Source organism: Prionailurus viverrinus, chromosome X (assembly GCF_022837055.1).
Source record: "Prionailurus viverrinus isolate Anna chromosome X, UM_Priviv_1.0, whole genome shotgun sequence".
Taxonomy (NCBI): Eukaryota; Metazoa; Chordata; class Mammalia; order Carnivora; family Felidae; genus Prionailurus; species Prionailurus viverrinus.
In genome coordinates this window covers 88,028,518-88,171,692 of record NC_062579.1, presented here as the reverse complement: position 1 = coordinate 88,171,692, position 143,175 = coordinate 88,028,518, and the positions used below count along the sequence as shown (strand labels likewise).

Below are 143,175 nucleotides of genomic sequence, written 5' to 3'. Positions count from 1 at the left end.
CTCCCTTCCTTCCTGTTCCAAGGCTGGAGTGTCCCGTCCAATTACGCTACAGGCCCTCCAGAGGACGAGACTGTGGTGTCCGTCTAGGGAGGGATCTTAGCACTATGAGGCGGCCAGTACGGGACCGTTATAAAAGGGCCCTGGACTATTCCTCTGAGCTATCTCTTGTAACACAAGTGAGCCTCGTCAGCCCACGGTGGACACATCACCAGTCTAGTGACCCAACCCTTCAAAGTATTTTGGCCTATCATTTCTGCATCACCTTGGATGTGGTCCCTTCCTCCACTTATGTATATGCTTTTAAGTGCAACACAAGTATTTTTAGAAGGTGTTGCTCTCTGGTAAAAAAATAAAATAAAATAAACACCACCACCACCACCACCAACAACAACAGCAGCAGCAACAAACACAAGAAGTTAGGAATCCTGTTGCGCAAATAGTCACATCTACTATTTCCATAAATCTCATTAACACTTTTGCCAGTACTTTTTAAAGCCAGTACGTTCTTCCACTTAACTCCACTTTACAACCTTTGGTTAGACCACACGATGTTGATGTTCTTTTACTCCGGATTACTTAATGCCCTCAAGATTTTAAGGGTTGCATCTGAGCAAAAAATCTTGGCCGGCATATCTTTGCATTAATAGTTTAAATGATTTTACTTATTTATTTATTTTTTTTTAGAGAGAGAATGAGAGTTCCAGCAGGAGAGAGGGGCAGAGAGAGAGAGAGAGAGAGAGAGAATCTTAAGCAGGGGCTCGATCCCATGACCCTGGGATCATACCCTGAGCAGAAATCAATAGCCAGATGCTCAACTGACTGAGTCAGCCAAGTGCCCCTAAATGATCTTTTTAAACAGATCAGATTAATTACTCTAGTAATCATGAAATCTCTTTTTGCGCTTGCAAATCTCTTTCTCAAAATTTTTGAATTAATCTCTGCTCAGACATGACACAAGTCTTCAAAACTCTCAAATATCGCCCATCTCTTCACAAAGTCAATCAATTACATCGAAGCCATAGGGAAATAAACTCTTTTTTTTTACAAGTATCTGTAAATATTCTCTCAGATGTTCCTGAAAATATATAGATCTAGATCATTCAAACTGAAACATGCTGTCTATTAAAGCTCGATGCTTTTCACATTAAATTTAGGCCACGACCAAATCACCCAGCTTGCTAATTAGATTTTCTGTGATTTGCTCAAGCTAGAGAGCTCCAATCTTAATGCTAACTAAATTCTCAGAATGTGTTCCCTTTTTAACAATTTGATTGATGTGAGAAATTTAAATCTGAACAGAAAAATCCATTCTGAAAATCTTCCATTTTATGTTTTTCCATGTAATAAAAATCACATGTCTCCCTTTAGGCTGCAGTAACTAAAGTAGCTGCCCAAATCATCTCACCCCCAAGTTTACCTAAGCAGAGAGAAGTGCTTCTCAAAGATCCAGTTCCTGTAACTGTGTCTGTATACTGGCGGGGCTGTGTCAGTGGAGGAAAGGCATAGGAAAGGGACTGTCCTGAGCTGTTCCATGTCAACCACTAGGTCTGGCTCGGGACTTTATCAGCACCTTCCTGCCTTTCCAACCGGCAAATTAACATGAATAGGAGGACGGCCACACAGCCATGGCATCTATTCTACCCGCTGCTGCTGACAGATTATTTATTAATGCCGTCACCGGGCATGTGTGGCATTGGGGCTGCGACGTGCCAACCTATCTCCTACATGCAGATGACCAACTTCAGTTGAGGAACAAATATTTTATCATTTCTATATTCCTTTAAGAAGTGCCTGGGAAAATACCCAGTCCTCACCAGCGTTTTATTTTGATAATAAGATGCTCTGTTGGGTAAGGAAACTTAAACTATTGGAAAACTATCTATGAGTAAGTCAGTAACTCTTTATAAATGTTGGGTCCCGGGGCGCCTGGGTGGCTCAGTCGGTCGAGCGGCCGACTTGGGCTCAGGTCACGATCTCGCGGTCCGCGAGTTCGAGCCCCGCGTCGGGCTCTGTGCTGATGGCTCAGAGCCTGGAGCCTGCTTCCGATTCTGTGTCTCCCTCTCTCTGACCCTCCCCCATTCATGCTCTGTTTCTCTCTGTCTCAAAAATAAATAAACGTTAAAAAAAAAAAAAATGTTGGCTCCCAAGAGTCACTGGTATCTCACAGCATAGATTACCTGGAACAGCATATATTTGAATTGCTTCATTTTTGTGCTACAAAACACGCAGAGCTTGAATAATCATATAAATCCTTAGTTAAAAGAGCCATGTCTCCCTAGTCAGTTATTAAATCAAGAACTTCCACAGAGGCACTGAGAGCTTATGCTGCCTTCCTAATATCTCGGGGAGGAAGGCTAGAAGCGCTCTGAGATGAGTAGGGCCAGAGCAAAGAAAATTGGGGCTGGGCATTGAACACAGTCACCAAATAATGTAGGGTAGTATATCACTCCTAGAACAAAGGAAACCTTAGAGGCTCTGAGCTCAGAGCAAATCACACCGTGTCCCCTGCATTCTTGCTTTCACGTACATCCAGGTGAGACTGGACGGTTCAACACCAAGACCAATTCAAAGGAAAGGCGGTATCACCATCCATACCCTATAGAAATATGGAGAAAGGCACTAATGACCGGTAGCCTCTCGACCTTGAGGGGGAAGCTTAGGAATCTTCATCTGCCCCACCTTCCACGTGGAGGGGGTCCACAGGCCACGCTTTAAGTAGCACTGCCTCAGAGAATAATAAAACTATCATAACCACAGAATCCTCGAGCAGGAAGGCCCTCAGAGACCATCAAATCATTTCCAACGGTCAGAGCCAGACAAAAAAAGGGCGTGGACCACCTCTGGGAGATAGCAAACTGCCTATCACTGAAGGCATTCCAGCAGAAACTCAATAAGTCCTTAGCAAGAATATTGCAGTGGGATTTCAAACACCACATGGGGAAGTTAGAGTAGGTGATCTTGAGGACAATTTCAAGTCTGAGATTATATTGTCTCTAGCTCTGGGAAAAGACAGAAATCCCATTCCCAGAAGTAGAAATAATACTAAGATAAGTTCCAACTTATCAGATCATGGGAGTGCTGTTTAACAAAACAGTTTAAATGCAAACTAAAACAATGCCAAATGTTCCAAGAAACAAGACTACGTACTCAGAGTCCACGGAGAGAGTCTAGAGGGCAGAGGTTGCTTGGTCTAACTTGAAGGAGCAGGAGAAGATAAGCTACTACGGATGAGTACTTCTGACCTATATCTTACAAGCTTGATATTCGTACTTGGTATTAGTCCTTTCTTGCTTTCATCATGGGGTGGACGTTAGAAAACAGGATGGCAATGAGATGGAGAATGAGAAGGAGTGGGGGCAGGGAAGAATAACATAGTATTCTGAAAGTATTCAAGTTTCATGGCGGGGAGGGCCTGATAAGGAACAAAACGTCTGAAAAGGCTCCTGGGGGGTGATCATGGAAAAAGGATGGGAAACACTGCTTTATATCTAGGGGTGAGATTGCAGTGTATGTGTATATTCAACTTTATATAGATTGCTAAAGAGTTTTTCCAGAGGGGCACCTGGGCGTCTCGGTCGATTGAGCGGCTGACTCTTGCTGTTGACTCGGGACATGATCCCAGGGTCATGGGATCAATTTTGGCTCAGGTCACGATCCCAGGGCCTTAGGATCAAGCCCCGTGTCGGGCCCTGTGCTGACAATGGAGAGCCTGCTCGAGATTCTCTCTCTCTTTCTCTCTCTCTCCCCTGCTTGTGTGCTGTCTCTCTCTCTCTCTCTCTAAAATTAAAAAAAAAAGAAGTTTTCCAGAATGGTGATATTTTTTTTTTAATTTTTTTTTCAACGTTTATTTATTTTTGGGACAGAGAGAGACAGAGCATGAACGGGGGAGGGGCAGAGAGAGAGGGAGACACAGAATCGGAAACAGGCTCCAGGCTCCGAGCCATCAGCCCAGAGCCCGACGCGGGGCTCGAACTCCCGGACCGCGAGATCGTGACCTGGCTGAAGTCGGACGCTTAACCGACTGTGCCACCCAGGCGCCCCAAGAATGGTGATATTTTTAAAAATACCAGAGGCGATTCTAATGTGTATCCAGGGTTGAGAACCACCACATTCTGCTGTGAGGGTTCACAGTAGGCCGAACAGGCAGTAACACCAGTCTGAATATTTGGGGTTGATAAGGTCCTGTCTCTCATCATCCTCGATCATCACCACGGTCCCTAACCAGCAGCTTCTCCCACAGGTTTTGGAACTAATTCTGTGAAGAAGGCTAAAAAGAGCGCTAGGTGATTTCGTCAATAAATAAATATTGAGTCATACTAACTCTGACTCTGTGCCCCAGTTATTAACAGCTGCTCTTAGATTCCCTGTTGGGGTTTTTTTGGGTCCACCCTTTGGGACCTCTTTTGCTGAACCCACGCTTCCTGTCAACAGCCTGCCTTGACTATAAACCTGTCACTGTCTATTCTTTTTGAGAGAGAGAGAGAGCGAGCACTTGTGCTAGTCAGGGAAAGGGGCAGAGGGAGAGAGAGAGAGAGAGAGAGAGAGAGAGAGAGAATCTCAAGCAGGCTCCAGGCTCAGCGCGGAGCCTGACACAGGCTCCTACGACCCTGGGATCATGACCGGAATGGAAATCATGAGTCAGATGCTGAAGCAGCCAGCCAGGCGCCCCTGAGCCTGCCTACACCATACTCCTAGAACCTTAGTTAAGGAAAGAACAAGAGAAAAGCATTCTCCAAAAAGTGATGCTTCCTCAACAATATTTTTAAGGTGCTATATTGACATGATTGTTTTTTTAATACTCGAGGTACAGAGAAAGCAGTCAACAACAAATGTTGTCTTAAAAAAAACCAACAAACCTGCTCACTCTCCTAGCAGCCAATACCACACCCGCTCTCATACAAGCCCACCTTTTGGCTTCCTCCCTCTCAGGTTAGAAACAAGGCAGCCTTATTTTTATCACTTGAAGCCTCCCCTAAGTGTAGCTAAACTTCTGTTTTGTGTGTCCCAAGGTGTCTTGTTGGCAAAAGCATCAAAGGCTCCCTGCACGTCTGAGTCTCAGACCTGTTCTATGGGTAAAAAATGCTGTCCCCCTGCTGAATTGTAATTTATATTCTTAATTTGAAGGCCGTGAATATTCCTTGTGGACCTTCCTAGGCTCTTTACTTTGTAGGCATGCCTACATTCAGATAATCAAATAATACCCTCTAATATCACAATTATAAAATCCTTATTTAAAAAAAAAATTCAGTCGTTGCTTCTCCGTTGCCTTTAGGAGGCTACTAAACTCTGACAGATGTTGAACTGAAATAGCGTTTTTTGGGGCAGTAACTGGAAAAACCAAATTTTCCTTCACCACTGGCTGCCTCACTAAATCCAGGCTACAGAAATAACAGTGGGGTTTGAGGGGGCAGAAGGGGCCTGCGGCTCAGCTAGCCAGCCAGCTAGCATTTTCATTGCCACAAGCTTAGCATGACTCTAGCTACGGCAAAGTAATTTAGCATCTCTGGTGACTAAACAACATATGTAAACTTTGTTAGCTTCCATTATGTCCTGGGGCACAGATTAATCCTCTTAAACATATCTAGACTTCCAGAGCCTCTGGACCAAGTAGAACGACAGTGGTTCCCTGGAAAGAAAATATTGGCTCAGAGTAAGAAGAATGGAAAAAACAGGTTCACTTCTCTTAAGAGTTGCAATTATGCGTTTTCAATCGAGTAAAAATGAATCATGATCTCCCTCTAGTGACCAAAAGGAGAGTAGCCAACAGACCAGCTTGGGTTCCTTTGTTTTTCTTTTTAACAGGCTGTTTTTAAGTAAAAAATATTTGTATTTATCCTTAGCAACTAAACACACACACACACACACACACACACACACACACACACACGCGCACGCACACGGAGCGTATGTATATATCTTTATTTCTTTATGACCAGAGCATAAGACTGTGCTTGGAGCAAGGATCAGAACACAAATTATGGATACCATAATTTGGATACTAGCTACATTTGCACTAATTTTTTATAGCTAAGCAGAAGCAGCCTCATAAAATATTAAAATCTTAGGGACTTGAAAACTTCATGTTTGGTAACTGGTATCTGAAAGTAGAGGAAATCTGACTTTCTTAAGGTTGGACTAAATGAATTTACACTGATGAATAAGCTTTTATTAAATGCCCAGAATTAGACTAAACTACAGATTTCCTTCTCATTTCTCCTGTATCTACTAAGTGCTTTCTATTGGACAGTGTTTCCTTCTCTATATGATTTTTTCTAATTGTTTTAATCTTCTCTCTATTGTTTTAAAAGTTACGATGTTTTTAGTGTTCTCTGGTGTTTGCCCTTAAGAATCATACTCATGCATATTTTGCTTTTCTTAATTTCTTCAAGATATTAATATCATAAAAATCCATAACTAAAATCATAGATCATAGTAACATAAGGGGGATGAGTCTGGATTTTTATGAATATGTGTTCACTTTTTCTTCTACTTAGTCCCGAAATTCTTTTTATTTTATTTAAAAAAATTGTTTTACGTTTATTTATTATTGAGAGACAGAGCGTGAACAGGGGAGGGGCAAAGAGAGAGGAAGACACAGAATCCGAAGCAGGCTCCAGGCTCTGAGCTGTCAGCACAGAGCCTGACACGGGGCTTGAACTCACAAACCACAAGATCATGACCTGGCTCCAGGCTCTGAGCTGTCAGCACAGAGCCCGACACGGGGCTTGAACTCACAAACGGAAAGATCATGACCTGAGCCGAAGTCGGACGCTTAACCAACTGAGCCACCCAGGTGCCCCATTTTTATTTTATTTTTAAAGCATCAAAAAGTTAGTTAAGAAATTTGATCATCCTAACTTGCTACGTTTCTAGAACTATCATTTGGATTGCCTATTTTCATTTGAGTACTTCTTCTGTTCCAGTTTGCAATGTGGGTTCTTGTGTAACAAACCCCCTAAGGCCTAGTATCCCAAAGAATATTTTTATTATTCCCTCATATGTGAATAACAACAATTTAGCTAGATAAGAAGTCTAGGCTCAAAGTTATTTTCCTTAATATTTATTTATTTATCTTTAATGTTTACTGATTTATTTTGACAGAGCGAAAGAGAGCAGGGTAGAGGCAGAGAGAGAGGGAGAGAGAGAATCCCAAGCAGACTTCACACTGTCAGCACAGAGCCCGACATGGGGCTCATACTGAAGAACTGTGAGATCAGGACCTGAGCTGAAATCAAGTGTTGGACGCTTAACCGACTGAGCCACCCAGGCACCCCTTCTCAATATTTAAAAATTAATAGCTCCATTGCTTTCTTGAGTCCAGAATACTATTGAAAAGTTGGATATCAATCTAACCTTGACTCTTCTATTGTTGATCTGTTCTTTCTTGCTGGCTCATTTTTAGGCTGGTTGACTTTTTAAAAAAAAAATCAATGCACTTTACTTTTTAGAACAGTTGTGAGTTTGTCTAAAACTTGAGCAGGATGTACAGAGTTCTCATATATCCCAACACCTCCACTCACCCACACACCCACACACACCCACACCCACACACACACACACACACACACACACACACAGTTTCCCCTACTATTAATATCTTACAATATACAGTAAATTTGTAATAAATGATGAGGCAATATGGATACATCATTATTAACTAAAGTTCATAGTTTACATTAGGGTTCACTCTTCTCTTAAACATTCTATAGATTTAAATATATTATCCACCATTACAGGACCATACGGAATAGTTTCACTGTGCTAAAAGTCCCCTATGCTCCACCTATTCATCCCTCCTTCTCTCTCCCCATTGCCATCATCATCACTATCACCATGACTATCAATATCATCCTCCTCACCATCATCATCACCCTTAACATCATCTGCATCATTATTACTATCACCTACACAATTATGACTATCATCTTCATAATCAAAAGAAACTTCAGAATAATCAAAACCCTCTTCTCTATCACCAGCAGCAGATCACCGTCATTATTCACATCATAATGCTCACCATCACTGTCATGATTGTCAACTTCATTGTCATCTTCATTATAACCATGGTCATCCTCATCATCATCACCCCTCACCATCATCTTCATTATCATTGTCAGCTTCTGTTATGGACTAATTTATGCCCCCGAAATTCACAGGTTGAAGCCCTAAACCCAAATGTGACTGTAGTTGGAGACAGGGCCTTAAATGAGGTCATAAAGGTAGGGCTCTCTATTCCTATGGGTCTTGTGTCCTTATAAGAAGAGAAAGAGACAAAAGGGCTCACTGTCCTCTGTTCATGCACAAAGAAAAAGTCATGTGAGGACATAGTGAGAAGGTGTCCATCTGCAAGGTGAGGAGAGAGATCTCACCAGAAACCAACCCTGCCGTAACTTGGATTTTAGACGGCCAGTGTCCAGAACTGTTAGAAAATAAATTTCTGTTGTTTAAGCCACCCAGTCTGTGGGATTTTGTTATTGCAGCCAAAACAAACTAATACACCGTCACAACCATCTTTGTCACCTAAACCACCACGGTTGTCACTTTCATCAGCACCGTCACTATTTTTACCTTCACCATAATCATAATCACCACCATCGTCAATCACCCTTTGTATCATCCTCATTATCACCAGCGTCATCATCACTGGCATCATGACCATGTTTATCGTCTGTGTTAATACCATTTTCACCATCATCGTCATCTGTGTTATTACCATTTTCCACATCATTATTACCAATTGCCATCATCTTCATATTTATCACCACCACCATCCTCATGCTCACCATTACCAGCATAGTCATCATTATCACAATCAGCATTATCTTCATCTCCATAATTATCACCATTACCACCAATAGTATCAAAATCATCATCATCATCGTCGTCATCGTCGTCACGTCACCATCTTCACACTGATCATAAGATCCAACATCATCAGATTCTTATCATCATCGTCATCAATACCATGATCTTTATAATCATCACCAACATTATTTTCCCCATATTTCTCACCGTCATGGCTATCATCACCCCCAATGTGTACATTGCCATCATTTCATCATCTTTACCATCATCCTCGTCATCTTCATTATCTTCACACTTATCTTCACCACCCTTACCATCATCACCAACAAAATCACCATCATCAACAACAGCATCCCCTCCGTCACTGTGATTATCACCAGGTCCATCGCCATCATCATCTTCAACATTATTGCCATTATCATCTTCCTCATCACCATCACCATCACCTTAATCATCAGTGTGACCATCACCATCGTCCTCACCATTAACATTACCGCCATCACTGTCATCATCATCATCACCATACTCATCACGATTATCATTACCATCATCATCATCCACGAAATCTTCATCATCACCATTATCGTCCTCATCACCAGCATGATGAACATTGTCATCGTTACCATCATATCACTCTAATCATTTTCATATTCCTCCCATTAGCATCACCATTATCTTCCTATTCAGCATCGCCATCATTTTCATCACCTTTGCACTCATCCCCGTCATGAGTAGAATCAAAATCATTATCTTTATCTCACCACCGTCATCATCGGCTTCTTTTATATCTTCATCATCACCACCATCATCTTAATTATCATTTGCACTATCCTCATGACCATGATCATCCCAATCATTGCTGCTATCATCACAATTGTCATGATTATCATCATCGTCATCATCAACCTCACGATCATCATTATAATCGCCATTTTTATCATTACCACCATCATTTCCAAAGTCCTCTTTACCATCAGCTTTACCATTATCATGATCATCATCGCCATCATGGACATCAACTCGTTTCATCATCATCACCATCTTTACCTTCTCCATCATAGCCATCATCTTCATTAGATTATCTTCACCGCCGAAACCACTATCCATCATCATCTTTATCATGAATGTATCACCATCATCATTTACACTCTTCATTAGTTACACTGGTAACCTTATCTCTAGTATCATCTTCATCACTATCATTATCTACATTATCATCACAATCCTCACCTTCCTCACCACCTCACGGCCATCATGATCATAGTCATTGTTACAATTATTGTCCACAGTATCTCCAATGCTACCATCGTCACCATCATCTTCTTCACAGCATCATCCTCATTCTCATCGTTGATTCTCCTCATTTTCATCACTACCATTGTCTTCAGCAGCTTTGCATTCATCATCACCATCATCATCACCGTCCCACTATCTTCATTCTTACCGCCATCGCCATCATCGTCTTCTTCTTTATTGTCATTCTAGTATTCCCTACATCATCATCATCACTACCGCCATCTTCACCATCATCATCACCGTGATTATCACCATCGTCTTAATTATTACTAGCATCATCATCAATGCTATCATTATCCTCACCATGACCATTCTTGTCATTATCATTACAATTAAAATTACCATCGTCGTGACCATCATCCTCATCTTCATCACCACCATCATCCTTTTTTTACCCTTCTCTCTACCATTACCATCACTATCCTATCCATCATCCTCACGTATATCATCACTGTCATCAGCAGCAGCTTCATATTGCCACCATCATCACCACCTTTATCCCAATTAGCATTATCATTGTCAACGCTATCATTGTGATGATCTCCATCATTATCATATTCATTATTATCATCACCTTCATCAGCACCATTATCACTCCCGTCATCCTCACCAGCCTCGTCAGATTGTTCATTAATATTCATCATAGTCACTACTATTATCACCCGCAGTAGCAGCATCAATATCTTCACTGTCTTTCCCATCATGATCACCATTGTAATCCTCACTATAATCTCTATCGTTACCAGATATGCAGAAGATAAATCAATCACAGAGAAAAACGTGGCATACGAAGTTACCAAAGTCAGAGTAGTTGCATGGATTGATGGAACACCAAATTTTTCTTAGTTCTTTAAGATCTTGTACAAATCTATATAGTGGGCAACCATCTTTATCAAATTTCACTTCCTTCTCTATTGGAAGTATGAGGGTATTACATGGTAAGCGCCTTTTGAAAATTATCTCTTCTTTTATTCTAATTCTCTTATAGTTAGTTTCATTCCTTCTAATTGAGCTCTTGACAATGGAGATTGTTTTACACATGGCCGTGGTTTATCCCTTTGGTAAAATATTTTTATGGGCTCTATATTTTGCATATAACAAGTATTATTATTTCCCAGGGCCCAAAATAATGCATTGATTTGCTTAAACTTAGGGTGCTTTCCTATGATGTTGTGAGACCGCCATTCTACCATATTTCCTTTCTTTTGGTGGACACGTAGTAACCAATTCTGATACTACCTTCAGAGGAGCTCCACGGAAACTCCATTTGGAGTACAGAATATGGTAGTCTTTAAGGTGCACGGCTGGACACACAACAGGTGTACAGAAGAACCAAGAGAAAGCGAGGAACCATGTTCTTCAGTCAGAGGATCTGTCAATATGGGAACATGGATGAAATGGAACAAGGGAGAGAAGGTAAAAGCAAAAAGGCTGATCCAAGATACCAACACCCGACATTGATCTATCACCAAATGGAATGTGAGAAATTCCTGACAAAATTGCAAAATAAGCAGCACCAGTAACACCAATTCCCAACTTAGGATTCCCTAAATCGGTCAAGTTTTTAAGCTATTTGTCAATGATTTCCTAGCTTTCTGAGCTTTCTTATTTATGTAATTCCTGCATCTTTTAGAGTGTCTTTCTATAATCCCCCCTTTAATATCTTGATTTCTGGCAATATTGACATACAGTTTCCCTTCTTCTTTTGTCCCTTTCATAGGTTTTCTAGAGTAGGGGGTATTCCCTTTGGAAAATAGTTCTAACAGAGCAACTGACACAGTAGTTTTTAAAATTTCTTCATGTTTTCTTTATCTTCTCTGGAGTTTACCAAAACTGAGTAGTTGCAGCTAATATTTGAGTAATAGTCTGCCCTTGCCCTACTATAGCACTTTCCTTAATATGAATTTTAAGAATCAGCAAAGAGCCAGGACTCCTTGTGGCTCAGTTGGTTGAGCATCCAACTCTTGATTTCTGCTCAGGTCCCAGAGTCATGGGATAGAGTCCTGCGTTGGGATCCACACTGAGCACAGAGCCTGCTTAAGATCTCTCCTCTTCCTCTGCTTCTCTCTGTCACTCACACTCTCTTTCTCTCTAAAAGTAAAATAAGTCTTAAAAAAAAAAACAAAATAAAGAATCAGCAAAGAGCCAAGACAAAGGTGGTTAGGACCAGAGGGTGAATTTGATCTGCCCTTAGATCCAGGCCAACAAACACAGAGGACCATAGAGAAAACATCTACTAATCACTGGTGAAACCAACAAGGGATTCACCCATCTTCTTGGGACACCACTGCAACTTCTGCCAGCTTACCTTTAATGGAAAGCTTCACACGCAATCATTATCAACCCTTCCTGACAGGTCTCCAAAGTCCTTAGTTCTTTCATCCTTGTGGGGTGACAGTAAACATCTTTCCTTGGTCACCATAACACTGTATGTGATCTTCCAGACTCTGAAGTGTTTGCTAGATTGAATGGACAGCCTTCTGGCAGCAGGATTCCATGCAGCTGCCGGTTGCAGAATTCTGGGAAGTAGCCAGTGCACAACATCACACATGGGGTTGTAAAATGAAAACACTCTGCTTCTGGGTCCCAGGGGAGACATGACACGACTATTATCAGCTGGCAAGAAAGGAATGTGAATTACCTGGGTGTCTGGGGTCGCTTTTCAATGTCATCACCTTTGCTGGCGATCCAACTAGGAAGGCCTGGGTTGTTCCCCCCCCCCCATGAGGAAAATGTAAACTATATAGTACTTTTGTCTGCTTTCCTATAATTGACATTCATCGGCTTAACACCTTCTTTGTTTTCCTGTTTCCAAGTAACCAGTGAAACTACTATCCATATTTATCCAAGTTCTCAGGTATTCTCAGACCATGTCCCATTATCATATCTGCTTCTCTAACTGTGCGGATGATAAGGGACTCTTAAAAGCGTCATCTGGGACAAGACATGAGGTGGACTTCGGGTCAAGCCATGAGGCACACATTTATCTTCAAATAGCCACTGCGGTACAGAGAACTGCAACGCAGACAAACTCAGCAGATTTCATCGCTGATGAAGCCAACAACCAGCACAGACACCACAGATACCCTGAAGGTATTTTGCCAACTATTTTTTGCATTCCAGATGCCAGTCGCCTGAGTCCCTCCCCCAAACCCTACAGCTACGCACCTGCATACATCCAGCCCAACCCCATCACTAGCCTCCAATGCTCTCTGCATGGCCAGGGGAAAGAATGCAACAATAGGAGAACATGCCAAAATCCAGGGCCTCCACAGCTGCCAGTGAGCCCGTAGTTGGCCATGGTCCTTGCTGCCTGCCCTGACCCCTATCACTACTATGTGGGTGTCTGCAACTGGACCCTGCTGCTACATAGGCATTTGCAGCTGGCCCCTGCAGCTCAGTGTGCACACACCACTGGATCCGGCCACCACTGGATCCTGCCCTGGTCCCTGGCTACCAGAATTGGCACTTCCAGCCACTGCAGACCCCATGGTGCTCGCAAAGGACCATACAGTTGTTGATGCTATGTGCCACAGCATCCTAAGCCAAGGAGACATCATCCCCGATTAGACCCAGTGCCGCACATGCCCCTGCACTAGGTGCCCCACACCACCAGACCAGGGATCACACAGCGTATTCCCGCATACCCTGCCCAAAGGCAAAAGACTTCACTTATAAGAATCAGTCCATAAAGTCTGAAAGACGTAACTGCTTGCTCAAATGCAGAGACACCTATACAAAGCTATGGGGATGACAAAGAATCAGGGAAACATGTCTCCACCAAAGGACCAGAGTAAACCTCCAGTAACTAACACCCGCCGCATACAACAAATGAAGGTCCAGCAATTTCTCTGCGAATAATTCAAAGTAATTGTTCTAAAGATGCTCAAAGAGGTACAAGAGAACACAAATAAACAATTTGATGATATCAGGAAGAGTGCAGGAATAAAATGAGACATTCAACGAAGAGAAAACATAAAAAGGAAACAAATTAAGGAACTGAAGAATACCATGACTGGACTAAAGAATTTGAAAGAGAGCCTCAACAACGGACATGAACAAGCAGAAGAATCATTGGGCTAGAAGACAGATCAATTGAACTTATCCGATCAGAGGAGCAAAAATAAGAAAGAATGAAAATTGAAGAAGAAAGTCTATGGGGGTTATAAATACCACAAAGAGAAATACTATACACACCACTGGAGTCCAGAAGGAGGAGAGAGGGAGAAAGGCGCAGAAAACTTGTTTAAAGAAATAATGGCTGATATACCCAACATAACAGCACCTAAGTATATAAAGTAAATATTAACAGACCTCAAGGGAGAAATAGAGAGCAATATAATAATAGTAGGGGATTTTAAAACCCAACTTTCATCAATGGATAGATCATCCAGACAGAAAATCACTAAGGAAACAGTGGCTTTGAACGACATATTAGGCCAGATGGACTTAACAGACATATACAGACAAATCCATCCAAAAACAACAGAGTACACATTCTTTCCAAGCAGACATGGAACATTCTCCAGGATAGATCATATGTTAGGCCACAAAACAAGTCTTAATAAATTTAAGAAGACTGAAATTATATCAACCATCTTTCTGACCCTATCAGTGTGAAACTAGAAATCAATTGCAAGAAGAAAACTGGAAAATTCACAAACACATGGAGATTAAACAACATGCTATCGAACAACCAATCTTCTTTGATTCAAAGAAGAAATCAAGAGAAATCAAAAATATATTAAGACAAATGAAAATGGAAACACAACATACCAAAACTTATTGGATACAGCAAAAGCAGTTCTAAGAGTAAAGTTCAGAGGAATAAACGCCTACATCAAAAAGCAAGAAAGAGCTCAAATCAACAACCTAACTTTATACCTCAAGAAAAAGAAGAGTGAATGGAGCCAAAGTTAGTAGAAGGAAAGAAATAACAAAGATCAGGATGGAAACAAATGATATAGAAACTAAACATATGATAGAAAAAAAAAATCAATGAAACAAAGAACTAGTTTTTTATTTTTTCATTTTATTTAAAAAATTTTTTTTCTTAATGTTTTTATTTATTTTTGAGACAGAGAGAGACAGAGCATGAGCAGAGGAGGGGCAGAGAGAGAGGGAGACACAGAATCTGAAGCAGGCTCCAGGCTCTGAGCCATCAGCACAGAGCCCGACGCGGGGCTCGAACTCACAGACTGTGAGATCATGACCTGAGCCGAAGTCAGACGCTCAACCGACTGAGCCACCCAGGCGCCCCAAAGAGCTAGTTTTTTAGAAGATAAACAAAATTGACAAACATTTAGCTATACCCACCAAGAAAAAAAGAGAGAGGACTCAAATAAATAAAATCATAAATGAAAGAGACGCTGCATCTGGTGCCACAGAAATACAGAAAACCAGAGGAGGTTACAATGGGTAATCATATACCAACAAATTGGATAACCTAGAAATGGATAAATTCATAGAAACATGCAATCTACCAAGACTAACTCATGAAGAAACAAAAAATCTGAACATACTGATTACTACTAAGGAGATTGAATCAGTAATTAAAAACCTGTCAAGAAACAAAAGCCCAGAACCAGATGGCTTTCCTGGCGATTTCTACCGAACGTTTAAAGAATTAATACCAATTCTTCTCGAGCGCTTCCAAAGTAATGCAAGAGGAGGGAACACTTTCTCCAACTCATTTTACAAAGCCAACATTACCCTGATAACAAAACCAGGATCCTGCTAAAACAGTTCAGAGAAAATCCCCCACCCTTGATATCTGAGCAAGTTCCTCATCCCCTACCTTTGATGTATAAATCCTTGGCCTATCTCCAGCAAGAATTCTCCTACCCTGGGTCACCTGGGTGGCTCAGTCCGTTGAGCTTCTGACTAGATTTTGGTTCAGGCCATGATCTCATGGTTTGTGGGACTGAGCCCTGTGTCGGGTTCTGTGCAGACAATGCAGAGCCTGCTTGGGATTCTCTCTCCCCCTCTCTTTCTCTCTCTCTCTGCCTCTCCCCCACTCGCTCTTCTGTGCGCTCTCTCTCTGAAAATAAATAAATAAATTTTTAAAAATTATTTTAGTATATGTGCTGCCGAAGCGAGCACGAATTTTTAAAAATGAAATTTCATTAATTAATTAAAGAATTCTCCTACCCTTAGGGCACCTGGCTGGCTCGGTCAGTAGAGTATGTGACTCTTTCTTTCTTTCTTTCTTTCTTTCTTTCTTTTTTTTAATTTGGGGAGAGAGAGAATCTGTTTTTTAAAGTTTGTTTATTTATTTTTGAGAGAGAGAGAGAGAGCGCGGGCGCGCGCGCGAGCACAAATGGGGGAGGGGCAGAGAGAGACACAGAATCCAAAGCAGACTCCAGGCTCCGTGCTGTCAGCACGAAGCCCCACACAGGGCTTGAATGAGATCACGACCTAAGCCGACGTTGGACACTCAACCGACTGAGCCACCCAGGCACCCTGAGTATGTGACTCTTGTAAGATCAAGCACCACGTTGGGTGTAGACACTACTTAAAAATAAAATCTTTACCAAAAAATTCTCCTACTCTGTTAGTAACTTTCCGTCTACTGATCCCCTCACGTGGCTATGAGGCTCCACTTGTCCTTGTCATATTTGGGGATGAGTCTGATCTCTTTTCCCTACTGCAATAGGGAAGGCTTCTTTGAGATGACATTTGAACAGACACTTGATTAGAGAGAGCAATTCACTTGTGCCGTGTTAATTGCATTTTTTAACTTGAGATTTTCCTGGTTCTTTGTATGACAAGTGATTTATGATTGTATCCTGGACATGTGGGTATTATGTTCTGAGTATCTGGATCCTACTTACAGCTTATACTTTAGGAAGCAGTTTAGATTTACCCTCAGGTCATGGCATACTTTTGCGGGCTATGTTTCGAATGATAATTTGGTTCTCACAGGCCTTGAAAAACTCTGCTATGCTTTATTTCTGTGCTATTCAGAGGCCAACCTGAAAACCTAGGCAGGATGTTAATTTCTTGTACAGGTTACTCGGCGGGGGGGGGGGTTGCCCAGGATGCTATATATATTTAAAAATTCCTTTCTCCAACTCCTTCCTTGGATTCGCTAGTTTGGAGGGTAAGAAACATCACCTCATCAAGCTTGCCCAGCTCGGTCTCCTAGACATCACCTCATTAATGGAAGGAGAATGCTGCCTCCCAGCCACCAACCGGGGCAAGGTGTACTCATAATTTTTAAACACCAAGGCATTTAATGTTCAAAAACTTTCACTCTCTGCGCTTCTCTAGCAGGAAAAAAGACACAGATGTTCATTCAGCATCTCAGCAAAAACACCCAGAAATTCAGCTAAAATAGATTTATTGAGTGGAATCAGAGCAGGAGGGCAGAAATGTCTTTAAGCGGTTCAAAAGCAAGGAGAGTATCCTGAGATCCATGCTTTATTAGCCCAGAGAGCAGAAAGGCTGTCTAGAGAACCAAAATCAATAAAGTGCCATGACAAGGAAAAGGAATGAGTTCCTATGTCAGATTATGCAACAAAGCCAAATAAACTGAGCCATAGCACATGTGATACTAATTCACAAGATCTCTTTTTTGCTGAGCAAATAGTCAATAAACAAATTTTTATTTTTTATTTCTATTTTTTTAAGTTTTTTTTTTTTTTTTTTTTGAGACAGAGAGAGCACGCACACAAGAGGGAGCACCTAAGCAGGGGAAGGGCAAAGAGAAAGGCAGAGAGAATTCCAAGCAGGCTCCACACGGTCAGTGCAGAGCCCAATGTGGGGCTCGAACCCATAAATCACGAGATAACCTGAGCTGAAACCAAGAGTCAGACGCTTAACTGACTGAGCCACCCAGGCACCCCCAAAAATACAGTAAATTTTTAAAAATAATGAAATGATTTCGGCTCAGGTCATCTCGTGGTTTGGAGCAAGGAGGAGTCTAGCTAGATTTATCCATGGTCAGAAGTAAGGTAAAAGTCTACAGTCCAGGGGTGCCTGGGTGGCTCAGTCGGATAAGCATCCAACTCTTGGCTTTGGCTTAGGTCATCTTGTGGTTCGTGGGTTTGAGCCTCACATTGGGCTCTGCGCTGACAGTACAGAGCCTGCTTGGGATTCTCTCTCCCTTTCTCTCTGCCCCTCCTCTGCTCTTAAGCTCGCTCTGTCTCTCTCTCAAAATAAATACACTTTATACACATAGATGAGTTATTTCCCCATATGGTGGCCTGGATAAGTGCATTTTCATTGGAAAATGAGTTCCTAATTCATGAGTATTGTGAAATTTTTGTGATCAGCTTGTGTGTGTGTGTGTGTGTGTGTGTGTGTGTGTGAGAGAGAGAGAGAGAGAGAGAGAGAGAGAGAGAGAGAAGCTTTTTAAAAGATACATTGTTTGATGATGATTAAAAAAATAATATTCAGGAAAGAAGGCACTTTCCTATGCTATGTACCAAAAAAATTAGATTACTGTCACCACTGAATGTTGTCACCTATTACACACTGTAAAAATTTAAATGTCAACAGAAAACATCATTACCTTAAAAATAGCTAGGATAACAAGGGTCAAAACAATTTTTAAACATGTATGTTTATATTTAAGAGAGTTATAGTACTTAAAGATGGTAAAAATAATCAAAATTGCTTTTAAGAATGTGTTTCCTACATGACTGTAGTGAGACAAAAAGACCCTAATCCCCAGAATCTGTGATTACCTTATATCGCAAAAGATGTGATTAAGTTAAGGATCTTTTTTTTTTTTTTCAACGTTTATTTATTTTTGGGACAGAGAGAGACAGAGCATGAACGGGGGAGGGGCAGAGAGAGAGGGAGACACAGAATCGGAAACAGGCTCCAGGCTCCGAGCCGTCAGCCCAGAGCCCGACGAGGGGCTCGAACTCCCGGACCGCGAGATCGTGACCTGAGCCGAAGTCGGACGCTTAACCGACTGCGCCACCCAGGCGCCCCATGGATCTTAAGAGGAGGTACTTATTCTGGACTATCTGGGTGAGCTCTGAATGCAGTCACCTCGTGAAAGAGAGGTAGAGGGAGTTTACAGACACGAAGAGGGGAAAGCAACGTAAAAATGGAACAGAGAGAGAGGTTGCCAAGGAATGCCAATAGCCATTAGAAGCTGGAAGAATCAAGGAAGAGCTTGTCTCCGGGAGCCTCCAGAGGGAGTGTGGCCTTGCCAGCACTTTGATTTTGGACTTCTGTACTCCAGAACTCCGAGAGATACATTTTTGTTGTTTTAAGACACCCAGTTTATGGTAATTTGTTATGGCAGCCCTAGGAAACTAATACAATCCTCCTTACAGAACTTTCTTGCTTTCTCTTTGCCTTCTGCATGAATTTCATATGCTTTAATGGAGTTTCCGATTATTGAGATACTGTCTGAAGGAGAAGCGTAAGGTGGTGAGCTCACAAAGGAAAACAAAAGAGTCTGCAGTCTATTCTCTAACACTGAACCGTACTTGGCTACATCTGTGCAGGTATTTGCACATTAGTGATCACCAATGGCTAGGAGATGCCATAAACTTTAGTCAACGTTTTGCCTTTGACCATGTGATTCTCTTCAAGGAGAATCAAGTCCTGGGGTTAAGAATTGATCGATGAAGTTCAGTTTCATATATTTATTTCTGCTTAATTCCTTAAGTGAGAGCAAGTGATGATCCTGGAACAAAAGGTACCCCAACAAAGGTAATGATGGAGGAGGAGGTCCTTGAACGAAGATGACGGGGGTGGTGATAACGGTTTACCATTTATTCCAGGTAAAGGAATTGGAGGAAGAGGAGCAACTCCTTTAGGTGGAGGCAGCACAGGTAGAGATGATGGTTGGCACGACCCTCTATCTACCCGTAGATGCCACGGAAGAGGACCTGAAATTTATGAGTAACTTGACGGCCAGTGCTCCTATAATATAAATAAACTTCAAATGCTTGCAGTAAAATATGCAGTACACATTCATGGGGGTTTTTTAGAGATTATACACTACTTACTAGTTTATCCATCTTCAAGGACCTAGTATATGCAAGAGTCTTGTAAAGATATTTAATAAGCATTTAAAATTCTATACAAAAGTACTTCCACTAACACCGTAATGTCAGAAGAGTTGGCATCCTCATCAAAAGGTTTGTGAAATCGCACTCCAAAGTAATGAAAAATTAGATGTTACGATGAACATATGCAAAGAAGAAGTATTCTATCTGGCCCGGGCCTGTTAGATTAGTCTGTTCAAATATGGGTAGTACAAGGTTATGGTTTGATCCCCTTGGGAGCTAATTAGCTTTACAGAAAGAGTCTGTCTCAGAGTGCCAATGATCTAGCTATCTTATAATAACATAAGCAGTATCCATTTATATAGTAATATATGCTTATCAAAGTTTTTACATTATCCCTTTTGAACGTTATTATAACCCTATAATATAGGTAGGGCAAGTAGTTTTATCTCATTGTTTACAGATGAGACACTGAGAATCCAGAAACTTACGTGATTGGTCAAAGGTCACAAATTTAGTGTGGAACATAATTAGGACCTGAATACAGTTCTTCATGTACCTAATTCGGCTCCCTTTTTATTATAGCAGACTACCTCCTCATGAATGCGTGCCATCTGTCATGAGCTGAGGACAGACCTAGGTGAATGCCCAAATTTGGGGAGTGAAAAAAGGGAGAGCAACCAACTTCTTAGAGAAAACAAAAAGTGAAGTAGGATAGAAAAAAAATGTCAAATATTACAGATATAGTAAAGCAAAACGAGGCTACGAAAAGGCCACCAGATTGGGCCACATGGAGTTCACTGTTGATTTTTTATGTAAGTTTTCAGTAGACTGGTAGAAACAGACCAATTCAAGCAACAAACACCTAGTGAGGATCGGCCACGTTAAGATGCAATCTTCACTTTCTGAATATTCCCTCCAAATCTGAGCTGTCTTGAGGGTGGGAATATAAAGTTGACAGGTTTTGCAATAATGGTAGTCGAGATTAGAGAGGTCTACAAAAGCTTTGAGGATTATTAAAATAACTGAAGATTTTCTTCACGAGAGGAAAAGTGATTCTGATGGTTAATTTTATGTGTCAACATGACTGGGCAAGAGGGTGCCCAGGTATCTGGTTAAACATTATTCTGGGTGTTACTGGATGAGATTAACATTTGAATTGGTAAACTGAGTACCACAGATTCCCTTCCCTAATGTGAGCAGACCTAATCCAATCAACTGAAGGCACGAATATAACAAAAATGCTTATCTTCCAGCTAGTAATGAAGAATTCTTACTGCCTAACTACCTTTGAACTGGGACACTGGCATTTTTCCTGTATTAGGATTCAAACACAAACATCGGCTCTTCCTGAGTTTCAGTCATGCTGGACTTCCGACCAGACCTACACCATTGTTTTTCATGATTCTAAGGCTTTTCTACTAAGACTAGGTCCAGACTAATGGCTCTCCTGTGTCTGCTGCTTGCCAACTCATGCTGTAGATCTTGGGACTTGCTGCTACCATAATCATGTGAGCCGCTTCCTTATTTTATATCGTATGTATTATGTCCAATATTACATATGTTATATGTAAACTTTATATATTTTAATAAAAATACGTATACATATTTACATATAAATATGTATATGTTATACATAAAACATACACATATGTACATATAAATATATTCTGTAAATTGTATATATAAAATGCATGTATATCTGTGTGTGTATATATATATACACAGAATATATAAAATCTCTACCCTATTGGTTCTGTTTCTCTAGAACCCGGAGTCATATAAAGGTGGACCCAAATATTCAAATTATAGTGAAAATTTTCTCTCAAAGACAATTTTGCTTGCATAATATTTTCTATCACAAAATATGTAGGGAAGCATAAGAAACGAATGCTCGAGTCTTTTTCCACACATGGAAATGATTTGTCTTGGGAAATCAAATTCGTAGAGTTATTTAAACTAAAATTTTAATTTATGAGGAAGTCTCTTTCTGGTCCTATTTTTCCTCTATTGAACTAGATAATTTCCTACCATAGAACTCATCTTGACATGATAAAATATATATATAGCTTCATTACCTGTTTTTGATTTTGCTGGAATTCTGTTCCAAGCTCTTTGATCTTTTCTTCCTTTTTTGGCATCTTGTTTCGAACGTGGGTTCAAGCTCTGAATTCTTCATTTACCTGCAATGTTTGACACCGTAAATGCATACTGAATAATAAAGCTTCCAGAAAGCTTTAAACAATATTATGATTAAATAAATGGAACACCCGGTGCTTCTTTAATTCCCAGGCCTTCACTCCTGACTGTTTTCATGACAATTAACTGCCCCTGTGTGGGGGCGGGACTAGTGCTGGTGATCATAGTGGTAGTAATGAAGAACTATGCTCTCAACTCAATGCAAACAAAACCGTTTGTACTCCTGAAAAAAAAAAATACTATAAAAAAATTTTAAATGTGTGGGCCACATTTTTCTTCATATATCATGGGTATCCTTTGTTTTATTATTCAAAAGTAGATCTTAGTAATTTCATCCCAAATGGGGAAAGACTGAGAGCTTTTCCTCTACAGTCCAGAACAAGATAGAGATGTCCACTCTCACCACTGTAATTCAACATAGCACTGGAAGTTCTAGCCACAGCAATCAGACAACAAAAAGAAATAAAAGGCATCCGAATCAGCAAAGAAGAAGTAAAAGTTCCACTATTTGCAGGTGACATGATACTATATAGAGAAAACCCGAGCGGCACCTCGGTGGCTCAGTCGGTTAAGCATCTGACTTCAGCTCAGGTCTTGATCTCACAGTGCGTGAGTTTGAGCCCCGTGTCTGGCTCTGTGCTGACAGCTCAGAGCCTAGAGCCTGCTTCAGATTCTGTGCCTCCCTCTCTCCCTGCCCCTCCTCCACTCATGCACTTTCTCTCTCTCAAAAATAAAAACAAACATTAAAAAAAAATTTTTTAAAGAAAACCCGAAAGACTCCACCAAAAAACTGCTAGACCAGATAAATGAAATCAGTAAAGTCGCAGGATACAAAATCAACATACAAAAATCTATTGCATTTCTATATATTAATAATGAAGCAGCAGAAAGCGAAATTAAGAAAACAATCCCATTTACAATTGCACCAAAAAATAATAAGATACCTAGGAATAAACCTAACCAACGAGGCAAAAGATCTATACTCTGAAAACTATAAAATACTAAAGAAAGAAATTGAAGAAGACACAAAGAAATGGAAAGACATTCCATGCCCGTGGGTTGGAAGAACAAATATTGTTAAAATCTCTATACTACCCAAAGCAATTTACACATTTAATGCAGTCCCTATCAAAATACCAACAGCGTTTTTCACAGAACTAGAACAAACAATCCTAAAATTTGTACGGAACCACAAAAGACCCTGAATAGCCAAAGCAACCTTGAAAAAGAAGAGCAAAACTGGAGGCATCACAATTCTGGACTTCAAGTTATATTACAAAGCTGTAGTGATCAAAACAGTATGGTACTGGCACAGAAATAGACACATAGATCAGTGGAACAGAACAGAATACCCACAAATGAACCCACAATTATATGGTCAATTAATCAACACAAGAGGCAAGAATATGCAATGGGAAAAAAGACAGTCTCTTCAACAAATGGTGTTGGGAAAACTGGACAGCAACATGCAAAAGAATGAAACTGGACCGCTTTCTTACACCAAACACAAATACAAATTCAAAATGGATGAAAGACCTAAATGTGAGACCTGAAACTACAAAAATCATAGGAGAACACAGGCAATAACTTCTTTGACATTGGGCCATAGCAATGTCTTTCTAGATGGATCTCCTGAGGCAAGGGAAAGAAAAGCAAAAATAATTTATACTGTTTTTTAATGTTACATACTATATATTTAAGCTTAATAAATTAGAAAATTAAGTATAAAAATAAGTTGTCAGATGGTTCAACTTCTTAAATATATTTAATCTTGAAGAGAGATCACACTACTAGGACATTCAAGTTGATTCACATGAATACAAACTAGAATCTTTCTACTGCATCCTTAATTGCTTAGCATTCTAAAAGATGTGCTGTACAAAACCAGACAGTAGAATGATATACACCATAGGGGTGCCTGGGTGGCTCAGTCAGTTACACGTCCAACTTCGGCTCAGGTCATGATCTCATGGTTCGTGAGTTTGAGCCCCACATCAGGCTCTCCTCTGTCAGCATAGAGCCCGCTTCAGATCCTCTGTCTCCCCTCTCTCTGCCCCTCCTCCCCAACTTGTGCCCTCAAAAATAAACTTAAAAAAAATTAAAAATAAAAGAATGATCACGTCATAAAGGCATTCTCCATGAGATGGTAAGTCAAAACACTTGTATAAAATGTTAGGAGGGAATGTGAGAGGTTAAAATACAGTGCTAAGCCAGAGAGATCATCTAAATGATGGACATTCTCGGGCTGCCTGGGTGGCTCAGTCGGTTGAGCACCCGACTTCGGCTCAGGTCATGATCTATCTCACTGCTTGTGGGTTCAAGCCCCGCATCAGGTTCTGTGCTGACAGCTCAGAGCCTACAGCCTGCTTCGGATTCTGTGTCCCGCTATCTCTCTCTGCCCCTCCCTCACTTATGCTCTCTCTCTCTCTCTCTCTCTCTCTCTCTCTCTCTCCAGAATAAATAAAACATTAAATGATGGACATTCTTCTGCTGTGTCCTGCTACAGGTCTTCATCGAGCCTCTAAACAAGACCAAACAAACCTGAATATTTATTGTGAACACTGCTTGGTCCAGCTAAAGAAAGACCATATTCACATCTTATTTCACCTCTGTTGCAATGTCACCTGAAATCATTCTAGAAGGCTACTACATTCTATAACGCTACTCCTGCTTCTACAAGTGATGTATCTTCTTGTCTGGAATTGTCTTTTTTTTTAATTTTTTTTTCAACGTTTATTTATTTTTGGGACAGAGAGAGACAGAGCATGAACGGGGGAGGGGGCAGAGAGAGAGGGAGACACAGAACCAGAAACAGGCTCCAGGCTCTGAGCCATCAGCCCAGAGCCTGACGCGGGCTCGAACTCACGGACCGCGAGATCGTGACCTGGCTGAAGTCGGACGCTTAACCGACTGCGCCACCCAGGCGCCCCTGGAATTGTCTTTTTTTAAATGTTTATTATTTATTATTGAGAGAGAGAGAGAGGGAGAGAGCGCAAGCAGGAGAGAGAGAGGGAGACACAGAATCTGAAGCAGGCTCCAGGCTCTGAGCTGTCAACACAGAGCCTGACGCAGGGCTCGAACTCATGAACTATGAGATCATGACCTGAGCCAAAGTCGGACGCTTAACCGACTGAGCTACCCAGGCACCCCATTGTCTGGAATTGTCTTTAGCTTAGTGGAAGAATAAGTACTTTCACGGTTAGTCACTCATTCTCAGAGTATATATGACCTTTAGAAATTATAAAAGGCATTCAGATCCAAGTCTGAAGAAAGAGTGTGCGAGGGGCGCCTGGGTGGCGCAGTCGGTTGAGCGTCCGACTTCAGCCAGGTCACGATCTCGCGCCGTCTGTGAGTTCGAGCCCCGCGTCGGGCTCTGGGCTGATGGCTCAGAGCCTGGAGCCTGTTTCCGATTCTGTGTCTCCCTCTCTCTCTGCCCCTCCCACGTTCATGTTCTGTCTCTCTCTGTCCCCAAAATAAATAAAAACGTTGAAAAAAAAATAAAAAAAAAAGAGTGTGCGGGCAACACGGAGAATAACAATGGTTAGGGTTAAACCTAAAATACTACTTAATAATTGTTGTATCTATTCACATCTGAGTCCTAGAAAATGTCCCACAGTGGCTAATCCAAATCTTCTCTAGTATCTTTAAATTTCAATTCCTCCTCAAAGACTTTGATCAATCAATGAGCTGATACTGTATTTTTTTAAAGTAATCTCTACACCCAATGTGGGGCTTGAACTTACGATCCTGAGACCAAGAGTTGTATGCTCCACCAACTGACCCAGCCAGGCAGCCCTGATCTGATATTCTGGTTCACTGAAAGATGTGAGCTTGTTTGTTTGACTTTACTATGATCCATGTTAAGATTTCTCTGAATCCAGGGGCACCTGGATGGCTCAGTGGGAAGAGCATGTGACTCTTGATCTCGGGGTCGGGAGTTTAAGCCCCACGTTGGGTATTGAGATTACTGAAAAAAAAAAAAACTTTAAGATTTCTATGAATCTGGGGCACCTGGGTGGCTCAGTTGGTAGAGCATTGGCCTCTTGATCTCAGGTCTTGATCTCAGGGTTGTAAGTTTGAGCCCTGTGTTGGGCATGGAAACTACTTAAAAAAAAAAAAAAAAGAAGAAAAGAAAAAGATTTCTCTGAATCCACACTCCCTTCCCTCTCCTAAATCAGCTTCTCCTTCTGTGTTTATGAGCTCATGTGCCTACACAAGATAATGTCTACAATTTCCTTCTGTAAATAGCTCATTGCTACATTTCAGAGAGTCATGTAATCTCTCTGCTTGTAATTTTTAAAATTTTTTTATTGTTTATTTTTGAGAGAAAGAGAGACAGAGCACCAGTGTGGGTGGGGGGAGCAGAGAGAGAGAGAGAGAGAGAGAGAGAGAGAGAGAGAGAATACAAAGCAGCTCTAGGCTCTGAGCTGTCAGCACAGAGCCTGACGTGGGGCTTGAACTCATGAACTGTGAGATCATGACCTGAACCAAGGTCAGATGCTTAACCGGCTGAGCCACCCATCGAACCCCTCTCTGCTTGTAATTTAAAATTAAACACACAGGGGTGCCTGGGTGGCTCAATTGGTTAAGCATCTGATTTTGGCTCAGGTCATGATCTCATAGTTCATGAGTTCAAGCTCCGTGTCTGGCTCTGTTCTGATAGCCCGGAGCCTGCTTCAGATTCTTTGTCTCCCACTCTCTCTGCCCCTCCACTGCTCACACTTTCTCTCTCTCTCTCAAAAATAAGTAAAGAAACATAAAAAAAATTTTTTTTAGGGGCACCTGGTAGCTCGGTCGGTTAAGCATCTGGCTTCGGCTCAGGTCATGATTTCATGGTTCATAGATTTGAGCCCCGTGTCAGGCTCTGTGCTGACAGCTCAGAGCCGAGAGCCTGCTTCTGATTCTGTCTCCCTCTCTTTCTGCCCCTCCCCTGCTTGTGTTCTGTCTCTTTCTGTCTCTCAAAAATAAATAAAGATGTCAAAAAAATGTTTAATTAAATAAATAAATTTAATTAAATTAACCGCACACAGAATTCAAAATCACACAAGTCTAAAGTATGTGAGTGGAAAGATGCCTTCTTAGAAGGCCACGAATCTTAGCTTCCACTTTTTTCTTTTTTTAAATGTTCATTTATTTTTGTGAGAGAGAGTTAGGGGCAGAGTGAGAGGGAGACAGAGAGGGTCCAAAGCAGGCTCCGCACTGACAGCAGAGAGCCCAATGCAGGGCTCGAACTCATGAACCGTGAGATCACGACCTGAGCCAAGGTTGGACGTTTAACCCACTGAGCCACGCAGGTGCCCCTTATCATCCACTTGTAACAGTGAAGAAGCCAAGACCCAAGAGTGCAACTTACTCAGAGCCACAGCCAATTGGTAGCAAAGCTGAGATCAGACCTTACAGCTTATCATCTACAACTGAGTGCAGGGATGTTAGAAAGTACCAGATAGGTTAATATTTCTAATCCCCCAGGCAGAACTCTCATGATCATCATAATAAATCATTAGAGCGACAAAGCATGCGTGGACACGGTGCTCACCAGATATTAACACAGGAAGTTCAGTGAGGCGCCTACTTTGAAAAAGGAGCCTCGGGGCACCTGGTTGGCTCAGTCGGTTGGGTGTGATTTTGAGGTTGAGTGTCCAAGTTTGGCTCAGGTCATGATCTCCCAGTTTGTGACAGCGCAGAGCCCACTTTGGATTCTCTGTTCCTCTCTCTCTCTCTCTCTCTCTCTCTCCCTGCCCCTCCCCCACTTGCACTTTCTTTCTCAAAAATAAACACTAAAAAAAAAGAAAAAGAAGCCTAGGTACGGAAGGGGGTAACACAGAATCAAAGTACAAAATACAACGCGGAGTTAACTCATATACCTATCAGAAGTGTGAAATCAGAGTCCGTTCTTCGTCTATGCTTGAACTCTGGGTCCACACCATTGCACGTGTAGCACACACAGTAGATCACACTCTTCAATTTTCTTATAAAACTGGGACCGGGGTGGGGAGGGCACCTGGGTGGCTCAGTCGGTTAAACATCCCACTCGTGATTTCGGCTCAGGTCACCATCTCGTGGTTTGTGGGTTTGAGCCCCACATCCAGCTCTGTGCTGACAGGGCAGAGCCTGCTCGGGATTCTCTCTCCCTCACTCTCTCTCTCTCTCCGCCCCTCCCCCCACTCCCAAATAAACTTAAAAACAAAAACGAAAACAAAAACAAAACCTGTGACCTGAAAAGGAAAGAAAGTATTTTTGAGTACCCTCGCCACAGATACAAATCAACTTTTCTAAGATTCCACATGAAAAAATCTATAGCTTCACACTAGAATTTGCTGGGATTCAGTGGCCAAAGATACGGATCAGCCTTTCTGCTTAGTTAAGCTACTGTCCTTAAGGTTAATAAAATAAATATCCTGTTAGCCCTACATGCACAGGTTTAGAAATGTTGCTCCCCACTTGCGAGGGATGAATATCCTGGCACGAGGCAGCCAGGGACAGTTTGGATTTTGTACAGTGGTATCACTCAAGTAGCTGTGAACAGCTTATACAACTGTACTGAGCCACTCAAGATGCTAAGCAAGGAAGAATGTATACACGTGTTCAAAAAAGATCGAACTTATAGAAGCATACATGCTTAGTAGGCAATGGCTAGAGCCTCAATTGATTCAAAGTGGCAAAGGTCTTGAACCATGTCTTTAATTACGTAAACCATCAAGGTAAACCTGACCAATTTGCATACTGCCGAAATACAACAAAATACAACAGCAACTGTTGCATCGAAATGGGAGGGAAAATGACACTCGGTCAGTGGCTGGACGATTTTACAGAGCAACAGCACAAGAGGTACAGGATATTCCCTCTCTTTGCAACTTTCCTCCCCAGATCTCCAGGATCTCTTCCTTCAGGATTTTTGTCACCTTCTCAGTAAGGCCTTTGCTGCACAACCTATCGAAGGTGCAAATCCCCACATCCTTCCCATGGCCTACTCCCGTTCCCTACCCCAGTGTGTTGCAAAGAACAGATCATTATCCCTCATATATATATGTGTCTCATTGATCTTCCCCACTAGAAATGTGAGCCCCGTGTGAACTGGGACCTTTTTCTTTGTCACTTTCATGGTTGTATTTCAAGCATTAAGAACAGCGTCTGGCACATAGTAGGTGCTCAGCAAAAAACCAAAGTCACTTCTGGCCTAATGTTCATGCTGTTCCAAAGGTGATCCTGTTAAATGTATGGTGAGCAGTTTTCAGGATTTTCTTCCACATATTTACATTCTCATATAAGAGACTATTAAAAAATAGATACCATTCACTTCAATTAAGCTTTGAATACTTCTATAATAAACAAAAATCACTTGTTTCCACTTCTACCTGGAGATACAATTACAGCTTTGTAAACATAACCAAGATTAACTCTTTAAGTTTGGTATTTTCCCCCATATTTCTCAATACCGTGCTCAAACTATGATTTTGTTTCTGTTTACTCTTTATCATGGGTGATTTCAAATAAAGCAGATGCAACAATATGTCAGAAATCCTATGCATCTGCCAGACAGCTTCAACAACAATCAACATGAGCAATATTCCACACTTTGCCAGTTGTGGGTTTTGTTTGGGTTTTTTTGCTAATTTTTTTTGGTTGAGCATTTCAAAACATATTGCAGATATATGGTTTTGCACATAAATCTTAAGCTATACAATCCATATACTCTACTATAAACAAACGCTCTAACAGATAAGGGCTTTAAAAAACCCAAATATTATCATTGCCTCTAAGAAATTATAATTATAGCTGTCCTTGCACAAAACAGGTTTGAACTGCACGGGTCCACTTACACACAGATTTTTTTTTTTTTTTACATAGTACAGTACTATAAATGTATTTTCCTTTCCTTATGATTTTCTTTAACTTACTTTATTGTAAGAATATAGCATATAACATATGTAACATACAAAACACATATTTATGTTACTGGTAAGGCTTTTGGTCAACAGTAGGCTATTAGTAGTTAAGTTTGGGGGGGACTCAAAAGTTATACTTGGATTTTTGACTGCACAAGGAGGTCAGCACCCCAATTCCCCTCATTGTTCAAGGGGTCAACTGTATTCCCTAATGCCACATGAAAATATCCATGTCCAATATGCCTGCTTGACCTAAATATGTCTCTCAAATTTGATTTGTTCTTATTAGGATCCAAACAAAGATCGTTCGTAGAATTGGCCAAATTATGACTTAATCCTCTTTTTGTCTATAACATCCCTTTACCCCCTTTTCTTTGCCATTTCTTTGATGAAAATACTGGATTTTTTGTCTCGTAAAATTACTCACATTCTGATTTCTCCGTAGACATCCTTGTCCTGAACATATTCCATTACAAACAAAATAGCTTGTCGTGTGACTTGGTTAGATTCAGGTTAAATTACTTTAGCAAGAATGTTTTATAATTAATGCTTTGTATTCCTATTACATCACATCAGAACACACGTTGTGATTCACACACTGATGATATGAATATGAATCAGTGGGTCATAGTATTTTTACTTTGATTCACCCACACATTGTTCTTTTACTTAAATTGTATTAAATTTATGTGTGGGCTTGCTTTTTATTATTGATATGAAATTCATGCTGTATATAATTTATAATTTTAAAATGTACAAGTCACTTTTTTTATGTTCCCCAATTTGTGCACGCATCACAATCAATTTTAGAATATTTTCATCATCCCAAAAAGCAAGTCCATACCCGTTAGCAGTCATTCTCCATTCCCCCTGACAACTTCTAATCCACTTTCTTTCCCTATGGATTTGCCTATTCCGAACATTTCTTGTGAATAGGATCATGCAATACGTATTCTTTTGTGCTGGCTTCTTAAAAGTACTATATTTTTGGGGTGCCTGGGTGGCTCAGTCAGTTAAGTGTCCGACTTCGGCTCAGGTCATGATCTTACAGCTCGTGAGTTCGAGCCCCGCGTCGGGCCCTGTGCTGACAGCTCAGAGCCTGGAGCCTGCTTCGGATTCTGTGTCTCCCTCTCTCTCTGCCCCTCCCCCACTTGCACTCTGTCTCTGTCTCTCAAAAATAAATAAACGTTAATTAAAAAATACTATATTTTAAAGGTTAATTCATGTCGTAATGTGTATCCATGTTATGACTAAATAAAATTCCATGATATGGATATAACACATTTTGTTTAAATGCTCATCAGTTGACGGATATTCGGGTTGTTTCACCCCTTTAGCTTTATGAATAATGCTGCTGTGAACATTCATGTACGAGTTCCTGTTTGAATATGTTTTCAGTTCTCTGTTATATCTACCCAGGAATGGAATTGCTGACCACGTGGTCACTCTGTTTAACTTTTGGTGGAATTGCCAAATGGCTTTCCCAGGTGTCCACACGATCTTACATTCCCAGTAGTAATGTATATGAAATTAAATTCTTGACAACCTTGCCACAATTGCTATTTTCCATTTTATTTTTAATTTAGTCATCTTGGTAAGTAGGAAGTGGTATCTCCATGTGGTTTTAATTTTTACTTCCCTAATGATGGATGATGTCGAGTATCTTTTCTTGTGATCATTGGCCATTAGCATGGGAGGGACCAATGGATTTGCAGCATGTGTGTGAATACTTCCTGTGCAACCTTGGTTCACAGTGGCAAAGCCAGTGAGTCTGTTCGTACCTCAGTTTCCTGGCACAATGAGTAGTCAGTGAACTGGTCTCTGCCCAGAGAATGGGAATAGAAAAAGGCTTTGGCTTGGGTCTCTGCATGAGGAAATGACCCCCACTCCCTAACGTGGAGGACAAGAAACACAGGGAGGAATCCAGAGGCTCAGCCGAGACCCAGAGCCCAGGCGCTGGTCAGGTAATCCCACCAGGGGAGGAGGTAGAAACGCTTTCATTTACTACCCTGCCAGGTGGGGAGAGTGAGGCAGGGAATGAACCCCTCCCTTCACCCCTGGGAGTGGAAGGCAGCTGGGTTTTGTGAGATTTCCGGTGTTGACCTGAAATGCAAAAAGGCCGCCGCCCGGCCAGGACAAAGCCCCTCGGGGTCTTCTTTGTCCTCCTTCCTTCCGCCCTAGAAATTCCCACCCACTTCTGCCCAAACAACCTAGGGAATGGGTGAGAAAAAGGGGCTGTGAGTCCCAGCTTGAACCAGGCTGAGAGCAGCGGGACAGCAGGTGGTCTTGAGGGTGGTGGGCAGGTGTGGGCAGGGGTGACTTCAATTCTCTCTTGAAACAGGTCTGTATTCCCGTATTTGTGAAGATTTTTTTCTTTAAAAATAAGAAAGGATTGCGTTTGTCAATGGAGAGAAAAAGTATACAAACATCTTCACAGATATAGATTACAACCTGCTGGGAGGATACACGCACCAAATTAACACCCCTCATCTCTGGCCGCATCACCTACAGGTTCCTTTTCTTCTATATGTGTCTCCATTATGGGAACATTATTTTGCAAGAGGAAGGTTTTCCTCTTTCAATAGGAGGAAATAAATCAAGACACTGATCAGACAGGAGAAGCGTTCCAGTCGCTGTGATTCTTTCGGACCCGGCACATCACCAGGCGGTGTGGACACCACCTGCAGCAGCCCCGGAAAGGCCACACAGGGACGCTGGCTCCCTAGCAGGTCCTGGGCAAAGAGCGGGAGGTGATGGGGCGCAAAGAGCGCCTGCTCTTCCGATCCCGACTCTCACCCGGGGAGGAAGCAGTTAAAGTTTCCATTACCTCAGGCGTATGAATGATGCAAACGTGTAACCTCGTCTGAAAGTGTACGTATTGAAACTTCTTTCCCCCTAAATAGTTTTGCTACTGCGGAACGGTACATTTTCGGTTTTATTGTTTGAGCACCTTCACCACGTGCCCTCTTGCCGGCGGCGGACAAGTTGATTTTCCCGAGCAAACGGTAAAAGACCGCTTTACTCTCTGAGCTTCCCACGCCCACCTCTTCCCGCCCCTTCTAGCACCTGGGAATGTCCCACCCCTCCCTTGGGCGGGGCCGACACCGAGGAACCCGGATTCTCAGCCCCCGCCCCCGCCCCCGCCGCGACCCCGTACCTCCAGCCTGCGCACGCTCCGGGGAATAGGAGGAGGCGCCGACGTTGGGAGGGGCGGCCTACCCACGGCCTCGAGGGCGCAGCTTTACGGCAGGGATGGGCCGGGGGGCGCAGTCGTTATCGTGCGGCCCCGCGCGAGGACCGGAGCCGACTTTGTTTTTCCCGCCGGCGCGCGGCCTCCGCCAGGTGGGTCCCTCGGCTTTCGTCCCTTTGCCGTTCCTTTCCCTTCTCGGGCGCGAGGGGACCGGGGGGCGGGGGGCCGGGCTTGAGCGGCCCTTCCGGGCCCGAGGACCTTCCCTGTCCTCCAGAATGTGGACAGCCTGTCCCCGGCGTGCGACGTAGGCCAGCGGTGGCTGCTGCCCGGCCGGCTTGGAGGGACCGGAGGGGACTGGCCGAGGCGGGGCGAGCGCGGGCTCCGGGATTGTACCGCCGTCTAAGTTCTGTGCCCAGGAGCGTGTAGGGGGAGCCTCCCAGGAGCGCCTTCTCGGGCCTCCTGGTCTGTGGGCCTGGGAGCGTTTCCCTGTGGCTGCGGGGTGGGGGTGGGGAGGGCGCGGATCCTTGTCCCCAATCCCCACTCTGGACCCTCGCCTTCTTCCCCACTTACGTGGCCGCAGGAGGTTCTGCTCGGTTGGTTTGGATGGAGGGCTCCTCGGAATGTATCGCCAGAAAAGTGACATTTCGTGTAACTGAGGGAAGAATAGGTGTCCTTGGCCCGTGTTGGGCTCAATTCTCTACTCATTTCGGACAAACTTTCTTGAAAATCTTGTAAGAAACCCAGTGCCAATGACTGGCTTAAGGAAACTGTTCTGACCTATAAATTGCTTATTTAAGTGAAACTAGCGGATTCACAGAATAGGTTGCAGATAATATGTCGTCCACATTATTTTAAATGAACTAAGGGGATTTGGGAGACCAGGATTAATTTTCACAAGTCGTTGGTGCTCCTCGCGATTTGAAACTTAGCCGGGGACTAAATTTGAAGAGGTGAAATGACCTGAGTGAAGGAATCCAGCCTCTTGTCTTCCTGTGTGTTTAAAACTTTTAAGAGCTTTGTAGGGGCGCCTGGATGGCTCAGTCGGTTAAGCCTCGGACTTCAGCTCAGGCGATGATCTCACGGTTTGTGAGTTCGAGCGCCGCGTCCGGCTCCGTGCTGACAGCTCTGAGCCTGGAGCCTGCTTCGGATTCTGTGTGTCCCCCTCTCTCTCTGCCCTTCCCCGGCCCGTGTTCTGTCTCTCTCTTAAAAATAAATAAACATTAAAAAAATTAAAAACTTTTAAGAGCTTGGTATTTGTGCACTGGCCTTACTGTGTTTCACTCATTTAAAGAAGGGTGCCTACTCTCCACAAATCTGTTCTGTCCATGTTTGATTATTTATGACAAATGTACACCCTGTTCAGTCCCTGGCGACATCTGAAAAGAAGATGTAGGTTGTGTTATTGTAGTCATAGAAACGAACAAAGGACAAAAGTTTGCTTTACCTGCATGCAAACGTGCATGTTTGTTTGTCGCAGACCTATCCAGATACACAGGTCCTGCTGGCGATTCATGAATGAAAAAAATGCAGGTGGAAGGGCCAGGCTATTGATTGTGTTTACTGTGAAGGAGTGGGATTTTTGAAGAGGCTCTTTCAGACCAATTTTAACCATATCTCAGTTCTTAAAACTTTTTAAAGACCAAACTGGAATTTGTTAGGATTTTCAGTGAACAGTTTTTTGAAAAAGTTGATGGGTTATCATCAAACAGCACAGATGTTAGTAATGGATTTTTGACCTAAAATAATTCTATTTCCACATATACTTTTAATCAAACCCCCAAATTTTGGGGGGCTTTCCCCAAGTGATGGGATTACTGGTGCTTTACGTTTTCATCTTTTTACAGTTTTCTGTGAATAGGAGGATCTGAAAGGAGGGTGATTACTAATGAAAGAAACAAGCTTTTTAAAGAAGTAGTTTCAGGTTATCAAAGATAATGAAGGCTAGTGGCAATACAGGTTTCCCCTGTTGTCAGAAATTAGAGAACATTCCTCTGAAACCTAAGCTGAAATGGCATAAAGCTAAGAGTATACTGCACTTCCTGAACATTCGTGTTAGGCCACTTTGCTTTTAAGAAAGACTGGTAGTGGGGCGCCCTGGGTGGCTCAGTTGGTCAAGCCACCGACTTTGGCTCGGGTCATGATCTCGCAGTTTGTGAGTTTGAGCCCTGCATCGGGCTCTGGGCTGACAGCTCAGAGCCTGGAGCTTACTTCGGAGTCTGTGTTTCCCCCTCTCTCTACCCCTCCCCTGCTCACACTCTGTGTCTCTCTCTCAATAATAAATAAACATTTAAAAAAATTAAAAAAAAAAAAGACTGGTAGTAGTACCTGTTTTTGCTAACTGAAGGACATCCGAGGATTTTTGCTTTCACAAAAACTGTTACCATGCTAGTGTTGGTCTTTTATAAAAGTGAAGTAGTGGAACTCAGACTTTTGGGAAGCAGGGGATACCCCAATACAAAAATATGTATGAAGCGAACCAACTCGATATATGCGGGGAAAAAAGTCCAGAAGGAAAGAAAGCACTAGTTATTTCCAGATGACAGCGTTACTGGTGTGCTTGTGTTTCTTGTTACTGATACCGAGGCAGACATTTGGTCTTATTTCCAAAATTTAACAGCTCACAGAAGTTCTGCGATGATCTGATGGCATGAGATGGCAATTGAAATGTGAGCGTTAGGGATTTTCACTAGTACCCTGTTTACAGTATGATTATTCCCATCTGAAGTATTCAAAGAGATTGGCTCCGTTCTTTGTAAAAACATCTACCTGTGAAATGGCACTTGACTGTCTGCATGGGCGGGACAAATCCTTGCAAGAAAATAGCAATGAAACCACTTAAGATGAGCCAGATTCAACATAGGGCAAGAAATGGTCCATATATAAAGAGTACAATAAACTGGTAATACGGGTCCCTCAGAGGGGCAGGTCACGATTAGGAACCCTTGATGTGGGGCGCCTGGGTGGCGCAGTCGGTTAAGCGTCCGACTTCAGCCAGGTCACGATCTCGCGGTCCGAGAGTTCGAGCCCCGCGTCGGGCTCTGGGCTGATGGCTCGGAGCCTGGAGCCTCTTTCCGATTCTGTGTCTCCCTCTCTCTCTGCCCCTCCCCCGTTCATGCTCTGTCTCTGTCCCCCCCCCCAAAAAAAAAACGTTGAAAAAAAAAGAAACCCTTGATGTGTAAGGAATTGTATAACAGTGCAATTTTTGTTTAGATTTTCCTTATTAGTTGGTGGGAAACCTTTCTGTATATTTAGGGTACTTTTGTGTTTCTCTGTGGACTGTTAATATCTTCTACTGTTGGGTGTTACTCAAATGATTTTCTTTGTTAATGTTTATTTTTGAGAGAGAGGGAGAGCATGAGCAAGGGAGGGGCAGAGAGATGGAGAGCGAGAGAGAATCCCAAGCAGGCCCCGCGCCATTACTGCAGAGCCAGATGTGGGGCTCGCACCCATGGACTGTGAGATCACAACCTGAGCTGAAATGAAGAATCGGGCGCTTAACCGACTGAGCCATCCAGGCACCCCTCAAATAATTCCTACAGCTTCTCCTGTATTTGAGTAAGACTAGTGTGAGTTGAAAATATTTTTTCCTATTTATCATTGCTTTTCTGACTTTGCTTACAAAAGTTTTTTTTTTTAAATATGGTGAATTTTACATGTTCATATATATCCATGTTTTCTTTGATGGATTTTGAATCAAAGGTAGAAAGGCGTTCCCTGCTGCAGGGTTATTAAGGAATCAGCCTGTGCTTTTAAGGGTTTTATGATTCTGTTCACTGAATATTTAATTCTTGGATCTATATAGAGTTTATCCTGACTTCTTGTGTGAAATGTGGAACCAAGAACCTGGGTACCCCTTTGCCCCAAATCTGTCCTTTTTTTGTTAATGTTTATTTTTGAGAGAGAGAAGGTGAGTGTGCATGGGGGAGGAGAATGGGGGGGACAGACAGTCCTAAGCTGGCTCTGTGCTCGATGCGGGGGCTCGAACTCACAGACCATGAGATCGTGACCTGAACCTAAGTTGGATGCTTAACCAACTGAGCCACCCAGGCGACCCCCAAATCTGTCTTTACGTCCACAGATTTGGGAGCCTACCTTTTATATACTAAACTCTTGTATGTCCTTGGGTCTGTTCTCCTTTTTTTAATTGAAGTGTTATTGACATACAGTATTAAGTTAGTTTCAGGGGGGGGCACCTGGCTGGCTCAGTTGGAACAGCATGTGAATCCTTTTCACAACTTTTTTTTGAGTTTATTTATCTTGAGAGCAAGAGAGAAAGCGAGAGTGCTCGTGCAATGGGGGAGGGGTAGAGTGGAGAGAGAGAATCCCAAGCAGGCTCCATGCTCTGAGCATAGAGCCAGATGTGGGGCTCAAACTCATGAACCATGAGATCATGACTTGAGCCGAAATCAAGAGTCTGACGCTTAACCAACTGAGCCACCCAGGCACCCCATGCATGTGACTCTTGACCTCAGGGTTGTGAGTTTGAGCTCCACGTTGGATGTAGAGATTACTGAAAATAAACTAACTTAAAAAAATTAAATTAGTTCCAGGTGTGCAGCATAGTGATTCAATTATATACATTATGAAATGCTCACCACAATAAGCATAGTTACCTTCTGTCACCATACAAAGTTGCTATAATATTACTGACTATATACCCTATACTTTACTTTTCATCCCCATGACTTATTTATCTTATAACCGTAAGCTTGTACTTGTTAATCCCCTTCACCTATTTCACCCACCGCCCCACCCCCCCCCTTCCGCTCTGGCAACCACCCATTTGTTATCTGTATTTGTGAAAATGCTGCTGTTTTTTGTTTTGTTTTTTAGATTCCACATGTTAGTGAAATCACGTGGTATTTGTCTTTCTCTGGCTTACCTGACTTAGCTAATACCCTCTAAGCCCATCCATGTTGTTGTGAATGGCAAGATTTCATTCTTTTTTATGGCTGAGTAATATTCCATTGTGTGTGTGTGTGTGTGTGTGTGTGTGTGTGTGTGTGTGTGTGTGTGTATACACACCACATTTTTATCCATTGATCTATCAGTACACACTTGGGTTGCTTCCATATCTTGGATATTGTAAATACTGCAGTAAACATAGGGGTGCATATATCTTTCTGAATTAGTGTTTTTGTTTTCTTCAGGTAAATACCCAGTAGTAGAACTATTGGATCTTATGGTATTTATATTTTTAATTTTTTTGAGAAACCTCCATGTTGTTTTCCAGAGTGGCTGTACCAGTTTGCATTCCCATCAGTAGTGCATGAGGGTTCCCCTTTTTCCGCATCCTTGCCAACACTTGTTATTTCTTACCTTTTTGATACTAGACATTTTGACTGGTGTGAGGTGATATTGTAGTTTTGATTTGCATTTCCTTGATGTTAGGAAATATCAAGCATCTTTGTCATATGTCTCTTGGCCATCTGTATGTCTTTGGAAAAATATCTTTGGGTCCTCTGGCCATTTTTTTAATAGGATTTTTTTGTTGTTGTTGTTACTGAGTTGTATGAGTTCTTTATATATTTTGGGTTATTAACCCATTATTGCATATATGATTAGCACGTATCTTCTCCCATTCAGTAAGTTGCTTTTTCATTTTGATGATGATCTCCTTTGCTGTGCAAAAGCTTTTTAGTTTGCCATAGCCCCAATTGTTTATTTTTGCTTTTGTTTCCCTTGCCTTGGGAGACAGATCCAGAAAAATATTGCCCAGGCTGATGTCTTAAGAGTTTACTGCCTATGTTTGGGGCGGAGGGGGTGGGTTAGGAGTTTTATGGTTTCAGTTCTTACATTTAGGTCTTGAACCATTTCGAGTTTATTTTTGTGTATGATGTAAGAAAGTGGCCCATTTTGGGGTCTAGTCTTGGTCTTTGTGTTCTCTATATATGGCACATCTAGTCATCCCCCCACGTGGCCATTCATTATCAAAACTGTCCTGATATTCCTGCCTGTTTATTTTATTGTCCCTTATGAGTAATGGAAAACAACAACAAAGCCTTCAAAAGCCTTTTGGATTGTTCTTGGGATTAGAATAGATTGATTAATTTACTGATGATGAATCAACATATTCAAGAGGTTGAGTATTTTTTATGTTTATTTATTTTGAGAGAGGGAGGGAGGGAGGGAGAGAGAGAGAGAGAGAGAGAGAGAGAATCCCAAGCAGGTTCAGCACTGTCAGTGCAGAGCCTGACGTGGGGCTCCATGTCACAAACCGTGAGATCAGGACCTGAGCAGAAGTCAAGAGTCGGACTCTTAACCAACTGAGCCACCCAGGCACCTCGAGGTTGAGTCTTATTATTCAAGAATATAATACATGTTTACTCTTGTTTAAGTGTGTTTTCCTGTCTTTCTTGACCCTTTAAAGTTTACCTCCTGTGAAGTGTTTCATGTTTTTGTTCAATTATTCCTAGCCATATAATCTTTCATTATTGGTAATATAAATTCCTTTATTCTCTTTAGTAATGGGATATTTGTCCGTGGAATTGGCCTGAAAAAAATATTGGTAGAGCCCTTGATGGTTAAGAATTTTGTTAACCCTCTAGGTGGCAGTGAAGGGTATAAATATTTTCCTTATTGGTTCTTACCAACCCTAGGAAAGGTGAAAAAGTTTTGAAGCATATGCCTCTGAGTGTTGGATCTTCTGGCACTGGGTGGGTAAAAGTTGGGTAAAAAATTACAAATCCATTTCTCTGAAATATTTTGTTTTCTCTCTTACGTTCAGTGTTGCAAACAGAATTCAAATGTTCCCACTGTTCCCATCTCATTGGAGGGTCCTGAAACCCTTGCATTTCTCCGTTAACACATTTGCTGAAATTCCAAAGATTTTGAAAGTTAATGTTCGTTTTTGTGGGCAACAGATAATCCAGTGACTCCAGAAGATGATATAGATCTCAATTTGATGAATTTGGAAAGGGCATAGACACTCTCGTGTACCGAACAAGATGGGCTAAGTTTAGAGTATTATAGAGCCTGTAAACCAGAATTTTAGAGGATCAAAATAAAACAAAACTGTAAATTCTGTATTGCCTTTTCTTTTCAAGGCTTTGTTAAACATGATATACAGCGACTCCCTTCAAACTATGGAATACAGAATGCTAGTCTTTTTCTTCTTTAGGGTCTTCTGTTGTTCCTATTTGTGCTTTGATTGTACACAGGCCCTTATTTTGCTGACAAGAACTAAAGTAAAATATATTGTTGAAATGCTTGAAAATTGGAGAAGTTTGGCATGAAGGGGGGCTTTTCTAAGCCTGATTGAAATTCAAGCATCCACGAACATCTAGGCTGATGCGTTTAGGTACCCGCCTCTTGGAAAACCATTTGACAGTATTGATCCAAGAATTGAATGAAAGTACATGAGAATTTCTGATTCATTCTGTTGCTTCTCTGAAAATGCAGGATTATATTCACAAATGAGCAGAGGAGCATATCCAAGAGGGTGTCTTTCACCCAGGATTTGTAGAAGTGAGAAGTAGAAAGGGACCAGAAGGACCCTCCAGAGGTGAATGGTGGGATGTCTTGTTACTCAGCCGTGGGAGGGAATATACACTGCCTGCCATAGAAAGAATGAGATGGTGGTCCTCGTGGGCCTGAATCCTTGGCAGAAGCGTGTCCTCTTTTGAGGGAAAAAGCAGAAAGGTTCCTTGAAGGATTGAAGTTTGATGAATCGCCTACAATATGAAACCAGAAAGAAATCTCCAAGTGGATATGTGTATACCTCTATGTCATTGCAAACGCAGACTGAGGAAGAAACAGACATTTGAATCTTCCACCCAAACAGTTGTTTGCTGTGTGCATGGGACAAGCTTTCAAAGATGGAAAGGATAACATAAGATTGTGACTTGCCTTTCTTTGGGGGTCTTATGGCTTGTGGTGGAGGCTCTTTAGAATTTTGCTTGATTTTCTCAGTTGATTTAAAGGCTTTTCTAACAGCTTTCAGTCACATCGGGCCTCTGGAGCAATACGGTAATGTGTAGACCAAGAGAAAAATTAAAAAAAAAAAAAACCAAAAAACCAAAAGAAAACATGAATTGGCCGGATATTCCCAGCCAGAACAATGTGGGAGCAGCTGGGAAAATGGGGCATGGAGTCACCAGCAGAATGCGTTTCCTTCTGATTATGCTGTCTTCAGATACCTTTACTTGGCCAGTGTGTTCCTTCAGAGATTATTCCACCCTGCGTCTGCCACAGTCATGGAGAGTGAATTCTAGAGGTGTGCCTGACATAGGTAAAGTCTTCATCATGTAGCACGTGCCGATCGCTCAGAAACCAGACCAAAGGCTTGTGCCTTCATAGGAAATGCTCCAGAGTGAAATGCATAACTCTCACAAGTGTACAGAAATCATACTTGTTTTTCATTGAAAACTTTCCCGTGGGAAGCATTGAGACAATGAATATAGGCCAGATACAAGGACAGGTGTCTTTAGAATACCATGTAGTTCCATTTCTGACCAATGTATGAGTATAATAATCCATATCTGAAAACTGTGAACAGTCACGTAACATCAGCCAGCTTAACAGGATTATTGTATTGCGAGTTTACCTCACTTGACCTCTTGCTGGTACCTGTGGACCAACTGTCTTTGTATCAAGCTATAAGAATTCCGAATGTTTTCCGCGGGGGTGGCAAACGCAAAGTGTTAAAGAAATAGAGATACTTTCAGGTCCCCTGCTAGGGTGCCTAGGTGTGGAGTCATTGCTTTTGTGTCATGAAGGCAGGCTAAGAAGATTCTACAGAGACCAGGCCTTGCAGGATGGAGCGCCAGATTTTGAGGCATTTGCCCCTTTGCTCTCAAGTGGCCAAGATGGTGAACCATCTTGTGTTAGCCAAGCTGAACACAGGCTGGCTTTTTTTCCTTAGGAAAGGGCGGAGGGAGAGGACCTGGGGTGGAAGGGCACTTTGGCATTTCTGGTGCAGTACTGCCACCAAGAGGAGATACTTTGCAAATCTCACCAACCAGACACCTTCACTTCCTGGGGAGGAGTGATGGGGGTGAGGTATGGGACAAGGATAGTGTCCCTAGGAGGTCAAGAGATCCACTAGGCGTGGGAGTAAGTGTGACCCAAGACCGAATTGGGTCAGGGAAGCTCCAGAGACTGGCACTGTGATAAGGATCGTGGTCCGGGAGACTGCCAGGCACCCAAATGGCTGCCATGTCCGGGCAGGAGTGGAGGAAGCCATCTCTGAAGGAGCCCCATCCAGGAGGCTTAGGCGTTCAGCCATGTGCCCTTTCCCCTTGGAGCAAGAGCACATTTGGCCTGGATGGACCAGGTCCCTGAAAGCCTCTCTTGGCCAGAATAAAGCCCAGTCCAACACCACTGCAGGCACTGGAGGACTGCTGCCGTTGGCAGTCCTAGAGGCAGGACGGCAACGTTCCTCTGTCCGGCTCAGAGATGACATGCGGAGCCTGGCTACTCCGTGCCAAAGGGTCTGAGGCGTAGTGCGGCAAGCAAGCAGAGTCTGGAAGGGAACAGCCCACACGAGGAAAAAGGAGCCAGGTTGAAGGAGCCCTTTGCCTGAGTTAAAGAATCTGATCAGCAACTGTGGTGCCATCTACTGGGGTCTGTAGGATCCCAGACTTCCAAACACACCTTTTGGCTTAGAGCAGGGCAGACACCCTGGCCCATAATTTGCAGTCTTCGGCACTCTTGGCCGTCTTCCGCAAGAATCCGTGAGACTCCTTCAGTGATGAGAAGGAATGGCCCTGGCTTCCTTTCACTCTTGGCGCTCTAAGGTCTCAACCCCATGCTTGCCCCTGAAGCTGGGGAATCAAGAAGAGGTCTGAAGGTGGTACTTAAAGCTCACAGCTGTTAAGTTGAGAGAATCCCCTCCCCCCTGTTCATCACAGATCAATATGTTTCTCAGGGACAGGAACAAGGTGCATACTCCTGGGCACACAGCAGTTCATTCTAGACTTCAGCTGTCCTGATAGCCTACTTCTGGAAGAACCTCTGGGGTAGCTCATGCCCTTTGCCTAACTTTTACCTGCTGAGGGAGGTGTTCTGGAAGCAAATTTCCAGGCCCAACCCCTCCTGCCACCCACACTTGTTGATTCCACCCCTCGTGGAAGGGTGTGGAAACCCACTCACTGTCCCTTCATTTTATGCTTATGGCGTTGAACCTTTTGCTGAGCCCCCAAGGCCAGATCCTGACGTACATGGTCTGATTGGTCCCCAGACCAAGGTGGTCTCAGTGTGCCCCTCTGGCCACCTACAGAACATGGATCTCATATAGGAAATCCCAAAAGAGTCCCCAAACAAGAGGACCCAGGTCATACACCCATACACCGGGAGACAGGCTGAGGAATAGGGTGTTTCTGAGCTGCAACCTTCCCAACAAGTAGTGAAAAAAACAGATCTGGATCCCCTTACTCTGGTGGATGATGTCCATCTCAATATACTTATCTTGTCTCTGTCCCATTCCATCCTGTATCTACATGCTCTGTCATATGGGACAAGTAGGGCTTCCTGGGATACTTTGGGGCCTGGAACCCAGATTCTCTTTGTAGGGGGAGCCAAAGCAAACAAAACACAGCTCTAGCTCTAACCAGCAGGGCATCTGCATTACTCTTCCTTGTCTAGGTCTAGTACCAAATCTGGAGATTTTCTATCCTGTCTGCAAGATGCTGCCTCCACCCCAGGGTGGCTGCTGCCTTCCCTTTCCTGTTTCTGTGGCAGCTGAGCCTGGGGCCTCCAGTTCTGGGTTCCCCCGTGGCCCTGAGACCACAGGAATCTCACTGAGCTAGTTCCTGCACTGAGGGTAAGGATCCACAGGCCAGTTGCCCTGGAGTTGGAGCTTCAGCTCCTTGTTCCCTAACATGGTGGCTGCCGAGGCCACGCCCCCACAGCCTCGGGAGGCCTGCGTCGTGGCAGCTCAGTGTTACTTGATGGTTGAGTCTGTCTCTATCCACCCTGCATCGTTTCCCCCACCGACTCTGGGGGTGTGCTCTGTCTGACCCGGGATCTTGTGGGTGCCCCAATCCCACCCTTCCTCCCCTCATAGGCCTTCCTCAGCAGAAGACGGGAAGGTATTACAGTCTTTGCTCAAAAAGTATCCACTTGATGGCACTGTTGCTCCAGAAATGCCATCCATGCTTGCCTGTGAGGTTTCTCTCTCTGTCCTTTGAGGATCAGGAAAGGTTCCTGAAGACTCTAAAGTGAACTAAGCCCCCAAATAGGGTTGACTGTAGTGGGGTGTTGGGGGAGGTGGTGTCTCTTCTATTTGGACTTCTTGTTGGCAGTAGGAATGTACCTATAATAACACCTAAAGGAATACATACATTTATGGATTCACCCTTATGTCTCTTTAAGAGTTTTAAGTATGCATGCCCTGGGGACTGGGACCCTGTTTTCTCTGCACACTTTCATATGGATAGTTCTTCTGGGGCAGAATCCTCCCTTTCCAAGGACATTGATTCTATAGCAGTAGCTGTCACCATAACCTGGATTTCCTAACTTCGTGAGTTATTGCCTCTTTCTGTATTCATCCAGCTTCTTCATCCAGCTTAAAGGCCCAGGAGTAGGCCATCATGACAATAGGAGGAACTGACAGGGGCCGTGTTAGGTGAGGGGACAGGGAGGTGAATTGCCCATGCTCACCTCCAAGAGCCACAGTCACTCTGCCACTGAGTGCCCCAGGTGGGTTGTGCAGGTTGAGGGTGGGAGGGGTGGGGTCCATAGGACAGATGGAGAGCCCAGTGACTTCATCCACATAGTCAGATGACCTAGGTGAGGGCCATTGTCAGCAGCCCCTCCTGGGAAGTCGTCCTTGGGAATGCCTCTATATTCCACCCTCAAAACACCTACTCATTGATTCAGCATTCACTTTTTCGTTAATAATAGACACACAAATATGTTTGTGTTTCTGTATATACATATATATAAAATTTCCTGTCTGTATTTTTCCCTAAAACTGCCTTGGAGATGCCACATTGGATAGAAATTTTGCCCAAAGAAAAGCCCTTAGCGATGCATGATGACCGCTCCCAGGTTGTCTCTCTGCCTTCCAACCCCCTATCTGCTGTGGGAACCACGTGTAATGTTTCCTCATGTATGCTGCAGTGACTGCATGTAAATGAAAACTAATGGACACATAGGGCATCACGTATTCTGCTCTCTGACCCTACACGTCCCACGTAGTAATACACACTCTTTAACATTTGGCTGCTCTCCCAGCATATAGGTATCTTGACCTTGGCACATCTGTGCAGAGTAAATGACCTAGCCTGCTTGATCCTCTCCATTTCTTTTCTGATAGCTGCTCAGTGTAGGGTGTCCTCACCTCTGCCAGGGGCTGGAGCACAGGTTATTTTACTTGTCCCATCTCTTTGGACACTGGGTTTCTCCCCTTCTCTGCTTCCCTCTTCAACTAGCATACAGAGTCATAGTTACTGAACTGTGTGTGCATGCATGCGTGTGTGTGACCATGATACATTTTCTTTTTTTTTTTTTAAGTTTTTTAAACATTTATTTATTTTTCAGAGACAGAGCACAAGTGGGGGAGGGGCAGAGAAAAGGGGAGATACAGAATCCAAAGCAGGCTGCAGGCTCCAGGCTCCAGGCTGCCAGCACAGAGCCTGATGCGGGGCTCAAACCCACAAACTGTGAGATCATGACCTGAGCTGAAGTCAGACACTTAACTAACTGAGCCACCCAAGTGCCCCCAGGATACATTTTCTTACATCAGTGTCCACCCAGAGGAAAGAGGATGGTAAATCGTAACCTGCCACATCCTTAGGGAAAATGTCCACATCCCTAGAAAATGAATGTATGCCCATCAATATCCCCCCATAGTCACACAGGTCCAGAATTAAGGGGGGAGAGCTATGAGTATAAACGTCAAGGTGATGGCTGTGGTTCCCTCAGAAAAGAGATTTTAGAAGATAACTTCACGATTCACCTGATGCATTCTCTGTGAGCTGCTTCCTGACATCCTGGAATGACAATCTGCGCAGTTTTTGAAAGATGAGTGAGGTTGGTTTACACACCCTGCCGTATTCAGCAGTTTTGGTTGACCCCAGAGGTGGTATGAATAGTAACCAGAAACACTCAAGATTGCTTGAGTGGGATGTACACGACACCCTGTTAACTGGAGCACCACTGTGGTGGTCCCATACTGAGAGAGCTCTATCGTTGCAGGAGGACACAGTGTAAGGAAAGAAAGAGAAAGGAAAAACAAAGAGGCCGGTGCTGGTGTTCTGGGTAAGTGAGTGCTCTTCTTTCTTTTCCTTTTCCAAGAGAGTTTATTTTATCATAGGTAAAACACAGTGGTTGTGGTATTTCCGCAAGGCTCAAGGAGAGACTCCCGAAGCAGGTTCCTGACACCAAGGCATTTGTGTACTTTACCAGAGTTTCAGCCATGGTAGGCAAGGCTCTCAAGTCACATCCTGATCGTGGGACAGGAAAAAGGTGATACGTGCATGAGCGTCTAGATCATCTCAATACTTGACTTAAGGGAACCTGTATGAGGAACTCAAGGTCAGTGTCCTGCAGGACTGACAGAGTGGAAAGGAATTGGGCCGGAACCTGATTTGGGCTCCAGTCCCTGTGAAGTCAACTACCAGAGACCAAAACATGGTCTGGTATTTGGCTCCCCACTTCACCTACGGGGAGCAGCAGTCCCAGCCCCATTGGCGGAGAGGTCAGTGGAGACCTTTTGAAAACAGCCAAGTGCCTCATGCCTATTGCTATCTTTGATTTGATTGGATCTCTCCATACATGTTCTTCCCATTGTCTCCTGATTTCTCTTGCGTCTAGCTTACTGCACCATGGCCCTCTGCCAGTTCAGGGAAGCCTTGGGAACAAACTCTTACTGGAATATTAAGGGGTTACATGTGCTGGGGGGTGTTGGCTTCGGGGGAGCATATCATGGCAGTCAACTGTAGATCTCTCCACGAGCCCTAACTCTATCTTTTGACAAACCAAGAAACTTAAAAGCATAGAGTCTTGAGGAAGTGTACTTCGTTCTTCTGGGGGGAAATGTTGCATGAGGGCATGGCCAGAAGCCAGCCATGTTTTCTTTCTTCTTACTCATGTTCCTTTAAACAAAAAAAAGTGTCATGAAGATGACACTTCCTACTGTGGTTCAAAATAGTTGAAGGCTTCTGCAGGTGGCCAAGGGACCTTGTAGAATCATGCTTATGCTGGGTTGTATGCTAGTCTGGTCAAGGTTTCTGCCTTAGCAAAGGACAGAGACAGGGTCCAAGCAGCAAAGGCAAGGAGACAATTTTGTGGGAACCCCACTTTCAAGAGGACCTTGTTTGACAACCCTATGAGCCTTTCATAGTAAATCCTGGACACAGCTCAATGTTTGAGTCAAGTTCTTGCTCTAGGTTCCAGAGAGGAGGAAAGATGCCACCTGCTGCCCTTAAAAGAAGCGTTGGACCATGACACTCCCCTCCTTCTCCAGTATGACTTTCTGTACAAAACCTAGGGACAGGGAAGGAATATGCTCCCTGTTACCTGCCATAGGGGGAAACGGAGCTAATGGGAACCTTAGGTGTGATTGAGTGCACAACTCCTGTCTTGTTGGAATTTAAAAAAAGTAGGGGTTGTCTCAAGAATGGAGATTTGAGGAGTCGATACAACATGAAGCCATGTGGACATGCAAACACCTCTGTACCTCTGTACACTCAGACTGCCACGGAAACAGGCAGAATGCCCAGACATGGACAAGCATTTCTCCTAGAGCATGGGTCTATGGGACCCCTGCTCAGACCTGGCAGCTCGTTAAGTATTGCTATATACATCTCAGTATGACCAAAAGTGGTGTCAGCACACAGAGTATGAAAATTACAGTTAGAGACAGTTCAGTGCAAGCTCAGAGAAAATAAAGGTAGAGTAGAAAGAAAACTAGGTCATGCCATTGCTTTTCAAGATGCAGCATATGATAAATGACAGTGCTCATAAATTTAAAGATGGAGGTCTCATCAAAGTGCTCCGTGTCCTCCCAATGTCTCTAGTCATTGAGAGTCAACTCCTTCACCAACATGGAATTCTGAAGCATCAACTCACCCAGATGCCTTCTCTAAGAGCAACCAAGCACTAAGGAGCCACTAAAGTTCATTGGCATGTGTCTACACCAAACGCCTGATTAACGACCATAAAAACAAAGTACATTTCCAAAGCTAAAACAAGTATAAGGCATATATCAGATAGCTCCTCCCTAGCCTACTGACATGCTGATATGAATATGAGAGCCGTCAGAAATTCAATTTCAGAAGGCATGACATGATTAGGCATCACATTAGATACACACCTGCCATCCATAATTACTCATAGGTGCTATTATTCACACGTAAATCGCAGGAGCACCCGGTGGGTGAAGGACCGGCTCCTCGGGACAAATCCGACCTCTAGCCACGGAAGGCGGAGGCCAGCGTTGACTGCACGGCTCCTGCCCGGGGGCCGGCGCAGACCTTGGCGTCTGGCTGCTAGAGGCTTCGGGGTCACGTCGGGCTGGCCCGTCAGGGAGTCCTGACCGAGGATGCCCGGGTGAGCGTGTGTCCCCGTCGGGCACCGACTGGCTGGATAGGGGTGGCCCGGGCGCTGGGTCCACGACCAGTGGGTCTCCTGAGGTCTCCTCCTGCAGGCCTCCAGGGGTCGCAGTGGCGCTCCGGAAAGGGTCAGGGCCAGCGCCGGGAGCCCCGGGAGCCTCGGGGAGCCTCGATGTGCCGGCCTCACGTTTGCTTTTGGGTCCGAAAGCGGGCTACATGGAGCCAGAGGGGACAAGGCTCCGCTCCCCGGAGCCTCAGGAGCCGGAGTGCTCCCCCAGGTGGCAGAGACCTGAGAGCCGCCATGTTGGAGCCCGGGGTGGACAGGGCCCGGCCTTTTTTCCTCGGCAAAGGGCGGAGGGAGAGGACCTGGGGGAAGGGCGCGTGGACATTCGTGGTGCAATACTGCCATCAAGCGGAACTCGTTGGCCATCCAGGCTTCCTCTGGAGGAGAGGCCTGGGAGCAAAGTGGGGAGTCCCGGGCGGGACAGAAGGGGCCGCCGTCCAAAGGTGCCCGGTCCTTTTGGCAGGCTCTCCACCCTGGTCCTTTGGTGACCGGCTGCGAAGCAAGCGTGGCATCCGGACGCAGACACAAAGGCCACTCCTTGCCATTGCCCTCAACACTCTCACGGGACGTTGGAACCAGGTGGCCCAGAGAGTGACCCGTGTCAATGCAGATGCCTGGCGGGGGGTGGGGGGGTGGGGTGGGGTAGGGAGTAGACCACTCCCCAGACAGACACGTGGACAGACAGTTGAGTGCGAGATCGAGATCGGTGGTGCGCGGCCCCCGCCAGAGACCGTGTTATCCCCGGGCGTTCGCATTGCAGCTGCCCCGTGTGTGTGTGTGCGCGCGCGTGTGTGTGTGTGTGTGTGTGTGTCTGTGTCGGGCGGCCGCTTCCTGGGCCCAGGCCTGGGTTTGGGGGGCTGTGGCGGGTCGTTTGGGGGGGCGAGGGGTGCAGCGGCGGAGCGAAGGAGGAGGGGGGCTGCCGCCACTTCTACTTTGGCTCGCCCTGGCTTCTGGACTCCGTTCCTCCCCACACCCCGCGGGAGCCACCTGCACGTTCCTCACCCCCCACCCCCCACCCCCCAAGACCAGCTCGAGGTCCCTGGACACCGGCTAGGCGGGGCCCCACACCTGAGCCTCACGGTGGGACACAGGGACATCGGAGTCCCGCCTCCTCCCCCAAGGCCAAGTGGCAGCAGCCCTCCCAGTGCCCGTGCCGTGCCTGTCTCGTGCAGGGCTTCTAGCCCCCACCTGCCCTCCCCACCCCGGCCCCGCCGGGGCCGATCCTGCTCTTGCTCGGAAGGGACACGCGGCCAAGGGCTCACGGGCCAAGGGCCCAGCGCCCCTTGCCCCGGCCGGCCCGGGGTGCTCCTGGCCGCTTCGCGGCGGCTTCCAGGACTCGTCCAGTCCCGCCCAGACATGGCGGCCACCAGGGTCCCTGGCCCTGGCTTCCCGTGCCCGACCCGCAGGGGAGCCGGTTCTGGCGCTCTGTCGCGCCACCCGTCTCTGGAGCCTCCCGGGTCTCCCGCCGGAACTCTGCGCCTGGGAGTGGGGGGGGGGGGGGGGTTGGAGGGAGGGCCCATCTCGTCTCCCGCCTGGGACTTCACTCACAGGGAAGCCACAGCGCGGGGCTCACGGGATGGCCAACGAGTTTCGCTTGATGGCAGTGTTGCACCACGAATGCCCACGCGCCCTTCCCCCAGGTCCTCTCCCTCCGCCCTTTGCGGAAGAAAAAAGGCCGGGCCCTGTCCACTCTGGCTCCAACATGGCGGCGCCCTCGTCTGGGCCACTTTGTGGTAACAGCTCCGCTTGTGTGGTGGCTCCGTGCAGCCGAGCCTGGTCCCCTCGGCAGCAAGGCCCGGGCCCCTAGGCCCAGATGCCCACTCAGGCAACCGTCCGCCTAGGCCGCGGAGGAGCCTCACGCTGTGGATCACAGTGCCCGCCCGCCCTTACGTGGAGACCCCGGCCGTGCCAATAGCCCACGTGTGGAAGAAGGTGCGGGCTGGGTCGTGCCTTCCCCTCCACACGCAGCCACATCCAGCCCCGGGAGTCCCCAAGCATCCACACGCGTCCGGGTCCCACGTGCACGTTCCTCCCTCCTTCCCCCCTTCCCCCCCCCCCACCCCCCCAACTCCAACTCCGGCCAACACCCACCGAGGGCCGAAGGCAGCCTGTGTCCCCTTCTCCTCACACAAGTCAACTTCAGCAAGGCTCTTTGGGCGCGGGGTGGGGGTGGGGGTGGAGGTTGCGGGTGGGGAGCGAGAAGCTGTGCCCCCTCACCTCCTTTTTGGCCAAACCCCAGGGGCACGGTGTTGACATCCTGGAGATCTCCTTGTTCCCCCGCCCCTTGCCCCAGAGTCCCGGCGGGTGTCCTTTGGGCCCTGGGTCCAGCAGGTGCACTCGCAGACGTTGGGTGCACGGAACCGCAGAGCGCCCTGGGTGCGCTCTCGGGTGCCTTCCCAGAGGACGGGAACTGGGTCACGCGGGCCCCGAGGCCGAGGAGGAGGGCTGCGCTGGGCTTCGCTGGGCTACCGTCGATACCCAGTGGGGAAAGGTGGGCCTCGATGGGGTGACTGTGGTGGATGAGGTCCTTGTGGGCGTAGCGGTCCCGGGCGCACACGCACACCCTCCCCCTCGGTCAGGGTTCCCGAGATGGGCGCCGTGGGGGCCCGTGCCGGGGACTCTGTTTGGCGACCTGACCTGACAGCAAACACCCGGGTTCGGGGGCACCTGGGTGAGCCTCCCTTGGTGCGGCCCCGTCCCCGACGATCGATCGGGGCGGCTCACGTCTCTTGGGACCGGACCCTTCCTTCCCCGTGCGGGTCGTTCCTCCCTCCCTGTCTCTGTCTGCGTGTCTCTGTCTCTTTCGTGGCCTTGCGTGGCTCCTGCTTGCGCTTTGAGGGTCCTCGGGGCCTTTGTTTGTGGTCAGAACGACATCCCTCGGGAGGGTGGCAGCCGGTGGAGAATGGAGATGCTGGGTTTCCAGCCGGACTGGAGGGGCAACTAACTGTCCGGGAGCCTGCTTGGATGTCCCGGCAGCCCAAAGTGCCCGGAATGACCCTTTTGGACTTGAGGCCGGCCAAGGGTTCGTGTGCGGGTGCCAGGAGAGAATGTGCGGGCACAGGCCGCCTCGGGAGGGGCGGTGGACGTTCGTGGCCTTCCCGGACCGCCCGCCGCTGCCGCCGCTGTAGGTCCCTTCGCGTGGGCCCGTGTCCGTGCCCGCGTGCCTGGACGGTGCGATCGCACCACGGACTCGCCAGCGCCAGTGCCGGGCTGTCTTGGGGACGACGCGTCCCTTTGCGGGAACGCTTGGCTCCAAGGTCAAAGGACAGAGCCCCTCTGTGCGTGTTCTTTCTCCCCTCCCACCAGACCCAGGCCCCAGGCCCCAGGCCCCAGGCCCCAGCCCTCGCCCTCGCCCTCGGGGGCATGAGTCTCCCCAGCGAGCAGGGTCTGTGTCCAACCGGGTGTCGTTCGGCCAGGGTTGGTAGAACTGACGCGCGGGAAGGGACCGGAAGGTCTCTGGGGACGTGGAGACGAATATGGCGGGGTGGGGGGAGGGGGGAGGAGGCTGGCTGCTTTCCACAGGAGGGATGGAATCTTACATCCACTGGCTGGCCTAGGAAGAACGAGGTGCTGGGCCACAGGCTTGGGAGAACAGGCGGCTCCCGTCTGCAGGGCAGAAAGCGAAAACGTTCCCCGAGGGTTGAGGATGGACAAGTGTCTCGCCGGAGGAGAGCAAGTGACCTGGGTCCGTGTGGTTGTCAGGAGTCCCTTTATGCCCTTGGGCACACAGACCGGGGTAGAAACAGACATCCGCCGTACACCTTTATGAGCTCTTGCTGCGGGCTGTGTGGGCCACCTCCTGAGGGCGAAAAGCATGACGTCCAACTGTGCCGAACTCCCCTTTCACTGCGGGACGGTGTGGGCGTGTCAGTCTGCATGCGTGTGTGTGTGTGTGTGTGTGTGTGTGTGTGTGTGTGTGCGCGCGTGCGTCTGTGTGCGGGAGTGTGTGTCCAAGCGTGCTTGTGGTGTGAGTTGAGGATGTGTGTGTGTGAGCAAGCGAAGGAGGGAGGGAGTGTGTGTGGTTCTTCCTGGTTGGAATGTGCCCCAGGCACGAGAGGCGGGTTGTCAGGGTGCCCTTGAGAGGTCTGCGGTCAGGTGTTGGTCGTAGGTTATGGACCGATGAACGGGAGAGAAGACCACCGGCCCTGTGCGTTGGCCTTGTTACCGCCGTGCCAGAAAAGGCACGGGTCCTGGAGAGCGTGGGCACACCTGGGTGCTGCCCATGCCTGGCCTTGGCTCCCGTGGGAGCTGTCCAGGGATGGAGCCTGGGGCAAGCGTGAGGCCGCTTTGGCGTCAGTGGTGCGGCTCCAGGCCGCCCTCCCCAGTGACCCGTGGGTGCCACCGTCCGCGCCTGAATCGCGGGAGTGCCCCAGGGGTGAAGGGCCAGGTCCTCGGACCCGTACGTCCTGTGGCCGCGGGAAGCGGACGCCAACGTTGACGGCACGGCTCCTGCCCGGGGGCCGGCGCAGACCTTGGCGTCTGGCTGCTAGAGGCTTCGGGGTCACGTCAGGCTGGCCCGTCGGGGAGTCCTGACCGAGGATGCCCGGGTGAGCGTGTACCCCCGTCGGGCACCGACTGGCTGGATAGGGGTGGCCCGGGCGCTGGGTCCACGACCAGTGGGTCTCCTGAGGTCTCCTCCTGCAGGCCTCCAGGGGTCGCAGTGGCGCCCCGGAAAGGGTCAGGGCCAGCGCCGGGAGCCTCGGGGAGCCTCGATGCGCCGGCCTCGCGTTTGCTTTTGGGTCCGAAAGCGGGCTACATGGAGCCAGAGGGGACAAGGCTCCGCTCCCCGGAGCCTCAGGAGCCGGAGTGCTCCCCCAGGTGGCAGAGACCTGAGAGCCGCCATGTTGGAGCCCGGGGTGGACAGGGCCCGGCCTTTTTTCCTCGGCAAAGGGCGGAGGGAGAGGACCTGGGGGAAGGGCGCGTGGACATTCGTGGTGCAATACTGCCATCAAGCGGAACTCGTTGGCCATCCAGGCTTCCTCTGGAGGAGAGGCCTGGGAGCAAAGTGGGGAGTCCCGGGCGGGACAGAAGGGGCCGCCGTCCAAAGGTGCCCGGTCCTTTTGGCAGGCTCTCCACCCTGGTCCTTTGGTGACCGGCTGCGAAGCAAGCGTGGCATCCGGACGCAGACACAAAGGCCACTCCTTGCCATTGCCCTCAACACTCTCACGGGACGTTGGAACCAGGTGGCCCAGAGAGTGACCCGTGTCAATGCAGATGCCTGGCGGGGGGTGGGGGGGTGGGGTGGGGTAGGGAGTAGACCACTCCCCAGACAGACACGTGGACAGACAGTTGAGTGCGAGATCGAGATCGGTGGTGCGCGGCCCCCGCCAGAGACCGTGTTATCCCCGGGCGTTCGCATTGCAGCTGCCCCGTGTGTGTGTGTGTGTGTGTGTGTGTGTGTGTGTGTGTGTGTGCGTGTGTGCGTGTGTGTGTGTGTGTGTGTGTCTGTGTCGGGCGGCCGCTTCCTGGGCCCAGGCCTGGGTTTGGGGGGCTGTGGCGGGTCGTTTGGGGGGGCGAGGGGTGCAGCGGCGGAGCGAAGGAGGAGGGGGGCTGCCGCCACTTCTACTTTGGCTCGCCCTGGCTTCTGGACTCCGTTCCTCCCCACACCCCGCGGGAGCCACCTGCACGTTCCTCACCCCCCACCCCCCACCCCCCAAGACCAGCTCGAGGTCCCTGGACACCGGCTAGGCGGGGCCCCACACCTGAGCCTCACGGTGGGACACAGGGACATCGGAGTCCCGCCTCCTCCCCCAAGGCCAAGTGGCAGCAGCCCTCCCAGTGCCCGTGCCGTGCCTGTCTCGTGCAGGGCTTCTAGCCCCCACCTGCCCTCCCCACCCCGGCCCCGCCGGGGCCGATCCTGCTCTTGCTCCCAACGGAAGGGACACGCGGCCAAGGGCTCACGGGCCAAGGGCCCAGCGCCCCTTGCCCCGGCCGGCCCGGGGTGCTCCTGGCCGCTTCGCGGCGGCTTCCAGGACTCGTCCAGTCCCGCCCAGACATGGCGGCCACCAGGGTCCCTGGCCCTGGCTTCCCGTGCCCGACCCGCAGGGGAGCCGGTTCTGGCGCTCTGTCGCGCCACCCGTCTCTGGAGCCTCCCGGGTCTCCCGCCGGAACTCTGCGCCTGGGAGTGGGGGGGGGGGGGGGGTTGGAGGGAGGGCCCATCTCGTCTCCCGCCTGGGACTTCACTCACAGGGAAGCCACAGCGCGGGGCTCACGGGATGGCCAACGAGTTTCGCTTGATGGCAGTGTTGCACCACGAATGCCCACGCGCCCTTCCCCCAGGTCCTCTCCCTCCGCCCTTTGCGGAAGAAAAAAGGCCGGGCCCTGTCCACTCTGGCTCCAACATGGCGGCGCCCTCGTCTGGGCCACTTTGTGGTAACAGCTCCGCTTGTGTGGTGGCTCCGTGCAGCCGAGCCTGGTCCCCTCGGCAGCAAGGCCCGGGCCCCTAGGCCCAGATGCCCACTCAGGCAACCGTCCGCCTAGGCCGCGGAGGAGCCTCACGCTGTGGATCACAGTGCCCGCCCGCCCTTACGTGGAGACCCCGGCCGTGCCAATAGCCCACGTGTGGAAGAAGGTGCGGGCTGGGTCGTGCCTTCCCCTCCACACGCAGCCACATCCAGCCCCGGGAGTCCCCAAGCATCCACACGCGTCCGGGTCCCACGTGCACGTTCCTCCCTCCTTCCCCCCTTCCCCCCCCCCCCACCCCCCCAACTCCAACTCCGGCCAACACCCACCGAGGGCCGAAGGCAGCCTGTGTCCCCTTCTCCTCACACAAGTCAACTTCAGCAAGGCTCTTTGGGCGCGGGGTGGGGGTGGGGGTGGAGGTTGCGGGTGGGGAGCGAGAAGCTGTGCCCCCTCACCTCCTTTTTGGCCAAACCCCAGGGGCACGGTGTTGACATCCTGGAGATCTCCTTGTTCCCCCGCCCCTTGCCCCAGAGTCCCGGCGGGTGTCCTTTGGGCCCTGGGTCCAGCAGGTGCACTCGCAGACGTTGGGTGCACGGAACCGCAGAGCGCCCTGGGTGCGCTCTCGGGTGCCTTCCCAGAGGACGGGAACTGGGTCACGCGGGCCCCGAGGCCGAGGAGGAGGGCTGCGCTGGGCTTCGCTGGGCTACCGTCGATACCCAGTGGGGAAAGGTGGGCCTCGATGGGGTGACTGTGGTGGATGAGGTCCTTGTGGGCGTAGCGGTCCCGGGCGCACACGCACACCCTCCCCCTCGGTCAGGGTTCCCGAGATGGGCGCCGTGGGGGCCCGTGCCGGGGACTCTGTTTGGCGACCTGACCTGACAGCAAACACCCGGGTTCGGGGGCACCTGGGTGAGCCTCCCTTGGTGCGGCCCCGTCCCCGACGATCGATCGGGGCGGCTCACGTCTCTTGGGACCGGACCCTTCCTTCCCCGTGCGGGTCGTTCCTCCCTCCCTGTCTCTGTCTGCGTGTCTCTGTCTCTTTCGTGGCCTTGCGTGGCTCCTGCTTGCGCTTTGAGGGTCCTCGGGGCCTTTGTTTGTGGTCAGAACGACATCCCTCGGGAGGGTGGCAGCCGGTGGAGAATGGAGATGCTGGGTTTCCAGCCGGACTGGAGGGGCAACTAACTGTCCGGGAGCCTGCTTGGATGTCCCGGCAGCCCAAAGTGCCCGGAATGACCCTTTTGGACTTGAGGCCGGCCAAGGGTTCGTGTGCGGGTGCCAGGAGAGAATGTGCGGGCACAGGCCGCCTCGGGAGGGGCGGTGGACGTTCGTGGCCTTCCCGGACCGCCCGCCGCTGCCGCCGCTGTAGGTCCCTTCGCGTGGGCCCGTGTCCGTGCCCGCGTGCCTGGACGGTGCGATCGCACCACGGACTCGCCAGCGCCAGTGCCGGGCTGTCTTGGGGACGACGCGTCCCTTTGCGGGAACGCTTGGCTCCAAGGTCAAAGGACAGAGCCCCTCTGTGCGTGTTCTTTCTCCCCTCCCACCAGACCCAGGCCCCAGGCCCCAGGCCCCAGGCCCCAGCCCTCGCCCTCGCCCTCGGGGGCATGAGTCTCCCCAGCGAGCAGGGTCTGTGTCCAACCGGGTGTCGTTCGGCCAGGGTTGGTAGAACTGACGCGCGGGAAGGGACCGGAAGGTCTCTGGGGACGTGGAGACGAATATGGCGGGGTGGGGGGAGGGGGGAGGAGGCTGGCTGCTTTCCACAGGAGGGATGGAATCTTACATCCACTGGCTGGCCTAGGAAGAACGAGGTGCTGGGCCACAGGCTTGGGAGAACAGGCGGCTCCCGTCTGCAGGGCAGAAAGCGAAAACGTTCCCCGAGGGTTGAGGATGGACAAGTGTCTCGCCGGAGGAGAGCAAGTGACCTGGGTCCGTGTGGTTGTCAGGAGTCCCTTTATGCCCTTGGGCACACAGACCGGGGTAGAAACAGACATCCGCCGTACACCTTTATGAGCTCTTGCTGCGGGCTGTGTGGGCCACCTCCTGAGGGCGAAAAGCATGACGTCCAACTGTGCCGAACTCCCCTTTCACTGCGGGACGGTGTGGGCGTGTCAGTCTGCATGCGTGTGTGTGTGTGTGTGTGTGTGTGTGTGTGTGTGCGCGCGCGCGTGCGTCTGTGTGCGGGAGTGTGTGTCCAAGCGTGCTTGTGGTGTGAGTTGAGGATGTGTGTGTGTGAGCAAGCGAAGGAGGGAGGGAGTGTGTGTGGTTCTTCCTGGTTGGAATGTGCCCCAGGCACGAGAGGCGGGTTGTCAGGGTGCCCTTGAGAGGTCTGCGGTCAGGTGTTGGTCGTAGGTTATGGACCGATGAACGGGAGAGAAGACCACCGGCCCTGTGCGTTGGCCTTGTTACCGCCGTGCCAGAAAAGGCACGGGTCCTGGAGAGCGTGGGCACACCTGGGTGCTGCCCATGCCTGGCCTTGGCTCCCGTGGGAGCTGTCCAGGGATGGAGCCTGGGGCAAGCGTGAGGCCGCTTTGGCGTCAGTGGTGCGGCTCCAGGCCGCCCTCCCCAGTGACCCGTGGGTGCCACCGTCCGCGCCTGAATCGCGGGAGTGCCCCAGGGGTGAAGGGCCAGGTCCTCGGACCCGTACGTCCTGTGGCCGCGGGAAGCGGACGCCAACGTTGACGGCACGGCTCCTGCCCGGGGGCCGGCGCAGACCTTGGCGTCTGGCTGCTAGAGGCTTCGGGGTCACGTCAGGCTGGCCCGTCGGGGAGTCCTGACCGAGGATGCCCGGGTGAGCGTGTACCCCCGTCGGGCACCGACTGGCTGGATAGGGGTGGCCCGGGCGCTGGGTCCACGACCAGTGGGTCTCCTGAGGTCTCCTCCTGCAGGCCTCCAGGGGTCGCAGTGGCGCCCCGGAAAGGGTCAGGGCCAGCGCCGGGAGCCTCGGGGAGCCTCGATGCGCCGGCCTCGCGTTTGCTTTTGGGTCCGAAAGCGGGCTACATGGAGCCAGAGGGGACAAGGCTCCGCTCCCCGGAGCCTCAGGAGCCGGAGTGCTCCCCCAGGTGGCAGAGACCTGAGAGCCGCCATGTTGGAGCCCGGGGTGGACAGGGCCCGGCCTTTTTTCCTCGGCAAAGGGCGGAGGGAGAGGACCTGGGGGAAGGGCGCGTGGACATTCGTGGTGCAATACTGCCATCAAGCGGAACTCGTTGGCCATCCAGGCTTCCTCTGGAGGAGAGGCCTGGGAGCAAAGTGGGGAGTCCCGGGCGGGACAGAAGGGGCCGCCGTCCAAAGGTGCCCGGTCCTTTTGGCAGGCTCTCCACCCTGGTCCTTTGGTGACCGGCTGCGAAGCAAGCGTGGCATCCGGACGCAGACACAAAGGCCACTCCTTGCCATTGCCCTCAACACTCTCACGGGACGTTTGGAACCAGGTGGCCCAGAGAGTGACCCGTGTCAATGCAGATGCCTGGCGGGGGGTGGGGGGGTGGGGTGGGGTAGGGAGTAGACCACTCCCCAGACAGACACGTGGACAGACAGTTGAGTGCGAGATCGAGATCGGTGGTGCGCGGCCCCCGCCAGAGACCGTGTTATCCCCGGGCGTTCGCATTGCAGCTGCCCCGTGTGTGTGTGTGTGTGTGTGTGTGTGTGTGTGTGTGTGTGTGTGCGTGTGTGCGTGTGTGTGTGTGTGTGTGTGTCTGTGTCGGGCGGCCGCTTCCTGGGCCCAGGCCTGGGTTTGGGGGGCTGTGGCGGGTCGTTTGGGGGGGCGAGGGGTGCAGCGGCGGAGCGAAGGAGGAGGGGGGCTGCCGCCACTTCTACTTTGGCTCGCCCTGGCTTCTGGACTCCGTTCCTCCCCACACCCCGCGGGAGCCACCTGCACGTTCCTCACCCCCCACCCCCCACCCCCCAAGACCAGCTCGAGGTCCCTGGACACCGGCTAGGCGGGGCCCCACACCTGAGCCTCACGGTGGGACACAGGGACATCGGAGTCCCGCCTCCTCCCCCAAGGCCAAGTGGCAGCAGCCCTCCCAGTGCCCGTGCCGTGCCTGTCTCGTGCAGGGCTTCTAGCCCCCACCTGCCCTCCCCACCCCGGCCCCGCCGGGGCCGATCCTGCTCTTGCTCCCAACGGAAGGGACACGCGGCCAAGGGCTCACGGGCCAAGGGCCCAGCGCCCCTTGCCCCGGCCGGCCCGGGGTGCTCCTGGCCGCTTCGCGGCGGCTTCCAGGACTCGTCCAGTCCCGCCCAGACATGGCGGCCACCAGGGTCCCTGGCCCTGGCTTCCCGTGCCCGACCCGCAGGGGAGCCGGTTCTGGCGCTCTGTCGCGCCACCCGTCTCTGGAGCCTCCCGGGTCTCCCGCCGGAACTCTGCGCCTGGGAGTGGGGGGGGGGGGGGGGGTTGGAGGGAGGGCCCATCTCGTCTCCCGCCTGGGACTTCACTCACAGGGAAGCCACAGCGCGGGGCTCACGGGATGGCCAACGAGTTTCGCTTGATGGCAGTGTTGCACCACGAATGCCCACGCGCCCTTCCCCCAGGTCCTCTCCCTCCGCCCTTTGCGGAAGAAAAAAGGCCGGGCCCTGTCCACTCTGGCTCCAACATGGCGGCGCCCTCGTCTGGGCCACTTTGTGGTAACAGCTCCGCTTGTGTGGTGGCTCCGTGCAGCCGAGCCTGGTCCCCTCGGCAGCAAGGCCCGGGCCCCTAGGCCCAGATGCCCACTCAGGCAACCGTCCGCCTAGGCCGCGGAGGAGCCTCACGCTGTGGATCACAGTGCCCGCCCGCCCTTACGTGGAGACCCCGGCCGTGCCAATAGCCCACGTGTGGAAGAAGGTGCGGGCTGGGTCGTGCCTTCCCCTCCACACGCAGCCACATCCAGCCCCGGGAGTCCCCAAGCATCCACACGCGTCCGGGTCCCACGTGCACGTTCCTCCCTCCTTCCCCCCTTCCCCCCCCCCCCACCCCCCCAACTCCAACTCCGGCCAACACCCACCGAGGGCCGAAGGCAGCCTGTGTCCCCTTCTCCTCACACAAGTCAACTTCAGCAAGGCTCTTTGGGCGCGGGGTGGGGGTGGGGGTGGAGGTTGCGGGTGGGGAGCGAGAAGCTGTGCCCCCTCACCTCCTTTTTGGCCAAACCCCAGGGGCACGGTGTTGACATCCTGGAGATCTCCTTGTTCCCCCGCCCCTTGCCCCAGAGTCCCGGCGGGTGTCCTTTGGGCCCTGGGTCCAGCAGGTGCACTCGCAGACGTTGGGTGCACGGAACCGCAGAGCGCCCTGGGTGCGCTCTCGGGTGCCTTCCCAGAGGACGGGAACTGGGTCACGCGGGCCCCGAGGCCGAGGAGGAGGGCTGCGCTGGGCTTCGCTGGGCTACCGTCGATACCCAGTGGGGAAAGGTGGGCCTCGATGGGGTGACTGTGGTGGATGAGGTCCTTGTGGGCGTAGCGGTCCCGGGCGCACACGCACACCCTCCCCCTCGGTCAGGGTTCCCGAGATGGGCGCCGTGGGGGCCCGTGCCGGGGACTCTGTTTGGCGACCTGACCTGACAGCAAACACCCGGGTTCGGGGGCACCTGGGTGAGCCTCCCTTGGTGCGGCCCCGTCCCCGACGATCGATCGGGGCGGCTCACGTCTCTTGGGACCGGACCCTTCCTTCCCCGTGCGGGTCGTTCCTCCCTCCCTGTCTCTGTCTGCGTGTCTCTGTCTCTTTCGTGGCCTTGCGTGGCTCCTGCTTGCGCTTTGAGGGTCCTCGGGGCCTTTGTTTGTGGTCAGAACGACATCCCTCGGGAGGGTGGCAGCCGGTGGAGAATGGAGATGCTGGGTTTCCAGCCGGACTGGAGGGGCAACTAACTGTCCGGGAGCCTGCTTGGATGTCCCGGCAGCCCAAAGTGCCCGGAATGACCCTTTTGGACTTGAGGCCGGCCAAGGGTTCGTGTGCGGGTGCCAGGAGAGAATGTGCGGGCACAGGCCGCCTCGGGAGGGGCGGTGGACGTTCGTGGCCTTCCCGGACCGCCCGCCGCTGCCGCCGCTGTAGGTCCCTTCGCGTGGGCCCGTGTCCGTGCCCGCGTGCCTGGACGGTGCGATCGCACCACGGACTCGCCAGCGCCAGTGCCGGGCTGTCTTGGGGACGACGCGTCCCTTTGCGGGAACGCTTGGCTCCAAGGTCAAAGGACAGAGCCCCTCTGTGCGTGTTCTTTCTCCCCTCCCACCAGACCCAGGCCCCAGGCCCCAGGCCCCAGGCCCCAGCCCTCGCCCTCGCCCTCGGGGGCATGAGTCTCCCCAGCGAGCAGGGTCTGTGTCCAACCGGGTGTCGTTCGGCCAGGGTTGGTAGAACTGACGCGCGGGAAGGGACCGGAAGGTCTCTGGGGACGTGGAGACGAATATGGCGGGGTGGGGGGAGGGGGGAGGAGGCTGGCTGCTTTCCACAGGAGGGATGGAATCTTACATCCACTGGCTGGCCTAGGAAGAACGAGGTGCTGGGCCACAGGCTTGGGAGAACAGGCGGCTCCCGTCTGCAGGGCAGAAAGCGAAAACGTTCCCCGAGGGTTGAGGATGGACAAGTGTCTCGCCGGAGGAGAGCAAGTGACCTGGGTCCGTGTGGTTGTCAGGAGTCCCTTTATGCCCTTGGGCACACAGACCGGGGTAGAAACAGACATCCGCCGTACACCTTTATGAGCTCTTGCTGCGGGCTGTGTGGGCCACCTCCTGAGGGCGAAAAGCATGACGTCCAACTGTGCCGAACTCCCCTTTCACTGCGGGACGGTGTGGGCGTGTCAGTCTGCATGCGTGTGTGTGTGTGTGTGTGTGTGTGTGTGTGTGTGCGCGCGCGCGTGCGTCTGTGTGCGGGAGTGTGTGTCCAAGCGTGCTTGTGGTGTGAGTTGAGGATGTGTGTGTGTGAGCAAGCGAAGGAGGGAGGGAGTGTGTGTGGTTCTTCCTGGTTGGAATGTGCCCCAGGCACGAGAGGCGGGTTGTCAGGGTGCCCTTGAGAGGTCTGCGGTCAGGTGTTGGTCGTAGGTTATGGACCGATGAACGGGAGAGAAGACCACCGGCCCTGTGCGTTGGCCTTGTTACCGCCGTGCCAGAAAAGGCACGGGTCCTGGAGAGCGTGGGCACACCTGGGTGCTGCCCATGCCTGGCCTTGGCTCCCGTGGGAGCTGTCCAGGGATGGAGCCTGGGGCAAGCGTGAGGCCGCTTTGGCGTCAGTGGTGCGGCTCCAGGCCGCCCTCCCCAGTGACCCGTGGGTGCCACCGTCCGCGCCTGAATCGCGGGAGTGCCCCAGGGGTGAAGGGCCAGGTCCTCGGACCCGTACGTCCTGTGGCCGCGGGAAGCGGACGCCAACGTTGACGGCACGGCTCCTGCCCGGGGGCCGGCGCAGACCTTGGCGTCTGGCTGCTAGAGGCTTCGGGGTCACGTCAGGCTGGCCCGTCGGGGAGTCCTGACCGAGGATGCCCGGGTGAGCGTGTACCCCCGTCGGGCACCGACTGGCTGGATAGGGGTGGCCCGGGCGCTGGGTCCACGACCAGTGGGTCTCCTGAGGTCTCCTCCTGCAGGCCTCCAGGGGTCGCAGTGGCGCCCCGGAAAGGGTCAGGGCCAGCGCCGGGAGCCTCGGGGAGCCTCGATGCGCCGGCCTCGCGTTTGCTTTTGGGTCCGAAAGCGGGCTACATGGAGCCAGAGGGGACAAGGCTCCGCTCCCCGGAGCCTCAGGAGCCGGAGTGCTCCCCCAGGTGGCAGAGACCTGAGAGCCGCCATGTTGGAGCCCGGGGTGGACAGGGCCCGGCCTTTTTTCCTCGGCAAAGGGCGGAGGGAGAGGACCTGGGGGAAGGGCGCGTGGACATTCGTGGTGCAATACTGCCATCAAGCGGAACTCGTTGGCCATCCAGGCTTCCTCTGGAGGAGAGGCCTGGGAGCAAAGTGGGGAGTCCCGGGCGGGACAGAAGGGGCCGCCGTCCAAAGGTGCCCGGTCCTTTTGGCAGGCTCTCCACCCTGGTCCTTTGGTGACCGGCTGCGAAGCAAGCGTGGCATCCGGACGCAGACACAAAGGCCACTCCTTGCCATTGCCCTCAACACTCTCACGGGACGTTGGAACCAGGTGGCCCAGAGAGTGACCCGTGTCAATGCAGATGCCTGGCGGGGGGTGGGGGGGTGGGGTGGGGTAGGGAGTAGACCACTCCCCAGACAGACACGTGGACAGACAGTTGAGTGCGAGATCGAGATCGGTGGTGCGCGGCCCCCGCCAGAGACCGTGTTATCCCCGGGCGTTCGCATTGCAGCTGCCCCGTGTGTGTGTGTGTGTGTGTGTGTGTGTGTGCGTGTGTGCGTGTGTGTGTGTGTGTGTGTGTCTGTGTCGGGCGGCCGCTTCCTGGGCCCAGGCCTGGGTTTGGGGGGCTGTGGCGGGTCGTTTGGGGGGGCGAGGGGTGCAGCGGCGGAGCGAAGGAGGAGGGGGGCTGCCGCCACTTCTACTTTGGCTCGCCCTGGCTTCTGGACTCCGTTCCTCCCCACACCCCGCGGGAGCCACCTGCACGTTCCTCACCCCCCACCCCCCACCCCCCAAGACCAGCTCGAGGTCCCTGGACACCGGCTAGGCGGGGCCCCACACCTGAGCCTCACGGTGGGACACAGGGACATCGGAGTCCCGCCTCCTCCCCCAAGGCCAAGTGGCAGCAGCCCTCCCAGTGCCCGTGCCGTGCCTGTCTCGTGCAGGGCTTCTAGCCCCCACCTGCCCTCCCCACCCCGGCCCCGCCGGGGCCGATCCTGCTCTTGCTCCCAACGGAAGGGACACGCGGCCAAGGGCTCACGGGCCAAGGGCCCAGCGCCCCTTGCCCCGGCCGGCCCGGGGTGCTCCTGGCCGCTTCGCGGCGGCTTCCAGGACTCGTCCAGTCCCGCCCAGACATGGCGGCCACCAGGGTCCCTGGCCCTGGCTTCCCGTGCCCGACCCGCAGGGGAGCCGGTTCTGGCGCTCTGTCGCGCCACCCGTCTCTGGAGCCTCCCGGGTCTCCCGCCGGAACTCTGCGCCTGGGAGTGGGGGGGGGGGGGGGGGGTTGGAGGGAGGGCCCATCTCGTCTCCCGCCTGGGACTTCACTCACAGGGAAGCCACAGCGCGGGGCTCACGGGATGGCCAACGAGTTTCGCTTGATGGCAGTGTTGCACCACGAATGCCCACGCGCCCTTCCCCCAGGTCCTCTCCCTCCGCCCTTTGCGGAAGAAAAAAGGCCGGGCCCTGTCCACTCTGGCTCCAACATGGCGGCGCCCTCGTCTGGGCCACTTTGTGGTAACAGCTCCGCTTGTGTGGTGGCTCCGTGCAGCCGAGCCTGGTCCCCTCGGCAGCAAGGCCCGGGCCCCTAGGCCCAGATGCCCACTCAGGCAACCGTCCGCCTAGGCCGCGGAGGAGCCTCACGCTGTGGATCACAGTGCCCGCCCGCCCTTACGTGGAGACCCCGGCCGTGCCAATAGCCCACGTGTGGAAGAAGGTGCGGGCTGGGTCGTGCCTTCCCCTCCACACGCAGCCACATCCAGCCCCGGGAGTCCCCAAGCATCCACACGCGTCCGGGTCCCACGTGCACGTTCCTCCCTCCTTCCCCCCTTCCCCCCCCCCCCACCCCCCCAACTCCAACTCCGGCCAACACCCACCGAGGGCCGAAGGCAGCCTGTGTCCCCTTCTCCTCACACAAGTCAACTTCAGCAAGGCTCTTTGGGCGCGGGGTGGGGGTGGGGGTGGAGGTTGCGGGTGGGGAGCGAGAAGCTGTGCCCCCTCACCTCCTTTTTGGCCAAACCCCAGGGGCACGGTGTTGACATCCTGGAGATCTCCTTGTTCCCCCGCCCCTTGCCCCAGAGTCCCGGCGGGTGTCCTTTGGGCCCTGGGTCCAGCAGGTGCACTCGCAGACGTTGGGTGCACGGAACCGCAGAGCGCCCTGGGTGCGCTCTCGGGTGCCTTCCCAGAGGACGGGAACTGGGTCACGCGGGCCCCGAGGCCGAGGAGGAGGGCTGCGCTGGGCTTCGCTGGGCTACCGTCGATACCCAGTGGGGAAAGGTGGGCCTCGATGGGGTGACTGTGGTGGATGAGGTCCTTGTGGGCGTAGCGGTCCCGGGCGCACACGCACACCCTCCCCCTCGGTCAGGGTTCCCGAGATGGGCGCCGTGGGGGCCCGTGCCGGGGACTCTGTTTGGCGACCTGACCTGACAGCAAACACCCGGGTTCGGGGGCACCTGGGTGAGCCTCCCTTGGTGCGGCCCCGTCCCCGACGATCGATCGGGATGGCTCACGTCTCTTGGGACCGGACCCTTCCTTCCCCGTGCGGGTCGTTCCTCCCTCCCTGTCTCTGTCTGCGTGTCTCTGTCTCTTTCGTGGCCTTGCGTGGCTCCTGCTTGCGCTTTGAGGGTCCTCGGGGCCTTTGTTTGTGGTCAGAACGACATCCCTCGGGAGGGTGGCAGCCGGTGGAGAATGGAGATGCTGGGTTTCCAGCCGGACTGGAGGGGCAACTAACTGTCCGGGAGCCTGCTTGGATGTCCCGGCAGCCCAAAGTGCCCGGAATGACCCTTTTGGACTTGAGGCCGGCCAAGGGTTCGTGTGCGGGTGCCAGGAGAGAATGTGTGGGCACAGGCCGCCCCGGGAGGGGCGGTGGACGTTCGTGGCCTTCCTGGACCCCTAGCCTTTGTAGTTGGGGACAGGAATCTAAGTTGAAAATTTGGTCACGTGTTGTCAGTGGGGGCGAGGCTGTGCTTGCTTTAGCCTCAGAAAGCGGAGCTGCTCCTGTATAGTTACTGATATGTCTGCATGGCCATATTGGAAGTAGGGTTGATAATGCCTGCTCTCATGTTTGTTTGTTTGTTTTTAGCAGTGAGGTATGTGAGGGGATCTGGGGAAGGGCTCTTGGACATATTCTGTACAGTACTGCCATCAACCTGATCCCACTGGTGTTTTCATTATTCCGTGTTGGCTGTTCCTGCAGGAGTGATTGGATTTCAAGTTGCGTTCTCAAATTGGACATAAATTTGGACTTCTTGCCTCCCCTCATCTGCCTGAAGGTTGGTAGTTTTTCCTGGGCTCCCCCTGTGGTTTTAGTCATTTTATCAGACTGAGGAAGAAGCCTTATTGCTTTGTGAGTCAAGCCCAGAAATTCAAGGGTTGAGACCCTTGTTTCTCCTACTTCTAGAAGGCAGTACTAGAGTGGCTGTAGTAATGGGAATGGAGGAAAGAGTTTTGACCGGGGGCATTCCCCTTTTCTCTCTGTGTTTTTGGCACATTCCCCTTTCCATAGGAGTAAGAGCATGAAAGGCCTGGGGGTATAGACCTCTCTGGAATCCTCACTCTTGGATATGCTACAACCATTTTAAAGGTTGTCATGGGCACTCGCAGCATGGCTCCCTTTTGGGCAGCATGGAAGCAGGACCTGTAAAACCATTAGATACTTAGATACATTTGCACATGTGGATGTTTCCCATTCTTGAATTTCCTCTTCTATGCGTCTAGAGGTTTAGTTTGGCATAGTCATGTAGTTGGCTGGTTACCTATGTTTAGGCTCCTTTCTGACCTCCAGATTAACTCTTTGGGCCCCTGTCTATTTTTGAACCTTGAGAGCTCCATGAGAATAGAAGTATATGTTTTGGGTCCTACAGTCTTCTTGTAGGGTTGTCAGACCTTTCGATTTTCGTATTGGTTTCCATTGTTCATCACAGACCTTTGTGTCTGCCTGCTTGAATCCTCTTGGTCAGACTGGCCTTCCAGTGACTTCTTATAATTTCTGTTGTGATAGTGCCCTGCTCCCCATTGTTTGGTGGTGGCCAGAATACTGTGCTTACACTCATCATGTTTCTTGAGGCCTTAGAAAACCCTAGACAGGCAATGAACTGTCCACAAATGTATTCTTGACGGTCACTGTGGTGTCTCAATGCAGTGTCATTGCATGTTTTTTTTTGTTTCGTGAAGGCAGTCTACGTGAATACTACAGAGGTCAGGTCCTATGTGGTGGAGCACCAGACTTTGAGGCAAACATTCACCAGCCCAAAGTCACCATGATGGTGACTTCTTGTGTTAGCCAGAATGGACCCAGGTGGCATTTGTTGTTGTTGTTTTTGTTTGTTTGGTTTTTTTCCTTGTTAGCTAAGGGTAGAGTGAGAGCAGTTTGCGTGGAAGAATAGTCTGGCATTTCTGGTGCCATACTGCTACTGATAATAAATAGAGAGTTAGAGCTCACAGTCACGTTGCTCCTGAGGAGGAGTGACAAGAGTGAAGTATAGGCCACGGAAGTGGGTCCCCAGGATGTCAAATGCCCCACTAGGCCCTGGGGAAAGTGAAGCCCAAGATCAGGTGAGGCCTTGGAAGCTCCAGAGACAGGCAGAAGCAAAATCACAGAGCGTGGCTTCTTGGTTGGCCTTTTATGAGAAGCCAAGCTTCAAAACCTTGAAGCAGCCATGTCTGTGCCAGTCTAGAGCAATTCTCTCTGAAGGAGTCCTGGTCAGGGTTTTGGGGGCATTTGGCCACATTTACCTTACCCTTAGTGCATAAGCAACTTTGGCCTGTGTGGGCCCAGTGCTTTGGAAGCCTCTAGTGGCACCTGAGGGCCAAGCCAAAGACTAGCGAGAGCTCTAGTGTCAGACTTCCATCGCAGCTATAGATAGGCCAAGTGATGAACCTCTGTTGAACTCAGGAGTAGAGGTGGAGCCTGACTTCACAGTACCAAAGAGGCCTGACACAGAGTAACAGTCCCGTGAGTCCAGAAGAGAACTACCTTCACCAGGGCAAAGGAGTCAGGCTTGATGGAGACCTTCTGACCCTAAAATGGAATCAGCAGCTGAGGTGCCATCACCTGGGGTCTCCAAGGATTCTGGCACAGGACTGTCTCCAGAGCTCCTGGAGCCACCTCCCCAAGAGCAGAGAACAGGAGAGGAACAGAGTAATGAGGACACCCTTGGCCATTCATTTGCATTCCTTAGCTTTCTTAGCCACCTTCCCCAAGAAGCACTGTGACTCCCATCCGGAATGAGAAGGAATGGCCCTGGCATCCATTCAAGCCTGGTTGGCCAGGTCTCAACCCCATGCTCCCCTATGCAGCTGAGGAATCAAAAGGTCTGAAGACATTGCCCAAAAACTCAGAGCTGTTGGGTTGAAGGAACCCAACCCTCCTCTTCCCTAGATGTGCCACAGATCAAGCATGTCTACCAAAGACAGGATCAAGACACATACTCCCAGGCACACAGCCTTTTCCTCTAGACCCTGACTGTCCTTACATACAGCCCACTTCTGGAAGAACATCTGGGGTGGCGCTTGCCCTTTGCTTAGCTCTTACCTGTTGGCTGTCAGTAGGGGAGCAAGTCTCCAGGCTCTACTTTTCTCTGCACACACACCCTCTGTTTTCACCCTTACTGGAAAAATTCTGAAACCTGCTCCTTGACTTTTATTTCATACCTGTGAGCCACCTGAAAGTGGCTAGCTGCCCTATGTGGGCTGACCCTTCTGGGGTCAACTTTCTTTGCCAAGCCTTGGGTCCAGGTCCCGACTTATGATCTGATTGGTCCCCGGTTTAAAGTGGTTTTGGGGTGACTGGCTGGCTCAGTAGAACATGTGACTCTTGATCTCGAGGTCATCAGTTCGAGCCCCACATTGGACATGGAGATTACTTTAAAAACAAAACCAATAAAATATAACACTTGAGGCACCTGATTGGCTCAGTTGGTAGAGCATGCAACTTTTGATCTGGGGGTTGTAAGTTCGAGCCTCACGTTGGGCATACTTAAACCAACAAAACAGAAAAATAACATGGTCTTAGTGTGCTCCTCTGGCCAGGGCCAATGTCTGCACCCATAGAACATGGACCCTGTGTGGGAAATCTCAGGCATCTCCTCATAGAAGAGGGCCCAGGTCATGCACCCCTACACTGAGAGAGCGAGCCCAGGGTGTTTCTGGGCTGCAACATTTCTGACAAGTACTGCAGGAAACAGACCTGCATCCATCCAGTCAAGAGAAAGATGTACTGAACTTTGTCCTATCTTCTCATGTTCCATCCCATTATATCCTGAGTGGGTATCCACACCCTGTGTCATATGTGAGAAGTTAGGCCTTCTTGGATACTGTGGGGCATGGCACCCAGCCTCTTTTACATGGGAGACAAAATACAAAAGTCATAACTCCTGCTCCAACCTACAACTTGAGTTGCTCTTCCTTATCTGAGTCTAGTACCAGATAATCAAGAAATTCTCCATCCTGTCTGCAAAATGCTGCCCCTGAGAGGGTGGCCACTTCCTACCCTTTCCCCTGTTTATGTGGTTTTTGAGCCTAGAGCTTCTGGTCCAGGGTTCCCCATGTCCCTGAGACCCCAGGGAACACACTGGCCTCTGCATTAAAGGCAAGGATTGACTGGCCAGACATCCTGGAGTGGGAGGCTTAGTAATTTGTTTTGTTAACATGGTGGCTCTCGAGGCCACGCCCCCTCAGCCTGGGGAGACGAGAGGCCTGAGGTAGGCAGCCTGGTACACTGGGGCTCCTTGTTGGGTGAGCCCAGTTCCATCCACCCTGTGTCACTTCTCCAGTGATTCTGGAAGTGCACCCATTCGCTTTGTCCAGCCCAGAATCTTGTGGGTGTCTCAAACCCACCCTTCCTCCCCTCACAGGCTTTCCTGAGAAGCACAGACAGGCGCTGCAGACTCTGCTCAAAAAGATTCCACTTGATGGCACTCTTGTTCCAGGAATGCCTTCCCTGGTTGCTCTGGGGCCTTCCCTCCCCCACTTAGTGTGTGAAAAAGGGCTCAAGGAGGCTCAAGAGTTATCTAACCCCAAGTCGGGTTGGCTGTACTGGGGTGTTGGGAGGTACTACTGTCTCTTTTTGGGGGGTTTCTTGGTGGTGGTAGGAATACACCTCTAATGACATCCACAGGAATATGTGCATGTGTAGATCCAGTTCCACATCTCTCTAGGAGTTTTATGTGCACAGTTCTTGGGAGCAAGGACCGATTTTTCTCTGTACACTTGTGCGTTGATGTCCAAATGGGCAAATATAGGTGGAATTCTCACTTTCCAAGGACACTGATTTGTAGCAGTAGGTATCACGATGACCTGGATGTCCCCCATTCTCCTTGAGGTATTGCCTCTCTCCTGTGCTCAGCCAGGTACTACATCTAGCTTAAGTGCTTGGGAGCAGGCCCTAGAGGGAATAGGCCATTGTGGCAGCAAGAGGAACTGACAAGGTCAAGTTCAGGTTAGAAGACAGAGAAGTGGATTACCTAGGCTCACTCGAGGAGTCTCAGGCAGTCATTCTTCCATCGTGTCCCAGGATGATTGTGGGTGGGTGCAGGACGTTGGGGTCCATGGGACAGGCGTAGAGCCCAGTGACTCCATCCACATAGATGACCTGGGTGAGGGCCATTTTTCAGGGAATCCTTCTGGGAAGCCATCCTTGGTAGTGGGTATTCTACCCTCAATATCCATGTTCATTCACCATTCATTCATAAATACATATATATACATAAATGTGTGTTTGTGTGTGTATATACCTATACATCTGACCCTTGAAGAACGTGGGTTTGAACTGCATTGATCCTGAATTGCAGGACTCTACTTAAATATGCAGATTGTTTTAAATGAGTATGGTACAGTATTGTAAATGTGTTTTCCTTACGATTTTCTTTTTTAAATTTATTGTTATTTTTAAATTGTTAATTCTAATATAATTAGGTTATAGCATTATATTAGTTGTAGGTGTGTAATATAGTGATTGAATAATTGTGTATATTATTTAGTGCTCATCAAGATGAGTGTACTCTTAATCCCCTATCACCTATTTTACCCATCCCCCCACCCACTTCCCATCTGGTAACCATGGTTAAGAGTCTGGTTTTTTGTTTCTGTTTTTTTCTTTGTTTTCTTTTGTTTTTTAAATTTTACATATAAGTGAAATCGTATTGTCTTTCTCTTACCTGTTTCAGTTAGCATTATACTTCTAGATCCATCCGTGTTGTTGGAAATGGCAAGATTTCGTTTTTTTATGACTGAATACTATTCTACTGTGTGTGTGTGTGTGTGTGTGTGTGTGTGTGTGTGTGTGTGTATGTGTCCCACATTTTCATTATCCCAATGGACGCTTAAGCTGCTTCCATAATTTGGCTGTTATAAATAATGCTGCAGTAAACATAGGGGTGCACATATATTTTTGGTTAAATACCCAGCAGTGGAATTACTAGATTATATGCTAATTCTATTTTTTAAATTTGGGGGAACTTCCATACTGTTTTCCACAGTGGCTACACCTGGTTACATTCCCACCAACAGTGCATGAGGGTTCCTTTTCCTCCACAACCTCATCAACACTTACTGTTGCCTGTGTTTTTGATTTTGGCTATTCTGACAGATGAGAGGTGATATCTCGTTGTGGGTTTGATTTGTATTTTCCTGTTGATGAGTCACATTGAGCATCTTTTCATATATCTGTTGGACATCTGTATGTCTTCTTTGGAGAAACCTCTGTTCATGTCTTCTGGCCGTCTTTATTTTTATTTTTTATGTTTTTAAAAAAATATTTAGTTATTTTGGGGAGAGTGCAAGTGGGAAGGGGACAGAGGATCCCAAGCGGGCTCTGTGCTGACAGGCTTGACAGCAGCAAGCCCAGTGTGGGGCCTGAACTCATGAACCGTGAGATCATGACCCAAACCAAAGTTGGACAGTCAACCAACTGAGCCACCCAAGTGCCCCTATTTTTTATGTTTTATATAATTTATTGTCACGTTAGCTAGCATACAATATAAGAGTATACAGTGTACTCTTGGCTTCGGGAGTAGATTCCCCTGTGATTCATCACTTACATAAAACGTCCAGTGCTCACCCCACCAGGTGTCCTCCTCAGTGCCCATCACCCATTTTCCTTGATCCCCCAATCTCCCACTCCCATCAACCCTCAGTTTTTTCTCTGTATTTAAGAGTCTCTTATGGTTTGCCTCTCTCTCTGTAACTATTTCTTTCCTTCCCTTCCCCCAAGGTCTTCTGTTCAGTTTCTCAAATTCCACATACAAGTGAAAACATAGGATACCTGTCTTTCTCTGACTGACTTATTTCACGTAGCATAATACCCTCCAGTTCCATCCATGTTTTTGCAAATGGCAAGATTTCATTCTTTTTCATTGCCGAGTAGTATTCCATTGTATATATGTATATACCACATCTTCTTTATCCATTCATCAGTTGATGGACATTTGGGCTCTTTCCATAATTTGGCTATTGTTGAAAGCACTGTTATAAACATTAGGGTGCATGTGCCCCTATGAATCAGCACTCCTGTATCCTTTGGATAAATTCCTAGTAGTGCTATCGCTGGGTCGCAGGGTAATTCTACTTTTAATTTTTTGAGGAACCTCCACACAGTTTTCCACAGTGACTGCACCAGTTTGCATTCTACCAACAGTACAGGAGGGTTCCCTTTCTCCCCACATCCTTGCCAACATCTGTTGTTTCCTGAGTTGTTCATTTTCGCCACTCTGACTGGTGTGAGGTGGTATCTCAGTGTGGTTTTGATTTGTATTTCCCTGATGATGAGCATTGTTGAACATCTTTTCATGTATCTGTTGGCCATCTGGATGGCTTCTTTGGGAAAGTGTTCATGTCTTCTGTCTATTTCTTCAATGGATTATTTGTTTTTCAGGTGTTGAGTTTGGTAAGTTCTTTATAGATTTTGGATACTAACCCTTTTTCCGATATGTCATTTGCAAATATCTTCTCCCATTCCATTGGTTGCCTTTTAGTCTTGTTGATTGTTTCCTTTTCTGGGCAGAAGCTTTTTATCTTGATGAGGTCCCAGTAGTTCATTTTTGCTTTTATTTCCCTTGCCTTCAGAGATGTGTCAAGTAAGAAGTTGCTGCAGCTTAGGTCAGAGAGGTTGTTGCCTGTTTTCTCCTCTAGGATTTTGATGGGTTCCTGTCTCACATTTAGGTCTTTCATCCATTTTGAGTTTATTATTGTGTTTGGTGTAAGAAAGTGGTCCAGTTTCATTCTTTTGCATGTTGCTGTCCAGTGTTCCCAGCACCATTTGCTAAAGAGACTTTTTTCCATTGGATACTCTTTCCTGCTTTGTCAAAGATTAATTGGCCAGGGCACCTGGGTGGCTCAGTAGGGTTAAGCATCCGACTTCTGCTTAGGTCATGATCCCATGGCTCATGAGTTTGAGCCCCGGGTCAGGCCCTGTGCTGACAGCTCAGAGTCTGGAGCCTCCTTCAGATTCTGTGTCTCCCTCTCTGTCTACTCCTCCCCCACTAGTGCTCTGTCTCCCCCCCCCCCCAAAAATAAACATTAAAAAAAAAAGATTAGTTGGCCATACATTTGTGAGTCCAATTCTGGGTTCTCTACTATATTCCTTTAGTCTATGTATCTGTTTTTATGCCAATACTGTCTTGATGGATAGCTTTGTAGTACAGGCTAAAGTCCGAGATTGTGATGCCTCCACCTTTGGTTTTCTTTTTCAACATTACTTTGGCTATTTGGGGTCTTTTGTGGTTCTATACAAATTTTAGAATTCTTTGTTGTAGCTCTGAGAAGAATTCTGATAGTATTTTGATTGGAATTGCGTTGAATGTGTAGATTGCTTTGAGTAGTGTTGACATTTTAATAATATTCATTGAATCCACAGCATGGAATGTTTTTCCATTTCTTTGTGTCTTCTTCAATTTCTTTCATAAGTTTTCTATGGTTTCATCGTACAGATCTTTTACCTCTTTGGTTAGGTTTATTCGTAGTTCTTTTGCAGTTGTAAATGGGATCGATTCCTTGAATTCTCTTTCTGTTGCTTCATGATTGGTGTATAGAAATGCAACTGATTTCTGTACATTGATTTTCTGTACTGTGACTTTGCTGAATTCATGTATGTCAGTTCTAGCAGTTTTTTGGTGGAGTTTTGGGTTTTCCATGTAGAGTGTCATGTCATCTGCGAAAAGTAAAAGTTTGGCTGCTTCTTTGCCCATTTGGATGCCTTTTATTTCATTTTGTTGTCTGATTGCTGAGGCTAGGACTTCCAACACTATGTTAAATAACAGTGGTGAGAGTGGACATCCGTGTTGTCTTTGTGATCTCAGGGAAAAGCTCTCAGTTTTTCCCCATCGAGGAGGATGTTAGCTGTGGCCCTTTCATATATGGCTTTTATGATGTTAAGGTATGTTCCTTCTATCCCGACTTTCTTGAGGTCTTCTGGCCATTTTTAAATTGGATTATTTGAGGTTTTTGTGTTGTGTAAGTTTTTTACATATTTAAATACTAACCCTTCATTGGATGTGTCATTTGCAAATCTCTTCTTCCATTCAGTAGGTTGTCTTTTAGTGTTGTTGATTGTTTACTGTGCTGTGCAGAAGCTTTTTATTTTTATATAGTCCCAATAGTTTAATTTTGCTTTTGTTTCCTTTGCCTCCAGAGATAGCTAAAAATATGCTGCTACCGTGGATGTCAGAGACATTTCTGGTTTCACATCTCACATTTAGGTTGTTAATCCATTTTTACTTTATTTTTGTGTACGGTATAAGACAGTGGTCCAGTTTCATTCATTTGTACCTGGCTGTCCAGTTTTCCTAACACCATTTGTTGAAGGGAATGTCTTTTTCTCATTGCATGTTCTTGCCTCTTTTTGTCGAAAATCAATTGACCATACAGTGGTTTATTTCTGGGCTCTATTCTGTTCTAGTGATCTATGTGTCTGTTTTTATGTCAGTACCGTACTTGTTTGATTACTACAGCTTTGTAGTATATCTTGAAATCTGGGATTTTGATACTGCTAGTTTTGTTCATTTTTTTCTTTTTTTCCAAGATTGCTTTGCCTATTTGGGGTCTTTTGTGGTTCCATACAAATTTTAGGATTATTTGTTTCTAGTTTTGTGGAAAATATTGTTGGTGTTTTGATAGGGGTTGCATTAAATATGTAGATTGCTTTGGGTAGTATCAACATTTTAACAATATTTGTTCTCCCATGAGCATGGGATATCGTTGCATTTGTGTCAATCTCTTATGATTGTCTTAAAACATTTCTTCTAAAAAAATTTTTTTTCTGTTGTAAGTAACACGTACAAAATATGTGGTAATTCATTGTTTATGTAATAGGAGAGATTTCTGGTCAACATTGGTTATTAATAGTTAGGTTTTTGAGGAAGTGAAAAGTCCTTTTTGGGTTTTCAACTCCAGTAGTGGGTGGCTGGGTCTGCACCCCTAACCCTGGAGTTATTCAAAGGTGAACTGTATATAAAAATCTCCTTCTGTACTTCACCCTCTAATCGCTTTGCCACTGAAGAAGGAAATGTCTCCCCGTCGAACCAGAAGTTCTTACCGTTGAATGATGACCACTCCGATTTGTCTCTCTGCCTTCCAGATTCCTCCCCACAGTGGGAACCACATGTAGTATTTGTCATGTGTGGTTTTGGAGTTGAATGCAAATGAAATCCAGCAGACCCATGTGGCATTTTACATTTCGCCGGCTCTCCCATAAAGCTCCTGTAGTAATAATACTTTTTTTTTCCAAGTAGGCTTCAAGCTCAGCGTAGAGCCCAATGCTAGGTTCAAACTCACAACACTGAGATAAAAACCTGAGCTGAGATCAAGTGTCAGATACTTAACTTGACTGAGCCACCTAGGCACTCCAATCTTTTGCATTTGGCTGTTCTCGGAGCCCATAAATTCCCTGGCTTTGACACATCTCTGCAGAGTAAATGTGTTCTGTTTCATCTTCTCTATTTGTTTCTGGCAAATACCCAGTGTAGGGTTCCCTGCTTTCTTCCTGGGGGTACAGGCCTAGGTTATTTCGCTTATCCCTTCTCTTTGGACACTAGGCTCTCTTTCTTCTTCTTTTTTTTTTTTTTAACTTTTAAATGTTTATTCATTTTTTAAACAATTTTTTATGTTTATTTATTTTTAAGGGGAGGGAAGATGCAGAGAGAGGGAGACACAGAATTCGAAGCAGGCTCCAGGCTCTGAGATGTCAGCACAGAGCTCGATGCGGGGCTCAAACTCACGAGCGGTGAGATCATGACCTGAGCAGAGGTAAGACACTTAACCAATTGAGCCATCCAGGTACCCCGGATGTTTATTCATTTTTGAGAGTAAGAGACAGAATGCAAGTGGGGAAAGGGCAGAAAGGGAGACACAGAATCCAAAGCAAGCTCCAGGCTCTGAACTGTCAGCACAGAGCACAATGCAGGGCTCGAAGTCACAAACTGTGACATCGTGACCTGAGCCAAAGTTGCACGCTTAACTGACTGAGCCACCCAGGCACCCCTTCCTCTCCTCTTTTCTATTCAACTTGGGATTTTGACGTCTGTGGTAGAAGGCCCCGCTGCCCTCCAGTCTTCCATGTGGACCTCTGTCTATGCCTGAACTGGAGTCTGTCACTGGAGAAGAACTGGGTCCTCAGGCTCTGTATATCATCTGTCTCAGTGTAGGTGGTTCACCTCTCTCGACTCCACCGCCAGTACCAGTAGATAGCCACAGACCTTTGTGTCTGCCTGCTGAGGTCCTGCATTCAGAGTTACCTCTCAGTGACTAGGAAGGATGTCCAGGAAGTGCAGGCCCTGCTGGACACAGGTAGGGAATGGCTCTGCCTCTGCGCCCATGCTCAGTGTGTTTCCCAAAGTCTAAGGCAATCATGGAGTGCTAAAGTAACAGCCAGGGGTACTTTCAGGTCCTCTGCTAGGGTGCCTAGTAGAGGCGCAGTCATTGCTTTTTGGTCATAAAGATAGGCTAAGAGGTTGCTAGAGAGACCAGGCTCTGCAGGTTGGAGCACTAGACTTTGAGGTGTGGTTCCAATCCCATGTGGTCAAGATGTTTAACTACTGTAAGCCGGGCTAGACAGAGATGGGTGTTTTTTCTTCAGGAAAGGGTGGAGGGGTGGGGGGCAGGTTGACATTCCTGATGCAATACTGCCATCAAGAGGAAATACTTTGGGGCACCTGGATGGCTCAGTTAGTTAGGTGACTCCTGATCTCAGTTCAGGTCTTGATCTCAGGATCCTGAGTTCAAGCTCTGCATTGGGCTCCATGCTGGGTGTGGAGCCTACTTAAAGGAAAAGAAAAAAAAAAAGAGGGATCACTTTGCAGATTCCACAAACCTTGCACCATCACTTCCTGAAGAAGAGTGACAAGGAAGTGAATTGTACAAGAAGGGAGAGTGTCCCTGAGAGATCAAGAGATTCACTGGTCATGGGGTGAGCATGGCACAGGGCTGAATGGGGCCATGGAAGCTCCAGAGATAGGCGTACCAATTCAAGGATTATGGTCTGAGAGTCTAGTGGGTCTAGCACAGGAAGCCAAAGTTTGGGACTCTGATGGCCACCATGTCTGAGCAGGACTAGAGGAATTTACTATAAAGGAGCCTAGGCCAGGAGGCTGTGGGCATTTGGCCACGTGTCCCAACCTCTCCTAGAGAGATCAGGTTTGTTGTGCTTGGGCCCGGGGTCCTGGAAGCCTTCTTGGGCATGATGAAGCACAACCAAAGACCACCACTGGAGTCCCGCTGCCATTGGCGGCCATAGAGACTGGTTGAATGACATTCATCTGACCAGCTCAGAAATAGGATGTAGAACCTGGCTATCTGTTCCCCGGGTGGGAGAGGGGAGCAGTGATGAGGCCCAGTGAGAGCGCAGAGTCCAGAAGAGAACTGCCTTCACTCGGACGACGGAGTCAGGGTTGAAGGAGACCTTCTCCTGAGCCCAAAATGGAACCAGCAGCTGCAGGGCCATTCCCTGGGGTCCCAAAAGACTCTGGCACAGGCCTGTCTCCAGGGCTCCTGAACCTACCTCACCAGCAGCAGACAGGAACAGAGCTGAGTAGAACAATGCAGATACCCTGGCCGTTCATTTGCATATTTCGGCTTTCTTGACCACTTTCCCCAAGAGGCCCTGAGGCTGACTTCTGCAATGAGAAGGAATGGCCCTGGCTTCCGTTCAAGCCTGGTGCTGCAGATCTCAGCCCTGTTCTTACCCCACAGCTGGGAATCAAGAGGTCTGAAGTCACTGCCTAAAACTCAGAGCTTGGGAGCTGAGGGAACCCAACCCTTCTCTCCCCAGATTGGTCACAGATCAAGGTTATCTCCCAAGGACAGTATCAAGGCACATACTCCCAGGCACACAGCCTTTTCTTCCAGACCCTGACTATCCCACTTCTGGAAGTACCCCTGGAGTGGCTCATGCCCTTTGCCTAGCTCTTACCTGCAGGGTGTCAGTAGGGGAGCAGGTCTCCAGGCCCAGCTTCTCCCTCCTCACACACTCCTCTTGGAAGCACGCTGAAACCCACTCCCTTCCCCTTAATTTCATACTCATGAGTTGCCTGAAAGTTTGTCAGGCTGCCCTCTGTGGGCTCACCCTTTGTGGTCACCTGTCTTTGTCAAGCCCAAGGTCAAGGTCCTGACTTATGTCATCTGACTAGTCCCCAGTTTAAGATGGTCTAGGCCTACCCTCTGGCCAGGGCCAATGGCTGCACTCACAGAGATTTCCCAAGGAAGAGGACCCAGGTCATACACCCCTACAAGGGAGGGCTGGAGTGTTCCCGACAAGTAGTGAGGAAAGCTGACCTGTATCCCTTCAGTCTGGAAGATGCTCATCTCCACATACTGGTCCCTGTCCCATCTTCTCCTGTCCTATCCCGAGTGGGTCATCACACCCTCTGTCATATGGGACATGTAGGGCTTTTTAGGTTAACCTGGGACCTGGCATACAGGCTCTTTTAAGCAGGAGCCAAAGTACAAAACCTAGAACTCTAGCTCTAACCTGCAGTGCACCTGAATTGCTCTTCCTGGTCTGGGTCTAATACCAAATAATCTGGAAGTTCTCCATCCTGCCTGCAGAATGCTGCCCCTGAGAGGGTGGCCACCACCTCCTCTTTTCCCCTGTTTCTGTGGTGGCAGGGCTTGGAGCCTCTGGTTCTGGGTTCCTGGTGGCCCTGAGGCCCCAGGGACCCCACTGACCAAACTTGCCTCTGCACCGAGGGTAATAAGGATCCACAGGCCAGCTGCCCTGGAGTTGGAGCTTCAGCTCCTTGTTTTGTAACATGGAGGCTGCCGAGGCCACGCCCCCCAGCCGGGGGAGGCCTGAGTCCTGGCAGCCCAGCGCTGCTGGTTGGCAGAGCCCTGCTCCATCCACCCTGTGTTGCTTCCCCACCAATTCCGGAGGTGCGCGCCATCGCTTTGTTCCACCTATAATCTTGCGGGTGTCCCCAAACCCACCCTTCCTCCCCTCACAGGCCTTCCTCAGAACACAGACGGGCGCTGCAGGCTTTGTTCAAAGAGGTTCCTTTTGACGGCACTGTTTCTTGCTCCAGAAATGCCAACCATGCTTTTGGGGCCTTTGTGGATGAAAAAAGGCTAATGAAGGCCTAAGAGCCTTCTGATCCCCCAAGTGGGGTTGGCTATACTGGGGTGTTGGTGGAGGTGGTATCTCTTCCTTTTGGGCTTCTTGTTGGCAGTAGGAATATACTTACAATAACATGCAGAGGAATATGTGCATGTGTAGATCCAATTCCACATCTCTCTAGGAGTTTTAAGTGCACATTTCCTGGGCATGGGGATCCTGTTTTTTTCGGTATACTTGTGGATGGACGTCCAAATAGGTCTATTTGGGCAGAATCCTTGTTTTCAGATACTGATTCATAGCAACAGGTGGCACGAGTTCTTGATGTCCCTTTTCTACCTGAGGTACTTCCTGTCTTCTGTGCTCCTCCAGCCTAAGGGCTCAGAGCAGGCCATGATGGCAGCAGGAAGAAATGACAAGATCCAGGTCTGGTTAAAAGAAGGGAAGTGGGGGGTGGCACCTGGGTGGCTCAGTCAGTTAAGTGTCTGAGTTCGGCTCAGGTCACTGATCTCATGGTTCGTTGGTTCAAGCCCCAGAACGGACTTTGTGCTGACAGCTCAGAGCCTGGAGTCTCCTTTGGATTCTGTGTCTCCCTCTCTGCCCATCCCCTGCACGCACGCTTTCATATGCTCACTTGCTCTCTTTCTCTCAAAAATAAAAAAATTAAAAGAAGAGAGGTGGATTGCCCAGGCTCACCTCCAGGAGCCTCAGGCAGTCACCCTGCCATTGTGTGTCCCTGGATGATTGTGGGTGGGTGCTCAGTGTTAGGGTCCACGGGACAGGTGGAGAGCCCAGTGGCTCCAACACATAGTCAGATGACCTGGGTGAAGGCCATTGTTCAGTAGCCCCTTCTGGGAAGCCATCCGTCAGAGTGTGTCTGTATTCCACCTGCAAAATCTATATTCGTTCACCATTCATTCGCTTGTAAATACATACACACAGAAGCGTGTGTGTGTGTGTTAGATGTACAGTTGACCCTTGAAGAACATGGGTTTGAACCACATTGATCTGAATTGCATAAGGCACTTAAATATGCACATATTTTTAAATAAATGGAATACAGTGCTGTAAATGTATTTTCCTTATGCTTCTCTTAAAACATTTTTCTCTAGCTTTCTTATAAGAATGTAGAAGTGACACAGATAACTACAAAATGCGTGTTAATTGTTTACATAATCGGAAAGGCTTCTGGTCAGCAGTTGTTACTAGTAGTTAGGTTTCTGGGGGGAGTGAAAAGTTGTATGTGGATTTTCAACTGGGCAGGGGCGCTTGTCAGCTTCCAACCCGCACGTTATTCAGTGGTCAACTGAACTTAAACTTTCCCTTCTGTACTTTTCCTTGTAACTGCCTTGGAGATGCCAGTGGGGAAAGAAATTTCTCCAAATCAAAGCAAAAATCCTTACCCTTGTGTGATGGCTACTCCCAAATTGTCTCTCTGACTTTCATCTTTCTCCCCACAGTGGGGACCATATGTAATTTTTTCATGAATTGTTTGGGGGTTCAATGAAAGTGAAAGCCAACAGACACAGAGGGCATTCTCCATTTTCTCTGCTCTGACCCCATGAGGCTCTGTAGTAATAACACTCTCTTGCGTTTGACTGCCTCACAGCCCATAAGTCCCCTGGCCTCCACACACCTGTACAAAATAAATGTCCTGTTACACTTGATCTTTTTTATATTTCTTTTGTAACAATAACCAGTGTCAGGTGCTGTGGGTTCTTCCTGGGTCCAGAGGCCTAGGTTATTTCAGTTGCCCTTTCTCTGTGGAACTAGGTTCTCTTTTCTTTCTTTCTTCTCTTCTCTCTTCAACCTGGGGCTTGGGCATCTGTAGTACGGTGTTAGTCTGCCCTCCCATCTGACCTGTGTGTGTCACCGTCCACTCCAGAACCTGGGGGCCATCACTGGAGAAGAGCTAGATCCTGAGGCCCCATCCATTGTCTCTCTTGGTGGGGCGATTTGTCTTTCTCTTGACTCCACTGCCAGTGAGTGGGCTCTGCTGCAGCCCTTAGTGTTTGGCTGCCAGGTGTCTCCCATTTAGGCTGCTCTCTCAGTGATCGGGGAAGGTTCTGGAAGTGTGTGCTCTGCTGGGCGCTGGCTGTGTGTCTCTTCCTTACCGTGATTGTGTTTCTGGATGTTTGAGACAAATGTGGAGTGCTAAAGAAATAGCCGTGGATACCTTCAGGTCTGCTGGTAGGGTACCTAGGTGGGGAGTCCTTGCTTTTTTGTCATGAAGGTAGGCCAAGAGGATGCTAGAGAGAGGAGACCATGCAGAATGGGGCGCCAGACTTTGAGGCTTATATTCCCTTTACCCCAAAGTGGCCAAGATGGCGAGCCACATTGTGTTAGCCAGGCTATACACGTTGCCCTTTTTTTTTTTTTTTTTTTTTTTTTTTTTTTTTTTTTTTCTGTTAGCAAAGGGTGGAGGGAGGAGGCTTGGGTTGGAGGGGCAGGTTCGCTTTTCTGGTACAATACCGCCATCAGGAGGAAATGCCTTGTAAATCTCGCAAACTCTGTACCGTCACTTCCTGGGGAAGAGTGACAAAGGAGTGAAGTGTGGGAGAAGGACAGTGACCCCAGGAGGTGAAGAGGTCCACTAGGCACGGGGGTGAGCACGGCGCAAAGCTGAGTCAGGCCGTGGAAGCATCAGAGACAGGGACAGGATCTTGGTCTCGGAGCCTGGAGGTCTAACACAGGGAGCCGAGGTCTGGGACCCTGGTGGCTGCCATGTCTGGACGGGACTAGAAGCATTGGCTCCAAAGGAGCCCAGGCCAGGGGGCTCTGGTCATTTGGCCACGTGCCCCTTCCCTTAGGAGAGAGAGCACATTTGGACTGGGTAGGCCCAGAGCCCTGGAAGCCTCTCTGGGCATGGTGAAGCCCAGCCAAAGACCACAGCCGGAGACCCGCTGCCATTAGTGGCCATGGAAAAGGGTGAATGATGTTTCCCTGACCAGCTCAGAAATGAGATGTAGAGCCCGGCTCCCAGTGCCAAGGGGCCTGAGGCCCAACAAGAACACACAAGCCGAGTCTAGAAGAGGAATGGCCCTCACCACAACAAAGGAATCCAGTTGAGGGATACTTTCTGAGCCTAAAATGGAATCACTTAGCTCTACTGCCTTCTCCTGGGGGCTCCATGCATTCTGCTGGGCCTGCCTCCCCACGTGCAGAATTGAGCAGAGCAGTGCCCACACCCTGGCCGTTCATTTGCATACTTCCGGCTTTCCCAAAAGCTTGAGATTCACTATAGCCAAGAGAAGGAATGGCCTGGATTCCATTCAAGCCTGGCTTCGCAGGTGTCAGCCCCATGCTCCACCCCACAACCCCCCAGCCCCCCACCCCACCCCCCTGCAGCTGGAGAATCAACAAGAGGTGTGAAAACACTGCCTGCAACTCAGGGCTGTTGGGCTGAGGGAACCCAACCCTTCTCTCCCCCAAGTTGATCACAGATCGAGCATATCAGCCAAGGACAGGACATACTCCCAGGCACACAGCCTTTTCTTCCAGACCCTGACTGTCCCTATAGCCCACTTCTGGAAGAACCTTTGGGGTGGTTCGTGCCCTTTGCCTGCCTCTTACCTGTTGGGTGTCAGCAGGGAGCAAGTCACCAGGTTGAGCTTCTCCCTCTTCACACACCTCTTGCTTTCATCTTCCCTGTAAGGGTGCTGAAACCAGCTCCCTGCTCTGCGTTTCATGCTTGTGAGTCACCTTGAATTTTGCCATGTAACTTTATGTGGGTTGAACCTTTTGTGCTCAACCTTTTCTCATCGCCTTGGGTCCAGGTCCTGACATATATGGTCTGATTTGTCCCTAATTTAAAGTGGCCTCTGTCTGCCCAGGCCGATGGCTGTACCACAGAACATATACCCCATGTGGAAAATCCCAGGTGTCCCCACAAAGATGAGGAGCCATTTCATACACCCATACACTAGGAGGTTGCCGTGGCACAGGGCGTTCCTGGGCCACAAAGTTCCTGAGGCATGTGAGGAAAGTACACCTGGATTCTCTCACTCTGGGGGATGACGTCCACCTCAAGGTACTGATCCTGGTCATGTCTGTTTCTGTTCCCTCCCATCCTTAGTGGATATCCACACCCTCTGTCATATGGGACAAATTTGGGTTGTCTAGGATACTGTGAAGCCTGAGAGACAGATTTTGTTTTTGTAGGAACCAAAGGTAAACAATCCTAGCTCTAACTTGCGGTACACCACATTGCTCTTCCTTGTCTGGGTCTAGTATTACGTAATCAGGAGATTCTTTATTCTGTCTGCAAAACGCTGCCCTGACAAGATGGCTGTCCTCTCCTTTTTTTCTTCTTTCTGTGGCATCTTGGACTAGACACTCCAGTCCTGGGTTTCTTGTTGCCCTGAGACCCTAGAAGCCCCACTGGCCGAACTTGCTTTGGACTGAAGGTGCTGATCCACAGGCCAGATGACCTGGAGTAGGAGCTTTAGCTCCTTGGTTCTTAACATGGCGGCTGCCGAGGCCACCTGCCCCCACAGCCTGGCCAAGCTAGCATTCTTTCCGCTGGAGCTGGGCTCTATCCATCCTCTGTGGTTTCCTCACTGATAATGGAGGTTGCCAGGCTGCTGGGTCTTCTCCAGAATGTTTTGGGTGTTCCAATCCCACCCTTCCTCCCATCATAGGGCTTCCTCAGGGCATCCACAGATAGCATCTGCAGGCCTTGCTCAAAAAGCTTTCACTAGAGGTGCCTGGGTGGCTCAGTCGGTTAAGTGTCCGACTTCGGCTCAGGTCATGATGTCACAGTTTGTGGGTTCGAGCCCCGCATCGGGCTCTGTGCTGACAGCTCATTGCCTGGAGCCTGCTTTGGATTCTGTGTCTCCCTCTCTCTCTGTTCCTCGCCTGTTTGTGCTCTCTCTCTCTCTCTCTCTCAAAAATAAATAAATGTTAAATTTTTAAAAAGCTTCCACTTGATGGCACTGTTGCTCCTGAAATGTCAACGCAGGTTTGCAAAGGGCAGCCTCTCAGCCTTTTGAGAATCACGAAAGGCCCGAGGAGGCTTAAAAGTCATCCAGGCGCTTCAAGTGGGGTTGGCTCTGCTGGGCTGTTGGGGCACGTCATGGTTCTTTCTTTTGGGTTTCTTGCTGGCAGTGGGAATATACATATAGACATCCAAGGAATACATGCATCTGTGGACCCATCACCACATCTCTGTTTGAAGTCTGCATTTCCTGGTAACAGGGACCCTGTTTTCTCTGCATTCTTGTGGATGGAAATCCATATGGGTCTTCGGGGCCAGAATCCTAGTTTTCCAAGGACATTGATTTGTAGCAGTAGGTATCACGATGACCTGGATGTCCCCCATTCTCCTTGAGGTATTGCCTCCCTCCTGTGCTCAGCCAGGTACTACATCTAGCGTAAGAGCTCGGGAGCAGACTCTAGAGGGAGTAGGCCACTGTGGTAGCAAGAGGAACTGATAGGGTCACTTTAAGTTTAGGAGACAGGAAAGCGGATTGCCCAGCTCACCTCCAGGAGTCTCAGGCAGTCACTCTGCCATTGTGCCCCATGATGCTTCTGGGTAGGTGGGGGGTGGTGAGTCCACGGGACAGTGGCCCGGTGTCTCCATCTATACAGTTACGACCTTGGTGAGGGTCATTTGTTCAGCAGCCTTTTCTGAGAGGCTCTTTTTTTTTTTTTAAGTCTATTTATTGAGAGACAGTGAGTGGGGAAGGGGAAGGGGGGGGGGGGAGACAGAGAATCCCAAGCAAGTCCCACCCTGTCAGTGCGGAGCCAGACCCGGGGCTCAAACCCACAAAACTGCAACATCATGACCTGAGCTGAAACCAAGATTCAGACACTTAACTGACTGAGCCACTCAGGTGCTCCTGAATTTTTCACGTTAAAGAAATGAGTTGTATATATTGCAGTGAAAGCAGCACTCGGAATTATAATTATATAAACGTAGTTTTTTTAATTTTTAAAAAATGTTTATTTTTGAGAGAGGGAGAGCACGTACACAAGCAGGGGAGGGGCAGAGAGAGAGGGGAGACAGGATCCTAAGCAGGCTCCGGCTTCCTGCTGAAAGCAGAGAACCCTATGTGGGGCTCGAACTCAGGAGCCATGAGATCATGGTCCTAGCCAAAGTCGGATCCTTAACTGACTGAGCCACCCAGGCACCCCTAAACATGTAGTTTAAAAAAGAGGAGACCTTAAATCAACAACCTAACCTTTCACTTAGAAGTCAGAAAAAGATCAGCAAACTACTACCAAGCAAGCAGAAAGAAGAAAATAATTAAGGCAGGGATAAATGAAATGCAGAATAGAAGATAATGAAGAAAACTAAAAGTTCTGTATCTTTAGCTACACTGAATGGAGAAAATAGAAATAATTGAAGTTAAAAATGTGAGGATGGGGCGGACATTATGGCCTATGTTACAGAAATTAGATGGGTGATTGGACTGTATTATGAACAACTGTACCCAACAATTAAACAGGTGAGATTACTAGAAATACACGTTACCAAATTGACTCAAGAGGATATAGATGATCTTAACAGACCTGAGCTATTAAATATTTTGAATAAGTAGTCAAAATCTCCTGTCAAATACAATTCCAGGACAAGATGTCCTTACCAGGAAATTTTACCACTTAAAGACAATTAACACTAATCCTCAAATCTTCTAATAAATTTGGAATGCATCTGTATTAGTTAGGGTTCTCCGGAGAAATGGAGCCATATAGAGAAGAGGAGAGGTTCGTTTTATGAAATTGGCTTATGTGATAGTAGAGGTTGAGAAGTATGAAATCTGCATGGTAGGCTGGCATGCTTGAGATGCCTGAGAAAGTTCATGTTGCAGATGGAGTGTCACAGCAGTGGGGGGGTAGAATTCCCTCTTCCTTGCGGGACTTCCATCGTTTTTCTTGTGTGGCTTTCAACTGATTGATTGGATGAAACCCACCTGTATTGTAGATAGTAATCTGCTTTAATTACTGAAACGTCAGTCTCATCTAAAAATACTTGCACTTCAACATTTACATTTTTTTTTACTCTTTATTTATTTTTGAGAGAGAGACAGAGTGTGAGCAGGGGTGGAGCAGAGAGAGAGGGAGACACAGAATCCGAAGCAGGCTCCAGGCCCCGAGCTGTCAGCACAGAGCCCAGCCGACGCGGGGCTCGAACTCACGAATCGTGAGATCATGACCTGAGCCGAAGTTGGACGCTCAACTGACTGAGCCACCCAGGCGCCCCGCCCCGCACTTCAACATTTAGACTTAGATATTCAACAGATATCTAGGTGCCATGGCTTAGCCATATTGACACATAAGATGAACTGTCATAACATCCTAGGTCATTGTTTGGGACCAGCATTACCCCAGTACCAAAGCCAGGCAAAAATAACACAAGTAAAGTACAGGCTAATATCTTGTATGACTGTACACATAAAAATCCTCAAGAAAATACTGGCAGACAATCCAAGCGTATTTAAAGATTATACACCAGGATTTACTCCGGGAATGTAAGGAAATTAATCAATGTAATGTACACATAAGTAGAATGGAGGTGAAAAACCACATGGTCATCTCAAATGATGCGGAATAACCACTTGACAAAATACCCATTTATAACATTCAATAAAATAGGAACTTCTCATGTGAAAAGCCCACAGCCAGTATCATACTTAGTAGTGAAAGACCGGAATCTTTCCCATGAGAAACAGAAGGTTGCCTGTTATTGCCACTTCAAGATTTTGCTAGAAGTTTTAGCTATAGCAAAATTAGGCCAGAAAATGAAATAAAAGCCACCCAAATCGGCAAGTCTTTCTGCACATGACATGATTTCCAATACGTGGAGTATCCCAAAGAATACACACACACACATATGCAGGCACGCACACGAGTTGTTAAATGGATTTGGCAAAGTGGCAGGAGACGAATATGCAACAGTGCAGGGCCCGCTTTGGATCCTCTGTCCCCCCCCAGCCGTCTCTGTCCCTCTCCCACTCACACAGGCTCTTTCTCTCTCAAAATAAATAAAGATTACGAAATACACATGGAGTGCAGGTTTATACATTTATTTGTACTTCCATTTCATAATTCAGAGCGGGTGGTGTGATTATGGATCACCGATCCCCCAACAGAGGCAATGGCGGTGGATACCATTTAGTAGAGGCGAAGGACTTGGAGGAGCAATTCCTGCAGTTAGAGGTGGTGCTGGTAGAGCTGGTGGTGGGGATGCCCCTCTTGCCTGTAGATGCGGTGGAGGTCCTGGGATTCACGAGCAACCTCCAAGTCCATGTTCCTACGATATAAATAAGCCATTCTTCCAATACTTGTCATAGAATATGCAGCCCAGAATGCATAGTAATAGACACTTAAGACTCACATAGATTATAAGACATATGGATTATATACCACTTATTAATTTATCAGCATTCAGTGATATAACACTACGTGCAAAGGACTTGTATAGATATCTGATGAGCATTTTTTTTTTTTTATTTTTGAGAGACGGAGCAGAAGTGGGGGAGGGGCAGAGAGAGAATGAGACCCAGAATCCAAGCAGGCTCCAGTTTCCAGGCTGTCAGCACAGAGCCCGTCGCAGGGCTCGAACTCCCAAACCGTGAGATCATGACCTGAGTGAAAGTTGGACACTTAACCGACTGAACCACCCAGGTGCCCTGAATTTTTTAGTTTTTAAATATTTATTTGGGAGAGAGTGAGCAAGCACGAGTGGGGGAGGGGCAGAGCCTTCGGAGGACAGAGGATCCAAAGCAGGCTCCCCGCCGACAGTAGAGAGCCAGACACGAGGCTCGAACTCACAAACCATGAGATCGTGATCTGAGCCAAAGTCAGGCGCTTAACTGACTGAGCCACCCCAGGCGCCCCATGGTGATCATTCTAAACTACATAATGACTGCTTCTTTAGAGAGAGAAGGCGAGCAAGTAGGGGAAGGGCAGAGAGGTATAAAATCCCAAGCAGGCTCCACAGTGTCAGTATAGAGCCTGACGTGGGGCTCGATCACACAACTGAGATCATGACCTGGGCTGAAATCAAGAGTCCAGACAATTAACCAACTGAGCCACCCAGGCACCGCCATAGTGCCTACTGCTAATACTCTCATACTAGGAGAGTTGGCCTCCTCGTCAAAGGCCTTGTGAAATAGTATTCCAACATAATGAAAACCTAGATTTCATGATAAACATATGCAAAGGAGAATTAGTCTATCTGGTATGGGCTGTTAGACTAGTTGGTTCAAATATGGACAATACAAGGTCATGGGTTGATCCCTAAGGGAGCACCAAGAGTCCGTCTTACAACATTGATGACTGAGCTATTTTCTAATACCAATAACTGATAAGTAACATCCATTTGCACAGGGACAATGCTTATCAAAATTTTTGCCTTACTTTTGATTCTCATTAGGACCCTGTAACGTAGAGGGGCACCTGGGTGGCTCAGTCAGTTAAGTGTCTGACTCTTGATTTCGGCTCAGGTCATGATCTCACAGTTCGTGGGATTGAGCCCTGCATCGGCGTCTGCGCCGACACCATAGAATCTGCTCCAGTTTTCTCTCTCCCTCTCTCTCTGCTCCTCCCACCCATGCTCCCTCCCTGTCTCACTCAAAGTAAATAAATAAACCTAAAAACACTTGAACTTAATGTAGATAGGATGAGTGCTTTCACCTATTCACAGAAAAGTTACCAAACTCCAAAAGTTTAAGTGACTGATCAAATGTCTTGGATTTAATCAGTTCTAAAGCTTAGACTTCCTAATAATGATTTTAAGTATAATGGGATCTTTCATCATACATAACTTTACATGACCACCTACAGATAGTAGTTTAGATTTAAAGAGGTATACAGAGCTTCTGGAATTACTAAAATTATTGGGGCTTTGCTTTTTCAAAGGAAATACCATGGGCCCAATTTTTCAAATCATCATGAAACACCCCAAAGTAGGCTTCTTTGGAATAGGGACTATTTTAAGCTCAAGGCCATTGAGAACCAGCCAACATAGGAAATGCTTCTAAACAGCACAAGCTTTCTTTTGTAAAGGAAATTTCCATCGGTAAAAAGTCTCTCTCTCTCCCTCACCAGAAAGAGGAGGGCTATTAACGATCTATTTTTTCCCCAGCTTTATTGAGCTATAATTGACATATAACATGGGGTACATTTAAGGTGTACCACGTGATTTGATATGTGTATATCTTTGGTATATGTATAGCTCGTGAAATAATTACAGTAAGGTTAGTTAACACATCCATCACCATTACACAGTAACCTTTTGTGTGTGTGGTGTGAACTTTTAAGATCTCTCAGCAACTTTCAGGGGCGCCTGGGTGGCTCAGTCGGTTGAGTGTCTGACTTCAGCTCAGATCATGATCTCACGGTCCGTGGGTTCGAGCCCTGCGTCGCGCTCTGTGCTGACAGCTCGGAGCCTGGAGCCTGTTTTAGATTCTGTCTCCCTCTCTGCCCCTCCCCCATTTATGCTTATCTGTGTCTCTCAAAAATGGATAAACATTCAAAAATAAATATCTCTCAGCAACTTTCATGTATACAGTACAGTATTGTTAATTATAGTCACCATGCAGCACATTAGATCCCCAGAACTTACTCATTTTATAACTGGAAGTTTGCACCCTTGGACCACCTTTACTCCCTTCTCCCGCCCCGCCCATCACTAGTCTACTGTTCTTTGAATTAGTTTTTAGATTCCACATAAGTGAGATCATATTGTATTGCTCTTTCCCTGTTTGATTTTATTTCACTTGGCACAGTGCCCTCAGATTTCATCCATGTTGTTGTAAATGATCAGATTTTCTTCTTTTCTAGGACAGAATGATATTCCATTGTTTGTGTACCACATTTTCTTTATCCATTCCTCTACCATTGGACACCTAGGTTGTTTCCATGCTTTGGCTATTGTGAATAATGCTCCAATGAAGATGGGTGTGCAAATATCTCTTCAAGATAGTGACTTTATTTCCTTCGGATAAACACCCAGTAGGAGTGCTGAGTCCTGGGTGCCCCATCCAGGAACCCATTCCATTCTTAATTGGATTCATGAACTTACCCATTGAAATATTGGCAAGATGGTCCTTTGGGAAAACAATATTTTTGGAAACCATCTCTAGAAATAGCCCCCCAATGTTATAAAGAATGTCTGATTTGCCCCAAACATAACTCTGGAAGCCCCTTCATAGTTCAAAGGGACATTTCCCCTTACCCTCTGAGCCCTTTTGAGATATGGCAATTGGATTTCATCTAGCTGGTGCCATCGCAAAGGTAGAAATATGTTTTAGTAACGGTTTGTATGCTCAGTGGATAGAAGCCTTTCCTTGACACAGAGCTACAGTTGAAGCAATAGGAAAAATCCTGTCGGAAAAGATTATTCCCAATTGGGGAAAATACCCTTGGAACTTCATAGTAACTGAGAGACCCATTTCACTGGATGGATAGTATAGGCCATTTGCCACCTTTAGCCAATTATGCACCATTTCTACGGTGCCTATCCATCCTCCATCACGCAGCCTTTTATAGTGAACCGATGGCACTATAAAAACCTAACTAGCGAAACTTTGGGATTTTTCCCACTTGCATGGCCACAAGCCTTTCCCTTGGTACTACTGAATCTTTGTGTCTCCCACTGGGAGTAGATCTAACTCTCACCCTTTGAAAGAATATTGGAAGACTGATGAGATTAGATCAAGATGCATATGAACCAAACTTTTACTTAAAGGTAAGATGATGACTTCTAAGGGGTTGATATAGCCCCTTCAAAGAAGTGAGAAATTGGTAGAACAGTCTTTTCACAGTGCACTCCTAGGAGATAAAGACATCAAACATCATGACCTTCAGCCTGGAGACATGGTTTATCGGAAAGCTCTCCATAAAGATTCCCTCCAGCCTTGCGAGAGGGGATCATACCAGGTACTATTGACCAATCATTGTGCTGCTAAATTAAAAGGCACAGGCTCACGGGTTCATGTTTTTCATTTTAAAGAGGCTTCAACATCTGACTGGACCAGCAAACCAACAGGAGACCTCAAACTAACCCTTTCTTGGAAAGTGAAGCAGATGACCTCTTCAGAGACTCCTCTCACAAGACTTGGGAGCAGGCCAGTATTATGTTCACAAGATTCATGATACCAATCCTCATGAGGCTTCTTTCTCTTCCATTTCCACTTTTGATTGGGAAAACAATGCTATAACTCAAGTGTCACAATCCCTTGTTGCTTCTGGAAACCTTTCTGACTGTTGGATTTGTCACCACACTCCTACTAGGTCTTTTACTGATAATAATACCCCGTAATGTTAACCTATAAATAGTTTATACCTCCAAATATTTCCATTAGTTACAGCAAAACACATCCCTCCCATCACTTTCAACGTAAGGATGTTCTTGCCTTAAGAAAACCTTCCATGTTGGGGCGCCTGGGTGGTTCAGTCGGTTAAGCGTCCGACTTCCACTCAGTTTATGATCTTGTGGGTCATGGGTTCAAGCCCTGCATTGGGCTGTGTGCTGACAGCTCGGAGCCTGCTTCAGATTCTGTTTCCCTCTCTCTGCCCCTCCCCTGCTCACTCCCTGTCTCTCTCAAAAAATAATAAAAATAGAAAAAAGAAAACCTTCCATGTTTTATGCTGACCACCTACCTCCTGGGTCAATGGGTTAGCAAAAAATGGAAACCCACCCCTTCCCTTTATATGATTTCCTCTTTACAAATTGTGTATCTTCTACCTGTTCTAATAGAAATCTTTTCAACTGTCCCATCTCCATTATGCCAAGACTTTTGGATATTCCTACTTGAATGTACCAGCCCATTCTGCACCAAACCTTCTGATACAATCTTTCAACAACTCAGTGGTGCTCTTTTCTGAGAAATCTGTTCATTTAACCAAACCACTATCCCTAGCTAGATGCTATCCCCCCTTCTCCTTTACAAAAATAAGACCTGTGCATTCTGTGCACCTCCAGTTGCTTGGACAGCTGGAGAATTACTGGCCAAGGCTTTTCAGGTCACCTTATTTCCCCCCCCTCACAGTTCTCAGATCACAACTGATCTCCTATCACACGGGACTTCTCCATAATAGAGTATCTGATGAAGATCCTTCTGATTATGAAGATAATAGCTGTGGACGTACCCAGGAATGTGATCCCCTGCAGGCTTTTCTGTCAATTACCAGTGACCATCTCCTTTGAGGTTTCTTTTCCTGGCTGGGGGTTGTAGCGTCAAACATGACATCACGTTGTAGAACAGGTCTACAAATTGTATTATTGTTTTTCATTTGTACCCTACTTATTATCTTCAAATTATGTTATGCATTTCCCATTGCTGTTGTATTCAAAATGTCAAAATAATGGTTGCTCAAAGACTTGAAAATACTCATCAGACCTACTCACTGACAATGACAAGTGAAACTTCAGTTGGCATAGCCAAAAGCTCCGTGTGAGGGGCAAAGAGTAGCTAGATTTTATTCATGTAACCATGTTTGGGAATTTCTGTTATTCTAATTTTTTAATGTTTATTTTTGAGAGACAGAGGGAGACACAGAATCCGAAGCAGGCTCTGAGCTGTCAGCACAGAGCCTGACATGGGGCTCCAACTCATGGACAGTGAGATCATGACCTGAGCCCAAGTCAGATGCTCAACCGACTGAGTCACTGAGGCGCCCCTGTTATTCTAATTTCAGTGGGAAATGGTTGGAGGGTTTCAGGTAGGGGCCTGTGTGATTTGAGTGATAGAAAGCACTAGAATGACAGAGCTGTAAAATCGGAAGTGAAATCAAGCACCCGAAGTAGAGGTGCTCTTAAGAGAGAGATCCGACATGCAAAGGAGGTCAGGAAGATGGCAGAGTAGGAGGATCCTGATCTCACCTCATCCGGTGGACACACCGAGATAGCAGCTACTTATGTGCAACTAACTCTCTTCCCCTCCCATGCTCATGTTCTGTCTCCCTCTGTCTCTCAATAATGAATAAACATTAGAAAATTAAGAAAAATAAGAAATAAACAGCAAAATGAAAAAAAAAAAGCAAAGGATACAAACAGGCAGTTCACAATATTCTGAGGGAATAGTTCTTCCCTGCTCCTAATATTTACTTCCTCTAATCAAGCACAAGTAATTCAACTACAGGTATCTCTGTCCTTTTTGTACGGTTGCAAGCTTCTAGGATGTTTGTTAGATTTGTTTAAATGTGGTTGGGGCACCTGGGTGGGTCAGTCGGTGAAGCGTTCAACTTTGGCTCAGGTCATGATCTCGCAGTTCATGAGTTCAGGCCCCACATCGGGGCTCTGTGCTGACAGCCCAGAGCCTGGAGCCTGCTTCAAATTCTGTGTCTCTCTGTGCACCGAGAGACACACCCCCACTCTCACCCTCTCAAAAATAAACATTAAAAATTTTTTTTAATTTTTTTTGAAGAGGGATAAACTTACAGTTACAAAGTAATTAAGTCATGGAGATGAAAATACAGCATAGGAAATGTAGTCACTAAGAGTCTAACATTTGTTGACAGGAATTATTATACTATGTACCTGACGTAAACACTATTTTGATTATTCTTCAATAAAAAGCTTTGAAAAGAGAGCTCTAGACTTTTCCTTATACTTAGGTATCTGCTAATTTGTGCACATGTCCGTTTTTAAAATTTATTTTTCATACTATTAATCGGCATCTCCGAAAGGTCCTCGATCATACGTTTTTAAGACCTTTTCATTTAATTGACCCACATATTAGCTGAAGATCAAAACCCAGAGAAGTAAAGAGATTTATTCAAAATCAGAGACGGCAGGCTGATGGGATCACAGGGGTTGTTCGGTGCTGCCTATCCTCTCTCCCCACGTGCCCTCCTCTCTCCCCACTCCCACTGCTGACTCACAGGACTTCGGAGCTGACACGGGGCACAGAAAGCCAACGTCTGCTGAACCCTGTCCCACTCACCCATGTCAGCAAGAGAGAGAGCGCCAAGGGCATGGCCCAGAAGAGGTCATAAGCCACGACAACCATCAGAAAACGGTCTCTTAGGGCTCCATCATCAAACGTGTATAACGTTCTAAACCACCTACATGTGTATTACTATTAAACTCACAAAAGAATACATCGTGATAATAAGCTAGTCATCTTTCACTATTTCACTCGGAGCCTGCCCTGTGCTACAGACCAAAAGAACAGCACAGAATTGGCATCCGACAGGTAGAGTTTTCTTCTTCTAAAGAAACGACAAGTGAGTTTATGGTCGATCCTCCCCAACAGAGATTCTGATTAGGTATAAATAAAACTGCTGACTAGAAGGCCCCAGAGCAGACTACATTTCACAAGGGAAGTTCCAATGTCATCCTCTAGATCCGGTACAGTACAGGACAGGAGGGTCCTCCTTTCCTTCACGCTCTAGGGAGACAAACAGGATCGCCTGACATCTTTGCTGGTGCTAGAGGTAATAAATATATCAGGCTACCCTGACAGCTTGAAAAGGTCTCAAGTTACTGAAGTTAACTGCCTTTCTTTGCTCAACCTCGGGCACTAAGCACATAGCTGTAATACTCATTGAAACCTAACGTACACAGGATTTCTACAAAACCTCTGTGGCACCGGTATAAGCCAGATTAAAACATTTCAGAAAGTCATGCTTGCAAACATCAAGGAGATAAAACACAAGGCACAACTTCTATTCCATCCCTACCACATGCACAACATCAACGCTAGTCAAATAATGGCCTTTGCTGGGCTTTGAGTTTGGAACTCACCAGGTACGTTACTATTTCCAGTTCCCCAGGCAGAACCCTCATAATCACCATCATTATCGCATCATGATCGCATCATCATTAGAGCGACTGAGCATGCGTGGACACGGTGCCAACCAGATGTTACCAGAGGAAGTTCAGTGAGAGGCCTACTTTGAAAAAGGAGCCTGTGTACAGAAGGGCTAACACAGAATCAAAGTGCAACTCAGAGTTCACTTACACACCTATCAGGAGTGTGAAATCCGTGTCCGTTCTTCGCCTGTGCCTGAACTCTGGGTCCACACCACTGCCCGTGCAGCACACACTGAAGATCGCACTCTCTCACTTTTCTTATAAACCTAGGACCCAAAAAGGAAAGAATTTTTGATTACCCTGGTCACAGACACAAATCAATTAATCTACATGAAAGAGAAAAATGTATCAATCTTTTACTTCCTCTGTAAGAGAAACTCTTCCAGCCACCACACACCCTTAGGAGAAATCAGCCTAAACCTAAAGTTGGTCTGGGTCTTATATGCTATAAATCCATTGTGATGTCACCAACTGTGACCATTTAGTGACTTCAGTTTGTAACTTGCTGGGATTCAGGCTTGTGGCCAAAGATACCGATCTGCCTTTTTTTTGCTGATGTCCCTGAGCTACTGCCCCTGAGGTTAATGAAATAACCTGTCAGCCCTGCATCCATGGATATGGAAATTTTTTCCCACTTGTAACTTAATGATTCTAATGAGAGATGAGCGTCCGTTCCAGCACTAGGGGGCAAGGGACACCTTGCGTTTTGTACAGCTCTGTTACTCAGCTACCTGTAAACACCTTACAAAACTGGACCGAGCCATGTAAGATGCTAAGCAAGGGGGGGCGCCTGGCTGGCTCAGTCGGCAGAGCATACGACTCAGGGTCGTGTGTTGAAGGCCCACATTGGGCCTAGAGCTTACTGAAGAAACACAGAATTGCCAAGACGCTAAGCAAGAACAATCTATACGTGTCTTCTGAAGTGATCCATTTTATGGAAGCATACACGCTTAGTGTGTGTAGCTAGAGCCTCAGTTTATTCAAAGTGGAAAAGGCCTTAAACCGTATCCTAATCACGTAAACCGTCCCGGTACTTCTGGCCCTACCTGACCACTTGCATATTGCCAAAATCCAACACGGCACCTGTTGGTGTCAACTTGGGAGGGAAGGTGACTGCTGGTCAGTGGCTGAAAGATTTAAGCAGGTTAACGGCGGGAAGAGGTACTGAGTGGTCTCGTTGCATCTTTCATCCCCAGATCTCCACAGGGCTCTCCCCCTACCTTCCTTCGGGATCTCTGTCTCCTCAGTGATGCCTTCCCTGAACAACCTACCTGAAGGTGCAAATCCCCCCAGCCTCCCCAGGTCCTGCTCCCCTCCCCTGCCTACGTGTGCTGCATAGGCTGGGTCATCATCATGGTATATACACATCTCATCAATCTTTTTCATTCTCCCCCACTGGAATGTGAGCCTCATGTGAGAAGGGACATTTTTTGTCCCTTTAATGGCTGTATTTCCATTATTAAGAAGAGCGTCTGGCACACATTAGGTCAGCAAATAATGAGTTCTCTTGGCCATCAGCCTTCATGTTCATGCCATTCCCATAGCTGACACTGTAATTGTATAGTGGGCGTCCTTCAAGTTCTCCTACCATATGCTTACATTCTCATACAAAAGCCCATTAAAAATGGATACCGCTCAGTTCACTTAAGCTCGAGTCGTTCTCCAGTATGTTAAATATCACCAGTCTCTACTCTGAACTAAAGAGAGAAACAAAGCTCTGTAAATATAACCATAATCAACTCTTAGTTTTTTATTTTCCCGTATTTCTCAGATAAATACTCAAACCGTGACTTCCTTGTCAATTTTGGTTGGGAATCTTGATTAAGATGGCAGGCTAGGAGGCCCCTGCATTTCCCTCTTCCCATTGACGCACCAAGGCTACAACTACGTATACAGCAACTCTGAGAAGAACCCGAACACTAGCAGAACTATTCACGCCTTAAAGATCTAAAGAAGCCACGTCAAGAAGTCTGTTCAGGACGCACACTCCCAGTATCCACCAAGACGGCTATCACCGATGCACATGTCCTCCCTGAGGAGGAAGAGTGTCAAAGTCCACATCAGCCACCCCCCCATCCCCGCCACGCTGGGTACTTGCACCAAAAAGATGCGCCCCCATCACGTCTGTCTTTGAGATCAGCAGGGCTTAACTCCGAGACTGGGCCTTCACTCTGGGAGAGCCAGAGGACAATAGGAAAGGAGACTCTGCTTTTCAAGGGCTCGTGTACAAACTCACTTGCTCACAGACCCAGCACACAGGCAGCACTTTGAAAAGTACCTGGGCCACAGCTAAGGGAGACTGACGAATTTCTGGGCCATGTTTCTTGCCCTCCTGCCTAGCTGGGCCAACACGGGAGGGCCCCAGTTCGGACACTCTCCGTCTGCCTTGTGAGAACCACTCACCTTGCCCCAAAAGCAGCCCCTCCAAACCAGTCCCTTCCCCAACGCACACGTCGGTAGCCATAGCCGGGGCTGGAAGACCCCAGTGCAGCTGCCACTCTGACATGGCTGGTGGGCAGCCTTGGCTGGGACCAGCAGCCCTCTAAAGCCCCTCCTACCCAGGACAATGGGGGGGCGACACTCCCTATCAGTGTACCCGTAACAGTCGTGGCTGGACCTCACAGCCACCACACTGGGGTCTAATCCCACCCACCAGCCTACCCCTGGCAGTCATGGCCCGGCCAGAGTGTGTGCATTCTGCCTACGTGGGACACCCCATTCTAGTGTTCAGGTAACATCTTGCTTCTGGGCCCCCGAGGATGCTTTCTACGTAAAACCACTCCTTGAAGACCAAGAGACACGGTCTTCCTAATACATAAAAACAAACAGGACAGGGGCACCTGGTCGGCTCAGTCGGTGGAGCATGTGACTGTTGACCTCCGGGTTGTGAGTTCGAGCCCCACGCTGGGGATGACAATTACTTTAAAAAAAATGAAATGGGAAAGTCAGGCAAAATGACATAGAGGAATATGTTCTAAATGAAAGAATAAGACACGTCAGGAGAACTAAAAATGGACATAAGCAATCTGCCTATATGTTCAAAATAATGCTCATAAAGATGCTTGCTAGAAGTGAGGGAAGAGTGGATGAACTCAAACTTCAACAAAGACAAATATGAAACCAAAGAAGAATAGAATATGTAAAAATGATCAGTAATCTGGAAGATAGGATAGCTAGAAATCATCAAAGTTGAGCAACAACAAAAAAATTTTAATGACCATGTTAGACCTCTGGGACATCAAACATATTGACATTCACATTTATTGCAGGGGGTCCCCGAAAAAGAAAAGAACAGAAAAGGTAGTTAAAGAAATACTGCTTACAACTTCCCTTCCTTGGGAAAGAAACCAGTCTGGGAGGCACAGAAGGCCCCGAACGGGATGAAGTCAGAGTGGACCACACCAAGAGATGATCACGAAAATATCAGAACTTAGAATCTTAAAAGCAGCAAACAAAAGCACCTACCTACATACAGAAGAACCTTCACAAGGCTATCATCTGATTTTTCAGCAGAAACTTTGCAAGCCAGAACGTACTGGAATGATGTATCGGTTTAGGTTGCCATAGTTCTTGTAATTCTTGTTTCCTCATTAATATGGGTATTTTTCAGCAACTCAAAGAGAAGAACGAAACTGAGACTCCATTTACCCATGATAAGGGACGAAAAAGCTTCCTTCTATCCTTGCAATTTCTGAAACTGGAGTAAAAAGTAAATTGGAATAAGAATATCAGACAACGCCTGGGTGATGCACTCGGTTGAGCATCAGACTTCTCAGGACGGAATCTCACAGTTCTTCACTTTGAACCCCACTTCGGGTGAGCCCAGCTTTGCTCTCTCCCTCTTTACCCCTTGGTCACTTGCACCTTCTCTCTCTCACAGAAAAAAAAATAACACAAGAAAAAACATTTTATTATGAAGAGAGAAGAACAAGAGTTTCACAAATCACTAGTAGTGCCTTCTTCGTAGTTCAGACACGTAGTTCAGGTACTGATTTCTATTTGTTAATAAAAATTCCCTTGAAGAAAAAAAAAATGTTTTTCATCTTTATTTGTGAGAGACAGAGAGACAAGGAGGACGAGCAGGGGAGAAACAGAGAGAGAGAGAGAGAGGACAGAGAATCTGAAGCAGGCTCCAGGCACTGAGCGGTCACCAAAGAGCCGGACTTTGCTCCGAACCATGAACCACAACTCAATCACGTGAGCGGAATTCTCATGCTTAAACAACTGAGCCACTCGGGGACACCAGGAAATGCCCGTTGGAGAGAAACATTTCCCTTACAAAATCCAAGTTACCTCTAACTAGCGAACCCGAACGTCTAGGGGTTCACCAGAAACTCCTAACTACAAAGGACATACGGACACAAAAACGACTCAACAGCAAGAGGCAGGTAAGAAGAGACCCAAGAGGTCACATTGTGCCCCTGGGTTTGGGACTTCGAGAAAAAACTCAACGGGCACACCCTCCCGGTGTACGTAGGCGAACGAGCAGACACCACGTCCCAGAGACACATCACCCACCGTCCCTCCACATTCCGCCCCCGCCCCCCGCCCTGCACGCACGCACGCCCCCCGTACCTTCACGGCGCCCACCCCGGCAACTCTGACAGAGGGTGTGCACACGCGCCCGGGTCCGCTGGGCGCACAAGGACATCGTCCTCGGGAGTCACCCCATCCAGGCCCCCTTTCCCCACTGGCTGGCGACGGCAGGCCAGCGAAACCCTGCTCGTCGGCCTCGGGGCCAGCGTGACCCACTTCCTGTCCTCGGGGTGGGTACCCCAGACGGCAAGCAGGGCGCTCCCTCCGCGGTTCCTGAGACCCAAACCTCTGCAGGCGCACCAGGTGGCGCCGGGGCCCGGAGGGCACGCGGACACCTCCGGCGCTCTCGGACAAGGTGCGGGGGACACGGAGGGCTGGAAGGTCCGGGAGCTCCACACCGTGCCCCTGGGGTTGGGGGTCCAGGAACGCGTGAGCCGGCACACCCTCCCGGTGTAGGTAAGCGGGCGAACAGACACCACGTCTCGCCCCTCCCGGGCCTCACCCTGCCCCCCCCCCCCCAACGCATTCTGGAAGGCGACATGTGTGAGGACAAGGGGCAACAGGCTGCCTTCAGCATTCGCAGGGGGCAGTGCCCGGCGGGAGGATGGACAGCAGGGTGTGGTGGGGGGGGGGGGGGCGTGAGGAGGGTGGTACAGACGCGCGTGGATGCCTGTGGACGACTGTGGAGGGGAAGGCACGACCCGCCCCGGTCAGGGCTTGTGGGGACAGCAGAGGTCTCCACCTAAGGTCTGCCCCCCCGGGATCCAGAGCGTCAGCCTCCTCGGTGGCACGGGCAGACGAGTGCCTGAGTGCTGGCGCCGGTGGCCAAAGCGGGACCGGACCCGCTATCCCACGGTGCCTGGCCCTGTGAACGGGCAGGCGGGCTGGCTGTCCACAGCGGTCCCTCGATGACCAGCTGTGAAGCAAGAGTGACATCCGGCCGCAGATGTCAACGGCCATTCCTCCCCGTTGCCCTGAACGCTCCCGTGGGACGTTGGACAGGGTGGCCCGGAAAGCTCAAGTGCGCCAAGGCAGAGTCCTCTGTGGACGGCTCTGCCGAGGATCGAGTGCGCGATCCAGAATTGGGTCCGGGACCGAGACCTGAGTGCGTGATCGGTGGTGGGACCAGGCCTCCGCCAGAGAGGGTGAAGCCCCGGGGGGGATGGCACCGCGGCTGCCGGGTCTGTGCCAGACAACCGCTTCTCGCGCCCAGATCTGCTATTGAGGGGCGGGGCAGGGGGTTGGCGGAGAAGGAGAAGGAGGCGCTGGTGTTGGTGGCGGCGGTTGCCGCGGCTGCTTCGGCGGCGGCGGCGGCAGCGGCGGCGGCTAAGACCGCTGCCACCGCCTCCCCCTTCCACTTCCACTTCCACTTTCACTTTCACTTTCACTCACCCCATGGTGGGCACGTCCCTTCTGGACTCTGCTGCACCAGGGAGCCACCTCCACCTCTCCCGACAACCGCCCCCCCCCCCCAACCCCAGGCACCCCGAGAACGACTCAAAGCCCCTGGACAATGGGTGGCCGGGCCCCACACCTGATCCTCAGAATGGAACACAAGGACAGCAGGGTCCCGACTCTGCCCCCCACCGAGTGGCAGCACCCCTCCAACTGCCCCCGCAGGTCGAAGGCCCGGTTTCCAGGCTCCTCTCCGCCCCCCACCCCAGGCCGGGCCACACAGGGACCCCGCTGCTGGGGCAAGGGTCACGCGGCCCAATGCTCTCCCAGGCCAGAGTCCCAGCGCCCCTGGCCCGGTGGCTTCTCCTGGCCCGTTTGTTCGCTTGGTGCTCCTGGCCCCTTTCGGGGCGGCCTCTTCCCCTCCAGTCCCGCCCAGACATGGCGGCCACCAGCGTCAAGAGCCGTGGCTGCCCGTGCCCGCCCCACAGGGCAGCGGGACCTGGCGCTCTGTCCCGCTACCCGTCTCTGGAGCCTCCCGGGTCGCCTGCCTGCGGCAGCTCGGCACCTCGGGGCAGTCGGGGGGTTGGAGGGAGGACCCCGTTCTCTGCCGCCTGGGACTCCCCACTTCGCTCGCAGGGAAGCCACGGCGCGGGGCTCGCGGGAAAGCGAACGAGTTCCGCTTGATGGCAGTGTTGCACCACGGATGCCCACGCGCCCTTCCCCCCAGGCCCTCTCCCCCCGCCCTTTGCGGAAGAAAAAAAGGCCGGGCCCAGTCCACCCGGGCTCCAACATGGCGGCGCCCACGGCTCCGCCACTCTGCGCGGGGCCCCTCCCCGCGTCGGACGCTCCGTGGAGCAAGCGCAGCCTCGTCCCCTCTGGCTGCTGCACTTAGCCGGCTCTCGGCTCTCGGCTCTCGGCTCTCGGCTCTCGGGACCGGAAAGCCAGGGCGAGCGAGGGGCATCGAGGCTCCCCGCGGTGGCCCTGAACCTCTCCGGGGCTCCGTCGTCGGGACCCCTGCAGGTCTGCAGCAGACCTCAGGAGACACACTGGTCGTGGACCCAGAGCCCGAGCCGAGCCCACCCCACCTGGCCAGTCGGAGCCCGACGGGGCCCGTGCTCCCCGGGAGCATCGTCCGTCAGGACTCCCCGCCAGGCCAGCCCCCAGCGGGAGGCCTCTAGCGGCCGGCCGACACGAAGGCGTGAGGCGGCCGGCGGGCACGGGCCGGGGGCTGGGGGTCGACACTGGCGTCCACCTCCCGCGGGTCGACGACGGACGCGTCCCGCGGGCCTGGCCCGTCACCCACGGGGCGCCCCCGCGATTCAGGCGTGGACTGCAGCCTGGAGCCGCACCACAGTCGCCAAAGCGGCCTCGTGCCTGCCCCAGGCTCCGTCCCTGGACAGCTCCCACGGGAGCCAAGGCCAGCGCGCGGGCGACACCCAGCTGTGCCCACAAGCTCCGGGACCCGCGCCTCTCCTGGCACGGCCGGACGAGGCCAACCAACGGTCTTCTTTCCTGTCAACCGGCTCCCGTCCTCTCCTATGGTGAACACCTGACCTGTATCATAGCGAGGGTACCCTGACCGCCCCAGCCCGCCTCCCATTAGACGGCAGAAGAACCAGGTGCGCGCCTGCGCACGCACACGGACACGCACACACACACACACACACACACACACACACACACACACCACGAACACGCTGGCAAACACACACTCGGCGGCAAACACCCTGAAACCCCATCGCCAAAACCCACACTCGCACACACACTCACACACGCATGGCCTAAACCCTCCGCCCCCCTTCCCTCCCCCCACCCCCCCACCCCCCCCACCCCCCCCCCGGGGAGACAAAGGGAGATCACAGCCGGAGGTCATCTTTTTCCTCCTCGGGAGAAGGCCCACCCACTCCACAGCAAGTGCCTCTACAGGTCAATGATGGATGTGTGCTTTTACCCCAGTCTGGGTGCCCAAGGGCAGAAAGGGACTCCTGACAACCACCCAGACCCGAGGCACCAGACTGATCCAACTTCAACCCTCGGGGAACACTTTCACTTTCTGCCCTGCAAACAGGACCCGCTTCTTCTCCCAAGCGTCCGGCCCCAGAGGCCCAGCGCCTCATTCTTCCTAGGCCAGCGGGTGGATGTATTGGGTCCCAGCCGTGCACAGCAGCGCCGCGCCCCCTCCCCGCACCCCCAGCCCCCTCGCCACAACCTCCCGTGCCCAACCACGCATCCTCCACCTCGGAAGGGCCCTGACGGTCCCTTCCCACGCTTCAGTTCGAGGAACCCTGGCGAATCACACCCTGGTGGACACAAACCCTGTGCACGTGGGAGACTCAGGCCTGGAGGAGGGCTGGTGCTGGCGGGAGGGGACAGAGAACCCACGCTGCAGGCGCTCTATTGTTGGAACTTGGAGCCAAGCGTCCCGCCAAGGGACACGCGCTCCCGGAGCCAGCTTGGCACCCCGCCTGGTGGGACGAGGTCCGATCGCTGGGTCCGGGCAGGGGCACACGCACGCATGCACGCTCGCCTCCGGGGCCTACGCGAAGGGTGCTACAGCTGCGGGGGGTCTCGGGAAGGGTAGGGAAGGGAAGAAGCGGAGGGGAGGGGAGGGGAGGGGAGGGGAGGGCTGCCCACCGCCCCTCCCGAAGGGGCCCGTGTCCGCACGGTCTCACCTGAGGCGCGCGCGCGCGCCGGCGACGCCCCTGCACGCACCCTGCGCGGTCGTCAAGTCCAAACGGACATTCCGGACACTCTGGGCTGCCCGGACTTCCGAGCAGGCTCACAGACACTTAGTTGGCCCTGCAGACCGGCTGGACACCCAGCGTCTCCATTCTCCACCATCTCCTACCCACCCTGCCGAGGGCTTCCGTTCTGACCACAAAGCAAAGACACGCACAGGCAGGAGCCACGCAAGACCCCAAAGGACACAGAGAGATGAGCAGCAAGGGGAAGGAAGGACCCGGTTCCTAGAGAGGCGAGCCGCCCTGAACGTCGGGGTTGGGTCCACGTCAAGGGAGGGTCACCCGGGTGCCCCCTGACTCGGGTGGGTCGGGCTCGGGCGCGTGGACAGCTCTCCCAAACAGAGACACACCCCCCACCGTCCCTCCACAGCCCCCCCGCCCCCCCCCCCCCCCCCGCCCCTCACGCACGTCCCCGGTACCTTCAAGGGCGCCCACCCCGGCAACTCTGACAGAGGGTGTGCACACGCGCCCGGGTCCGCTCGGCCCACAAGGACATCGTCCTCGGGAGTCACCCCATCCAGGCCCCCTTTCCCCACTGGCTGGCGACGGCAGGCCAGCGAAACCCTGCTCGTCGGCCTCGGGGCCAGCGTGACCCACTTCCTGTCCTCGGGGTGGGTACCCCAGACGGCAAGCAGGGCGCTCCCTCCGCGGTTCCTGAGACCCAAACCTCTGCAGGCGCACCAGGTGGCGCCGGGGCCCGGAGGGCACGCGGACACCTCCGGCGCTCTCGGACAAGGTGCGGGGGACACGGAGGGCTGGAAGGTCCGGGAGCTCCACACCGTGCCCCTGGGGTTGGGGGTCCAGGAACGCGTGAGCCGGCACACCCTCCCGGTGTAGGTAAGCGGGCGAACAGACACCAAGTCTCGCCCCTCCCGGGCCTCACCCTGCCCCCCCCCCCCCCAACGCATTCTGGAAGGCGACATGTGTGAGGACAAGGGGCAACAGGCTGCCTTCAGCATTCGCAGGGGGCAGTGCCCGGCGGGAGGATGGACAGCAGGGTGTGGTGGGGGGGGGGGGCGTGAGGAGGGTGGTACAGACGCGCGTGGATGCCTGTGGACGACTGTGGAGGGGAAGGCACGACCCGCCCCGGTCAGGGCTTGTGGGGACAGCAGAGGTCTCCACCTAAGGTCTGCCCCCCCGGGATCCAGAGCGTCAGCCTCCTCGGTGGCACGGGCAGACGAGTGCCTGAGTGCTGGCGCCGGTGGCCAAAGCGGGACCGGACCCGCTATCCCACGGTGCCTGGCCCTGTGAACGGGCAGGCGGGCTGGCTGTCCACAGCGGTCCCTCGATGACCAGCTGTGAAGCAAGAGTGACATCCGGCCGCAGATGTCAACGGCCATTCCTCCCCGTTGCCCTGAACGCTCCCGTGGGACGTTGGACAGGGTGGCCCGGAAAGCTCAAGTGCGCCAAGGCAGAGTCCTCTGTGGACGGCTCTGCCGAGGATCGAGTGCGCGATCCAGAATTGGGTCCGGGACCGAGACCTGAGTGCGTGATCGGTGGTGGGACCAGGCCTCCGCCAGAGAGGGTGAAGCCCCGGGGGGGATGGCACCGCGGCTGCCGGGTCTGTGCCAGACAACCGCTTCTCGCGCCCAGATCTGCTATTGAGGGGCGGGGCAGGGGGTTGGCGGAGAAGGAGAAGGAGGCGCTGGTGTTGGTGGCGGCGGTTGCCGCGGCTGCTTCGGCGGCGGCGGCGGCAGCGGCGGCGGCTAAGACCGCTGCCACCGCCTCCCCCTTCCACTTCCACTTTCACTTTCACTTTCACTTTCACTCACCCCATGGTGGGCACGTCCCTTCTGGACTCTGCTGCACCAGGGAGCCACCTCCACCTCTCCCGACAACCGCCCCCCCCCAACCCCAGGCACCCCGAGAACGACTCAAAGCCCCTGGACAATGGGTGGCCGGGCCCCACACCTGATCCTCAGAATGGAACACAAGGACAGCAGGGTCCCGACTCTGCCCCCCACCGAGTGGCAGCACCCCTCCAACTGCCCCCGCAGGTCGAAGGCCCGGTTTCCAGGCTCCTCTCCGCCCCCCACCCCAGGCCGGGCCACACAGGGACCCCGCTGCTGGGGCAAGGGTCACGCGGCCCAATGCTCTCCCAGGCCAGAGTCCCAGCGCCCCTGGCCCGGTGGCTTCTCCTGGCCCGTTTGTTCGCTTGGTGCTCCTGGCCCCTTTCGGGGCGGCCTCTTCCCCTCCAGTCCCGCCCAGACATGGCGGCCACCAGCGTCAAGAGCCGTGGCTGCCCGTGCCCGCCCCACAGGGCAGCGGGACCTGGCGCTCTGTCCCGCTACCCGTCTCTGGAGCCTCCCGGGTCGCCTGCCTGCGGCAGCTCGGCACCTCGGGGCAGTCGGGGGGTTGGAGGGAGGACCCCGTTCTCTGCCGCCTGGGACTCCCCACTTCGCTCGCAGGGAAGCCACGGCGCGGGGCTCGCGGGAAAGCGAACGAGTTCCGCTTGATGGCAGTGTTGCACCACGGATGCCCACGCGCCCTTCCCCCCAGGCCCTCTCCCCCCGCCCTTTGCGGAAGAAAAAAAGGCCGGGCCCAGTCCACCCGGGCTCCAACATGGCGGCGCCCACGGCTCCGCCACTCTGCGCGGGGCCCCTCCCCGCGTCGGACGCTCCGTGGAGCAAGCGCAGCCTCGTCCCCTCTGGCTGCTGCACTTAGCCGGCTCTCGGCTCTCGGCTCTCGGCTCTCGGCTCTCGGGACCGGAAAGCCAGGGCGAGCGAGGGGCATCGAGGCTCCCCGCGGTGGCCCTGAACCTCTCCGGGGCTCCGTCGTCGGGACCCCTGCAGGTCTGCAGCAGACCTCAGGAGACACACTGGTCGTGGACCCAGAGCCCGAGCCGAGCCCACCCCACCTGGCCAGTCGGAGCCCGACGGGGCCCGTGCTCCCCGGGAGCATCGTCCGTCAGGACTCCCCGCCAGGCCAGCCCCCAGCGGGAGGCCTCTAGCGGCCGGCCGACACGAAGGCGTGAGGCGGCCGGCGGGCACGGGCCGGGGGCTGGGGGTCGACACTGGCGTCCACCTCCCGCGGGTCGACGACGGACGCGTCCCGCGGGCCTGGCCCGTCACCCACGGGGCGCCCCCGCGATTCAGGCGTGGACTGCAGCCTGGAGCCGCACCACAGTCGCCAAAGCGGCCTCGTGCCTGCCCCAGGCTCCGTCCCTGGACAGCTCCCACGGGAGCCAAGGCCAGCGCGCGGGCGACACCCAGCTGTGCCCACAAGCTCCGGGACCCGCGCCTCTCCTGGCACGGCCGGACGAGGCCAACCAACGGTCTTCTTTCCTGTCAACCGGCTCCCGTCCTCTCCTATGGTGAACACCTGACCTGTATCATAGCGAGGGTACCCTGACCGCCCCAGCCCGCCTCCCATTAGACGGCAGAAGAACCAGGTGCGCGCCTGCGCACGCACACGGACACGCACACACACACACACACACACACAAACACACCACGAACACGCTGGCAAACACACACTCGGCGGCAAACACCCTGAAACCCCATCGCCAAAACCCACACTCGCACACACACTCACACACGCATGGCCTAAACCCTCCGCCCCCCTTCCCCCCCCCCACCCGCCCACACCCCCCCCACCCCCCCTCCCCCGGGGAGACAAAGGGAGATCACAGCCGGAGGTCATCTTTTTCCTCCTCGGGAGAAGGCCCACCCACTCCACAGCAAGTGCCTCTACAGGTCAATGATGGATGTGTGCTTTTACCCCAGTCTGGGTGCCCAAGGGCAGAAAGGGACTCCTGACAACCACCCAGACCCGAGGCACCAGACTGATCCAACTTCAACCCTCGGGGAACACTTTCACTTTCTGCCCTGCAAACAGGACCCGCTTCTTCTCCCAAGCGTCCGGCCCCAGAGGCCCAGCGCCTCATTCTTCCTAGGCCAGCGGGTGGATGTATTGGGTCCCAGCCGTGCACAGCAGCGCCGCGCCCCCTCCCCGCACCCCCAGCCCCCTCGCCACAACCTCCCGTGCCCAACCACGCATCCTCCACCTCGGAAGGGCCCTGACGGTCCCTTCCCACGCTTCAGTTCGAGGAACCCTGGCGAATCACACCCTGGTGGACACAAACCCTGTGCACGTGGGAGACTCAGGCCTGGAGGAGGGCTGGTGCTGGCGGGAGGGGACAGAGAACCCACGCTGCAGGCGCTCTATTGTTGGAACTTGGAGCCAAGCGTCCCGCCAAGGGACACGCGCTCCCGGAGCCAGCTTGGCACCCCGCCTGGTGGGACGAGGTCCGATCGCTGGGTCCGGGCAGGGGCACACGCACGCATGCACGCTCGCCTCCGGGGCCTACGCGAAGGGTGCTACAGCTGCGGGGGGTCTCGGGAAGGGTAGGGTAGGGAAGGGAAGAAGCGGAGGGGAGGGGAGGGGAGGGGAGGGCTGCCCACCGCCCCTCCCGAAGGGGCCCGTGTCCGCACGGTCTCACCTGAGGCGCGCGCGCGCGCCGGCGACGCCCCTGCACGCACCCTGCGCGGTCGTCAAGTCCAAACGGACATTCCGGACACTCTGGGCTGCCCGGACTTCCGAGCAGGCTCACAGACACTTAGTTGGCCCTGCAGACCGGCTGGACACCCAGCGTCTCCATTCTCCACCATCTCCTACCCACCCTGCCGAGGGCTTCCGTTCTGACCACAAAGCAAAGACACGCACAGGCAGGAGCCACGCAAGACCCCAAAGGACACAGAGAGATGAGCAGCAAGGGGAAGGAAGGACCCGGTTCCTAGAGAGGCGAGCCGCCCTGAACGTCGGGGTTGGGTCCACGTCAAGGGAGGGTCACCCGGGTGCCCCCTGACTCGGGTGGGTTGGGCTCGGGCGCGTGGACAGCTCTCCCAAACAGAGACACACCCCCCACCGTCCCTCCACAGCCCCCCCGCCCCCCCCCCCCGCCCCTCACGCACGTCCCCGGTACCTTCAAGGGCGCCCACCCCGGCAACTCTGACAGAGGGTGTGCACACGCGCCCGGGTCCGCTCGGCCCACAAGGACATCGTCCTCGGGAGTCACCCCATCCAGGCCCCCTTTCCCCACTGGCTGGCGACGGCAGGCCAGCGAAACCCTGCTCGTCGGCCTCGGGGCCAGCGTGACCCACTTCCTGTCCTCGGGGTGGGTACCCCAGACGGCAAGCAGGGCGCTCCCTCCGCGGTTCCTGAGACCCAAACCTCTGCAGGCGCACCAGGTGGCGCCGGGGCCCGGAGGGCACGCGGACACCTCCGGCGCTCTCGGACAAGGTGCGGGGGACACGGAGGGCTGGAAGGTCCGGGAGCTCCACACCGTGCCCCTGGGGTTGGGGGTCCAGGAACGCGTGAGCCGGCACACCCTCCCGGTGTAGGTAAGCGGGCGAACAGACACCGCGTCTCGCCCCTCCCGGGCCTCACCCCGCCCCCCCCCCCCAACGCATTCTGGAAGGCGACATGTGTGAGGACAAGGGGCAACAGGCTGCCTTCAGCATTCGCAGGGGGCAGTGCCCGGCGGGAGGATGGACAGCAGGGTGTGGTGGGGGGGGGGCGTGAGGAGGGTGGTACAGACGCGCGTGGATGCCTGTGGACGACTGTGGACGGGAAGGCACGACCCGCCCCGGTCAGGGCTTGTGGGGACAGCAGAGGTCTCCACCTAAGGTCTGCCCCCCCGGGATCCAGAGCGTCAGCCTCCTCGGTGGCACGGGCAGACGAGTGCCTGAGTGCTGGCGCCGGTGGCCAAAGCGGGACCGGACCCGCTATCCCACGGTGCCTGGCCCTGTGAACGGGCAGGCGGGCTGGCTGTCCACAGCGGTCCCTCGATGACCAGCTGTGAAGCAAGAGTGACATCCGGCCGCAGATGTCAACGGCCATTCCTCCCCGTTGCCCTGAACGCTCCCGTGGGACGTTGGACAGGGTGGCCCGGAAAGCTCAAGTGCGCCAAGGCAGAGTCCTCTGTGGACGGCTCTGCCGAGGATCGAGTGCGCGATCCAGAATTGGGTCCGGGACCGAGACCTGAGTGCGTGATCGGTGGTGGGACCAGGCCTCCGCCAGAGAGGGTGAAGCCCCGGGGGGGATGGCACCGCGGCTGCCGGGTCTGTGCCAGACAACCGCTTCTCGCGCCCAGATCTGCTATTGAGGGGCGGGGCAGGGGGTTGGCGGAGAAGGAGAAGGAGGCGCTGGTGTTGGTGGCGGCGGTTGCCGCGGCTGCTTCGGCGGCGGCGGCGGCAGCGGCGGCGGCTAAGACCGCTGCCACCGCCTCCCCCTTCCACTTCCACTTCCACTTTCACTTTCACTTTCACTTTCACTCACCCCATGGTGGGCACGTCCCTTCTGGACTCTGCTGCACCAGGGAGCCACCTCCACCTCTCCCGACAACCGCCCCCCCCCCAACCCCAGGCACCCCGAGAACGACTCAAAGCCCCTGGACAATGGGTGGCCGGGCCCCACACCTGATCCTCAGAATGGAACACAAGGACAGCAGGGTCCCGACTCTGCCCCCCACCGAGTGGCAGCACCCCTCCAACTGCCCCCGCAGGTCTAAGGCCCGGTTTCCAGGCTCCTCTCCGCCCCCCACCCCAGGCCGGGCCACACAGGGACCCCGCTGCTAGGGCAAGGGTCACGCGGCCCAATGCTCTCCCAGGCCAGAGTCCCAGCGCCCCTGGCCCGGTGGCTTCTCCTGGCCCGTTTGTTCGCTTGGTGCTCCTGGCCCCTTTCGGGGCGGCCTCTTCCCCTCCAGTCCCGCCCAGACATGGCGGCCACCAGCGTCAAGAGCCGTGGCTGCCCGTGCCCGCCCCACAGGGCAGCGGGACCTGGCGCTCTGTCCCGCTACCCGTCTCTGGAGCCTCCCGGGTCGCCTGCCTGCGGCAGCTCGGCACCTCGGGGCAGTCGGGGGGTTGGAGGGAGGACCCCGTTCTCTGCCGCCTGGGACTCCCCACTTCGCTCGCAGGGAAGCCACGGCGCGGGGCTCGCGGGAAAGCGAACGAGTTCCGCTTGATGGCAGTGTCGCACCACGGATGCCCACGCGCCCTTCCCCCCAGGCCCTCTCCCCCCGCCCTTTGCGGAAGAAAAAAAGGCCGGGCCCAGTCCACCCGGGCTCCAACATGGCGGCGCCCACGGCTCCGCCACTCTGCGCGGGGCCCCTCCCCGCGTCGGACGCTCCGTGGAGCAAGCGCAGCCTCGTCCCCTCTGGCTGCTGCACTTAGCCGGCTCTCGGCTCTCGGCTCTCGGCTCTCGGCTCTCGGCTCTCGGCTCTCGGGACCGGAAAGCCAGGGCGAGCGAGGGGCATCGAGGCTCCCCGCGGTGGCCCTGAACCTCTCCGGGGCTCCGTCGTCGGGACCCCTGCAGGTCTGCAGCAGACCTCAGGAGACACACTGGTCGTGGACCCAGAGCCCGAGCCGAGCCCACCCCACCTGGCCAGTCGGAGCCCGACGGGGCCCGTGCTCCCCGGGAGCATCGTCCGTCAGGACTCCCCGCCAGGCCAGCCCCCAGCGGGAGGCCTCTAGCGGCCGGCCGACACGAAGGCGTGAGGCGGCCGGCGGGCACGGGCCGGGGGCTGGGGGCGTCCACCTCCCGCGGGTCGACGACGGACGCGTCCCGCGGGCCTGGCCCGTCACCCACGGGGCGCCCCCGCGATTCAGGCGTGGACTGCAGCCTGGAGCCGCACCACAGTCGCCAAAGCGGCCTCGTGCCTGCCCCAGGCTCCGTCCCTGGACAGCTCCCACGGGAGCCAAGGCCAGCGCGCGGGCGACACCCAGCTGTGCCCACAAGCTCCGGGACCCGCGCCTCTCCTGGCACGGCCGGACGAGGCCAACCAACGGTCTTCTTTCCTGTCAACCGGCTCCCGTCCTCTCCTATGGTGAACACCTGACCTGTATCATAGCGAGGGTACCCTGACCGCCCCAGCCCGCCTCCCATTAGACGGCAGAAGAACCAGGTGCGCGCCTGCGCACGCACACGGACACGCACACACACACACACACACACACACAAACACACCACGAACACGCTGGCAAACACACACTCGGCGGCAAACACCCTGAAACCCCATCGCCAAAACCCACACTCGCACACACACTCACACACGCATGGCCTAAACCCTCCGCCCCCCTTCCCCCCCCCCACCCGCCCACACCCCCCCCCCCACCCCCCCTCCCCCGGGGAGACAAAGGGAGATCACAGCCGGAGGTCATCTTTTTCCTCCTCGGGAGAAGGCCCACCCACTCCACAGCAAGTGCCTCTACAGGTCAATGATGGATGTGTGCTTTTACCCCAGTCTGGGTGCCCAAGGGCAGAAAGGGACTCCTGACAACCACCCAGACCCGAGGCACCAGACTGATCCAACTTCAACCCTCGGGGAACACTTTCACTTTCTGCCCTGCAAACAGGACCCGCTTCTTCTCCCAAGCGTCCGGCCCCAGAGGCCCAGCGCCTCATTCTTCCTAGGCCAGCGGGTGGATGTATTGGGTCCCAGCCGTGCACAGCAGCGCCGCGCCCCCTCCCCGCACCCCCAGCCCCCTCGCCACAACCTCCCGTGCCCAACCACGCATCCTCCACCTCGGAAGGGCCCTGGCGGTCCCTTCCCACGCTTCAGTTCGAGGAACCCTGGCGAATCACACCCTGGTGGACACAAACCCTGTGCACGTGGGAGACTCAGGCCTGGAGGAGGGCTGGTGCTGGCGGGAGGGGACAGAGAACCCACGCTGCAGGCGCTCTATTGTTGGAACTTGGAGCCAAGCGTCCCGCCAAGGGACACGCGCTCCCGGAGCCAGCTTGGCACCCCGCCTGGTGGGACGAGGTCCGATCGCTGGGTCCGGGCAGGGGCACACGCACGCATGCACGCTCGCCTCCGGGGCCTACGCGAAGGGTGCTACAGCTGCGGGGGGTCTCGGGAAGGGTAGGGAAGGGAAGAAGCGGAGGGGAGGGGAGGGGAGGGGAGGGCTGCCCACCGCCCCTCCCGAAGGGGCCCGTGTCCGCACGGTCTCACCTGAGGCGCGCGCGCGCGCCGGCGACGCCCCTGCACGCACCCTGCGCGGTCGTCAAGTCCAAACGGACATTCCGGACACTCTGGGCTGCCCGGACTTCCGAGCAGGCTCACAGACACTTAGTTGGCCCTGCAGACCGGCTGGACACCCAGCGTCTCCATTCTCCACCATCTCCTACCCACCCTGCCGAGGGCTTCCGTTCTGACCACAAAGCAAAGACACGCACAGGCAGGAGCCACGCAAGACCCCAAAGGACACAGAGAGATGAGCAGCAAGGGGAAGGAAGGACCCGGTTCCTAGAGAGGCGAGCCGCCCTGAACGTCGGGGTTGGGTCCACGTCAAGGGAGGGTCACCCGGGTGCCCCCTGACTCGGGTGGGTTGGGCTCGGGCGCGTGGACAGCTCTCCCAAACAGAGACACACCCCCCACCGTCCCTCCACAGCCCCCCCGCCCCCCCCCCCCGCCCCTCACGCACGTCCCCGGTACCTTCAAGGGCGCCCACCCCGGCAACTCTGACAGAGGGTGTGCACACGCGCCCGGGTCCGCTCGGCCCACAAGGACATCGTCCTCGGGAGTCACCCCATCCAGGCCCCCTTTCCCCACTGGCTGGCGACGGCAGGCCAGCGAAACCCTGCTCGTCGGCCTCGGGGCCAGCGTGACCCACTTCCTGTCCTCGGGGTGGGTACCCCAGACGGCAAGCAGGGCGCTCCCTCCGCGGTTCCTGAGACCCAAACCTCTGCAGGCGCACCAGGTGGCGCCGGGGCCCGGAGGGCACGCGGACACCTCCGGCGCTCTCGGACAAGGTGCGGGGGACACGGAGGGCTGGAAGGTCCGGGAGCTCCACACCGTGCCCCTGGGGTTGGGGGTCCAGGAACGCGTGAGCCGGCACACCCTCCCGGTGTAGGTAAGCGGGCGAACAGACACCGCGTCTCGCCCCTCCCGGGCCTCACCCCGCCCCCCCCCCCCAACGCATTCTGGAAGGCGACATGTGTGAGGACAAGGGGCAACAGGCTGCCTTCAGCATTCGCAGGGGGCAGTGCCCGGCGGGAGGATGGACAGCAGGGTGTGGTGGGGGGGGGGCGTGAGGAGGGTGGTACAGACGCGCGTGGATGCCTGTGGACGACTGTGGACGGGAAGGCACGACCCGCCCCGGTCAGGGCTTGTGGGGACAGCAGAGGTCTCCACCTAAGGTCTGCCCCCCCGGGATCCAGAGCGTCAGCCTCCTCGGTGGCACGGGCAGACGAGTGCCTGAGTGCTGGCGCCGGTGGCCAAAGCGGGACCGGACCCGCTATCCCACGGTGCCTGGCCCTGTGAACGGGCAGGCGGGCTGGCTGTCCACAGCGGTCCCTCGATGACCAGCTGTGAAGCAAGAGTGACATCCGGCCGCAGATGTCAACGGCCATTCCTCCCCGTTGCCCTGAACGCTCCCGTGGGACGTTGGACAGGGTGGCCCGGAAAGCTCAAGTGCGCCAAGGCAGAGTCCTCTGTGGACGGCTCTGCCGAGGATCGAGTGCGCGATCCAGAATTGGGTCCGGGACCGAGACCTGAGTGCGTGATCGGTGGTGGGACCAGGCCTCCGCCAGAGAGGGTGAAGCCCCGGGGGGGATGGCACCGCGGCTGCCGGGTCTGTGCCAGACAACCGCTTCTCGCGCCCAGATCTGCTATTGAGGGGCGGGGCAGGGGGTTGGCGGAGAAGGAGAAGGAGGCGCTGGTGTTGGTGGCGGCGGTTGCCGCGGCTGCTTCGGCGGCGGCGGCGGCAGCGGCGGCGGCTAAGACCGCTGCCACCGCCTCCCCCTTCCACTTCCACTTCCACTTTCACTTTCACTTTCACTTTCACTCACCCCATGGTGGGCACGTCCCTTCTGGACTCTGCTGCACCAGGGAGCCACCTCCACCTCTCCCGACAACCGCCCCCCCCCCAACCCCAGGCACCCCGAGAACGACTCAAAGCCCCTGGACAATGGGTGGCCGGGCCCCACACCTGATCCTCAGAATGGAACACAAGGACAGCAGGGTCCCGACTCTGCCCCCCACCGAGTGGCAGCACCCCTCCAACTGCCCCCGCAGGTCTAAGGCCCGGTTTCCAGGCTCCTCTCCGCCCCCCACCCCAGGCCGGGCCACACAGGGACCCCGCTGCTAGGGCAAGGGTCACGCGGCCCAATGCTCTCCCAGGCCAGAGTCCCAGCGCCCCTGGCCCGGTGGCTTCTCCTGGCCCGTTTGTTCGCTTGGTGCTCCTGGCCCCTTTCGGGGCGGCCTCTTCCCCTCCAGTCCCGCCCAGACATGGCGGCCACCAGCGTCAAGAGCCGTGGCTGCCCGTGCCCGCCCCACAGGGCAGCGGGACCTGGCGCTCTGTCCCGCTACCCGTCTCTGGAGCCTCCCGGGTCGCCTGCCTGCGGCAGCTCGGCACCTCGGGGCAGTCGGGGGGTTGGAGGGAGGACCCCGTTCTCTGCCGCCTGGGACTCCCCACTTCGCTCGCAGGGAAGCCACGGCGCGGGGCTCGCGGGAAAGCGAACGAGTTCCGCTTGATGGCAGTGTCGCACCACGGATGCCCACGCGCCCTTCCCCCCAGGCCCTCTCCCCCCGCCCTTTGCGGAAGAAAAAAAGGCCGGGCCCAGTCCACCCGGGCTCCAACATGGCGGCGCCCACGGCTCCGCCACTCTGCGCGGGGCCCCTCCCCGCGTCGGACGCTCCGTGGAGCAAGCGCAGCCTCGTCCCCTCTGGCTGCTGCACTTAGCCGGCTCTCGGCTCTCGGCTCTCGGCTCTCGGCTCTCGGCTCTCGGCTCTCGGGACCGGAAAGCCAGGGCGAGCGAGGGGCATCGAGGCTCCCCGCGGTGGCCCTGAACCTCTCCGGGGCTCCGTCGTCGGGACCCCTGCAGGTCTGCAGCAGACCTCAGGAGACACACTGGTCGTGGACCCAGAGCCCGAGCCGAGCCCACCCCACCTGGCCAGTCGGAGCCCGACGGGGCCCGTGCTCCCCGGGAGCATCGTCCGTCAGGACTCCCCGCCAGGCCAGCCCCCAGCGGGAGGCCTCTAGCGGCCGGCCGACACGAAGGCGTGAGGCGGCCGGCGGGCACGGGCCGGGGGCTGGGGGCGTCCACCTCCCGCGGGTCGACGACGGACGCGTCCCGCGGGCCTGGCCCGTCACCCACGGGGCGCCCCCGCGATTCAGGCGTGGACTGCAGCCTGGAGCCGCACCACAGTCGCCAAAGCGGCCTCGTGCCTGCCCCAGGCTCCGTCCCTGGACAGCTCCCACGGGAGCCAAGGCCAGCGCGCGGGCGACACCCAGCTGTGCCCACAAGCTCCGGGACCCGCGCCTCTCCTGGCACGGCCGGACGAGGCCAACCAACGGTCTTCTTTCCTGTCAACCGGCTCCCGTCCTCTCCTATGGTGAACACCTGACCTGTATCATAGCGAGGGTACCCTGACCGCCCCAGCCCGCCTCCCATTAGACGGCAGAAGAACCAGGTGCGCGCCTGCGCACGCACACGGACACGCACACACACACACACACACACACACAAACACACCACGAACACGCTGGCAAACACACACTCGGCGGCAAACACCCTGAAACCCCATCGCCAAAACCCACACTCGCACACACACTCACACACGCATGGCCTAAACCCTCCGCCCCCCTTCCCCCGCCCCACCCGCCCACACCCCCCCCCCACCCCCCCTCCCCCGGGGAGACAAAGGGAGATCACAGCCGGAGGTCATCTTTTTCCTCCTCGGGAGAAGGCCCACCCACTCCACAGCAAGTGCCTCTACAGGTCAATGATGGATGTGTGCTTTTACCCCAGTCTGGGTGCCCAAGGGCAGAAAGGGACTCCTGACAACCACCCAGACCCGAGGCACCAGACTGATCCAACTTCAACCCTCGGGGAACACTTTCACTTTCTGCCCTGCAAACAGGACCCGCTTCTTCTCCCAAGCGTCCGGCCCCAGAGGCCCAGCGCCTCATTCTTCCTAGGCCAGCGGGTGGATGTATTGGGTCCCAGCCGTGCACAGCAGCGCCGCGCCCCCTCCCCGCACCCCCAGCCCCCTCGCCACAACCTCCCGTGCCCAACCACGCATCCTCCACCTCGGAAGGGCCCTGGCGGTCCCTTCCCACGCTTCAGTTCGAGGAACCCTGGGCGAATCACACCCTGGTGGACACAAACCCTGTGCACGTGGGAGACTCAGGCCTGGAGGAGGCTGGTGCTGGCGGGAGGGGACAGAGAACCCACGCTGCAGGCGCTCTATTGTTGGAACTTGGAGCCAAGCGTCCCGCCAAGGGACACGCGCTCCCGGAGCCAGCTTGGCACCCCGCCTGGTGGGACGAGGTCCGATCGCTGGGTCCGGGCAGGGGCACACGCACGCATGCACGCTCGCCTCCGGGGCCTACGCGAAGGGTGCTACAGCTGCGGGGGGTCTCGGGAAGGGTAGGGAAGGGAAGAAGCGGAGGGGAGGGGAGGGGAGGGGAGGGCTGCCCACCGCCCCTCCCGAAGGGGCCCGTGTCCGCACGGTCTCACCTGAGGCGCGCGCGCGCGCCGGCGACGCCCCTGCACGCACCCTGCGCGGTCGTCAAGTCCAAACGGACATTCCGGACACTCTGGGCTGCCCGGACTTCCGAGCAGGCTCACAGACACTTAGTTGGCCCTGCAGACCGGCTGGACACCCAGCGTCTCCATTCTCCACCATCTCCTACCCACCCTGCCGAGGGCTTCCGTTCTGACCACAAAGCAAAGACACGCACAGGCAGGAGCCACGCAAGACCCAAAGGACACAGAGAGATGAGCAGCAAGGGGAAGGAAGGACCCGGTTCCTAGAGAGGCGAGCCGCCCTGAACGTCGGGGTTGGGTCCACGTCAAGGGAGGGTCACCCGGGTGCCCCCTGACTCGGGTGGGTTGGGCTCGGGCGCGTGGACAGCTCTCCCAAACAGAGACACACCCCCCACCGTCCCTCCACAGCCCCCCCGCCCCCCCCCCCCGCCCCTCACGCACGTCCCCGGTACCTTCAAGGGCGCCCACCCCGGCAACTCTGACAGAGGGTGTGCACACGCGCCCGGGTCCGCTCGGCCCACAAGGACATACATCGTCCTCGGGAGTCACCCATCCAGGCCCCCCTTTCCCCACTGGCTGGCGACGGCAGGCCAGCGAAACCCTGCTCGTCGGCCTCGGGGCCAGCGTGACCCACTTCCTGTCCTCGGGGTGGGTACCCCAGACGGCAAGCAGGCGCTCCCTCCGCGGTTCCTGAGACCCAAACCTCTGCAGGCGCACCAGGTGGCGCCGGGGCCGGAGGGCACGCGGACACCTCCGGCGCTCTCGGACAAGGTGCGGGGGACACGGAGGGCTGGAAGGTCCGGGAGCTCCACACCGTGCCCCTGGGGTTGGGGGTCCAGGAACGCGTGAGCCGGCACACCCTCCCGGTGTAGGTAAGCGGGCGAACAGACACCGCGTCTCGCCCCTCCGGGCCTCACCCCGCCCCCCCCCCCAACGCATTCTGGAAGGCGACATGTGTGAGGACAAGGGGCAACAGGCTGCCTTCAGCATTCGCAGGGGGCAGTGCCCGGCGGGAGGATGGACAGCAGGGTGTGGTGGGGGGGGGGGCGTGAGGAGGGTGGTACAGACGCGCGTGGATGCCTGTGGACGACTGTGGACGGGAAGGCACGACCCGCCCCGGTCAGGGCTTGTGGGGACAGCAGAGGTCTCCACCTAAGGTCTGCCCCCCGGGATCCAGAGCGTCAGCCTCCTCGGTGGCACGGGCAGACGAGTGCCTGAGTGCTGGCGCCGGTGGCCAAAGCGGGACCGGACCCGCTATCCCACGGTGCCTGGCCCTGTGAACGGGCAGGCGGGCTGGCTGTCCACAGCGGTCCCTCGATGACCAGCTGTGAAGCAAGAGTGACATCCGGCCGCAGATGTCAACGGCCATTCCTCCCCGTTGCCCTGAACGCTCCCGTGGGACGTTGGACAGGGTGGCCCGGAAAGCTCAAGTGCGCCAAGGCAGAGTCCTCTGTGGACGGCTCTGCCGAGGATCGAGTGCGCGATCCAGAATTGGGTCCGGGACCGAGACCTGAGTGCGTGATCGGTGGTGGGACCAGGCCTCCGCCAGAGAGGGTGAAGCCCCGGGGGGGATGGCACCGCGGCTGCCGGGTCTGTGCCAGACAACCGCTTCTCGCGCCCAGATCTGCTATTGAGGGGCGGGGCAGGGGGTTGGCGGAGAAGGAGAAGGAGGCGCTGGTGTTGGTGGCGGCGGTTGCCGCGGCTGCTTCGGCGGCGGCGGCGGCAGCGGCGGCGGCTAAGACCGCTGCCACCGCCTCCCCCTTCCACTTCCACTTCCACTTTCACTTTCACTTTCACTTTCACTCACCCCATGGTGGGCACGTCCCTTCTGGACTCTGCTGCACCAGGGAGCCACCTCCACCTCTCCCGACAACCGCCCCCCCCCCAACCCCAGGCACCCCGAGAACGACTCAAAGCCCCTGGACAATGGGTGGCCGGGCCCCACACCTGATCCTCAGAATGGAACACAAGGACAGCAGGGTCCCGACTCTGCCCCCCACCGAGTGGCAGCACCCCTCCAACTGCCCCCGCAGGTCTAAGGCCCGGTTTCCAGGCTCCTCTCCGCCCCCCACCCCAGGCCGGGCCACACAGGGACCCCGCTGCTAGGGCAAGGGTCACGCGGCCCAATGCTCTCCCAGGCCAGAGTCCCAGCGCCCCTGGCCCGGTGGCTTCTCCTGGCCCGTTTGTTCGCTTGGTGCTCCTGGCCCCTTTCGGGGCGGCCTCTTCCCCTCCAGTCCCGCCCAGACATGGCGGCCACCAGCGTCAAGAGCCGTGGCTGCCCGTGCCCGCCCCACAGGGCAGCGGGACCTGGCGCTCTGTCCCGCTACCCGTCTCTGGAGCCTCCCGGGTCGCCTGCCTGCGGCAGCTCGGCACCTCGGGGCAGTCGGGGGGTTGGAGGGAGGACCCCGTTCTCTGCCGCCTGGGACTCCCCACTTCGCTCGCAGGGAAGCCACGGCGCGGGGCTCGCGGGAAAGCGAACGAGTTCCGCTTGATGGCAGTGTCGCACCACGGATGCCCACGCGCCCTTCCCCCCAGGCCCTCTCACCCCGCCCTTTGCGGAAGAAAAAAAGGCCGGGCCCAGTCCACCCGGGCTCCAACATGGCGGCGCCCACGGCTCCGCCACTCTGCGCGGGGCCCCTCCCCGCGTCGGACGCTCCGTGGAGCAAGCGCAGCCTCGTCCCCTCTGGCTGCTGCACTTAGCCGGCTCTCGGCTCTCGGCTCTCGGCTCTCGGCTCTCGGCTCTCGGCTCTCGGGACCGGAAAGCCAGGGCGAGCGAGGGGCATCGAGGCTCCCCGCGGTGGCCCTGAACCTCTCCGGGGCTCCGTCGTCGGGACCCCTGCAGGTCTGCAGCAGACCTCAGGAGACACACTGGTCGTGGACCCAGAGCCCGAGCCGAGCCCACCCCACCTGGCCAGTCGGAGCCCGACGGGGCCCGTGCTCCCCGGGAGCATCGTCCGTCAGGACTCCCCGCCAGGCCAGCCCCCAGCGGGAGGCCTCTAGCGGCCGGCCGACACGAAGGCGTGAGGCGGCCGGCGGGCACGGGCCGGGGGCTGGGGGCGTCCACCTCCCGCGGGTCGACGACGGACGCGTCCCGCGGGCCTGGCCCGTCACCCACGGGGCGCCCCCGCGATTCAGGCGTGGACTGCAGCCTGGAGCCGCACCACAGTCGCCAAAGCGGCCTCGTGCCTGCCCCAGGCTCCGTCCCTGGACAGCTCCCACGGGAGCCAAGGCCAGCGCGCGGGCGACACCCAGCTGTGCCCACAAGCTCCGGGACCCGCGCCTCTCCTGGCACGGCCGGACGAGGCCAACCAACGGTCTTCTTTCCTGTCAACCGGCTCCCGTCCTCTCCTATGGTGAACACCTGACCTGTATCATAGCGAGGGTACCCTGACCGCCCCAGCCCGCCTCCCATTAGACGGCAGAAGAACCAGGTGCGCGCCTGCGCACGCACACGGACACGCACACACACACACACACACACACAAACACACCACGAACACGCTGGCAAACACACACTCGGCGGCAAACACCCTGAAACCCCATCGCCAAAACCCACACTCGCACACACACTCACACACGCATGGCCTAAACCCTCCGCCCCCCTTCCCCCGCCCCACCCGCCCACACCCCCCCCCCACCCCCCCTCCCCCGGGGAGACAAAGGGAGATCACAGCCGGAGGTCATCTTTTTCCTCCTCGGGAGAAGGCCCACCCACTCCACAGCAAGTGCCTCTACAGGTCAATGATGGATGTGTGCTTTTACCCCAGTCTGGGTGCCCAAGGGCAGAAAGGGACTCCTGACAACCACCCAGACCCGAGGCACCAGACTGATCCAACTTCAACCCTCGGGGAACACTTTCACTTTCTGCCCTGCAAACAGGACCCGCTTCTTCTCCCAAGCGTCCGGCCCCAGAGGCCCAGCGCCTCATTCTTCCTAGGCCAGCGGGTGGATGTATTGGGTCCCAGCCGTGCACAGCAGCGCCGCGCCCCCTCCCCGCACCCCCAGCCCCCTCGCCACAACCTCCCGTGCCCAACCACGCATCCTCCACCTCGGAAGGGCCCTGGCGGTCCCTTCCCACGCTTCAGTTCGAGGAACCCTGGCGAATCACACCCTGGTGGACACAAACCCTGTGCACGTGGGAGACTCAGGCCTGGAGGAGGGCTGGTGCTGGCGGGAGGGGACAGAGAACCCACGCTGCAGGCGCTCTATTGTTGGAACTTGGAGCCAAGCGTCCCGCCAAGGGACACGCGCTCCCGGAGCCAGCTTGGCACCCCGCCTGGTGGGACGAGGTCCGATCGCTGGGTCCGGGCAGGGGCACACGCACGCATGCACGCTCGCCTCCGGGGCCTACGCGAAGGGTGCTACAGCTGCGGGGGGTCTCGGGAAGGGTAGGGAAGGGAAGAAGCGGAGGGGAGGGGAGGGGAGGGGAGGGCTGCCCACCGCCCCTCCCGAAGGGGCCCGTGTCCGCACGGTCTCACCTGAGGCGCGCGCGCGCGCCGGCGACGCCCCTGCACGCACCCTGCGCGGTCGTCAAGTCCAAACGGACATTCCGGACACTCTGGGCTGCCCGGACTTCCGAGCAGGCTCACAGACACTTAGTTGGCCCTGCAGACCGGCTGGACACCCAGCGTCTCCATTCTCCACCATCTCCTACCCACCCTGCCGAGGGCTTCCGTTCTGACCACAAAGCAAAGACACGCACAGGCAGGAGCCACGCAAGACCCCAAAGGACACAGAGAGATGAGCAGCAAGGGGAAGGAAGGACCCGGTTCCTAGAGAGGCGAGCCGCCCTGAACGTCGGGGTTGGGTCCACGTCAAGGGAGGGTCACCCGGGTGCCCCCTGACTCGGGTGGGTTGGGCTCGGGCGCGTGGACAGCTCTCCCAAACAGAGACACACCCCCCACCGTCCCTCCACAGCCCCCCCGCCCCCCCCCCCCGCCCCTCACGCACGTCCCCGGTACCTTCAAGGGCGCCCACCCCGGCAACTCTGACAGAGGGTGTGCACACGCGCCCGGGTCCGCTCGGCCCACAAGGACATCGTCCTCGGGAGTCACCCCATCCAGGCCCCCTTTCCCCACTGGCTGGCGACGGCAGGCCAGCGAAACCCTGCTCGTCGGCCTCGGGGCCAGCGTGACCCACTTCCTGTCCTCGGGGTGGGTACCCCAGACGGCAAGCAGGGCGCTCCCTCCGCGGTTCCTGAGACCCAAACCTCTGCAGGCGCACCAGGTGGCGCCGGGGCCCGGAGGGCACGCGGACACCTCCGGCGCTCTCGGACAAGGTGCGGGGGACACGGAGGGCTGGAAGGTCCGGGAGCTCCACACCGTGCCCCTGGGGTTGGGGGTCCAGGAACGCGTGAGCCGGCACACCCTCCCGGTGTAGGTAAGCGGGCGAACAGACACCGCGTCTCGCCCCTCCCGGGCCTCACCCCGCCCCCCCCCCCCCCAACGCATTCTGGAAGGCGACATGTGTGAGGACAAGGGGCAACAGGCTGCCTTCAGCATTCGCAGGGGGCAGTGCCCGGCGGGAGGATGGACAGCAGGGTGTGGTGGGGGGGGGGCGTGAGGAGGGTGGTACAGACGCGCGTGGATGCCTGTGGACGACTGTGGACGGGAAGGCACGACCCGCCCCGGTCAGGGCTTGTGGGGACAGCAGAGGTCTCCACCTAAGGTCTGCCCCCCCGGGATCCAGAGCGTCAGCCTCCTCGGTGGCACGGGCAGACGAGTGCCTGAGTGCTGGCGCCGGTGGCCAAAGCGGGACCGGACCCGCTATCCCACGGTGCCTGGCCCTGTGAACGGGCAGGCGGGCTGGCTGTCCACAGCGGTCCCTCGATGACCAGCTGTGAAGCAAGAGTGACATCCGGCCGCAGATGTCAACGGCCATTCCTCCCCGTTGCCCTGAACGCTCCCGTGGGACGTTGGACAGGGTGGCCCGGAAAGCTCAAGTGCGCCAAGGCAGAGTCCTCTGTGGACGGCTCTGCCGAGGATCGAGTGCGCGATCCAGAATTGGGTCCGGGACCGAGACCTGAGTGCGTGATCGGTGGTGGGACCAGGCCTCCGCCAGAGAGGGTGAAGCCCCGGGGGGGATGGCACCGCGGCTGCCGGGTCTGTGCCAGACAACCGCTTCTCGCGCCCAGATCTGCTATTGAGGGGCGGGGCAGGGGGTTGGCGGAGAAGGAGAAGGAGGCGCTGGTGTTGGTGGCGGCGGTTGCCGCGGCTGCTTCGGCGGCGGCGGCGGCAGCGGCGGCGGCTAAGACCGCTGCCACCGCCTCCCCCTTCCACTTCCACTTCCACTTTCACTTTCACTTTCACTTTCACTCACCCCATGGTGGGCACGTCCCTTCTGGACTCTGCTGCACCAGGGAGCCACCTCCACCTCTCCCGACAACCGCCCCCCCCCCAACCCCAGGCACCCCGAGAACGACTCAAAGCCCCTGGACAATGGGTGGCCGGGCCCCACACCTGATCCTCAGAATGGAACACAAGGACAGCAGGGTCCCGACTCTGCCCCCCACCGAGTGGCAGCACCCCTCCAACTGCCCCCGCAGGTCTAAGGCCCGGTTTCCAGGCTCCTCTCCGCCCCCCACCCCAGGCCGGGCCACACAGGGACCCCGCTGCTAGGGCAAGGGTCACGCGGCCCAATGCTCTCCCAGGCCAGAGTCCCAGCGCCCCTGGCCCGGTGGCTTCTCCTGGCCCGTTTGTTCGCTTGGTGCTCCTGGCCCCTTTCGGGGCGGCCTCTTCCCCTCCAGTCCCGCCCAGACATGGCGGCCACCAGCGTCAAGAGCCGTGGCTGCCCGTGCCCGCCCCACAGGGCAGCGGGACCTGGCGCTCTGTCCCGCTACCCGTCTCTGGAGCCTCCCGGGTCGCCTGCCTGCGGCAGCTCGGCACCTCGGGGCAGTCGGGGGGTTGGAGGGAGGACCCCGTTCTCTGCCGCCTGGGACTCCCCACTTCGCTCGCAGGGAAGCCACGGCGCGGGGCTCGCGGGAAAGCGAACGAGTTCCGCTTGATGGCAGTGTCGCACCACGGATGCCCACGCGCCCTTCCCCCCAGGCCCTCTCCCCCCGCCCTTTGCGGAAGAAAAAAAGGCCGGGCCCAGTCCACCCGGGCTCCAACATGGCGGCGCCCACGGCTCCGCCACTCTGCGCGGGGCCCCTCCCCGCGTCGGACGCTCCGTGGAGCAAGCGCAGCCTCGTCCCCTCTGGCTGCTGCACTTAGCCGGCTCTCGGCTCTCGGCTCTCGGCTCTCGGCTCTCGGCTCTCGGCTCTCGGGACCGGAAAGCCAGGGCGAGCGAGGGGCATCGAGGCTCCCCGCGGTGGCCCTGAACCTCTCCGGGGCTCCGTCGTCGGGACCCCTGCAGGTCTGCAGCAGACCTCAGGAGACACACTGGTCGTGGACCCAGAGCCCGAGCCGAGCCCACCCCACCTGGCCAGTCGGAGCCCGACGGGGCCCGTGCTCCCCGGGAGCATCGTCCGTCAGGACTCCCCGCCAGGCCAGCCCCCAGCGGGAGGCCTCTAGCGGCCGGCCGACACGAAGGCGTGAGGCGGCCGGCGGGCACGGGCCGGGGGCTGGGGGCGTCCACCTCCCGCGGGTCGACGACGGACGCGTCCCGCGGGCCTGGCCCGTCACCCACGGGGCGCCCCCGCGATTCAGGCGTGGACTGCAGCCTGGAGCCGCACCACAGTCGCCAAAGCGGCCTCGTGCCTGCCCCAGGCTCCGTCCCTGGACAGCTCCCACGGGAGCCAAGGCCAGCGCGCGGGCGACACCCAGCTGTGCCCACAAGCTCCGGGACCCGCGCCTCTCCTGGCACGGCCGGACGAGGCCAACCAACGGTCTTCTTTCCTGTCAACCGGCTCCCGTCCTCTCCTATGGTGAACACCTGACCTGTATCATAGCGAGGGTACCCTGACCGCCCCAGCCCGCCTCCCATTAGACGGCAGAAGAACCAGGTGCGCGCCTGCGCACGCACACGGACACGCACACACACACACACACACACACACAAACACACCACGAACACGCTGGCAAACACACACTCGGCGGCAAACACCCTGAAACCCCATCGCCAAAACCCACACTCGCACACACACTCACACACGCATGGCCTAAACCCTCCGCCCCCCTTCCCCCCCCCCACCCGCCCACACCCCCCCCCCACCCCCCCTCCCCCGGGGAGACAAAGGGAGATCACAGCCGGAGGTCATCTTTTTCCTCCTCGGGAGAAGGCCCACCCACTCCACAGCAAGTGCCTCTACAGGTCAATGATGGATGTGTGCTTTTACCCCAGTCTGGGTGCCCAAGGGCAGAAAGGGACTCCTGACAACCACCCAGACCCGAGGCACCAGACTGATCCAACTTCAACCCTCGGGGAACACTTTCACTTTCTGCCCTGCAAACAGGACCCGCTTCTTCTCCCAAGCGTCCGGCCCCAGAGGCCCAGCGCCTCATTCTTCCTAGGCCAGCGGGTGGATGTATTGGGTCCCAGCCGTGCACAGCAGCGCCGCGCCCCCTCCCCGCACCCCCAGCCCCCTCGCCACAACCTCCCGTGCCCAACCACGCATCCTCCACCTCGGAAGGGCCCTGGCGGTCCCTTCCCACGCTTCAGTTCGAGGAACCCTGGCGAATCACACCCTGGTGGACACAAACCCTGTGCACGTGGGAGACTCAGGCCTGGAGGAGGGCTGGTGCTGGCGGGAGGGGACAGAGAACCCACGCTGCAGGCGCTCTATTGTTGGAACTTGGAGCCAAGCGTCCCGCCAAGGGACACGCGCTCCCGGAGCCAGCTTGGCACCCCGCCTGGTGGGACGAGGTCCGATCGCTGGGTCCGGGCAGGGGCACACGCACGCATGCACGCTCGCCTCCGGGGCCTACGCGAAGGGTGCTACAGCTGCGGGGGGTCTCGGGAAGGGTAGGGAAGGGAAGAAGCGGAGGGGAGGGGAGGGGAGGGGAGGGCTGCCCACCGCCCCTCCCGAAGGGGCCCGTGTCCGCACGGTCTCACCTGAGGCGCGCGCGCGCGCCGGCGACGCCCCTGCACGCACCCTGCGCGGTCGTCAAGTCCAAACGGACATTCCGGACACTCTGGGCTGCCCGGACTTCCGAGCAGGCTCACAGACACTTAGTTGGCCCTGCAGACCGGCTGGACACCCAGCGTCTCCATTCTCCACCATCTCCTACCCACCCTGCCGAGGGCTTCCGTTCTGACCACAAAGCAAAGACACGCACAGGCAGGAGCCACGCAAGACCCCAAAGGACACAGAGAGATGAGCAGCAAGGGGAAGGAAGGACCCGGTTCCTAGAGAGGCGAGCCGCCCTGAACGTCGGGGTTGGGTCCACGTCAAGGGAGGGTCACCCGGGTGCCCCCTGACTCGGGTGGGTTGGGCTCGGGCGCGTGGACAGCTCTCCCAAACAGAGACACACCCCCCACCGTCCCTCCACAGCCCCCCCGCCCCCCCCCCCCGCCCCTCACGCACGTCCCCGGTACCTTCAAGGGCGCCCACCCCGGCAACTCTGACAGAGGGTGTGCACACGCGCCCGGGTCCGCTCGGCCCACAAGGACATCGTCCTCGGGAGTCACCCCATCCAGGCCCCCTTTCCCCACTGGCTGGCGACGGCAGGCCAGCGAAACCCTGCTCGTCGGCCTCGGGGCCAGCGTGACCCACTTCCTGTCCTCGGGGTGGGTACCCCAGACGGCAAGCAGGGCGCTCCCTCCGCGGTTCCTGAGACCCAAACCTCTGCAGGCGCACCAGGTGGCGCCGGGGCCCGGAGGGCACGCGGACACCTCCGGCGCTCTCGGACAAGGTGCGGGGGACACGGAGGGCTGGAAGGTCCGGGAGCTCCACACCGTGCCCCTGGGGTTGGGGGTCCAGGAACGCGTGAGCCGGCACACCCTCCCGGTGTAGGTAAGCGGGCGAACAGACACCGCGTCTCGCCCCTCCCGGGCCTCACCCCGCCCCCCCCCCCAACGCATTCTGGAAGGCGACATGTGTGAGGACAAGGGGCAACAGGCTGCCTTCAGCATTCGCAGGGGGCAGTGCCCGGCGGGAGGATGGACAGCAGGGTGTGGTGGGGGGGGGGCGTGAGGAGGGTGGTACAGACGCGCGTGGATGCCTGTGGACGACTGTGGACGGGAAGGCACGACCCGCCCCGGTCAGGGCTTGTGGGGACAGCAGAGGTCTCCACCTAAGGTCTGCCCCCCCGGGATCCAGAGCGTCAGCCTCCTCGGTGGCACGGGCAGACGAGTGCCTGAGTGCTGGCGCCGGTGGCCAAAGCGGGACCGGACCCGCTATCCCACGGTGCCTGGCCCTGTGAACGGGCAGGCGGGCTGGCTGTCCACAGCGGTCCCTCGATGACCAGCTGTGAAGCAAGAGTGACATCCGGCCGCAGATGTCAACGGCCATTCCTCCCCGTTGCCCTGAACGCTCCCGTGGGACGTTGGACAGGGTGGCCCGGAAAGCTCAAGTGCGCCAAGGCAGAGTCCTCTGTGGACGGCTCTGCCGAGGATCGAGTGCGCGATCCAGAATTGGGTCCGGGACCGAGACCTGAGTGCGTGATCGGTGGTGGGACCAGGCCTCCGCCAGAGAGGGTGAAGCCCCGGGGGGGATGGCACCGCGGCTGCCGGGTCTGTGCCAGACAACCGCTTCTCGCGCCCAGATCTGCTATTGAGGGGCGGGGCAGGGGGTTGGCGGAGAAGGAGAAGGAGGCGCTGGTGTTGGTGGCGGCGGTTGCCGCGGCTGCTTCGGCGGCGGCGGCGGCAGCGGCGGCGGCTAAGACCGCTGCCACCGCCTCCCCCTTCCACTTCCACTTCCACTTTCACTTTCACTTTCACTTTCACTCACCCCATGGTGGGCACGTCCCTTCTGGACTCTGCTGCACCAGGGAGCCACCTCCACCTCTCCCGACAACCGCCCCCCCCCCAACCCCAGGCACCCCGAGAACGACTCAAAGCCCCTGGACAATGGGTGGCCGGGCCCCACACCTGATCCTCAGAATGGAACACAAGGACAGCAGGGTCCCGACTCTGCCCCCCACCGAGTGGCAGCACCCCTCCAACTGCCCCCGCAGGTCTAAGGCCCGGTTTCCAGGCTCCTCTCCGCCCCCCACCCCAGGCCGGGCCACACAGGGACCCCGCTGCTAGGGCAAGGGTCACGCGGCCCAATGCTCTCCCAGGCCAGAGTCCCAGCGCCCCTGGCCCGGTGGCTTCTCCTGGCCCGTTTGTTCGCTTGGTGCTCCTGGCCCCTTTCGGGGCGGCCTCTTCCCCTCCAGTCCCGCCCAGACATGGCGGCCACCAGCGTCAAGAGCCGTGGCTGCCCGTGCCCGCCCCACAGGGCAGCGGGACCTGGCGCTCTGTCCCGCTACCCGTCTCTGGAGCCTCCCGGGTCGCCTGCCTGCGGCAGCTCGGCACCTCGGGGCAGTCGGGGGGTTGGAGGGAGGACCCCGTTCTCTGCCGCCTGGGACTCCCCACTTCGCTCGCAGGGAAGCCACGGCGCGGGGCTCGCGGGAAAGCGAACGAGTTCCGCTTGATGGCAGTGTCGCACCACGGATGCCCACGCGCCCTTCCCCCCAGGCCCTCTCCCCCCGCCCTTTGCGGAAGAAAAAAAGGCCGGGCCCAGTCCACCCGGGCTCCAACATGGCGGCGCCCACGGCTCCGCCACTCTGCGCGGGGCCCCTCCCCGCGTCGGACGCTCCGTGGAGCAAGCGCAGCCTCGTCCCCTCTGGCTGCTGCACTTAGCCGGCTCTCGGCTCTCGGCTCTCGGCTCTCGGCTCTCGGCTCTCGGGACCGGAAAGCCAGGGCGAGCGAGGGGCATCGAGGCTCCCCGCGGTGGCCCTGAACCTCTCCGGGGCTCCGTCGTCGGGACCCCTGCAGGTCTGCAGCAGACCTCAGGAGACACACTGGTCGTGGACCCAGAGCCCGAGCCGAGCCCACCCCACCTGGCCAGTCGGAGCCCGACGGGGCCCGTGCTCCCCGGGAGCATCGTCCGTCAGGACTCCCCGCCAGGCCAGCCCCCAGCGGGAGGCCTCTAGCGGCCGGCCGACACGAAGGCGTGAGGCGGCCGGCGGGCACGGGCCGGGGGCTGGGGGCGTCCACCTCCCGCGGGTCGACGACGGACGCGTCCCGCGGGCCTGGCCCGTCACCCACGGGGCGCCCCCGCGATTCAGGCGTGGACTGCAGCCTGGAGCCGCACCACAGTCGCCAAAGCGGCCTCGTGCCTGCCCCAGGCTCCGTCCCTGGACAGCTCCCACGGGAGCCAAGGCCAGCGCGCGGGCGACACCCAGCTGTGCCCACAAGCTCCGGGACCCGCGCCTCTCCTGGCACGGCCGGACGAGGCCAACCAACGGTCTTCTTTCCTGTCAACCGGCTCCCGTCCTCTCCTATGGTGAACACCTGACCTGTATCATAGCGAGGGTACCCTGACCGCCCCAGCCCGCCTCCCATTAGACGGCAGAAGAACCAGGTGCGCGCCTGCGCACGCACACGGACACGCACACACACACACACACACACACACAAACACACCACGAACACGCTGGCAAACACACACTCGGCGGCAAACACCCTGAAACCCCATCGCCAAAACCCACACTCGCACACACACTCACACACGCATGGCCTAAACCCTCCGCCCCCCTTCCCCCGCCCCACCCGCCCACACCCCCCCCCCACCCCCCCTCCCCCGGGGAGACAAAGGGAGATCACAGCCGGAGGTCATCTTTTTCCTCCTCGGGAGAAGGCCCACCCACTCCACAGCAAGTGCCTCTACAGGTCAATGATGGATGTGTGCTTTTACCCCAGTCTGGGTGCCCAAGGGCAGAAAGGGACTCCTGACAACCACCCAGACCCGAGGCACCAGACTGATCCAACTTCAACCCTCGGGGAACACTTTCACTTTCTGCCCTGCAAACAGGACCCGCTTCTTCTCCCAAGCGTCCGGCCCCAGAGGCCCAGCGCCTCATTCTTCCTAGGCCAGCGGGTGGATGTATTGGGTCCCAGCCGTGCACAGCAGCGCCGCGCCCCCTCCCCGCACCCCCAGCCCCCTCGCCACAACCTCCCGTGCCCAACCACGCATCCTCCACCTCGGAAGGGCCCTGGCGGTCCCTTCCCACGCTTCAGTTCGAGGAACCCTGGCGAATCACACCCTGGTGGACACAAACCCTGTGCACGTGGGAGACTCAGGCCTGGAGGAGGGCTGGTGCTGGCGGGAGGGGACAGAGAACCCACGCTGCAGGCGCTCTATTGTTGGAACTTGGAGCCAAGCGTCCCGCCAAGGGACACGCGCTCCCGGAGCCAGCTTGGCACCCCGCCTGGTGGGACGAGGTCCGATCGCTGGGTCCGGGCAGGGGCACACGCACGCATGCACGCTCGCCTCCGGGGCCTACGCGAAGGGTGCTACAGCTGCGGGGGGTCTCGGGAAGGGTAGGGAAGGGAAGAAGCGGAGGGGAGGGGAGGGGAGGGGAGGGCTGCCCACCGCCCCTCCCGAAGGGGCCCGTGTCCGCACGGTCTCACCTGAGGCGCGCGCGCGCGCCGGCGACGCCCCTGCACGCACCCTGCGCGGTCGTCAAGTCCAAACGGACATTCCGGACACTCTGGGCTGCCCGGACTTCCGAGCAGGCTCACAGACACTTAGTTGGCCCTGCAGACCGGCTGGACACCCAGCGTCTCCATTCTCCACCATCTCCTACCCACCCTGCCGAGGGCTTCCGTTCTGACCACAAAGCAAAGACACGCACAGGCAGGAGCCACGCAAGACCCCAAAGGACACAGAGAGATGAGCAGCAAGGGGAAGGAAGGACCCGGTTCCTAGAGAGGCGAGCCGCCCTGAACGTCGGGGTTGGGTCCACGTCAAGGGAGGGTCACCCGGGTGCCCCCTGACTCGGGTGGGTTGGGCTCGGGCGCGTGGACAGCTCTCCCAAACAGAGACACACCCCCCACCGTCCCTCCACAGCCCCCCCGCCCCCCCCCCCCGCCCCTCACGCACGTCCCCGGTACCTTCAAGGGCGCCCACCCCGGCAACTCTGACAGAGGATGTGCACACGCGCCCGGGTCCGCTCGGCCCACAAGGACATCGTCCTCGGGAGTCACCCCATCCAGGCCCCCTTTCCCCACTGGCTGGCGACGGCAGGCCAGCGAAACCCTGCTCGTCGGCCTCGGGGCCAGCGTGACCCACTTCCTGTCCTCGGGGTGGGTACCCCAGACGGCAAGCAGGGCGCTCCCTCCGCGGTTCCTGAGACCCAAACCTCTGCAGGCGCACCAGGTGGCGCCGGGGCCCGGAGGGCACGCGGACACCTCCGGCGCTCTCGGACAAGGTGCGGGGGACACGGAGGGCTGGAAGGTCCGGGAGCTCCACACCGTGCCCCTGGGGTTGGGGGTCCAGGAACGCGTGAGCCGGCACACCCTCCCGGTGTAGGTAAGCGGGCGAACAGACACCGCGTCTCGCCCCTCCCGGGCCTCACCCCGCCCCCCCCCCCCCAACGCATTCTGGAAGGCGACATGTGTGAGGACAAGGGGCAACAGGCTGCCTTCAGCATTCGCAGGGGGCAGTGCCCGGCGGGAGGATGGACAGCAGGGTGTGGTGGGGGGGGGGCGTGAGGAGGGTGGTACAGACGCGCGTGGATGCCTGTGGACGACTGTGGACGGGAAGGCACGACCCGCCCCGGTCAGGGCTTGTGGGGACAGCAGAGGTCTCCACCTAAGGTCTGCCCCCCCGGGATCCAGAGCGTCAGCCTCCTCGGTGGCACGGGCAGACGAGTGCCTGAGTGCTGGCGCCGGTGGCCAAAGCGGGACCGGACCCGCTATCCCACGGTGCCTGGCCCTGTGAACGGGCAGGCGGGCTGGCTGTCCACAGCGGTCCCTCGATGACCAGCTGTGAAGCAAGAGTGACATCCGGCCGCAGATGTCAACGGCCATTCCTCCCCGTTGCCCTGAACGCTCCCGTGGGACGTTGGACAGGGTGGCCCGGAAAGCTCAAGTGCGCCAAGGCAGAGTCCTCTGTGGACGGCTCTGCCGAGGATCGAGTGCGCGATCCAGAATTGGGTCCGGGACCGAGACCTGAGTGCGTGATCGGTGGTGGGACCAGGCCTCCGCCAGAGAGGGTGAAGCCCCGGGGGGGATGGCACCGCGGCTGCCGGGTCTGTGCCAGACAACCGCTTCTCGCGCCCAGATCTGCTATTGAGGGGCGGGGCAGGGGGTTGGCGGAGAAGGAGAAGGAGGCGCTGGTGTTGGTGGCGGCGGTTGCCGCGGCTGCTTCGGCGGCGGCGGCGGCAGCGGCGGCGGCTAAGACCGCTGCCACCGCCTCCCCCTTCCACTTCCACTTCCACTTTCACTTTCACTTTCACTTTCACTCACCCCATGGTGGGCACGTCCCTTCTGGACTCTGCTGCACCAGGGAGCCACCTCCACCTCTCCCGACAACCGCCCCCCCCCCAACCCCAGGCACCCCGAGAACGACTCAAAGCCCCTGGACAATGGGTGGCCGGGCCCCACACCTGATCCTCAGAATGGAACACAAGGACAGCAGGGTCCCGACTCTGCCCCCCACCGAGTGGCAGCACCCCTCCAACTGCCCCCGCAGGTCTAAGGCCCGGTTTCCAGGCTCCTCTCCGCCCCCCACCCCAGGCCGGGCCACACAGGGACCCCGCTGCTAGGGCAAGGGTCACGCGGCCCAATGCTCTCCCAGGCCAGAGTCCCAGCGCCCCTGGCCCGGTGGCTTCTCCTGGCCCGTTTGTTCGCTTGGTGCTCCTGGCCCCTTTCGGGGCGGCCTCTTCCCCTCCAGTCCCGCCCAGACATGGCGGCCACCAGCGTCAAGAGCCGTGGCTGCCCGTGCCCGCCCCACAGGGCAGCGGGACCTGGCGCTCTGTCCCGCTACCCGTCTCTGGAGCCTCCCGGGTCGCCTGCCTGCGGCAGCTCGGCACCTCGGGGCAGTCGGGGGGTTGGAGGGAGGACCCCGTTCTCTGCCGCCTGGGACTCCCCACTTCGCTCGCAGGGAAGCCACGGCGCGGGGCTCGCGGGAAAGCGAACGAGTTCCGCTTGATGGCAGTGTCGCACCACGGATGCCCACGCGCCCTTCCCCCCAGGCCCTCTCACCCCGCCCTTTGCGGAAGAAAAAAAGGCCGGGCCCAGTCCACCCGGGCTCCAACATGGCGGCGCCCACGGCTCCGCCACTCTGCGCGGGGCCCCTCCCCGCGTCGGACGCTCCGTGGAGCAAGCGCAGCCTCGTCCCCTCTGGCTGCTGCACTTAGCCGGCTCTCGGCTCTCGGCTCTCGGCTCTCGGCTCTCGGCTCTCGGCTCTCGGGACCGGAAAGCCAGGGCGAGCGAGGGGCATCGAGGCTCCCCGCGGTGGCCCTGAACCTCTCCGGGGCTCCGTCGTCGGGACCCCTGCAGGTCTGCAGCAGACCTCAGGAGACACACTGGTCGTGGACCCAGAGCCCGAGCCGAGCCCACCCCACCTGGCCAGTCGGAGCCCGACGGGGCCCGTGCTCCCCGGGAGCATCGTCCGTCAGGACTCCCCGCCAGGCCAGCCCCCAGCGGGAGGCCTCTAGCGGCCGGCCGACACGAAGGCGTGAGGCGGCCGGCGGGCACGGGCCGGGGGCTGGGGGCGTCCACCTCCCGCGGGTCGACGACGGACGCGTCCCGCGGGCCTGGCCCGTCACCCACGGGGCGCCCCCGCGATTCAGGCGTGGACTGCAGCCTGGAGCCGCACCACAGTCGCCAAAGCGGCCTCGTGCCTGCCCCAGGCTCCGTCCCTGGACAGCTCCCACGGGAGCCAAGGCCAGCGCGCGGGCGACACCCAGCTGTGCCCACAAGCTCCGGGACCCGCGCCTCTCCTGGCACGGCCGGACGAGGCCAACCAACGGTCTTCTTTCCTGTCAACCGGCTCCCGTCCTCTCCTATGGTGAACACCTGACCTGTATCATAGCGAGGGTACCCTGACCGCCCCAGCCCGCCTCCCATTAGACGGCAGAAGAACCAGGTGCGCGCCTGCGCACGCACACGGACACGCACACACACACACACACACACACACAAACACACCACGAACACGCTGGCAAACACACACTCGGCGGCAAACACCCTGAAACCCCATCGCCAAAACCCACACTCGCACACACACTCACACACGCATGGCCTAAACCCTCCGCCCCCCTTCCCCCCCCCCACCCGCCCACACCCCCCCCCCACCCCCCCTCCCCCGGGGAGACAAAGGGAGATCACAGCCGGAGGTCATCTTTTTCCTCCTCGGGAGAAGGCCCACCCACTCCACAGCAAGTGCCTCTACAGGTCAATGATGGATGTGTGCTTTTACCCCAGTCTGGGTGCCCAAGGGCAGAAAGGGACTCCTGACAACCACCCAGACCCGAGGCACCAGACTGATCCAACTTCAACCCTCGGGGAACACTTTCACTTTCTGCCCTGCAAACAGGACCCGCTTCTTCTCCCAAGCGTCCGGCCCCAGAGGCCCAGCGCCTCATTCTTCCTAGGCCAGCGGGTGGATGTATTGGGTCCCAGCCGTGCACAGCAGCGCCGCGCCCCCTCCCCGCACCCCCAGCCCCCTCGCCACAACCTCCCGTGCCCAACCACGCATCCTCCACCTCGGAAGGGCCCTGGCGGTCCCTTCCCACGCTTCAGTTCGAGGAACCCTGGCGAATCACACCCTGGTGGACACAAACCCTGTGCACGTGGGAGACTCAGGCCTGGAGGAGGGCTGGTGCTGGCGGGAGGGGACAGAGAACCCACGCTGCAGGCGCTCTATTGTTGGAACTTGGAGCCAAGCGTCCCGCCAAGGGACACGCGCTCCCGGAGCCAGCTTGGCACCCCGCCTGGTGGGACGAGGTCCGATCGCTGGGTCCGGGCAGGGGCACACGCACGCATGCACGCTCGCCTCCGGGGCCTACGCGAAGGGTGCTACAGCTGCGGGGGGTCTCGGGAAGGGTAGGGAAGGGAAGAAGCGGAGGGGAGGGGAGGGGAGGGGAGGGCTGCCCACCGCCCCTCCCGAAGGGGCCCGTGTCCGCACGGTCTCACCTGAGGCGCGCGCGCGCGCCGGCGACGCCCCTGCACGCACCCTGCGCGGTCGTCAAGTCCAAACGGACATTCCGGACACTCTGGGCTGCCCGGACTTCCGAGCAGGCTCACAGACACTTAGTTGGCCCTGCAGACCGGCTGGACACCCAGCGTCTCCATTCTCCACCATCTCCTACCCACCCTGCCGAGGGCTTCCGTTCTGACCACAAAGCAAAGACACGCACAGGCAGGAGCCACGCAAGACCCCAAAGGACACAGAGAGATGAGCAGCAAGGGGAAGGAAGGACCCGGTTCCTAGAGAGGCGAGCCGCCCTGAACGTCGGGGTTGGGTCCACGTCAAGGGAGGGTCACCCGGGTGCCCCCTGACTCGGGTGGGTTGGGCTCGGGCGCGTGGACAGCTCTCCCAAACAGAGACACACCCCCCACCGTCCCTCCACAGCCCCCCCGCCCCCCCCCCCCGCCCCTCACGCACGTCCCCGGTACCTTCAAGGGCGCCCACCCCGGCAACTCTGACAGAGGGTGTGCACACGCGCCCGGGTCCGCTCGGCCCACAAGGACATCGTCCTCGGGAGTCACCCCATCCAGGCCCCCTTTCCCCACTGGCTGGCGACGGCAGGCCAGCGAAACCCTGCTCGTCGGCCTCGGGGCCAGCGTGACCCACTTCCTGTCCTCGGGGTGGGTACCCCAGACGGCAAGCAGGGCGCTCCCTCCGCGGTTCCTGAGACCCAAACCTCTGCAGGCGCACCAGGTGGCGCCGGGGCCCGGAGGGCACGCGGACACCTCCGGCGCTCTCGGACAAGGTGCGGGGGACACGGAGGGCTGGAAGGTCCGGGAGCTCCACACCGTGCCCCTGGGGTTGGGGGTCCAGGAACGCGTGAGCCGGCACACCCTCCCGGTGTAGGTAAGCGGGCGAACAGACACCGCGTCTCGCCCCTCCCGGGCCTCACCCCGCCCCCCCCCCCAACGCATTCTGGAAGGCGACATGTGTGAGGACAAGGGGCAACAGGCTGCCTTCAGCATTCGCAGGGGGCAGTGCCCGGCGGGAGGATGGACAGCAGGGTGTGGTGGGGGGGGGGCGTGAGGAGGGTGGTACAGACGCGCGTGGATGCCTGTGGACGACTGTGGACGGGAAGGCACGACCCGCCCCGGTCAGGGCTTGTGGGGACAGCAGAGGTCTCCACCTAAGGTCTGCCCCCCCGGGATCCAGAGCGTCAGCCTCCTCGGTGGCACGGGCAGACGAGTGCCTGAGTGCTGGCGCCGGTGGCCAAAGCGGGACCGGACCCGCTATCCCACGGTGCCTGGCCCTGTGAACGGGCAGGCGGGCTGGCTGTCCACAGCGGTCCCTCGATGACCAGCTGTGAAGCAAGAGTGACATCCGGCCGCAGATGTCAACGGCCATTCCTCCCCGTTGCCCTGAACGCTCCCGTGGGACGTTGGACAGGGTGGCCCGGAAAGCTCAAGTGCGCCAAGGCAGAGTCCTCTGTGGACGGCTCTGCCGAGGATCGAGTGCGCGATCCAGAATTGGGTCCGGGACCGAGACCTGAGTGCGTGATCGGTGGTGGGACCAGGCCTCCGCCAGAGAGGGTGAAGCCCCGGGGGGGATGGCACCGCGGCTGCCGGGTCTGTGCCAGACAACCGCTTCTCGCGCCCAGATCTGCTATTGAGGGGCGGGGCAGGGGGTTGGCGGAGAAGGAGAAGGAGGCGCTGGTGTTGGTGGCGGCGGTTGCCGCGGCTGCTTCGGCGGCGGCGGCGGCAGCGGCGGCGGCTAAGACCGCTGCCACCGCCTCCCCCTTCCACTTCCACTTCCACTTTCACTTTCACTTTCACTTTCACTCACCCCATGGTGGGCACGTCCCTTCTGGACTCTGCTGCACCAGGGAGCCACCTCCACCTCTCCCGACAACCGCCCCCCCCCCAACCCCAGGCACCCCGAGAACGACTCAAAGCCCCTGGACAATGGGTGGCCGGGCCCCACACCTGATCCTCAGAATGGAACACAAGGACAGCAGGGTCCCGACTCTGCCCCCCACCGAGTGGCAGCACCCCTCCAACTGCCCCCGCAGGTCTAAGGCCCGGTTTCCAGGCTCCTCTCCGCCCCCCACCCCAGGCCGGGCCACACAGGGACCCCGCTGCTAGGGCAAGGGTCACGCGGCCCAATGCTCTCCCAGGCCAGAGTCCCAGCGCCCCTGGCCCGGTGGCTTCTCCTGGCCCGTTTGTTCGCTTGGTGCTCCTGGCCCCTTTCGGGGCGGCCTCTTCCCCTCCAGTCCCGCCCAGACATGGCGGCCACCAGCGTCAAGAGCCGTGGCTGCCCGTGCCCGCCCCACAGGGCAGCGGGACCTGGCGCTCTGTCCCGCTACCCGTCTCTGGAGCCTCCCGGGTCGCCTGCCTGCGGCAGCTCGGCACCTCGGGACAGTCGGGGGGTTGGAGGGAGGACCCCGTTCTCTGCCGCCTGGGACTCCCCACTTCGCTCGCAGGGAAGCCACGGCGCGGGGCTCGCGGGAAAGCGAACGAGTTCCGCTTGATGGCAGTGTTGCACCACGGATGCCCACGCGCCCTTCCCCCCAGGCCCTCTCCCCCCGCCCTTTGCGGAAGAAAAAAAGGCCGGGCCCAGTCCACCCGGGCTCCAACATGGCGGCGCCCACGGCTCCGCCACTCTGCGCGGGGCCCCTCCCCGCGTCGGACGCTCCGTGGAGCAAGCGCAGCCTCGTCCCCTCTGGCTGCTGCACTTAGCCGGCTCTCGGCTCTCGGCTCTCGGCTCTCGGCTCTCGGCTCTCGGGACCGGAAAGCCAGGGCGAGCGAGGGGCATCGAGGCTCCCCGCGGTGGCCCTGAACCTCTCCGGGGCTCCGTCGTCGGGACCCCTGCAGGTCTGCAGCAGACCTCAGGAGACACACTGGTCGTGGACCCAGAGCCCGAGCCGAGCCCACCCCACCTGGCCAGTCGGAGCCCGACGGGGCCCGTGCTCCCCGGGAGCATCGTCCGTCAGGACTCCCCGCCAGGCCAGCCCCCAGCGGGAGGCCTCTAGCGGCCGGCCGACACGAAGGCGTGAGGCGGCCGGCGGGCACGGGCCGGGGGCTGGGGGCGTCCACCTCCCGCGGGTCGACGACGGACGCGTCCCGCGGGCCTGGCCCGTCACCCACGGGGCGCCCCCGCGATTCAGGCGTGGACTGCAGCCTGGAGCCGCACCACAGTCGCCAAAGCGGCCTCGTGCCTGCCCCAGGCTCCGTCCCTGGACAGCTCCCACGGGAGCCAAGGCCAGCGCGCGGGCGACACCCAGCTGTGCCCACAAGCTCCGGGACCCGCGCCTCTCCTGGCACGGCCGGACGAGGCCAACCAACGGTCTTCTTTCCTGTCAACCGGCTCCCGTCCTCTCCTATGGTGAACACCTGACCTGTATCATAGCGAGGGTACCCTGACCGCCCCAGCCCGCCTCCCATTAGACGGCAGAAGAACCAGGTGCGCGCCTGCGCACGCACACGGACACGCACACACACACACACACACACACACAAACACACCACGAACACGCTGGCAAACACACACTCGGCGGCAAACACCCTGAAACCCCATCGCCAAAACCCACACTCGCACACACACTCACACACGCATGGCCTAAACCCTCCGCCCCCCTTCCCCCCCCCCACCCGCCCACACCCCCCCCCCACCCCCCCTCCCCCGGGGAGACAAAGGGAGATCACAGCCGGAGGTCATCTTTTTCCTCCTCGGGAGAAGGCCCACCCACTCCACAGCAAGTGCCTCTACAGGTCAATGATGGATGTGTGCTTTTACCCCAGTCTGGGTGCCCAAGGGCAGAAAGGGACTCCTGACAACCACCCAGACCCGAGGCACCAGACTGATCCAACTTCAACCCTCGGGGAACACTTTCACTTTCTGCCCTGCAAACAGGACCCGCTTCTTCTCCCAAGCGTCCGGCCCCAGAGGCCCAGCGCCTCATTCTTCCTAGGCCAGCGGGTGGATGTATTGGGTCCCAGCCGTGCACAGCAGCGCCGCGCCCCCTCCCCGCACCCCCAGCCCCCTCGCCACAACCTCCCGTGCCCAACCACGCATCCTCCACCTCGGAAGGGCCCTGACGGTCCCTTCCCACGCTTCAGTTCGAGGAACCCTGGCGAATCACACCCTGGTGGACACAAACCCTGTGCACGTGGGAGACTCAGGCCTGGAGGAGGGCTGGTGCTGGCGGGAGGGGACAGAGAACCCACGCTGCAGGCGCTCTATTGTTGGAACTTGGAGCCAAGCGTCCCGCCAAGGGACACGCGCTCCCGGAGCCAGCTTGGCACCCCGCCTGGTGGGACGAGGTCCGATCGCTGGGTCCGGGCAGGGGCACACGCACGCATGCACGCTCGCCTCCGGGGCCTACGCGAAGGGTGCTACAGCTGCGGGGGGTCTCGGGAAGGGTAGGGTAGGGAAGGGAAGAAGCGGAGGGGAGGGGAGGGGAGGGGAGGGGAGGGCTGCCCACCGCCCCTCCCGAAGGGGCCCGTGTCCGCACGGTCTCACCTGAGGCGCGCGCGCGCGCCGGCGACGCCCCTGCACGCACCCTGCGCGGTCGTCAAGTCCAAACGGACATTCCGGACACTCTGGGCTGCCCGGACTTCCGAGCAGGCTCACAGACACTTAGTTGGCCCTGCAGACCGGCTGGACACCCAGCGTCTCCATTCTCCACCATCTCCTACCCACCCTGCCGAGGGCTTCCGTTCTGACCACAAAGCAAAGACACGCACAGGCAGGAGCCACGCAAGACCCCAAAGGACACAGAGAGATGAGCAGCAAGGGGAAGGAAGGACCCGGTTCCTAGAGAGGCGAGCCGCCCTGAACGTCGGGGTTGGGTCCACGTCAAGGGAGGGTCACCCGGGTGCCCCCTGACTCGGGTGGGTTGGGCTCGGGCGCGTGGACAGCTCTCCCAAACAGAGACACACCCCCCACCGTCCCTCCACAGCCCCCCCGCCCCCCCCCCCCGCCCCTCACGCACGTCCCCGGTACCTTCAAGGGCGCCCACCCCGGCAACTCTGACAGAGGGTGTGCACACGCGCCCGGGTCCGCTCGGCCCACAAGGACATCGTCCTCGGGAGTCACCCCATCCAGGCCCCCTTTCCCCACTGGCTGGCGACGGCAGGCCAGCGAAACCCTGCTCGTCGGCCTCGGGGCCAGCGTGACCCACTTCCTGTCCTCGGGGTGGGTACCCCAGACGGCAAGCAGGGCGCTCCCTCCGCGGTTCCTGAGACCCAAACCTCTGCAGGCGCACCAGGTGGCGCCGGGGCCCGGAGGGCACGCGGACACCTCCGGCGCTCTCGGACAAGGTGCGGGGGACACGGAGGGCTGGAAGGTCCGGGAGCTCCACACCGTGCCCCTGGGGTTGGGGGTCCAGGAACGCGTGAGCCGGCACACCCTCCCGGTGTAGGTAAGCGGGCGAACAGACACCGCGTCTCGCCCCTCCCGGGCCTCACCCCGCCCCCCCCCCCCAACGCATTCTGGAAGGCGACATGTGTGAGGACAAGGGGCAACAGGCTGCCTTCAGCATTCGCAGGGGGCAGTGCCCGGCGGGAGGATGGACAGCAGGGTGTGGTGGGGGGGGGGCGTGAGGAGGGTGGTACAGACGCGCGTGGATGCCTGTGGACGACTGTGGACGGGAAGGCACGACCCGCCCCGGTCAGGGCTTGTGGGGACAGCAGAGGTCTCCACCTAAGGTCTGCCCCCCCGGGATCCAGAGCGTCAGCCTCCTCGGTGGCACGGGCAGACGAGTGCCTGAGTGCTGGCGCCGGTGGCCAAAGCGGGACCGGACCCGCTATCCCACGGTGCCTGGCCCTGTGAACGGGCAGGCGGGCTGGCTGTCCACAGCGGTCCCTCGATGACCAGCTGTGAAGCAAGAGTGACATCCGGCCGCAGATGTCAACGGCCATTCCTCCCCGTTGCCCTGAACGCTCCCGTGGGACGTTGGACAGGGTGGCCCGGAAAGCTCAAGTGCGCCAAGGCAGAGTCCTCTGTGGACGGCTCTGCCGAGGATCGAGTGCGCGATCCAGAATTGGGTCCGGGACCGAGACCTGAGTGCGTGATCGGTGGTGGGACCAGGCCTCCGCCAGAGAGGGTGAAGCCCCGGGGGGGATGGCACCGCGGCTGCCGGGTCTGTGCCAGACAACCGCTTCTCGCGCCCAGATCTGCTATTGAGGGGCGGGGCAGGGGGTTGGCGGAGAAGGAGAAGGAGGCGCTGGTGTTGGTGGCGGCGGTTGCCGCGGCTGCTTCGGCGGCGGCGGCGGCAGCGGCGGCGGCTAAGACCGCTGCCACCGCCTCCCCCTTCCACTTCCACTTCCACTTTCACTTTCACTTTCACTCACCCCATGGTGGGCACGTCCCTTCTGGACTCTGCTGCACCAGGGAGCCACCTCCACCTCTCCCGACAACCGCCCCCCCCCCAACCCCAGGCACCCCGAGAACGACTCAAAGCCCCTGGACAATGGGTGGCCGGGCCCCACACCTGATCCTCAGAATGGAACACAAGGACAGCAGGGTCCCGACTCTGCCCCCCACCGAGTGGCAGCACCCCTCCAACTGCCCCCGCAGGTCTAAGGCCCGGTTTCCAGGCTCCTCTCCGCCCCCCACCCCAGGCCGGGCCACACAGGGACCCCGCTGCTAGGGCAAGGGTCACGCGGCCCAATGCTCTCCCAGGCCAGAGTCCCAGCGCCCCTGGCCCGGTGGCTTCTCCTGGCCCGTTTGTTCGCTTGGTGCTCCTGGCCCCTTTCGGGGCGGCCTCTTCCCCTCCAGTCCCGCCCAGACATGGCGGCCACCAGCGTCAAGAGCCGTGGCTGCCCGTGCCCGCCCCACAGGGCAGCGGGACCTGGCGCTCTGTCCCGCTACCCGTCTCTGGAGCCTCCCGGGTCGCCTGCCTGCGGCAGCTCGGCACCTCGGGGCAGTCGGGGGGTTGGAGGGAGGACCCCGTTCTCTGCCGCCTGGGACTCCCCACTTCGCTCGCAGGGAAGCCACGGCGCGGGGCTCGCGGGAAAGCGAACGAGTTCCGCTTGATGGCAGTGTTGCACCACGGATGCCCACGCGCCCTTCCCCCCAGGCCCTCTCCCCCCGCCCTTTGCGGAAGAAAAAAAGGCCGGGCCCAGTCCACCCGGGCTCCAACATGGCGGCGCCCACGGCTCCGCCACTCTGCGCGGGGCCCCTCCCCGCGTCGGACGCTCCGTGGAGCAAGCGCAGCCTCGTCCCCTCTGGCTGCTGCACTTAGCCGGCTCTCGGCTCTCGGCTCTCGGCTCTCGGCTCTCGGCTCTCGGGACCGGAAAGCCAGGGCGAGCGAGGGGCATCGAGGCTCCCCGCGGTGGCCCTGAACCTCTCCGGGGCTCCGTCGTCGGGACCCCTGCAGGTCTGCAGCAGACCTCAGGAGACACACTGGTCGTGGACCCAGAGCCCGAGCCGAGCCCACCCCACCTGGCCAGTCGGAGCCCGACGGGGCCCGTGCTCCCCGGGAGCATCGTCCGTCAGGACTCCCCGCCAGGCCAGCCCCCAGCGGGAGGCCTCTAGCGGCCGGCCGACACGAAGGCGTGAGGCGGCCGGCGGGCACGGGCCGGGGGCTGGGGGCGTCCACCTCCCGCGGGTCGACGACGGACGCGTCCCGCGGGCCTGGCCCGTCACCCACGGGGCGCCCCCGCGA

General features: G+C 54.6%; 2 long non-coding RNA genes across 4 annotated transcripts; one reads left to right on the top strand and one right to left on the bottom strand.

Moving 5' to 3' along the window:
* Nucleotides 1–33,334: 33,334 nt before the first annotated feature.
* On the top strand, nucleotides 33,335–94,108 carry LOC125157193 (uncharacterized). 2 transcript variants are annotated; one of them, XR_007148897.1, is made up of 4 exons: nucleotides 33,335–33,502; nucleotides 46,491–46,553; nucleotides 66,236–66,311; nucleotides 91,536–94,108. It is a non-coding gene; the product is annotated as an uncharacterized LOC125157193 (long non-coding RNA). The 2 variants fall into 2 exon arrangements; XR_007148896.1 differs by lacking the exon at nucleotides 66,236–66,311.
* On the bottom strand, nucleotides 87,610–98,853 carry LOC125157194 (uncharacterized). Of its 2 annotated transcripts, none has more exons than XR_007148898.1 (3): nucleotides 98,808–98,853; nucleotides 95,495–95,608; nucleotides 87,610–87,830 (listed from the first exon to the last, which is right to left on the bottom strand). It is a non-coding gene; the product is annotated as an uncharacterized LOC125157194 (long non-coding RNA). The 2 variants fall into 2 exon arrangements; XR_007148900.1 differs by lacking the exon at nucleotides 98,808–98,853 and adding an exon at nucleotides 95,703–95,767.
* Nucleotides 98,854–143,175: the final 44,322 nt, after the last annotated feature.